Genomic DNA, 121,896 nt, shown 5'->3' on the forward strand with positions numbered 1-121,896 from the left:
CCCTTCACTCCCCAGCTGGGCCCTGCTGTGACACACACTGACCTTTAGGACCAAGGATCTTTTCAGGCTGTCTGATGGGGTAAAGGTCTGGAATGTGCAGGGGGATCCCTGTGGAGCTGACTTTCTCACTGAGCTGCATTTCCTGCCTTTTGCTGGTGGGATGTGCTCAGAAAGGCTTGTCTGCAATGAACTTTGAACAGTCACAGAATCACAGAAAATGCTGAGTTGGAAGGGACCATCAAATCCAGCTCCTGGCCCTATGCAGGGCACACCATATGCCTGAGATTGGTGTCCAAATGCTTCTGAACTCTGTCAGGCATGGTGTTGTGACTACTGCCCTGGGGAGCCTGTTCCACTGCCTCAAACAGGAATTTTCCACCCTCTGTGTGAAAAACTTTGATATCTAATCTTGTTAATAACAGTCCTTGGCTCATGTGCAAAACATTACCAGCTCCAAAGGTTTGTGGGCACAGTTGTCAATGACAGGGCATGGAAGTGTCAGCATCTGCATCTTTGTGCCTGCCACAGGATTTTGTGATGCCACAGGACACAGGCAGCTGTGGTAGCAGAGAAGCAAAGCCCTGAGACATCCAGAAGCCTGCAAGGAAGAAGAGAGCAACAGAGGCCTTTCAGCTGGTGCCTGTGAGCTCAGGGCAAGTATTTTTGTTGTTTGGGCTCAGTGGTCCCACCTGACAATTCAGAGTTTAAAAAATCACAGAATAGTTGGAGTTGAAAAAGAACTTTTAAAGATCATCCAGTGCCACCTTGCCATGGGCAGGAACCTTCCTTTAGAGCAGGTTGCTCCAGGTCCAGCCTGGCCTTGGACACTTGCAGCAATGGGGCAGCCACAGCTTCTCCAGGCAGCCAGTGACAGAGTTTTATCACTCTGGATCTGTCACAATGCAGTTGGGGAATTTGGGGAGGAGGGTGATGAGTCTGCAGCTGCCATGGCTCTCTCTCACAGCTGCTGGGAACCCCCTGTGCACTGCATGTCTGAAAACAGCTCCATCCCCTCACTGCCCCAGCTCTTTCCCCTTCAGAGGGCTTGCATTCCAGAAATCCTCCCTGTGCAGAAATTAAACAGTCACCTACTCCACATCCATGCTGATGGTGATGCTTTAATTTGCCTTCTGGTACCCAAACCCTCCTCTCTTGAGCACCCAGTGAAAATAGACATGTCAGATGGGAGGCTGCTGAATATCCTGGTAAGGTCTGAATTCACATGAAACAAATAAATAAGGTGGGCCCATTGTAAGAGATGCTGGCTGGATGCAGGAAAGGGGATGTGCAGTAGGTAATTGTGAGCACAAGAGGGAGAGCAAGGAAGGAGGAGAGAGGAGGGACAGGAGCAAAGGAAATGGGCTTGATACCTGTTTGTAAACCAGGTCAAGATTATTAATGATTTGGGTAGTCTTGGCTCCAGGCCCAGTTTTACAGGTTTTTCAAAGACATATAAAGAAATGGAAGAATGAGCTGTGATTTACACTCTCCTCACTTCACACACACCAGGACCCCAATTTTTACTCACACAAACACGAGTGAGGATTGCAGGCTCTGGGCACAGCAGGTTTAGTCAACCTCTGGTTTAATCCTGCTTATGTCAGTCAAGGAAAGTCTTACCCAAGGAATAAAAAACAACAAACCAAACCCTGCTTGTGAAGTGACTACTTTTATTTCACTGTTTTCCAGTTCATCTGCTTAGCCCTGCCATCCCCTCTCATGGCTGTGTCTGAGCAGACATGGCAATGACTGTGCCAACAGTTTCACCGACTTAAGTGATACAGAGAAGAAAACAAAAAGAAAAAACTGAATGCTGGGGTTGGTGTTTTGCAAGACCAGCTCAGTGTTTGCTCCCTGGACTCAAGGTTGAGTAACTAAGCAAAAAATCCTGCAGAAGTCCTCTAGAAAAGAGGGAGTGATGGTGCAAACAGGACCAGTGCCTGGGTGGGTAGAACCCAGTCCCAGGGCAGCATTCCTGAGGCACTGGAGAGCCTGAGCAGAGGGTTTGAGAGCTATTTAACAACACCAAACTGGGACTTGAAGCAGAATTAATTGAGCTCAAATTGCATCCTGGTAGCAATCCGCTAATCTGCTGCAGCAGGAGGATAATGACATCTTGAGAAACCAGCTTCAAAAATGAAACTCGCCGAGCTTTAATAAACGGGCTGCTCGAAGAGGGGATTAATGCTGGCATATAAAATATTGCCATTTCAAGACTTATGTTCATGTGGCAGTCTTTTGCTTCCTAAAGGAGGGGGCTCTCAAGAGAATTTGTGAGCTACAGGCACTTGCACACACACACACACACACATAGGCACACACAGAACCAAGCTGCTGTCATGTCCCCAAATTACTTTCCTTAAACCCTGTTTATTAGTTCTAGGCAGTTCTTAGCACGCAGGAAGTTTAATAAAAGCTCCTTTCAAACAAAGACCTCAAAATGCTCTGGAAACAGCAACAAATCAAGTGTCACATCATCCCTGGTGACATGGGGACAGTGCTGCAGCCTCTGAGAAACGAGTGGTGTGTGGCAAACACAGGGCAGGCCAGGAACAGAATCCTCTTTGAATCCTGCACCCTCTCCCCCTTCACTTCATATCTCCTATTTGCTGACATCTCTGTCACTGGGAAAGAGTTGAGAAAATGGGATTTTGGTTCCAGGATGTTCAATCTGACAGCAAATGGGTTAGAATCCTGGAAAATATCCCTTTCCTCACTCCATGGTGCTGCTTGGGTTCAGCTGGCTGAAAACACTGAATGCCAAGTGACTCCTGCCTGTGCCTTGGGGCAGCATCCTCCCAGCCCTCCCCTGCATCCCCTCACCTCTCCCTCTTTCCTTAGGTTTCTGTGGTAATTCAATAAGACAGAACAGAAGCTCTCCACCAAGGCTTATGCATCACCCTCAATTTACATTTTATTACCAGGGGTACCCACAGCAAAGCAAATAAACACCAGCAGGCTGTTCTCCCTGTTGCTGTCAATAACACTGTCACTGCCACCAACCCAATTAGAAGCATTTGTCGGCATTCAGTAATTAGCTTGGAGCAGGGCTGAGGTCTCTGTCTTTCACCAAAGGGCTCACAGGCTCTATAAAATATTTATGGATGATCTTGGATGACATCTGTTTGCTATTTTGCTGGTGATGTTCCCGGTGAGTGGCTGACCTGGGGAGCACATGCTGGCTGTGGCAGGGTGGGCATCAGAGGAGCACTCACTGGTGGGTCAGCAGGAAAATAGAACAAACCAGGGCTCCATCCTCCAGCAGGTCCCAGCTGCTGCCTGGCAGCACAGCCTGGGCTGCTCCACACACATCAGAAGCATCACCCAGGATGAGGTGTCTGAGGCTAAGCAGGCAGCACTGGGTTTACCAAAGTTTCAGCTGAACCTGGGGCTGGTTTAATTCACAGAAATCTGCTTTGTATTAGCTCTCTTCATCAGCTGGTCCCAGGAGGAGGGGAAACCTTATCCAAGAGGCAGATATTGGAAGGATGAGCTACTTGAGACTTGGGCAAAACATATTATGAATAATATGAAATTTCATAATATGAAATATTATGGCCAAGCACCGAAGTTTTTATGCTGCTGACACAAATACATGCCCCATGCTCCCATGGGTGGTGGCCTGGGAAAGGGCAGGGGGTGGTTGGACCCTGTGTCTGTAGGAACTGGACCCATTGCTGGGTCTGGAACAGCACAGGCTGAGCAAAGAGGGTGGGGGGAAAATGGGATCCCTCTACTGAGCTCAGCCAAATCACCCCATTGGCCACAGAGTGAAACCCTTCATAGCAAATCACAAAATGCCTCAAATCATCCAATGTCCCAAAAATGTCATCATGGTAGTCTGAGAACTAGCACCCAGAGAGGATTCAGCTCACCTAGTTTTAAGCACTTAACTGAGATCCCTAAACAGGCATTCACTGTCCTGGCCTTCCTCTGCTGCCTGCACTGAGCCACTTGTAATTTGCTCATTTGCTAAATCTGTGCCTGAGACAGGCTGGACATTTTAGAAATTCCTGTTTATCTTTGGGGAAATGTGCTTCCCAAAACTTCCCCAGTGTACCACAAACCCCAGCAATGCTGAGTAGGATCCAAACAATCTGGTGATGTTAGAGACCTGATGTTTGTTCAAAGGCTTCCCCAGGCTTTGGTGTCCTGCCCACCAGCAGATGTTGGCAGCTGCCCAGTCTGGGGCAGAGCTGAGCTGGAGCCCCCATGGTCCTGCCCTGCCCTCATCTGTGTTTCAGGAGGGCAGGAGGGCAGTGGGGGAGAGAACAGAGGAGCAGAGGCTGGGCAGTGCCCCAGGAATCAAGCAGGGATTTATCCCAAGGCTCCAAAGGATTCACCTTGGGCAGTGCCAGAGCCCGGCCGTGGCTCCACCCAAGATGGAGCCAAGATGGATCCGAGTCACCAGTTCTCACACTTGCATCACTTTGGCTCCATTTCCATCTTGGCTTCACTGTCCAATCCCAGCTCCAGCTCCTGCACTCCCATCCTCCCACATTCTCTCCTCCATTGCTGCTGCTTGCACTTTTTGGGGCTGAAGCTGCAGCTTCAGGTGTCCTTGGTTGTGGGGCTGGAAAAGGATTGTTTTGTGTGCCTGAGCTGGGAGGAGAACTTGTGACACTTGGTGTGGAGTTCAGAGTCACACACCAGTGCACTGCAGAGCCTGGGAATATGAAAGGTAAAACTGAAGGCACCAGGGGAGGCTGGAGGGGCAGGATCAGTGCTCCAAGAGCAGGATCAGAGCTCCAAAGGGCTCCCAGCAGGGAGGACAGCTGGGCACATGGGTGGGTGAAAGCCAAACAAATCCCCCAAATTGCACCTTCCCACTGCAAGGAGAAGACAGAATGGCACAGGAATAGCAGAGTCATTACATTTGTGCAATGTCATGGCTCTGAGGGCAGCTCATTCCCCTGAGCTCCTGGTACAGCAGCACTTCATCCCCATCCCCACCCCTGGAGCCTCCAGCCCACCCTCAACCCTGCTCTGAGGTCATGCTGGAGCTGCCAGCAGCAGTACTCATTAGGAGGGGAATTAATGACAGAGGTGAGGTGCTGGGGGGCTCTGAGGGAGGTGGTGGCTTGTCAGCAGTTAACCCTGTCACCACCACACCTGGGGAGATGCTTTCCTGCAGGTCCTGCTGACCCGGGAGATGGAGGAGGCTGAGGCAGAGCTGGAGCTGGGCTGTCAGTGGTCCTGCAGGGACATGCCAAGGGCCACCAGGTGAGCTGGTGTCAGAGCCAGGACTGAGAACAGCTCTGGAGACCTGCAGTGAGGGCAGCCCTGCACACCCAGGCACACAGAACCACCCATGGCAATTCCTCTGCAATATAAACCCAGGATCTCCTTCCTGCTTATCTCAACCATTGTTTGCATCTCAGGGGCAGGAGGTGATGGACAGTGCAGAACCAGGATCAAGTGGAATGACCTGGGGAGAGGTACCCATCTGGCTATTCCTAGGGCTGAGCCTCCTCTGGGAGCCAGAAAAGCTCTTGGTTAAAAACCTCCCTGAAGAGCCTCTCACTTTCTGCCCAGCACTATCACAGAATTAACCAGGCTGGAAAAGACCTTTGAGATCATCAAGTCCAAACTGACCCAGCACCTTCCCATCAACTAAACCATGGCCCTGAGTGCCACATCCACTCTGTTTTTAAACATGTGCAGGGCTGATGGCTCCACCACCTCCCTGGGCAGATGATTCCAGTCCCAATTGCTCTTTCAGTGAAGAATTTTTTCCTGGTGTCTAACCCAAACTTCCCATGAGCTTTAGTCTTTGATGGGCTCAGAAACCTGTGTAGATCCTATCTCTCTGTGTTTGGAGGATTCACTGGAAAGTTTTTGGTGATGTTTCTGGGGAGTTTGTGTTTTGAGCACCCACCACTGCAAGGCAAGCTCTTTGAGAGTCATTCCAAAAGTCAGGAACAGAGAAACAGAAGGAACAAGGGGTAAAGCCTTTCCAGCAGCACCACTCCAGCTGTTTCCCAGGAGGAGCCACCACCTCTTCCTGCTCCCCCAGCCATTCCATGAAGCTGCTTTAATTGAACCCAGCACAGACACCTCTCCACATCTGCTTGCCAGCCAGGCACTCCCTCGTGGTGACTGCTTGTGGTGGAGGGTGCTGCTGGTTCCATGAAGCATGGGAGGATGAAAGATAAGTGGAAATAATTTTCCACTGAAGGATATCAGTAAAATGTATGAAAGCTGCCTGTCTCTGGACCATCTGGCTGCCAATAATACAATATTAACAACCACAGCCAATTAAGCTGAGCCTCCCTCAGGGAGCAGGGTTTCAGTTGGGCAGTGGCACACAGATCAATGTAGTCCAAGTTCTGATGCCATTGAGAGCAGCTGGCCTGGAAGCCAGCATGCCCAGGGGGTGTCAGGCACAGCCTCAGCTCTCCCAGGAAACTGCTGCCCCCAGCAGATGCTTCCAGGATCCTTGATGGAAGAAGTGCCCAAGGTGAGCTGCAGGTGCTCTGGGCATCAAAAGCCTCATGTTGTAAGGAAAACCACTGGGAGGGGATGCTGGACACTCTGTGAGGTGCTGGGAGGGAACTTGGATAAATCCACAGCAAAAGGGAAGAGTTCTGCACTCTCACTGGGACTGCAGGAGCATCAAGGGGCACAGCTCTGATCCCTCATGGTGAGTGTGAACGTGCCAGTGCTGGAGTCTCAGCTGCTTCAAAAGGGACAAAACTTCCTCTGCTACCTTCCTAGCACCTGTAAAAACCTTCTGTTCCCTCCAAGCCAAGGAGTTTTCTTGTGTCCTTTTTTTATTTAAAGGGTTGAGGCTTGTGACTGACAGGGCTTTGCAAACAGGCAGGAAGCAGCTCAAGGAGGTGATGGTGAGGACATCTGTCACCTTCTGCCACCTGCCAGCCTTGTCCCTGGTGCAGTCCCTCTGCAGGGCTCCTGCTTTCCATCCAAAGCTCTCCAGGATTCCAGAGCCCTCTGCAGCTCTGGTAGAGTTTCACCAAAAACTCCATGGGAAATCCCAGAGTGAGAGGCAGATTGTGCTAAGGATGGATGAGCACTGAGACACTGGGAACACTGGGATGGATGAGGCACTGGATACCCACAGGTACCCAGGATTTATGTGTGTGAGCAGAATAATGCCCAGGCTCCAACATCAGGCCAACAGCAGCTCCCCAGGGAAATGTTCTTTGGCTTGAGAGGAGTCACAGCCTGAGGGGTCACTTTGGGAAGCTCCTCTGCCAGGGAGGATGGGATTTTCCAGCAGAATGTTCCTCCAGGATTTTCCAATCAGACACACTTTCCTCAAATTTGACTTGAAAAACAGAGAAATTCAGAATTTTAAGAGAAATATAGCTAGGTATGGCTAGTATTTTTTATTATTATTTCATTTTATGAAAAATTTGAATTGGGAACCATTTGACTGGAAAATTCCCACTGTGTGGAAATTTTGGGCTTTCAAATAATATCTTTCCTAGCAGCCAAAAGAAATCATTGTGGCTGTCCAATGCTGTCATTTTAATTTTGCTCAAAGTTTTGCTGTGGAAATTTTTACCAGGTTTGACCCATTCTAACGCAAAAAATGTGAAGTCTAAGGGCACAGGGATGCTGAAAACTGGAAGGGGTGAAGAAAACTCTCAGAGTAACAAATGTGCTGGTGACTTCATACAACTCAAGATACAGCTCTTCTTGTTGCTTCAACCCATGAGCTGCTTTGGCACAGAGAAGTGATGCTGCAGAGAAGGAGGAGCTGGAACAACCAGGATTTATGGGAGGGGGGAAACTCCCAACATTTCCCATCAGCAGCCAAGGGGGTCCCTGTTTTGGGAAGAGCCAGACACCTTCAGAGTGTCCAGCCCCAGTGTGGATCTGATCCCAATCAGATCATCCTCTTCCCTCTTGCCTGATGAGGCTGAAATTAAACCCCTCCAAACCACGGTGAGTGTGAGCAGCACCCACAGCAGGGCACAGCTGGGGCTCAGCAATAAAAGCCTCTGAGGTAATGCAGAGGAGGAAACAAAAGAGTACAAGCAGTTCAGGTGAGTCTTCACACACACCAGCTCCTCAGCAGCACCTCCCAAGGGAGCTGAACCTCCTGCTGAAGTCAGGCCAAGGAGCTGGAAAGGAGGAAAAAGAAAATTGCTTACATTGGAAATGTATTGTGTGGCTCATTTCACAATGGTTAAAGCAATTTAGAGCCATCAGCAGGATCAGAGAGAGGGATTTGCTCTGTGATCAGACAAATCAGCCATGGCAGGAGATGTCTCTGCCTGCAGAAGTTCAAACCCTGGGGATCCCCTGTGGATCCCTCCCTGCTCTGCAGAGCCTGGACACATCCATGCTGGGACAAGCCTTTCTCTCCAGCACCCCAGGCAATCTGCTGCCTCCCTGCTGTTACTCTGAAGCAGAAGATTGGATTAGGCTTTTCTTAGCTTGCCTCACTCTGAATGTAGTGTTGCCAATCTGTACAGTTTAATGCCAAGCTTTGTGATGTTTGGGATTTTTCTTAGAGTGCCAGTTCCTGGAATAAAGCGATTACAGAAGAGCCTCCTTGCTGCCTCTGCTGTAAAAGTACATTCCTGCCCCATGTTGTTACCAGAAGGGTTGAAATGGGGAAGGAAGATCTTACTTGGGGGAGGAAAAGAGGCCTCTTCCCCCACCCAGCTTTGGGATGAAAGATCCTTCATGTTGTAAGGAGTGCTCTCTGAATCAGAAACTCACCTTGGAATTGCAGTCAAATTTTCTGTTTCTCCAGCACATTCAAAGGGGAACATCATTTCTGGAGCAGTGATCATCAGAACAGCCCCCATGTCCTGGGTCTGGGGAAAATGCTCTTCCCCAGGATGCTCACACACCTCAGTGCTGCCAAAGGCAGCAGCACCATCCCATCCCAGAGGAGATGTTATTTGCACACCAGTTCCAAGGCCGTGGATGGGGATGAAGGATGCTCAATGTGTTGCAATACTCAGGCACCCTTGGCCAGGGTGTTGCTGGGCTGTTTGCAGGGACACACTCCATGTGCTCACTGTACATGTGGCACACACACAGACACACACATGTGCAGGGAAGCACCAGGGAGGGGAGCAGGGGTGGGTGTGGGGCTGCAGAGGGAGGGGAAGCAGATAAACCCTCACCTGCTGGGCTTGCTCTGCTCAGCTGCAGCCTGCTCCAACCCACTGTTTGCTTTTGAGGGTTTGAAATCCCATTGCACAATATTGTAAAAATGCCATAAATTATTTTATTGCATCGTGCCACTGAAATGCTGCCAAGAGCCTTAACCCCTGCAATGCCTCCTTCCCGTGGATGCCCAGCCTGTCCCCAGTCAGGAACCAGCTCCCTTTCTTTGGGGTTGGATTTTGAGGGTGGAGAGGGTTTGGGGGCTTGGAGGTGAGAGCTGCCAGATCACTGCTCCACTGGGTCTCTCAGACTGATTGTAACTGATTTTGTCCTTCCCATGCCTCTGTCTGGGGGTTTCACCTTGATCACAGCTGAAGGTGAGGTTGGTCCTGATGCTTTTGTTGCTCACCTTCACCCCCAGTGCCAGTGCCAGTGACAGTCCTGTGAGAGCCAGTGGAAATGCAGCCAGTGCCCTGCAGGTTCCCTGGGTACATCCCAACTGTCTCATGCCATGCTGATGCAGCTGATCAGCTATCAAAGGACTTTTGGAAGCTTTTGGAGTCAAATCCCAAGGGCAGGGAGGTGAAGGACCAGCCCTTAAGAAGGTGCTGAATGGATGAGCTGCAGAAGCCACTTCTGAGCACTGGACCCTGCCTTCCCAGGTGTGGGATAAGCAGCTTTATTGACCTGCTGCACAAAGCTCAGGGGAATTTGCTGCTGAGAAGACCATGGCATCAGTGTTTCTGGAGAGATCTCTGCAGGTCAGTGGGGTGTGGCAGTGACATCAGACCCTTCCCCTACACTGGTCCCACAAATCAGGGAGCAAACTGGACACAGCCAGTGTGAGATTAGCAGGTTCCTGTTCCTTAAAGCAGACCCAGAAACAACCCTGGCTCCTTGGAGCATGATTGTGGAGCCCACCTCTGCATGAGGTTGTGTTTCCCTCAATCACTTGCCCTGTGATACCCAGCTATGCATCCAAAAAATGACCACCTGGCCACCCATCCCTAGTGGACAGGCTCTGTCATTAACTGGGGGGATATCTCCCATTAGCTGGAAAATTCCAGCAGGAATTTTCTAGGGGGGCCAGAGGCCTCTCCTCCTGCAGATGTTGGGGCTTTGCTTGCCAGGAATCAGATGTTGACCTGAGTTGTTATAAATAAAGAGCAAAAATTAGCCAGCTGTTCTCAGTGGAGATTTTCATCCCTTCTTCTACCCCTCTAATGAAAGAAATAATAACTCCACAAAAGGCTTAGGCAGAACTTATTCAGGCCCAGGGGAAATTCACCTTGCTCAGAGGTATAGATACCAATTAATTCTCATTTAAAGCCTATTTTGAGTGGTACAACATGGGTGTAAATCTTTTTCTCTGGTGTTCATGTAGAGGTGAATTTTCAACCTGCCCTGAAGGGCAGAATTGGAAACTCATTCTTATTTCATAGTTCTTGAGGACACAATGCAAGCAATATCAGCTTTTCTAACCTTCCTGGGCTGCAGGCAGGCTGTGGGCTTGAGTCAGGGGCAAGGAGAGTCCTTAAAAGAGGATTTTGTGCTGTGGTGGATCTCAGGGTAACCTTGGTTTGCAGGCTGCATCTCCAGTGTTTCCCACCCTCCTCCAGACCTAAACCAGGCTGTGGTGCCTCTGCCCCACAGACAGAACCAGGGGGTTAATAAGGGACTATTAATGCAAATTTCCCTGGAGCTTGTGCTAAATCTCCATCCCAGAGGCTGGGGAGCTGGCTGAGATGTGCCAGGGAGGAATGTGGGGATTTGCTTATTTGCTTTTCTGTCTAAACAAAATGCTTTCCCATAAACACCAAGAAGGAAACCCCACTTGGCTGAGCCCCTCAGAAGAAGTGTCTGCACTGGGAATGTTTATATGTTGCCTTTGAAAGCTAAACTAAATCCAACTGGGGCTTTGAGCAGCAGCTGCCCCAGCTGTGAGCAGCACCAGGGCTCTGCTGCAGGCCTGAGATGGGGTTTCATAAATTAATTTCATAAATTAAGTACCTCGATGGCACAGACTGTCCTGGAGCTGGGACAGCACTCATGCAGCTGGAGGGGGAAGGCACTCCCTCCTGCCTGCTCCAGGTCAGTGCTCACCACAGCATCCTCCTGGCACACCCAGGGCAGCCAGGAGCTCATCACCCTCTCCCTGGGAGCAAGGAGAGGTGACCTTTAGGGAATGCACCTTTTGGGAACTTCTGGGATGTCCCTGAGTCCTGACCAAGAGTGCAAAGTGCCCATGTCCCTGTTCCATGTCCTGTTAGCCCTGGGTAGACAACAGAGGCCTCTCCACTAAAGAGCCAGAGGGTTTGACTGTGTTCTTTTCATTTTATAATGAAAATAATGAAAAATAAATAAAGGGGGTTGTTACCTGTGGGTACTCCAAGCTCCATGGAGCAGTTTGTTGTGCAGCCTCAGCTGGTGGTGCCTCAGTTTCCCTGACAGAACAGAGATAACTGCATGGACCACATGGAGTGAGCCCACCAACCTGGCAGGCTGAGGAGCACAAAATGGTTTTTATCACACCCCAAAGGAAGTTATTTTGGGTTATTCTGTGCAGGGACACTGCTGTGCCCCACACTCTGTGTTAGCAGCCTTCAGCTGCCCAGCAGCAACTGCAGCAGCAAGAGTGTCCTTGGCACTGTCTGGGTTGATGTGCCCAGCAATGTGAATTCTGTCCCATCTGCTGCAGCCAGGTGTGGCAGTGCCCCTGATCTCCTGGCACACATTATCTGCTCATGGGCCATCTTTAAACCAGCTGGGCAATCATCTTTATCTTCCCACAGCCCATCCTCCCTCCAGGAGATATCTCCTGTTCATGGCCACTGAGTCCCAGGGCATGACTGATAAAATTCCATCATCCCACTGGGAGATGCTCCAGCCAGGGGAGGAGCCAAGCCTTTCCTACCCAGATAAAAACTGAGATTCTGGACACCAAGGGACCTCCTTTCCACTGGATTCCAGAGGAAAGCCAGACCTTTCCACATCATCCCTGGAGCTTCAGAGGAAACTGCACCTTCTCCAGGAGCACTGCTCCAGCTGAACCACATCTGCCCCTGCAGGAGGATGCAGCCACCATTGAATGGGACTGTGCCAACACCCTGACTGACTGACGGGTGTCAGCTTGGATTCTGACTCTGGCAGGGCTGGGATTGTTCTGTGTAATACTGTATTTCTATTTTAATTTTCCTAGTAAAGAACTGTTATTCCTAATTCCCATATCTCTGCCTGAGAGCCCCTTAATTTCAAAGTTATAATAATTTGGGGGGAGGGGGTTTACATTCTCCATTTCAAAGAGAAGCTTCTGCCTTTATTGGCAGATATCTGTCCTGCAAACCAGGACAGACTTTTTACCCTCTCCCAGAATCTGTGTGCACCCAGGTTTAGAGAAATCCGCACCAAAAGAGAAATTCCTGCACCAAAGGGCTGGAAGGTTTTTGCAGTGACAGTTTCCTGTACCAGAGCTGAACATGTTGTGTAGGACAGCCCAGAAATCAACACTGATTTCACCCTGGTGCTGGTTTCTCCTCTTTGCTCAGCTGAAACAAAATATTTGAAATCTATCTTCAGGAATTTAAGAAAAATTAACATTTTACATTACCTGTCCCACTCCTGCTCCCCTCAGATTGCCAAGGTACAGCCCTGACACTGTAAGGACAGTTTGGGGAAGGCCAGACAGCCCCTGCACACCTGCAGAGAAGGGGCTGAACACCCAATAAAGGGTGAAGCAGCCTGAGCCCCCACAGCTGGGGCTGGACTCTCACTCTGCCAGCAGCTCCTGTGGGGATGGCCTGAGGCACAACAGGGTGACAGAAAAATGCTTTAATTTCCAGCAAGAAATAGGGCACAGGATGTCCCATTGCTGGGGACTCTCAGTGCCAGGCTGAATGGGGCTCTGAGCAAGCTGGTCCAGTGCAGGGTGTCCCTGCCCATCCAAACCCAGCTGTTCTATGATTCTGTGGCAGACACACATGGAAACAAGAGCACAGAGCCACCCAAGTGCTGCTCCAGTCTCATTCCAGTGCTGTTCCAGTGATCACACTGAGCCTGCCCTCGCTGTCTCTGGCCTGGGATGCTCCATGCACTAATTACCTGCTGCAGGGTTAATTGTCTGTAACCACTGTGGGAAGGCACTGTTGGGTATTGCTGCAAACTCTTTGGAGCTGAGCTTGCCTTTTTTAGAGGTGTGAGACGTAGAAGGACAAGGCAGGCAATGCAATGCACTCTTATAATCATTTCAGTGTCCAAGGTCCTCTCTGCCTGAGCAGAGGGCAGTGCTGTGATGCAGGATGAGGAGCCCTCTCCTCCATTTGTCCCTTCTGGGCAGGTGTTATCCACCCCCTCAGCAATCCCCACACCAATCCAGGCAAAGCCAGCAGCTGCTCTGTGCTCAGGGGGGCACACAGGTGTGCTCCCAGAACACATCTAACACATCTCCTGCAGCAGCAAACACCTGCACAGCCTGAGCCAGCCACAGACTGTGCACAGGGAAAGCCACACAGGGAGGGCTGCTCTGGAAGCTGAGCAAGGAGAAAATAAAGCTGCTAGAGGAGGGCAGAGCTCCTCCATGCCAAACACCGAGGGAGAGAGACACTGCAGCCAGTGTCAGATCCCACTGCCTGCTCTTGTAAGGTTTATTTGTGAAATCTGGGAAGATGGGATGCTCAGCACAGCTCACAGAGGTGAAAGCAGGTGGTGGCAGTTAACAGGGGATGAGCAAACAGCAGTGAGAAATATAAATAAACCCATGGCTTTTAGGAATTCATCAGAGATTCACGTGGGCATGAGAAAATGGATCTTCAAGGGGAGGCTAAAGCAAAAAGCAGCACAGCTTTATGGCCTCTTGCTGTTAACTGCTATGAAATTGCAGTGCTTTACACCACTCAGGTCTTTGTGTTCTCTCTGGAGGTGCTGCCACACGGAAGCAAAGCCATCAGCCTGAGCCTGGAACCAGGAGCTGCTCTCTCATTAAATCACTTTGCTCTCCCTCTGTCTCGGTCTCTGCTCACACTGATGCTGCACCAAGACAAAACCTGAACTCATGTTCCATAAAGAATTGCCTCTCCTCTTGGGCCCCAGTGTCACTGGTGAGCAGGTCCCACCTTCCATCATGTAAAGGGAAATCATCAAAAGAGAATTACCTGAATTCCCTGTATCTCCACCAGATATCAGACTTGGTCATTTGGAAAATTAGCAGCGAACATCACTTGTTCATGTCACTGTTAAGTGATGAAGATTTTAATGTTTTACATGCCAGGCCTGTTTTCTCTTCATTTCCACGTTTGTTTTTGAACTTGCTAATTTAATTAAATCTCTCCTGTTGAGCAGCCATTAAAGGTGACCAACCATGCAGGATACCTGCTGTGGTGCAGCAGATAATTAAAGGGAATGGGAGGCAGCTGGGGGAGAGAAGGAGGTGCCTGTGTTGTACCAGGGGAGCACCTGGGTTTATGGGATCATGCCCTGCAGAAGGAGCTATAGGACATTTTGTCACATTGCACAGGATATTCCAATTCCCTGCTGGTCCTGGGGCAATGCTCTGAAAATTCCTCCTGAATGGTTTTGGCCTTAAATAGCATTTTGTTTAATATGTAAGATCACTTGTGTATTGCTATATGGAAAGGATTTTTTATCTTCCCATCCAAAGAAAAAAAAATACCTGGAATGAAACAAATAAAAATGTACATCTTTTGTTTTGTGGATCCCCTCCATGCAAAGGCAGGGAAAAGAGAAGGGAAAGAAGGGGAGGCATCAGATATAACCCCAGAGTGCCCTTTTCTTCTTCCCCTGACCTTCTCAATTATCTCCTGCTTCAAGACATGTTGTTGGCAGAAATCAGAAAGCTCTGAGATTGCAAAGCCAGCCTCAGCAGTCTCACATGTTTTATATTGTGTAATGAGCAAAGTGTTAGCCTTGCAGGCAGCATTCATGCCTCCTTGTAACCCACACCATGAGCTTCAGGTTTGTCTTTCAGGAGGAATTTAATCCTTGACAAGACAGCACTGTGGGTCAGAATTCAGGAGAATTTCCCATCAGGTCCCCCTGAGAGCTGGCAGCTCTGTCTGTCTGTCTGTCTGTCTGTCTCTTGGCACTGGCTCCTGCTCCAGCAAGGGCTGTGCCCCCAGGGTATGCTCTGGGGGATCTCTGGGAGCTCCTGGCTCAGCAGAACTCTGACTGGCCCATCCAACAGCACTTTTCCAGAGATGGGACTCTGCCATGCTGCCTTCCTACCAAAAACACCCACAGGCAGCTTTGCCAGGCTGCCCTGGTGCCAGCAGGAGTGAGATGGCTGCAGACACCTCTCCTGGCCACGTCCCACGTGGAAGAGCAGGGACACTCATCCTGGTGTGAGCAGTGTGATCCTGGGAACACACACACAGCTGCCTGTCCTTTTGCTCTCTTGCAGAATTGGGCAATAAGACCTCATCAGCAGGGAATGAGATGGGAATTGTGCTGCTCTGAGACATCATTAAGGAGGGAAAGACTGAAATTATCCCATGCTGTCTGATAAAAGTACAGCTCCCCAGAGCCCAGCATGGGCTGGATGGCACTTTCTCTCCTCCCAGCTCTCAGTAGCTTCATTACTTCCCAGAAGGAGCTGGTGAGACCCCTGGCTCCTGCTGAGCAGAAAGCCCAGACTGCTTCCTGCATCCCTTCGTGGTGGGCTGATGCTCACTGCTGAAGCCAACACAATTTATCCAGCTCTAAAAGACTCTGAGCTTCCTGTGAGTGCCTGTGCTGCAGTGTGGAAGCAGAGGAGCTGCAGTGCTGCCACTCTTGCAGTGAAACTGGGATGTCCAAGGTGGGTCCCCACAGCTCTGAGCCTTGGGCTGCCCCACTTTGTGATGTGCACCATTCCCCCAGCACATCCCTGCCTGCTGGGGCAAGAGGAGGGGACCCCCAGGGCCTCAGGGGGTGCTTGAGTGGCCAGCACAGACCACAGCCTGGGCACTTCAGTGAGCTGCCAGTGCCTTTTTTTGGCCAGTGCCAAGTGATGCCTTTTTTGCTGGTCCTAGAATTGTGAGCCAGACACAGTTAGGGTGATAAGAGGGTTCATAATAGGGTGATACAGAGACACCTTTATATAAGGATCCTTAGATGCATAATTTGTCAGGTGGAAAACACCAAAGATGCACATCCTGCATAATGTGTATGCAATTTTTATAGATTTTGCAAATGATCATATCTGACAATAATCCCCAATTAGAAGCACACTCGGTGAAGTCATCCCCCATCTCTAGCACCTTCTAAATCTTCCCCCTTCAGATGAGGACTAAATGTTGTTTATAAAAAACATGTCTCAAAGAGCTGGTCTCAACCTTGGTTTCTAAGGAGAACCAAGATAGGACAGGGGTTTTGGAATGTGTTTTGTCTTTCTGCCTAGGAAAACACTGAAGCTGAGTTACAGTAAGGGACTACAAAGATACAAATATATGTGTGAAGAATACAGAGAATATAAAAAAGAAAAAGGAAAAATGGTATCACAAGCACAGCAGGAGATCCACGTGTGTGCCATGGAAAAAGAGCCAGGTCACCCCTCTGCCAGGACAATGAACCCTCTCTGCACCAGCACTGGAGCTGGCCAAGTCTGCTCAGGAAGGAAAGAGGTATCCAAAATTGAGAATGTAAATAGATGCTTTAAAAAGCACTGCAATGTATACAAGCTGCAGCAGGAACACAGGAGCAGCTGCTGCTCTTCCCTCTGGCTCTCTGCTGAGTGTACACAGGCACATTTTGTTGGTTGTAAATGTTTAGAGAAAACAGTTACCATTGGATTGTTTGAGGACCACTTTGGATCAGCTGGGCACTTGTAGGACTGTGCTGGTGATGAGCTGCACATGTACAGCTCAGGCTACCAAAGCCTCCATCCAGGCTCAGCCCAGCTCCTTTCCTGTCACACTGCCCTTTCAGCCTCAGTTACCACGAGCCAACCCAAAGCAAGCTGTTGGAAGGATTGCCTTACCCCTAACAGGACGTGCCTAAGCTCTGTCTGAACTCAGTGATCATCCCACAGAGCTTGTCCAGCACCAGGGGACAAGTCTGCTGGCCCAGTGAGCAGCTCATTCTGCTCTCCCTTATACTGCTCAACCAGAAAGCACAGGTGGGCTGAAAGCAAAATCTCTGGCTCCAAGCAGCCTTGGATGTTGCTGGAAAAAAACTCTTCTCTTTCCATCCCTTACATCCATTCAAGAATTACCAGCCAGCTCAGGACAATGCAGCACCGTAAGGCTGTGAGTGATGGGGAAAGGAGGTCGATGGGTTGATGTCCATAATGGCAATGGAGAGGGGCAGGGGCAGCCTTAACCCTGCCTTAGACTCCTGGCTTCCACACTGACTTTTGTGCCTTTCTTAGACACCTAACATGCCTGGGGACAGGGGATCCCATCCAATGAACTGAAAAGTGACTGAAGATGGGAATTTGGGTCAAAGGAAAAGCAGAGAAGCAACGAGAAAGAGAAACATAGAAAAGCTGCAGGAGCTGTTGCAGAGCCCAGTGAAAAGCTGTGCAGCCTTCCCTGTGCCCCTTCCTGTTCAGAGAGGCAGAGGGCACTTCATCCCTTTGGCTCTGCAAAGCATCCACAGCTCACCCTGGCCCAGAGAGAGCTGGAGCTCTCCCCCAGCTGGGAAAAAGTCAGGCAGAGCAGAAAAAACCCCAAACTAATTGCAAGTGGCAGGTCCTGCTGCGGGTGGTCCCCAGGCAGAGCAGTGGGACATTGTCTGGGAGCCACAGCACGGGGTGGAGCCCAGCCTGGGCTGGGCCTGGGGCTCAGACTGCTGCTGGACAATGGGCTAATGCTGGAAAGGATGCACTGGGCTGTGCAGCAATCAGCCAGGGGCTGGCTGCACTGGGCATCATTAGAGGTGCACAACTGTCTCCTGCAGAACAAAACCCGTCTCTGCTGCCCCAGCAGAGTTTTGGTGCCGGGCCAGGGCGGTGCAATTGTTGTGCTGATGGACACTGATTCAAAACAAGCCCTCAGTCAGTAATGAGGCTTCTTCACATTGCCTGGAACTCCATTTGTTCCCCTCTCAATTAACGCTTTCAGAGGAATAATGCAAATTCTTTCCTGATTTGGGGACAAAGAGGGGGTGGGATGGAGATAGTGTAGAGGGAAGGTGGCTGGTTCACCAGAGGGAAGCACAAACCTCCAGCTCTTTGTGTCCAGCCCAGCTTTGCCTCTTGGACAGTGAAACAGCCTAATGTCGACAAGTGAGTCCATAATTAATACCCTTGGAATGTAATTAATGAGCAAAGTTATGGCAAATTCCAACCCCAAGCTGCAGTGTCAGGGCATTCATCACCCCCTGCCCAGTGAGTGTGCTCCCTGAGCCTCTGCACAGCTCTGGGGGACAGCTGTGACATCCTGTGGCACTGGATGCCTTGGAGAGAGCCCAGCGAGTTCTGATCCACAACTGAGTCACGGGAGAAATATTTCTGTGCTTGGACAAGGGCTGAAACGAGCCAGGGATGGGTTTCCCCAGTAGTGCTCAGTCTAAAATGAGCTGATAGGAACCTGTCTGCCCCCACCAGGGACCATTCAGAGGGGTGCCCAGGGGCCACCTTCCCTCTCACTGTGTCCCCTGTGCCCCACACCTGGGCCATCACTCCTTCCCCCTTCCTGGGTGGAAATTTCTGCTGTTTGCCCAGGAGCTTTACCTGTGCCAAGGCACATCACAAGGTGCTCCAGCCAAACTGACATGAGAAGAGCTAGAACTGGTGTTTTACCTGGTTTTGATCAAACACATCCCCTCCTCTCAGCCCCTCTCCCCTCCCTCCTGCAGAGCACTTGGTGCTTCCTGAGCTCTCACATCACACTAAAATAATATTTGGGGGCTGCAAGGTCTGAATAGACAGACTTGGGACTGCAGCTTAAATTTGGGCCTTCAAATTCTTACTTTCCCTGGGCTGAACGTGCCCAGGGCAGAGAAATGCTGTGGGGAGCACAGTGGGATGGAGGCACCTGGGGAGGGGCTCAGAGAAGGAAGTGGTATTGAAAGGAAAGAATAAAAAGCACTGCTTTGCTTTTGGGGTGAAATATAAAGGAGTCTAAATTAACTGTAGTCTGCTCAGTTCTTAAAACTGATCCTCTTTGAAGGAAAAACAAACAGTTCTGATTTTTTAAAGTCTGTGCTTGGTTCCTTCTGTGCTCAGTTCTCTCCATCCAAAATGCTCTTTGCACTTGATGGTGATTTTCTAATTAGGCAAATGCCTTTTGGGATTTTTATTTTCCCCCAAAATGAAAACTCACTTCTCCTGGATAATTTAACTTCTTATAAAATATTGAGAATTAGGACCTAATGGAAAAAAAAAAAAAAAAAAGCCTTAAAATAAATACTTCATAGCTCTGAAAAGCTCCCAGACTCCAGCATGGAAAGCTCTTAGATACTGCTGTTTCTTTTTCCTTTTTTCTTTTTTTTTTTTTTTTTTTTTCAAAGAAGAAAGTTTACTGCTTGGAAAATCTCATAACTAATTTATTTATGCCCCTGGTGGTCAGAGGCAGCAGACTGTGATGAGGGAAGGCAATGGGCATTGGGTGGATTTTAGGAAAATAAACAAAAAGAATTTTGCTCCCTTAAAAATATCAGATGTTGATCTGCCTCGATTGACACTTTTGTTACACAAATCACTTTTAAAAATCCTGATCCTGGGAAAGCCCAAGTTTTTGAGATGTTGGGAGGGGCTCAGCCTCCTTGCAGGAGAGAGCTGAGTGCTGGTCAGGCCAGGAGAGCTGCCAGGGCTGGCATCACTGGGAAGCACAGTCCCTCTGGGGACAGCTGTGTCCCTCTGGGGACAGGAGGGAAGGGACACTCCTGGCTCCCAGGAAATGCCCACACAGGGGCTCTGAGTCCATCCAGCTGCCCTTGAATGGGGAGGTTTAGGGATGTCTCCCTGCATGAACTGCTCAGTGCTCATTCTGCTTTCACACTCGATTTTGAAAATCTGCAGGAAGTGCAGTTTTGTGGAAATTCCCTTTTCTGCACAGGTCCTTGGCCAGGCCAGCCCTGCCCCTCTCTGATCCTTGCCACAGGCTGGGCAAGGAAGTGGATCTGAGGGGTGACAGCCAGGACAGGTCAAGGAAAGTTTAACAAGGGCTGTAATTAAGATTAGCCCATTTTTCTTTCTACCTGATCAATGATTCTGTGTGTGGATGGACACAAAGCTGTTTTCTGGGCAGCAGGCTGTCTGTGTGGGGACTGTGGGTCTGGATGGATCATCCTGAGGGGGAATGGCCCCAAGAGCATCTGAGGAATGGCAGTGACAGAAGGAAACCCCAGAGAGGGAAAGTGAAGGATGCTCCCATTATCTGCAGACATGTTCTGTAGACAGGATTCCTTTTTATTTTTAATTATTGTTTTGAATCTTTATCCAGAGAGAGTTGGTTATAAAGGGGAAAACTGTTCGGTTCATTATCCCTTAATTATTGAAGTGAATGATTTGGGTAAAATGGAGGAAATTGAAAACATAGAGATGATATTCCAGTCCATTAGGCAACCTTGGCTTCCTAAATCAGTATCTTTAGACTGGCAGAAATATCTTTAATTTATTCTGCCATTTACTGTGTCATTACAGAAAGGACTTTTCAAAAGCTATACATTTTATGCTCTTGTTCTTCTCTTCTTAACAATAATGTTCCTGTGGCTTCCACCCCTGAGCTGCTGGTTTCTGTTTTAGTTGGGGGTTTAATTTAAAGAAAAAAGATCAGTCTGGCATTTTAAAGGATTGCCTGGCTGCCTGCTCTGCTAATCATTGTACCTCACCTCCCCAGAAATGGGAAACACTAAAAGCCCAGCAGTATAAAAGGAAAAAAAAACTTCCACTGTGGTTAGAAACTATTCAATTAAAAACAACATTATGACAAAGATACAAACATTTGCACTAGAAAGAAATTGGTATCATGAAAATGCTCCAGGTGAGGAATCCTAGAATCACCAAACCATTGAGTGATGGGACCTCACCACTGCCAGGGCCAGAGGCAGGAGCAGCATTCCCTGGGAAATGGCACTGGGGGCAAACTTCACAACTTTTCCAAGGAGCTCTCCAGAGAAAGGGGAGAGATTCACCCACTGCACTTGTCCAGCATCTGCAGAGCCCCCAGCAATGCTGAGGGCTTCTTCTCCCTGCAGGCAGTCCCTGAGCTGCCCCAGCCCTCCCTGCTGCCCCAGGCACCTCCTGCCTCTGCCCTGGACCAAACACCTTCACCTCCCCTGTGCTCCCTGCACTGCACAGCACCCTGACCTCCAGCCTGTAACTCATCCCTCTCAGCTGTTCTGGACTCACAGTGGGATGTTTGGAGCAGACCTCAAACACACTAAGGAAGCAAAGAAGTTCTCTTTGTACATCCCTGAGTGAGATCTGGCTGAAAATTTGCATTATATTGTGCTTTTGGCCCATGTTTAACTTGTGATCCATTTTTACACCAGACCATTTCTCAGTCAATTAGTTTTGATGTGGTGCTTGTGCATTTGTGTTCTTCTAAAACGTCCCATTTTACAGCTCTCACTGAATGTTACATTGCTGGGCTCCTAATCAGCTGCACGGCTTGTTAAGACCATTTTTGTTCTCATGAGGTGTTTTCAACCAAGTGTAGATTGAAATTACATCTTTCACTCGTTCTCCTCCAGGCAGCACTGCCCTGAGTCAGGACAGCATCAATCCAAACAGTGTCAAAAGCCTCCTTATTCAAAAGCCATCACTTGGCTCTCATTCCCAGGGAGGAATTGAAGTTAATTTGACATGTCAGCACACATTTAGGTAAAACTGAGGGCTATTTTTAGCGTGGGAGAGTTGTTGAGTTGTTTAGGAGGTTTTTAGCATAGAGAACAACTCCTTAAGTAGATTTACTTGACAAGACTCCAAAAGTTGTGATAACAGACTCTTGATATACCAATGGCTTTGTCTGATGGAGATAAGATCTCTGTATGTCTTAAATAAAGATATTAGTGCTTGGTAAAACTCATCTGGCTTCAGAGTCCATTAGACTCAAACACCAGAAAATTTTTAAACTTCTTCACTGCTCTCCCTCTGTAGTTTACCTGGATCCTTTCTATTCTCTAAAAACACAAACAGGTTGATAATTATCTCCTGCAGTAGCCAACACAGAGTCTGCATTTTTTCCTGAGAGACTAAAGTTCATCAGTGTTGCTCTTTTTCAGACACTTGCTTCCTTAAGTGGCTTCAATAACAGAGATGAGCTTTGCACATAATGTCTCTGTGCTTGTGGCTGCCTCAAAGTGCATATTGCTGATGTTTGGCCTTATTTTCCTTTCTTTTCTCTTCATCTGCAATATACAACGTCTCCTTCTAATTTCAGCTCATTGCATCTTACATGATTACCCTCAGCTGGCACATGTATTTGTGAAGGTGTTTTTTTTTCATGTCTAGTCTGAGTCAAATCCAGTCTGGAGCAAGTTCTGTTACGTCTTTGGAAGGCCATGAAAGATTTCTGAAAGCCAGACTTGTGCCTTATTAGCTGTATAACTGATGGATCAAACATATTGACACCAAAAATAAAAATCTGGTTTTTAAATGAGTGGTTGAAGATTGAAAGCATAAAAGTGCTGCCTCTCAACATCTAGTTTTTATGGATGCCTTTTGCTGCAGACCACTGGGGTGCAAACAGCTCCTGGAGCTGCCTCTACCATCGTGCCTGAGAAATTTCATTAAAAAAAAAAAATACTATTTCTCTGCAAAGACACAATGCAGTGTCCCTGGGATTTTGTTCCTATCAACAGTAAATCATGTGTTTCAACCTTAAGAAGTATTTTTACAAAGTAAATTCTTAAAAAAAAAAAAATATGATGGACCAGCTCCAAAAGTTGTGAAAGGACCCTTAGTTTGCCTTGTGCTTGTAAACCACCATAAAAATATATACAGAGTTGAGACAAAGTTGACAGTTTTTCCTAACAAGTAAAGAAAACACTCTGCACTCAAACCCAGCAATAAGAAACACATAAAGGTTTTGGGTCTGATCCACAGCTGGTAAATGAAAATAAAGTATTTCAAACCCACTCCTTCCCCTAAGAAGGTACAGACTTTTCAGATCTATTTTTACATAGCTGAATTAAGATGATAATAGTTTGACAACTGTTTCCCGTGAAGGGTAACTGACAGTGAGTCCCCCAAAATACCAGTTCAAGTGCTGCAAGCTCCAAATTTAGGTGCAAATGACCTTTTTCTCAAATAAAAAGTGGGGGAGGTTTCTAGCACATCTTTCAAACAATGTCAGCCTGCCAGCTTCCAGGCTCTAATTTTTTCCAGCTGTAAATCAATCATTTTATTAACTCTTCTCTAAAGTCTCCCACTGAGTTATCTGGGACTGGCAGCTCGAGGAGCTGTTCTTGTGGAGCTGTGAGAATAAAGTTTCTCTTGTGCACTGCTGTGATGTCATGAGCACTCACTCCTGGCTCTCACTGATCCTCCTTCACAAAAGCCTCTTTCTTTGCTCACAGCAATTATTCAGCTATTAAAGCACATTACATTAGGTTTCTTATTTTTAAGAGTGATATCACTCCTTGCTTTAATGTCCAGCCCATGGAGCAATTTGTACTAACTTCCCCTGACACTGTGCTGCTGCTCCAGTCCCCAGGTTCTGTTCCTGCCTGCATAAAGCTGCTATTGATGGGATCTATATGTGGGGAAGGCATAGAGTTGTGACTGATTTAAACATGTAAATATGCAATATGATGTGCTCACTCCACTGAAACAGCATTACCAGAGCCACCACTGAGCTCTGCTTGACAAAGCTTTAAACCTTCCCTCCATGTCTCCTCATCCTGCATTCTTTAGAGGATGAAGCTCATGAGCTTTTCTGTGTGTGTGGATGCCTCCTCCCCACTTCTGGGCCATCATCTGTTCACACTGGACCAGGACATTGCTGCTACAGGTGTGCAGCTCCCACCAGCTCTGCAAAACCAGGTGTCAGAGCTGGAGAGGGAAATGTGCAAAGAGAAGCTCAGCCCTCCTGGCAGGGAGCTGCCATGAAAGAGGTGATCCAGAGAAAGTTTCACCTGGAGCCTGCACCTCCTGATGAGCCAAAGCCTCTGCACACAATGCTGTGATGATCTGCCACTGCCTCTCTGCAGCCCATCACCATCCAAACTGCATCCTGGGATTTTCTTTCCGGATGGAAGCAGAAGGGAGCGAGCCCTGGGCTGGTGGGGCCAGCAGAGCAAACCTGTGCTGGGGCTGGCGAGGCTGCTGGATCCATCCATCCCCGTGGGGCACAGCAAACTCACAGCTCCCTCCTTCCATCTGACTCATTAATCCCTGGCTTTCAGCCTTCCACCAAAGCTGCTCTTCCCTTCTCCCCTCTGCTGCAGTGTGATGGGGACTGACCAGCCCCTGGAGCCCAGGCTGGCTCCCTGAGGCTGCAAAGGCAAGCTCACATCAGCACCCCAACAGCCCTGCTGTCCCAGTTCAAACCCAGAATGATTCCATCCTCTGCCTTCCACCCAGGAGATGCCCATTCCAGACAAGCCTTGGTTCCAGCCCTCAGTCTGGGGCAGCACAGGGAGAGGGCTGATGCAGGAGAGCTCCCTGCCCACCCCAGCAGCAGGGTCACTTCTGCTTCACCCTGGGTCTGGCAGCAAGGTGGGAAGTCAGGGTACCCTGCACTGCTCCAGAGCATCACAGTGGGACCAGCACCACAGGGGCTGAGCCCCTTTTAGACCTCTGCACATTAGGGCAGCCCAGCACTGTGTCCTGGTTTGCAGGACAGGTGTCTGCCAATAAAGGCAGAAGAGTCTCTTTGAAATGGAGAATGTAAACCCCTTTCCTCTGAATTATTATAACTTTGAAATTAAGGAACTCTCAGGCAAAGATATGGGAATTAGGAATAACAGTTCTTTACTAGGAAAATTAAAAGAGAAATGCAGTATTCCAAAGAACAATCCCAACCCTGCCAGAGTCAGAATCCAAGCTGACACCCGTCAGTCAGTCAGGGTGTTGGCACAGTCCCATTCAATGGTGGCTGCATCCTCCTGCAGGGGCAGATGTGGTTCAGCTGGAGCAGTGCTCCTGGAGAAGGTGCAGTTTCCTCTGAAGCTCCAGGGATGATGTGCAAAGGTCTGGCTTTCCTCTGGAATCCAGTGGAAAGAAGGTCCCTTGGTGTCCCAAATCTCAGTTTTTATCTGGGTAGGAAAGGCTTGGCTCCTCCCCTGGCTGGAGCATCTCCCAGTGGGATGATGGAATTTTATCAGTCATGCCCTGGGACTCAGTGGCCATGAACAGGAGATATCTCCTGGAGGGAGGATGGGCTGTGGGAAGATAAAGATGATTGCCCAGCTGGTTTAAAGCTGGCCCATGAGCAGATAATGTGTGCCAGGAGATCAGGGGCACTGCCCCAGCTGGGTTAACAGATGGTGACAGAATTCACATTGCTGGGCACATAAACCAAACACACACTGCTCCAGAGCATCCCAGTGGGACCAGCCCCACAGGGGCTGAGCCCCTTTAAGCCTCTGCACATCCAGGTGTGCACAGCCAGCTCCTGGCTGGGACAGGCTGCCAGAGCTGCACCCTGGCAGGCAGCACAGCTCCTGCTCACAGGGAGGGAGGGAGCCCTGCCTGCTTTGCCCTGCTCACAGTCACGGGCTGGAGGAGTTCAGCTCCAGCTCTGCTTTGCTTGCAGGTGGTCCAGTGCTCAGGAGGCTCAGGTGTATATATAAAACCTGCTATTTATAGATCTCCTTAATTTCCCAGTTCCACTGTGTATTAACCACAAACCAAGCAAAACATGCAGCAATCTGTTATTTCTGCTACGTCTTACTGGCAAGCTGTGGAGCTCTGAGGCCACTGAAGGACTTCCCACTGAAGAAAGCCTCTCAAGAGCAGCAGGGCTCAAGGAGCCAGCAAGGGTTTAAAAACTGTGTGCAGGACCAGCTGCAAACGCCAAATGAAGACAGATTATGCTGGTGGTTTGACACTGAATTTTGCATGGCATAACCAGGGAAGAAATGCCTACCAGGTAATACAACTTTCCAGTCCCTCTTAAAAGCCTTGTGATCTCGTCAGACTAAATTTCTATGATCAGCTGATCAGATCAGCCTGTGATCAGCCTTAATGCAGCACTGCTGTCTTGTCTAGTCTTAATTAAGAGTTAGCAAGATGTTATCACTATTAACATCTCTGTTCAAAGTGCAACTCATGATGTCCAGGAATTTATCAGAGGGGCCAGTGTTTGAACATTACACTGAATTTTCAGGTCCCTGCAGACCAGAAATAGCAGAAGCTGAAGAGAAATAAGCACTTTTCAAAAAGAGCTCCATCCAGACATAAACCATTTGGAGTGAATTGCTCTCTGGACAACTCTTTTCACAACTGAATGAAGGAAAATAAATGACCAATTGAGTCCATTAGCCTCTTCTAAGCTTCACTGGCCAGTTTGGGTTCCAATAATGCAAAAAGTCAATTTCATACACTGACCATTTTTTTCAAACTATCTTGACATGCAACAGGACAGTGAAGAGGGAGAGTGAAATTTAAGGTTTCCTTCAAGTATGCAGCTGAGAAGAAGTAGGTGCTATTAAATACTTGGACAATATACTTAGTGAGAAAACCAGCTCAAACTTCCCAGGAAATAGAGCAGAAGCAGCAGAATGGATGATGAAGCCTCAGGAAGGATTTGGTTGTGGTTTCATGTAAAAGCAGCTCAGAGAGCTCAGAGATCACAAAAAGGGAAAAGGTGTTGTAGGGGAAAGTGGCAAAGAAAAACATGACAAGCTGCAAAAATGAGTTGGAAAGAGACTTGTGGGACAAGATGTTATGAAGCAGCTCTGGGATAACAGGATTATAAAGAGACTGGAGCAATCACCCAGCAATGGAAATGCAAGGAGAAGGCTCTGGTCTGTGTTAGCTCCCAACAGAACACTGCAGACCATGATCTGAAGATCCCTGTCACTCCTTCCCTCTGGGGAATGGCACAGGGCAGCACAGGACAGTGGTGCAGCCTGGAAAGGCAATAACAGCAGCACAGGACAGTGGTGCAGAAGGGCAGGACAGGCTGGAAAGGCAATAATGGGCTCAGCTGTACATGGAAAACGTGGGCTCATGGCACAGAACTGCTGCCCTGGGAAGGCTCTGCTGGGACCACACAGGGTCAGGGATTTGCAGGCAGTTCCCAGAAATGAAACTAAATGCAATTAAGGAGTAAATCGACATTAGTGACTTTTTGGCAAAAAAAAACCCCAAAAACCCTGAATGATTTTGGGTTGCAGAGTCTTCTCTGAGGTTTCCATCTGCATGATCTCCTGTAGGATCATGTCTGTGTGGCAGTGATGGGACTCTGGCTTCTGTCACCTCTGGGATAAACAGACCCTCTGCAAAACACACCTCTCCACACATAATCATGGGACTCACCTAATGAAGGCCCTGCACATTCACATAAATTTGCATGTGAGAAGAGTCCTGTGAAGGAAGAGGAGCCTCCTGCCAGACTGGTTCTAATGGTTCCTGGCTCTAGGCACAGTCAGACCTACCAGCTGGAAGGAAATGAAGAAGAGGAGGAGAAAAACTTGCAACTAAAGAGGCTTTAGTGCCAAAAAATGTGCTCCAGATGAAACATTATTGGGTCTCTCTGCTAAAATTTGATAATCACTCCCCTAGAGAGGAGGAGAGTCACCTGGGATGGATGGATGGATGGATGGATGGATGGATGGATGGATGGATGGATGATGGATGGATGGATGGATGGATGGATGGATGGATGATGGATGGATGATGGATGGATGGATAATGGATGGATGATGGATGGATGGATGGATGGATGGATGGGTGGATGGATGGATGGATGGATGATGGATGGATGGATGGATGATGGATGGATGGATGGATGGATGGATGGATGGGTGGATGGATGGATGATGGATGGATGGATGGATGATGGATGGATGATGGATGATGGATGGATGATGGATGGATGGATGATGGATGGATGATGGATGGATGGATGGATGGATGGATGGATGGATGATGGATGGATGGATGATGGATGGATGGATGGATGGATGGATGGATGGATGGATGGATGATGGATGGATGGATGGATGGATGGATGGGTGGATGGATGGATGATGGATGGATGGATAGATGGATGGATGGATGGGGGATGGATGGATGGATGGATGGATGGATGATGGATGGATGGATGAATGGATGGATGATGGATGGATGGATGGATGGATGGATGATGGATGGATGGATGCATGGATGGATGGATGGATGGATGATGGATGGATGATGGATGGATGGATGGATGGATGGATGGGTGGATGGATGGATGATGGATGGATGGATGGATGATGGATGGATGATGGATGATGGATGGATGATGGATGGATGGATGATGGATGGATGATGGATGGATGGATGGATGGATGGATGATGGATGATGGATGGATGGATGGATGGGTGGATGGATGGATGATGGATGGATGGATAGATGGATGGATGGATGGATGGATGGATGGATGGATGGATGATGGATGGATGGATGGATGGATGGATGATGGATGGATGGATGAATGGATGGATGATGGATGGATGGATGGATGGATGGATGATGGATGGATGGATGGATGATGGATGGATGGATGATGGATGGATGGATGGATGGATGGATGGATGAATGGATGAATGGATGGATGATGGATGGATGGATGGATGGATGGATGATGGATGGATGGATGGATGATGGATGGATGGATGGATGGAGCAGAGTTATAAAGAACTCCCAATTCAATGGCAAAGTGACATGACATCTATGCCTAAATATTTAAAGCACCTTGGGTTTGATGTGATTTGCTGGGTTCCCACCTGAGTGATCTTTCACTCTGGGTACTGCTGTTAGTTAATTCTGTATTTAAGAACTGGCAGCCATTTGTAGCTGTTCCATGGATCTTTCTTTTAATAGCAGACATTTTTCTCATCATGCATGGTGAAACCTCCAGCACACGAGAAATGTGAACACTCATGGTTTCATCCTGATTTGGAGTGAAAGCTAAATTAAAGCTAAAAAGTCCCATGCAAAGGAAATTCTGCTCCTTGACCTGCAGCAGCAGCAGAGCTGAGCCCCCAGTGGGGCACAGGCAGCCACTGCCATTCACAGGTTTGTATTTCCAAAGCTGGATGGACAATGGAAGCCAAACTCATTTAAATCTGTTGCACAGGGAATCCCTGAGCCACACACAGTGGTGGGCCCTTCTGCTGGGGTAATCTGTGAACCAGACTCAATGTTTCTTAAGGATCACTATCCATGCCCACATAACCTCCATAATTATTATTCAGACAACGTGTTTGCAATCCACACCTGCAGCATACACACTGCAAAGAGCAAGGGGAATTTCCCCCATCATTTCTCAGGTCCTGCACTTCTGGATATCCACAAGCCAGACACACCACAGCCCACATTAGCACAGCAGTAAATCATCACCAAAACTGGTATTTCACTAGCCAAGCTGTTAAAGTCAGCAAGCCTGGGTGTTAAGCATGTTGATGATCAGAGGACACCACATTTTTCATTGAGGCCTCAACACCTTTTGCCTGCTATGATGTCCAGCTGATCTGAAAATCTGGACCTCAATTTTAAAATTTTTTAACTTGCTCTGACAGACAGGTACACATCAAGCAGAGTGGATCGTGATAAGGCAAGTGATTGTCACTGGATGCTGCATGTGGTAAGGTTCTCCATCAGGTAAAAAATAAAGTAAAACATGCATTTAAATGAAATAAAATAGTTACTGTTGAAGTTCTGAGAAATCCAGGTAGTAATTTTCAGGGTGAATGCACCCCAAAATCAGCATTTTCAGAGTATTGTTTGTCTTGGAGAAGAAATGCTCATAAATCTATGGCTTATGCCATTGCAAAAAAATTATCTCAGCTAATTTCAGGCCCAAACCAATTAATCAGCACTTGTTGCCATATTAATTAGCCAAAAGTGACCTCAGACATATTTGGCCTTTTCCAGCCACTTAAACCTAATGGGAGAGTATGCACCTGAGGCAAAGCCTAGGCATAAATAGCTGTGAAGGCTGCTTCCAGCTGGGTAAATACAGCCCAGACTCCCCAGTTCTGGGGAATCAACGGGGCCCCAGCCCTGCCTCTCTTTGCTTTCTGGCCTTGAGGAACATCCATGACTCTCTGCACTTTAAATCAAGCTTTTGCAACACATTGTTTATGCACCAGTGGCCTTGGAAAACTTTACAGCTGGGTTTTGGCCACTCACAAGGTTGTGGCTGGAGTATTTCCTTCTGGGAAAGCTTTTTCTATCAGCAATAATCCGTGTGCCAGCCATGGCAAAGCAACCCCACACAGGGAATGCTCAGAGCAAGGTTCCTCCTCCACACAGCCCTCCTGCTCTTGCTGCCTTTTTCTCTGGTCCTAGGATTATGAGCCAGGCACAGTCAGGGTGTTAAAAATCTTTATGTGAGGATCCTTAGGTGCAGAGTTTGTCAGGTGGGAAATGCATAACATGTGTGCAATTTTTATAGATTCTGAAAATTGGCATATCTGATAATAATCCCCAATTAGAAGCATGCCTGATGAAGTAATTCCCCCATCTCTAGCACTTCCAAATCCTCCTCCCTTAGAGGAGGACTAAGCTCTGTTTATAAAAAACATGTCTCAAAGAGCTGGTCTCAGCCTTGGAGAACCAAGATAGGACAGGGGTATTGGAATGTGTTTTGTCTTTCTGCCTAGGAAAACACTGAAGCTGAGTCACAGTAATACAGCAAAGCTACAAATATATGTGTGAAGGATACAGAGAATATATCAAAGAAAAAAAGGGAGAAATTGAGACGGTATCACTCTGACAGGTTGGAGTCTCCTCTTAATTGCCAGATTGTTCTCAGCACTAAATCTGCAAGTCCAACTTCAATAAACTGCATTTTATCACAAGGAAAATGCCCCATGTACATTTCTTTCCATCAGTGCTGGTGAAGGGAAAGCCAATGCCACATCACCATTTGGAATGTAATTTACAACTGCACAGCCAGTTCCCATTGGTTTTCCTGAATCAGACCATCCTTTTCAGGCTGAAATTAGGGAATCTGGATTTCCCATTCAGAGTTCTGCCTCTGGATTAGCACATGGAGATGGGTTTTGTGAGCTAGCTTGGGTTAAGTTGCTGGTTAAGGCAAAACACTTGAGAATACACAAAGCTAACCAGGGTCAGGAATGTTATTCCCATAGATCTGTTATTCAGTCACTATTCTATATAGGTCTGGGTTTATAGATCCCTCTACTCAGTTTTATGGTTTTAATGGACCTGAGTGTGCAATTCTCTGACAAGAAACATGATTATCCCCATTGTATAGATGAAGTGATTTGCCCAAGGTCTCAAGAGAGAATCCAAGTCCTCCCCAGCAGCAGGAATTCACCTTTCCAGCAGGGATCTGGACTCCACTGCAACCCAGGATCAGCACAGGCAGCTGGATCCAGCAGGGTAACAAAGCACAAATCCAAACCCTCTTTTCTACCAGAGACTCCTGAAAGCAGCACGACCACCATGGAATCCTTCCCTCCACCAAAGGGTTAAACTGCAGCACCTCCAGCCACTGCTCCAATCCTGCTTATGTAACAGCATGTTAAAATTTCTGGGCTCAAGAAAGTCTCTTGATTTTCAAAGTGGTTTTTAATGTACTGGAATATTTTTCCTTCTAAAGAAGCTGCAATTCCCACTCTGAACTGTTTAAGCAAAATACCAGTTTTCTATTGTCTCTGAGTCTCTCTGACTCCTACAAACTTGCTTCAAGAACCTCCTCAACTGAATCATCCCCAGCTGAAATTGCTCACTGCTGCTTTTAAACAGCCATTAACATTTCAAAAAGCTGTTTGAAAACACCAAATCTCTCTTGAGCCACTTCCAAGAAACTTTTATGAATCATGGTTTGTATCATATCACACCATTCAGCAAGACATGGGCTGGAACAAAGGTATTAATGGGCATGACCAATCTTTAAAATATCCATGTGAGGAATAACAGTTGAGCACTGTGAAGGTTACAGCTGGGGATGCAGGCAGGCAGAGGTGAGCCTGTGGCTGCTGCTCAAAGACTCTTTCATTTTCTCCATGACTTTTGAGCCTGCAAAGACTGAAATATTCAGAGTAGGAAAAGGGAATTATTTTCTGAAATTGCAGCCATGCCTCTTGGAGTGGCCTTACTTCTGGAACACGACCCTGTTATGCAAAGCAACTCAAAATAAGAACAAATTATGTTGGTCCCTCTTGGGACCATGTCAGAGCAGGTTATGTTTTGAACTGCAGATAGCTTGAAATCACTCACTGGGGCATCTGGAGTTCTTTAAGGACTTCTTCAAATGTGGTGAATTTAAAAGCAAGATTACTATTAACCACTTCACTCTTCTAACCCAGTTCACCTCATTATTTTGGCACCTCAAGTTGCAAAGGGAAGGCTCCTTGCATTCACACATTCTTTCTAAATAAATGGAGATGTCCTGTTGCTTTTGGAAAGGCTGATTATTTTGTTTATAAATTTAAAAAATGCTCACTGGACTGCCTCTGACACCCCACTTCTCTAACATTAATGGCAGAAATGAGGACTGAGGCTCTTTCTCCAAATCATCTCCTTGGCCTCCCCTGTCACCTTGCAGGCTTTAAAACCTTTCCATCATCTTCACTGAAGACTTTTTTTCTTTTCATTGAGAAAGTGTCACTGAATCTTTCCAAGCAATGGGTTAAAAATTTAAATTCTAGATCAACAGAGACCTGTTTGTTTAATGGCAAGTTGTTGATTCAGTATTGAAATACAGGGAGAAAGCAGGAAAATAACCTGGCAATGATGCCCAAACGAGGTCACTGGGAGCAAATCTGGTCAGGCTCTGCTGCAAACTAAAGATGAGCAATCATTTCAGTCTGGAATAGTGCTAAAAGACACCTCAAGGTTATTCCTTTTGAAACTGGTGAGTTGAAGTCAGCACCAGAAAAAAGGAGGTATGACTATCCCCTTTGGAGGCAAGGATTTTGGGGAGGAGATGCCTGGAGTTTGAGGTGCCTTCACTAAAAGGTTGTTTCCTGTGCTGAGGGGTTCAAAGGAGCTGATAAAATAAAACAAGAAGGAAAAACTCCCTCAAAGGGGGTTACTGTGAAGGGAGGGGATGGGTTTATGCACACAGCTTTTTCTAAGCTTGTCCCTCAAAAGCTACAAACCAAAAGGGAAATAAAAACTAGCCAAAGACTCAGCTGTATTTTCCACTGTCTCAACATTGGGAAGATTGACACCTGATTTCAGAACGCTTTGAGCTGGCAGTATTAATAAAGCTGCTCCCATTGTCAGCATTTCAATGTCAGGTTCATTGGAGCAAGGGCTGGAACTGAGTGATTCTGGTTCCCAGAAGCACACCCTGGCCACCAGGCTGGAGAATCTGCCTTATGCTCCCTTTCTAGCTGAGTGGATTCTGAAACAGCCCATGCACAACACTGCACAGAAGGAAGGACCAAAAGGTCTCTCTCATGTGTTGATGGTGAAACTCTCCTACAGAGCAGAGCTCAAACCTGCTCACATTCCAGCAACAGAGCATTAATTACTGATTTAATGTTGGGGAAAAGGCTGGAGCAGCAATATCATAAACCTTCAATTACCAAGGCCTGGAAACAAAAGGTTGCATTTCAGGCTGCAGCAAAAACAAAGATTTTCTGGGTTTTCGTTTTGGGGAGGGGAAAAAAAAAGCAGTCAGGCAACAACAACAACAAATTACTGCAGACTAATCACAGGCATTAAAAATTATCACTTCCTCTCTCCAGATGGAAAGAGTGTGTTTGTACAGCCCATATTCAGTGTCTCTTCCCTCTGAAAGGCCATCAGACAGCTAATGAAAAACACAAAGGCAGAAGCAGTGTCTGGTACTACCTTGAAGATCTACTGCAATCTTCAGGGAGTCTGGGACAGCAAAAACACTGTTCCTGTAGACTGCCAGGCTTTTCCACTTGCATCTCCTCCATGATTTCTGCAATAGAGGAAGAATGGGCCAAGAGGAAGCAAAAATGCTCCTTTGCAGGTCTGGCTATTCTTATATATCTAGATGGGATTTTCAAAGACCCAAATCAGTGAATTGGGCATGTTACCATCAATACCAGTGAAAATATCCTACATGTTTAATGAGGTCCATATTACCCCCTGTCCTGGGAACTGGTTTGAAGTTAAATCAGAATCAGGTATAAAGTCCATTCATCACAATAGGAATCTTTAGTTTCTGGGCTTGGTGTTTAGAACAGTAGGAGCTGAGCCAAAACCAAACCCAGCTATATTCTCATCCCATGCCTGTCCCTGCAGGACTCCTGTCCCCTCAGCTCCTGGGAAGGGGATCCCACTGGGAGGGTGGGAAGCCACCTGCTCAGCATCCATCACTGTGCTGGTGTTTGAGTTTTTAGGCATTAACACCAGCATGACTCAGAGGAGACCCCAAGCAAGGGGTCTGAGCCCTTCCCTGCCAGGTTCTGACCATGCCATGGACAGAACATCTGAAGGTGAGCAACACAGCCGACACAGGACCATACCCACTGCCAGGAATCTCCCCATTTGTGTCAGGCCTGGAGCAGCCCTGAGTCTGCAGTTCCAGCCCTGTGCAGCACACATCAAGGCTCAGTCTCCTGTTGCCTCCTCTGAAATACATAAACCATATGTTCACCCTGAGCACAAAGGTGACCTCAGTGCACGGCACACACGTCCAGCACACAAAGCAGCTCAGTGTGCTGCTGCACTATCTGCAGGGAGGTGTGCATGTGCCAAACACATCAGTCCTCCCAGAAGCCAGGGCCAGCAGAAACCTCGGGGACACGGCCAGTTTAACCCTTCAGTGCCCAGCACTGCAAAGGGCCCTGGGACTGAAGGGCTCAGATCCCTGGGGTTGATGTTGTTCCACATCCCTCTGCCCCCCTTGATGCAGGTGCACTGCTCAGGGGTTCATCCTGAGGTCCTACAAACCCACAAATGAAACAAGGCACACTTTGGAGATAATGTTAGTATAGGAGGAAATAGAAAACCTCCAAAAATGGTCTTTATTGGAGGCCTCCAGGGGCAGATACAGAAAATGCCCAAAAAAAGCTCATACCCCCCATGGGGGTGAATATAGTTTTATATATTAGCATAATTGACAAAAAGCACCAATTAAGAGCACAAGAGGTGATGGAATTCCCCCCCAGTTCAACCCCTCAGATGGGACTGTATTTTGTTGATGAAAATGTGTCTCAAAGAGCAGTTTTTCGGCCTTGGCTCCCAGGGAGAACCAAGATAGGATAGGGGCTTTGGAATATGTTTTGTCTTTCTGCATATCAGGGCAGGGAAAAGTAGTGGGAAAACTAGCAATGAATGCAGTAATAGACTACAGAGCTCTAAATATATGTGAATACAGAGAATGAGGAATACAAAGAATACAGAGAATATATAAAAGAAAAAAACAAAAAAACATTAGGCATCCACTTCAGCACAGGATGGGCAGCACCCTCCTTAACAAGGTATTAAAGCTTGTATTGCCTTGTGCTTTTGCTTTTCAAAAATAATCTTTTTGGCAATCATCTCATCCAGGCAGCTCCTGAATGTCCCCACTTGCAGCCCCACAGGCAGAAGCTGATCTCAGCCCTGTGCTGGCTTTCTCCACGGCTCTGCAGCCCAGGCAGGGCAGCCAAGGGGTCATTCTGCAGCCCAGGGCCAGGGCTTGACCCAGTCCAAGCTCGTGCAGCCCAGAGGACTCTGCCTGAACACCCCAGCCTAGTCTGTGCTGTGTCTGTGAATCTAGTGCAAGGTGTCCCTGCCCAGGGCAGCAGGCTGGAACAGGATGGGCTTTAAGGTCCTTTCCAACCCAAAGCACTCCATGATTCTGGAATGCCATCCTTGGGCTGTTTTGAGCCAGTGCAGTGCCCAGCACCCCACAGGATGCTGCAGTGAGCATGGATGATGCAGTGAGTGTGTCAAGCTGTGCAGAGCTGTATGGGACAGAGCAGCCTCAGCTGCAGCCCTTGCTGCCCCTCTGCAAGATGGAATATCCTGTTTTCATGCCTCTTAATTAAAGGGGGTAGAACACTTACAAAGGGAAGCAAGAGGTTATGCCAGCAAACAATGGCTCACTCAGTGGAAAGAAAATGCTCCTTGGAAACACAGAGCAGGGGAGTCAAGTGTTCCATTTATCCTCTGCTGCCTTTCATCCAGACCTGACTCTGCTGCCACACCACAAGTCACTCCTGTCGCTCCCCTTCCTCACATCCACCCTCCAGAGATCAAACCCTGCCCAGAGCAAACACCTTGATGCTGCAAACCAGTGCTTCCCAAAACTGTCCCAGCCAGGCAGAGCAGTGTGGCAAACAAGCCCAGCAGGACAGGCTGTGTGTAAACCAGCTGACCATGGCTTGATGAGGCTTCTGTCCACAAAGAAGGAAATGCTGAAATGAAATCTTTTAATGGCAAAAGCATTGCTGTTACTGAGTCACTTTAGAGGGGAGAGCTGTGGATGGCTTCCCCTCTTACCTCAGGGCTCTTAATAACAGCTTGGGGCTGTTAGATGAGGAGGATTTTTAAACTTTAGTGCTCTTTGCCAGTGTTGCAACTCTCTTTTGTAAGCCAGCAAGTTTGTTTTGCAATGGCTCCCTCAGCCAGGTATCAGGATCATCTCTCATTTAAAGAAAATAATAGGTTTCTAGTCAGGTTAAACAAAAAATCCCAAGCAGAACAGGCTCAAAAAACAAGAACCAAATTAAAATCTTGTGTTATCAATTTCCCAAAAATAGTGTGAGTTTTAAAATTTTTTTTCCCCTTCTGGTTCACAGTTCTCAGTCTCTTGGATAGGCAACTCTGCTCTGTTCTTTAGTCCATTTATTTACTTTCTGCCCTCATTAAAAGCAGGAAAACCCAAGCTGGCTGTCATCCCATGCCATGTCCCCACCACACACACCACTGGGACTGCTGGGGCAGCAAGGGCAGAGCTGATGAGCCCACCCTGAGCTTGTGCCTCCATCCCACCCTGACCAGGCAAGAGGGATCAGCTCCAAAACCTGCAGGGGACCCGGACTGGGGGTCTGACAAAACCTGACACCCAGCTCCCTCAGGGCCTCTGGGAGCAATTCCCATGGCCTGGGTGATTTATTGTGACCATCAGGATGATCAGAATGATTTATTTGTCCTTCGAAGCACATTTTCTACGTGCCAGGTGCTGAGCACAAAGAGAACAAACCAGAAAACAATAGACACTTGAAAGGCCATTAAACCTCGAGTTTGAAGTCTGAGAGGAGGTTCTGACATCCTTTTACATCTGCCTGGAGAAGGAAGGAGCCACATCCTCAGCTGCCCATCCAGGGGAGGTGCCACAAGGCTCTGCAGAAGTTGTTTTGTCATTCTGGGAGGCAGCAGAAACCACAAAGATTGGCACCATCCAAAACTCCCCACCACAGCCTGTGTGGCAGCAGCACCTTTCTTTGGAGACAAAGTCAATGGAGCACCAGGTGAAGAAAAGATATTTAAAAAAAAAAAAAAAAGTATTAAAAAACTGGAAGAATGTAGCAAGTGAACACAGAGAATTGCAAAGTAGAAAACAGATCCACAATTCATCGAATTTGGCTCCATTTCACACAACAGACTGTTCAACAGCAGATGTCAAGTGCATTTATGGTGTGGGAACATTTCCAGTTGCTTCCTGGGGTCCTGGTAAGATCTCTGAGATTTGCCTGAGAGAAACTGTTGCCTGGTTAGAGATGAAAAGTTTTTTCTTGTATTTACAACTCCAGTTTCCACCTTCCATAAACTGTTCTGTGCTGTCAGAAGGCAATACTCAAAATCCTGCTCTGCCACAAGCATCATTTCCTCCCCCTTCCTCTGTTTTCAAGGGAAGGCATTTCTTTTTTTAAAAAAACTGAATTATAATTGACTGAAACTAATAGCAAACTCACATTAAATTAATTGGGTTATCTGGCAACAAAATCAGGAAGAAAAATGGGACATACCAAATGGAAATATTGGTATATTCCTCTAGAATATGCCAAAATGGAAAATACTAAAACGTATTTTCCTTGGTATTTTCAAGGAAAACTTTCTGTCATCTCATTTGGAAACCAAGAGCTGTTTCAAAAAATACTCATGTTTAATAATTAAAAAGGAGGAAACAGAAAGAATCAAATACAGCATGCTGAGACAAACAAAATGTTTTCCTGACCCATTCCCCCCAGAAACAAATAAAAAAACACAGACCAACAAAAACAAAGAACAAAACCCTTAAAAACATATATTTAAGTTTTCTTGCAGGAAATGAATTAAGATAAACTTAATTATCTGGGGAACAGGGTGGTCCCATGAAATAAAAAGTCAGCAGTTTGCACAGACCTCATCTCCAATATTTGCTATAAGGGGAGTTGCTTTTGCTGGTGAGGTTTTGATAAGTTACAAATTGGTAGAAAATAAATAAACAAGGCAGAGATGGACCCTGCTGACACAAAGCCCATAGGAGAAGTCAGCCAGAACCTCATTTTTGTTGCTGTGGGGCAGGAAGCAGCAAAAGAACACAGCAACACAATTCCTCTTCCAAGCAGCAAGAAGGAGTGATTTATGGAAAAGCCAGGACATTTATATAAGGGAGATCGTGAGAAACAAAGCAGAAAAGACTCATTGGTCAAAGAAGGCAACACCTCTCTGAAAACATGCTCTCTGCAAAATATCACAAGACACTCTCATGGCTCTGTGGTCAACACCAGGTGTCTGTCTGTGTTTTCTTTCTACCTTTCCTTGTTCTGTCTCTGAGAAAGATTCCCAGCCTGGGAAAGATCAAGGCTGGAGCTGAGAAAAGTCAACAGCTTGGGGAAAAAACAGATTAGGTTTCTCCAGGAGCCTTCAGCAGTGTCCACAGTGAGGCACTGGGCAGAGGAAGGAGAGATGGTGTCAGCCACCAAATCATTCACAACACCAACACTCATCAGCTCAAAACTGCTGTGGGAGCTAAACCCAGGGCAAAACCCTTCCCTGCTGAGACAGAGCTGTGGCAAATCAGGGATGGGGTCAGGCTGCTCAGGAGTGATGGATTTCAGTCCCTGCAAGCCCAGGCTTCCAGGACATCTCACCCACTGTCTGGGGTTGCAATCCAGGATGTGCCCAGCAATGTGAATTCTGTCCCATCTGCTGCAGCCGGGTGGGGCAGTGCCCCTGATCTCCTGGCACACATTATCTGCTCATGGGCCATCTTTAAACCAGCTGGGCAATCATCTTTATCTTCCCACAGCCCATCCTCCCTCCAGGAGATATCTCCTGTTAATGGCCACTGAGTCCCAGGGCATGGCTGATAAAATTCCATCATCCCATGGGAGATGCTCCAGCCAGGGGAGCAGCCAAGCCTTTCCTACCCAGATAAAAACTGACATTTGGACACCAAGGGACCTTCTTTCCACTGGATCCCAGAGGAAAGCCAGACCTTTCCACATCATCCCTGGAGCTTCAGAGGAAACTGCACCTTCTCCAGGAGCACTGCTCCAGCTGAACCACATCTGCCACTGCAGGAGGATGCAGCCACCATTGAATGGGACTGTGCCAACACCCTGACTGACTGACGGGTGTCAGCTTGGATTCTGACTCTGGCAGGGTTGGGATTGTTCTGTGTAATACTGCATTTCTATTTTAATTTTCCTAGTAAAGAACTGTTATTCCTAATTCCCATATCTTTGCCTGAGAGCCCCTTAATTTCAAAATGATAATAATTTGGAGGGAGGGGGTTTACATTCTCCATTTCAAAGAGAAGCTTCTGCCTTTATTGGCACACACCTGTCCTTCACACCACGACACCCACCTTGGGGCTGGCAGTTCAGGGTCATGCAACAGCATAGACACCCCAAATCTCACTCATCCAAACTGCAATTCTTTATTACTCACTGTCAAAAATACCCTGGGCCTGCTACAATTCCTCCCACCTGCTCCCCATTACCAGTTCTGCCTGGAATAGAAAACACCAGCAAAGCTCAGCCCTGGGGCCAAGTCCCATCCTTTTGTCTGTGCTGGAGCAGACTGGGAGGTGCCAGCCTCAGGTGGGCTCTGGAGGCTCAGGAGGTGCTTGTGGTACCCAGGCCTGTGATATTTGAATGTGAATACAAAGTGCTGCCCCCACACACTCCATCCAGGGATTTTTCCCCCCATCAGGCTCAGGAAACTGATGAGGGTGCAGCAAATGGGGATCTCCTGGGGCCAATTAGCAGAGATTTGGGCAGCATCCAGACACTGCTGGGGGTCACTGAAAAGCCGTGGATTTCCAGCTGTCTCCCCTGCCCACACCATTCATTTACCAACGCACAAAGTGGGCACAGGTGGAGCTGGATCCAAAATAAGAGTTTTGTTTATCCAGGCAGCAGGGCTCGGGCACCAGTCATGGTGCCTGCATCGTGTGTTTGCATCCCAATAAAGTCCAAGCACCACAGATCGAGGCTGGAATGCAAACAAAGCAGTGCCGGCCCTCGGGGCAAAGGCAGGGAGCTGCCCGTGCTGCAATCACCTTGTCACCTGCAAAGCCTGTGCCAAGGCATCACCACCTTCCTGGGACGTGCTTTGCTTCTCTTTGCCTATGCAAACCAGGGCTGATGAGGGTGAACCGGCTCTTCCTGCTATGATGAGGCCCCTGCAGCAGGGAGCAGGGCAAAGCAGAGAAATCTGGTTTATCTGGAGCTCTGGACTGGTGGACAGTACTTGGGTACCTGCCCCTCTCTTCTGGAATGGGAGGAATACACTCACATAAAATACGAACAATTGTAAAGAACAACCAGAATGTGCCTCTGGTAAGTCTGATGATGCCCCACGTGCTGCCCCAAACCTCCCTGGAAAACCAGAATCTATTTTTTCCTCTGTTTTTCCACTTGCAGGGATGCTCAAGTGCTCCTTGTAAGTCCAGAGCAGCACATTTTTCTGCAGGAGCCTGATGTTTTGAAGGTGATGGTATGTTTTTATGAGGCCAGCAGGGAAACATTTCGGCCACGACTACGAATTTGCTGTCTAGACACATATTTGACAAAAAAAAGGGACACTTTAACATAACCCTTACAGAGTATTGAGCACAACTGCTCAAAGACCCTTTTAAGCCTCACGCCCCAAAAGCCTTTCTGCCCACAAGCAAGCTCCAGCCAAAATACACAAATTTCAGGGACACCCCAAACCCTGCCCTCATGCCAGGAGCTCCCCCAGCAGCCTGCCAGCCCAGCATGAATTAAGGGTGGGTATGAAGGCTGCAGTTAACAGAAGCACTCCCAACTTCAGACAGCTTCAAACCCTGTTAGACAGAAGGAATATCTGAGTTTCCACACTGTAACCACAGGAAACACTCTGTGTGTCAGAGGGAAGCACTGCTCATGGAGCAGGAAAATGTGACCACTTGCAGCAGTCACATCAGCCTGAAGTGCAGCTTGTTGTGCAGGGAATTTGCAGGAAACATCCATTTTGGCTGTTCAAGGGCATCTCTGCTGCCCCTCTGATTTCTGCTTGCATGGGGGCCACACAAGGTAGCAACACTGTCAGCTGGAGACTGCACAGATAAAGAGCTCAACCTGACAGGAGCAAACATGCCAACCAGTGACAAACACCTCTGTCATTAAGGATGTGGTGCAGTTGTCCTGCTGTGGCTGCAGGAGGATAATCCCATCATCAGTCACCTGCAAGAAGCTGAATCCCCACCTGAGCATGGGCACAGCAGCACTGGAGCTGCCAGGGGCAGAAGTTAAAAGCTGCCTGACAGGTCTGAGGGTTCTTGTCTCTCTGATCCAACCTGATCAAAGACACAGGGCATGGCTACTCGTCCTGAAGCACAGCTCTGCAGCTGTCTTTGCACTGACCCCAGGTTTCCCAGCAGAAGCCATCCCTCTGAGACTGTGACAGCTTCTCTGAAAAGCAGTAGGAATGTGGAGTTAAACCCCACCTCCAAAGAAATGCAAATTCCAGTTAAGTTTAATAAGCAGAGCACCACAAACTTCAGCTCCAAAAAACTGCTGCAACTGCGTGCACAGGGTGACTCTGAAGACACTAAAATGTGCTCTGTGCCCTTGCTGATCTATTTCCAACACATGCAGGGCCACATCACCCCAGAGAAAACCCTTGCTGAGCCCAAAATGATGTGGGCATTCACATTTTGGGGGTGTGACTCCCACTGCACACCCCACACTGAGCAGCTCCTTCCCAGCACAGCACCACTCACCTGCAGCAGAGACTGGGACAGAAATGGGCTGCCCTGCTCATGCTGGGATTGATACAAGCACTTCATACTATGTTTAAAAAATATCTTCTGTACCCTGACCAGAAATGAACCCCAAATCCAGCATTCCTGCCCAGTTAACACTGAACACATCAACAGGCAATCTAGAAGCATTAATCTGCATTGCTTGATAAGGACTGTCCCTGTCCCCAGAGCTGGGCAGACATGCCCTGGGGCCCTTGGCTGTGCCCAGCCCAGCAGTGTGGCACAGAGCTCCTGGGGTGACCAGGACAGGGCCAGTGTGGCTCAGGCCACCTCAGCACTGGGACAGGACACTGCCCGTCCCAGGGAGCACATGGTAGGAAACGAGCCTGGCATGAGACATGGCTGTGCTTTGGCCAAACAAATACATTTTCAGTGTTCAGAACAAACTTTGTATTTTAGGTATTATGGAAAACTTGCAGCAAAAAGACAGTTAGATATTAAAATTGCCATTTCTTGTTAATCAAAATTTTTCTTCAACTTTCCCGTGAGGAGTTATTAAAGAGTGACTGGGTTTGCCCTCCCCAGGTACCAGCAGCACACCCCTCACAGCCCCTTCTCCCTTCCACTGCCACCCAGGCCAGCTCCAGCTCCCTGGGAGCAGGCATGAAAATCAGAACAGTAGGAAATGCAATTTCTGATGACTTAAGAATCATTGGAACAGTACAAAACATTAAATTTTAGAACAACAGAGGTGTGTGTTCCATTCATTTCCACATTTTATGTTGTTGCCAGATTGTGCAGCTGTTTGTGTCCTGGCAAAGCCTTCTCACAGCAGTGGGTTTGCTTCCTTCTGAGGGAAAGGGTGACTGTGCTGTGTCTTTGAATGCCTGTTGTTGGTTATTCCAGGTTAGGAATGATCACACTTCAGTCATGGTTATCCCTCACAAGCTCCTGACCCACTCCCACAAATGCAATTCCACCTTCTCAGGTTTCCTTGCCTGGGAATTGCTCTGCTTAACACCTTGACAGGCAATCCCTGCAGCAAATGCTCCTGGTGTTAGTGTCACTTCTGCCAAACTTCACAAATATGCCATCAGAAGGCAGAGAATGAAGTGAGTGCTGCTGTGAGGTGGGAAAGTGCCAAGTCCTTCCCTTCCTGAGCAGCAGCAGCTGCATGGCCCAGGAAGAAGGGAATGGGGACTCTTGGGGGCTCCCAGAGCAGAGCCCACCAGGGCTGGGGCAGAGTAACAGCCACACCTCTGCTAATGCAGCACCAGGTTAAGAAATGAGGTGATGCCATCACAAGGCTTTCATTTAATTTCATTTCATTTCAGTAATCCCCCCAGTGTGGGTCACTGGCAGGTGCACTCCAAGGGAATGGTGAATCCTGGAGAGGGGTGGGGTAGAGCAGCCCAGCAAGGGGAATAGGTTTTGGGATCCAAAGGACACAAGAAAACACCACCAGGATGGCTGAAAGAGCTGGTTTGGCCATGCTGCTGCCTGTGAGAGAGCTCCAGCTGTCTCAAGCTGGCTGGAAGTTGCCCACCTTGGCTCCTCTAGCATCTCTCCAGCCCATGGGATACATGGCATTTGAGCTCCTGCAGACTGATTAAACACACATCGTTAACATTTGCCATCAGGACACTGCAGATCACAGCACTGGAGACCACACGTGGAGCAGACAGCACTCCAAACACCAAGCTAATGGAGAGCTGGGGAGAACTATGGGTTACTCCAATAAATAGCAGAAAACCGAGCGGGGGGGGGAAATTAAAGACTAGACTTCTACCCAAAAACATAGTGGGTGCTAACTCCAGAAGCCTGTAAAATGTCTCAGCTGCAATATTTTCATTTGGAAAAAAAAAAAAAACAAACCCAAAACAACAACAACAACAACAACAACAAAAAAAAAAAAAAAAAAAAAAAAAAAAAAAAAAAAAAAAAAAACAGAAAGAATTATTTTGCTTTTCATCAAAATGTCAAAATTAGTGGTGAGACTGAAGCAAGTCTTTCTCCCCTCACCCAAGGCAGCAGTAAAAGTGCCACAGCCTGAAGGGCTGCAGCTTCCTGCAGGGTGTCCTTGGCCCAGCACACCCATCGCAGCCGCTGCGCTGGGGAGCAGCGAACGCCTGGGAAGCGCCAGCCCGGGGAGGGAGTGCCACTGTCGCTTCAGGACAAAGCCCGCACAGAGCAGGTCCCAGGAGCTCCGGGCAGGTGGCGGAGCTGCCCGTGCCCCAGCTCTGCTCTGCCAGAAGGAGCAGCAAGCCCCAGCGAGCCTCCTGCAGCCCCAGCCCCCGGGGCTGCGCTAATGAACCCGCCCGGCCCTCCTTCCCTTTCTTTTCCCTTCTCCCAGGTTGGAGCACCCCGTCCCATCAGAGTGTACTTGAAAGAGCAGGATACTCCCTTTGTACGGGGAAACAAATGAAGATTAATGCGTTAGTTGTAATTAATCTGCGATGACAGATTAGCAGAGCAGTGGCAGTGCCTTTGCTGCTGCAGGAGCCGGTGCTGATAGGACAGCTGGTGAGAGGGGACACCAAATTCAATTTGCTCCTCATTTGCATACATATGACAACCATCTGTGCTAATAGCACTGCAATGTCTCTATTAGGCTCTCTGCTAGTGTGCCAGCTCACCTAGACTCCAATTAGGCCTTTAAGGGGGAAAGCTTGGAGCATAAATATTTGCTGAGGGGAAGGCAAGAGGCTGCACACTGCTGCTCCTCCTGCTGCAGCCTGAGCCCTCCCCACTGCCTGGCCCAGGATGTTCTGCTGCCCTTTAGCTCTTGCTGCTGAGATGCTGAACTCCAGCACCAGCCCCACAATATCCACAAACGCTTTAAACCACGTGAGAAAACCCAGAAGAGCTGCAGAGGCTGGCTGAGGATCAGTCCTGCAATGAGGAAAAGCCCTGGCCAGCATGGGTGCCTGCCCAGCCCAGATTTTCACCCAAATCTGGGGGCTCTATGGAGAGGTCCTGTGTGGGAGGTGCAAAGGCTGTGCCCTGCCAGGTTTCAGCTGACACCCCCTCACCAGCTGCTGCCCCAGCTGCTGCTCCTGTGTGGCTCCAGCACATGCCCAGCCCAGCCACCAGAGAGCCACTTGCTCCAGAACTGAGAGCATAAACCTAAACCTAACACCAGACCTAACACTAGACTTTACCCTAAACATAAATCTAACTCTAGCCATAATCATAACTCTCAGGTTAACCCAAAGCCTAAGCCTAAACTTACCCTAAACCTAACCACAATGGTAATCCTAGCCCAGAATCTTCAATAATCCCAAAAGGAGCCCTAACCCTAACCCAAGAATCACTCTTAACCTAACAATAAATGAAACCTATCCTGATTCATCACAAAAGCCTAACCCAAAACTCAGACATAAACCAATCCCTAATCTTAAAACTAACCCTAACTCGGAATGTAAAAAAACATTAATCTCAACACTAACCATAACACCAAGCCTAAAAATAATCCCTAAACAACCCCAAACCAAACCATTACATGAACAACCTGAAACCCAAATCCACCCTAACCCTATCCCAAACCCTAACCCTTCTATAAACCTAATCCTAACCCTCATTTAACCCTGACCATAACACCAATCCTTGCATAAATGTAACCCTAACCCCTAACCCTAACCTCCCATGGGTTGTCTCTCCTCTGCACATGAAACCCTGGGGCTGTGTTCTTTCCTTCCTATGGGGAGGAACTCATTCTTATCCAGGAGCCCATGGCCAAAATTTTCATTCAGTACCTCCAAGGATTGCTCCCAGATAAAATCAGCCAGGACAGGTGGGTTTAGCTGGCCTTGACCTCCCCTGAGATGTCTCTCATCAGATGGAACTCCAGGGCTGTGTGATTTCTTTCCTATGGCAAAGAACTGCCATTCTCATCCAGAAACTCTCAGCTGAAATTGGGATTCCACCTCCAAAATTCAGTGCATGCAAGGATTGCTCACAGATGAAAGGTGCTGGGAGATGAGTCTGGCTGGCCTTGTCCTCTTGGGCATCCTCTCATCTGCACTTGAACCCTGGGGCTTCATGCTTTCCTTCTGTGGAAAGAGCTGCCCTTCTCCTCCAGGAGCCCATGGCCAATATTTGCACTGCACCTCCAAATCTCAGAACACCCAAGGATTTCTCCCAGACAAAAACAGCTAGCAGAGACAGGCCTGGCTGCCTTTGACCTCCCCTGGGTCACCTCTCATCTGCACCTGGAACACTGGGGTTCCAGGATTTCTTTCTTTTAGAAAAGAAATCTCATTTTCATTTTTCAGAGACCATGACCTGACATGACTTTCCCACTTCTTTCTTCCCTGTCGTTGCCTTGCTTTTACCCCCCTGCCATTGATTTCCCTTGCCTACTCATCACTGGGCTTGCCTTGCTCTGCCCTGCTTTTCTGGCACATTTTTATGGGATCAATCCTCAGATGTTTTCTATTTTGGAGGAGGGACTCTCATTTCTTTTAGATGGGCTTATAGTTCCTCTCTTTGGCAAAGAAACCAATTTTGATTCCACACATTGGGTGTTCCTTGGTGAATTTAATTGCTTTTCCTAGTAGGCAGCTCTGTGGGCTAGACCTGTTGAAGTGTTCCAGTGGGAATGCAAACTCCAGGCTGCTGAGCTTTCAGTCCTGGCACCTTCAGAGTGGGAGCAGTGCCTGGTGCTGCTCTGTTTGATCCTGACTCGGTGAGACTGAAGGATATGGCAGGACACAGTGCTGAGAAGGAAAGGGAAGAACCAGGGTAGTCTGGTGGGTGCAGTTGAACTGTAGGCAGCAAGATCTTTCTCAGCTGGCGCTTTGTGAGCTCTGTTTTTGCCGGATGTTTTCAACTTTCCATTACAGACGGATGCTGTGAGAGTGAAAAGACTTCTTCTCAAAGGAATTCATGTGTCACACCCTTTGGGTGTGCTGCAAATAAGAGTTTGTACTTGGGGAAGGACAGCGAAAGCTTTCTGTCCTGGCACAGGTATTTGAGAGCAGGGGTGCTTGCAGCTGGCGCTGCGTTTGGGGCGGTTTCGGGCCGGGCTCGGTGCGTTTTCTCTTCTGCGAGCCGGCAGCGCTCTCGTGTGGTTGTTCTGGTGCGTGCCCAGGAAAAAGGCGAGATCCTCCCTGTCCCGGCACAGATCTATGCACCTTCTGCATTTTCCGTCCCACAGAGCCCAGCTACAAAACCAAGAACGTTCAACAGCTGGTCCCACACGAAATGTTCGAGAAGAGGAAAGAGGCAGTGCTGGAATTCACTTTTTTTTTTTTTTTTTTTTTTTTTTTTTTTTTTTTTTTTTTTTTTTTTTTTTTTTTTTTTTTTTTTTTTTTTTTTTTCTTTTGCAGCCTATAAACTGCAGAACCAAGGACGAGAAGATTCATCTTCCCATCCCTATGCAGGATCATGTTCTTCCATTCTCTGAGAGCCAGGATCCACAACAGAGCTCTCACACAGATGGGGATGGGCACTGGGCACTGTCAGCTCTCACCAAAACTCCCACACCAGAGCACTGCTGACTTGCAAGAGAAGGGAAAGCACCGAGCCCAGCTGGAAACCACCCCTAGCACAGAGCCAAGCTGCAAACATCCCTGCTCTCCAATCAGCTCTGTCAGGACTGAATGATTTTACTGACCTTCCCCTTCTAAGTACAAACTCTTTATTTGCACCACACCCAAAGAGCAATATGAATTATTTTGTGCTAAGAATGCTTTTCACTCTCACAAACTTGAGGTGAAGCTGGTTCCTCTCTGGACTCATGGAACAGAGTTTTGATGCTGACTAGAGGGCTTTAGGCATTCTAGTGGAAGCTTTGAGCTCTAAAAGAGGGCTTTGGATCCTCTAAAAGGGACTTGTCTTTAAACTGGGTCTGTGACAACTAAAAATGGGCCTTTGGAAATGGAAATGAGGGCCTTGAAGTTAGGATTTGTGCTCTCAAAGGATGCTTCACTGCCACAACTGAAGGCTTTTCCTCCTAAAAAGGATCTTTAGGTATTTAAAAGCCTGGAAGAAGCTGGGAAGAGTGGAACAGAAACCCCCAGCATTCCAAAGTGTACCAACCTGAACTGTGACCAGGCTCATTTCCAGCCCTCAGCAGCCTGGGGCTGCTCTGGCTGCTGGAGCTGCTGGAAGAGGCAGGAGCTCTGCTGACACACAAACAGCCCTTTGCTCACAGCACCTGGTGCAGTTTGAGCTGTGAGAGGTGCCTGGGCCTTGGGGTTCTGTGGCCTCAAAGGACATGACCCCATGTGGCCTCATGTCACAGAGGGGCAGAGATTTGGCACTGGCCCTGCAATTGTGATCTCACCTGCCCAAGGCTGGCTGTCCTGAGGAGTGAGCCACTGAAAGCTCAGCTGGGCTGAGCTGGCCTTCGGGATATCTAGGCTCCTTCTAGAGTGGGCCTGCCTTTTTCCAAGCATTCTTCATCCTTGACAACAGCTACAAACACCATCAAAACGTTTTTGATAGCTGAAGGTGCTTTGTGAGTCATGTTTGGGGTTTCTAAATAATTTTGTTGAGCTACAATTATTTCCTTTCGCTTCAAGGGATGGGATTGGTGCTGGCCTGATCTTTCTGGAGGGGATCTTTCTAAAGGAGATCTTTGCCATCCAAAGGTTTCCCCTCTGTTCCAGAGAGGAGTGATGGCTGCAAGGTGGAACAGCTCCTGTGAGTCCTGAAATAAAAGACTCTAGAAGGAAAGGAAGGTGGCCTGAGGCCCAGAATCAGAGTGGATTTTTTGGACTTTTGGCAGAGTACACAGGAGAACAGTTTTCCAAAGCTGCTTCCCTGCCAGTAGATGTCAGCAGGGTGTTAGGCTTTCCCCATGTTTCTGAGTTGGTGACTGGAGCTGTTGTCCTTGGTGCTCCTGTAGACACCTCAGCATCTGAATATGGTTTTGAGTAACATTGTCTCATCTCTTTTCAAACGCTGTCTCCCTGCAGACGTTGCCGAGGGAATGGCTCTGCCACAAAGGATCGTCTCTGCCTCTGAGAAGATTTGCATGGACTGGCAGCAGAGACAGAGAGCTGGAGCAGGGCTCTTCAACCTGGGCAATACTTGCTATGTCAATGTTATCCTGCAGTGCCTGACATACACCCCTCCTCTGGCTAACTACCTGCTCTCCTCCAAGCACAGCCAGTCGTGTGAGTACCTCTGGGAACACTCCTTGTAAATCCTGGGCACACCCCAAGGATTCCCAGAACTGGGATCAGGTTTAGGAGAACAGCAGTCCTTCTTTCTCAGCCCCATGAGCTTATGTTCTTTGAGCATTGGCTAAAAGATGCCTGTCCTATCAAGGTGCACTCACCTTCAGCAGAACACCTCTTTCTAGCCCCAAGTTTCTATCCTTGCAAGTTGAACTCTCTTGGCTTTTTGCACAGAACACTTCTGCCAGGTTAGCCTCCCTCTGAAGTCTGTTTTATGTGCACTAAAATGTCCTGGGCTTGTTGGGACACTGGCAGTTTGGGCGTAAAGAAGAGGAGACTGTTCTCAGCCATTAGGTTTCTCAAGAAACCAAGATGTTTTGTTACCCTGAGAAGCTCCTGTCCCTCCCTTCGTGTCTCCCTCCCTCCTTCCCTGCAGGCCAGCAGCAAGGTTTCTGCATGATGTGCACCATGGAAGCGCACGTCAGGAAGGTCCTGTGCTCCTCAGCCAGTGCCATCCTGCCTGGAGCTGTCCTCAGGGACCTCAAATGTAAGTTGTTTCGGGTGCTCCAACAGATTTTCCTCTATGCCTCCCCTTCTGCTAAGGGGAAGCAACTAAAGCCTTTCTCAGTCATAGGAGAAGAGTTTGAATACGGCAGGCAGGAGAACGCCTACGAGTTCCTGCGCTGCACTCTCAGCGCCATGCACAGAGCTTGTCTCCGTGGAAGCAGCGAGTAAGCACAAGCAAACTGCAAGGTCCAATCTTCCCCAACCCACTGGACTCCTTGGTGTGCTCCCATCAAGGAAAACTCACACCTTTCAATGCTAAACCCTCAGAGGAGGTAACTCTCTGCCTTGCCATTTATTTCCAGCTTGGACGACTCTTCACAACAAACTACCATTGTCCATCAAATATTTGGGGGCTTCATGAAATATACAGGTACATTTCCATAACTACTGCTTTACTTGGCTTGTCTGTGCCCTTCTGTCTGCCTGTGACAAGCAGCTGGTCCTGTGATGACTGGCATAGGAGAACCCATAAACATAAACCAGCACAGTCAATTAACTTCACTCAGCATTTTGATTTTCCTTCCAGTCACGTGCTTGAGCTGCCAAGCAGTTGTTGCTTCCTACAAGGCCTTCCTGGATGTCTCTTTGGATATCAGAGTAAGAGGTTTGCAACTGAGCTTCAAGACATTCCAAGGTCCCTGTAGCTTTCCAGAGCCAAAGCACTTGTTTTAAAAACCTATACTGCGAGCACAAGGGAGCTTGGTGGTGAGTGGGAAGGGGAAAGCACAGTGTCCTCAGTGTCCTCCTGCAGAGGCCATGGCACTGGTCTGCCTGTGGTGCTGCCTTTGGGCTGGACTAGCAACCATTACCCCCTCTGCACCCTGACACACTCTCCTACTCCTTCCTTTGCCCTCCCTCAATACCCCTCTGGCTCCCAGGCTCATAGGTAGGATCAGTTCTCACTGCTGATGCCCCTGCATGCCATTGGTAGCTGATCTGAGTGGTGGCAACACAGAGGGAGCTCTTGGTGACTCTGGGAGCACCTGGGACATGAGGGAAATGTTCAGCATCACATCCTCCTTCTGCCTCCTTCTGGGGTAATGCTGGCTCTCCTCAGCATCAGCTGCTGGGCCTTCTTGTCAGCTCCAGGGAAGTGTTTGGGTAAGAGCACTTCCTACAGCTCCCTTCTCACTCCTCCAGGCAGCCTCATCCCTCACCACAGTTCTGGAGGACTGTGTGACACCCAAGCAGCTGGATCAGAAAGAGTGCTTCAGATGTAGCAAGTAAGATGATTCCACATGAAAAATAACCCCAGATCCGTGAGGGGCTGCATGGCACTGAAGTCATCCTCTCAAGGAGGTTTAATACATAATAACAACACACAACTTTTTCAATATGCCTCTGAATAACCTTAAAGTAGGGTAAAGATATGTGAGACAGGGGAAAGGTTGCCTGGCCTTCTTGGGGAAGATTGGGTGCATTTCAGCACTTGGCTGTGTGCTTGGTTTCAAGGTGTAAGAAGAAAGCTGCTGCCTCCAAGAAAGCTACAGTCCATCGTGCACCCAGAGTCCTCACACTGTGTCTGGAAAGGGCTGACCAATGGACTGGCACAAAGATCAGCAAGGTGTGTATGCAAGTGAAGTCCTACTTTCCAAAGCAGAAGATTCCCCAAAGCTCTGTCAAAGAGGCTCATGTTGGGATTTTTGTGTTCCCTTCTGTGGAGAGGAGAATTCCCATGAAAAGACGAGCCTGGACTCTGCTCTGACAGAGCTGCTTTGGTTGAGAACAGTTCTCAGCCACCCAAGCCATTACATGCTGAAGGCTATTTTTATTTTTAAGGCAGCTGAGCTTCATTTCTGAGCCCTCTTGGTCTCTCTGTAGTTTGTGGAGTATCCTGAGTACTTGGATCTTCGGCCATACATGTCTGACACATCTGGAGAACCCCTCCTCTGCTCCTTATATGCCATCGTGGTTCACAGTGGGGACACCTGTCTTGAAGGACACTTCCTGTGCTACACAAAGGTAAAGAGCAACTTCCATCCTGACACGGAGAAATGTGTGTTGGGAAAGGCAAACTTTCCCAGCAGTGTTACTGGCAGCCAGGGTTTTGGGGAGAAGGTCTCCTTCAGGGCTCGGTTGGATTTGTTTTTGTGCACTCCTGGTTTGGCAGTTTTGTGCCTTTGGTGCTGTGGAGTTGCTGCAGTTCCTCTCAGAACTGGATGCATTTCTTTGCAGGCCAGCAATGGGCTGTGGTACAAGATGGACGATGAGTCTGTGGATAACTGTGACATCCACACAGTTCTAGGGCAGCAAGCCTACTTGCTGTTTTATGCCAGGTAATAACCAGGATCATGTGGTCAGAAAACATTTCCTTATCCTGTCTTATCTGTTTGTCTTCTCATCCTCCTGAGTGTTTCTGCCATAGAGACAATTCCTTCCTGCATCCTTCAGTGCTGTCACTTCTGAACTACCTCACTCATCCTCCTCTTTCCCTGCTGGGCTTTAGGGTGCTGCCCTGTGGAAACTGCCCCTTGTCTGCTCTCTGAAGCTGGCTGGTGTAGAGAACAGGACTTAAAGGGAGCCCCTAGGGAAGATGGGGAGGGACTCCTTGTCAGGAAGTGTAGTGATGGGGAAAAGGGAAATGGTTTTAAAGTGAAAGAAGGAAGATTTAGATTAAATATTAGGCAGAAATTCTTCCCTGTGAGGCTGGTGAGGCCCTGGCACAGGGTGCCCAGAGAAGCTGTGGCTGCCCCATTCCTGGAAGTGTCCAAACCCAGGCTGGATGGGGCTTGGAGCAGCCTGGGATAGTGGAAGGTGTCCCTGCCCATGGCATGGGGGTTGGAATGAGATTTCTTCCATCCAAATTCTAGGATTCTGTGAAGTGGAGGCCATAGGGGGTAAAAAGATGAGGACTCACTCTGACAGTGGCAGACCTGGTGGGAAGACCCTAGTTAAACTTACCACTGGTGACCTTAGTGAAGTCTTCTCTGTGTTGCACTGAGAAAGCAACTGAATCCCAGAGGAGCCTACAAGGAATGCCTGAAACAGAGATAACTCTTTTTCCCTCCAGGTGCTCGGATTTGAAAATGACAGGAATGACAGTTTCCTCTCCAGCACCACATGCCCATGCCCAGCTCGGCCAGGGAGCAGCCAGCCAGCAGCAGGCAGGCTCTGCAGCACAGGCTCTGCCTGGCAGGATTAAGGTGGAGCACAGGCAGAGGAACCGTGCCAGGGAGAGGGCCCGCAGCAGATCCCCACAGCGGGGCACTGATCTCTTCAGCTGGATCATGAACAGCACCAACAGCAATTTAACAGGAAGGAGGAGGAAAAGAACCAGTCCTTTAAACCTTGAGAGTGTTCCCAGGAGTGCCACAGCTCCAGGGCCCTCCAACAGGATCTGCCAGCAGGTGCCTGTACCAAGCCTTGCTTGGGTGCAAGCCTTGCCAGTTCAGAGAGAGCTGGGCAGATCTTCATGGCAGGACTATGGTCTCTGGAGCCAGATTGTGGAGATCATGAACTCTTACCAGTCAGTGTGGAGGTCTGAGCATCCCAGAGATGTATATCAGACAAACACAGCCTGGGTGATGCAGCAGCACAGCATCTGAAATCAACAACAACCCACCTGTTTGGAATCAACAAGCAGAAAAGCCAAAGCCAGAATTAAAACCCCTTGTTGGCCTGTGGAGGACCAGATCTAAGTATGTTTTGTCTCAAACATTCTGATTATTACAATTGGAAAGGTCATTGGAGGAGACAGTCCTGCAGAGGTGGGGCAGCACTGTGCTGAGCCAAAGTCCTGCTCTGCTTTGACACTCATGCTCACTTCCCAGAAGAGGGCCAAAAGGGCTGGCTGTGCCTGCATGAAGAAAGCAGCTCAAAAAGTTTAGTCAGTGTCAGAGGTAGGCATCAAGGTAACTATTAAAGGAAGCCAATTGGCCCCCTTGGCTCTTTTTTTTCTTTTTCTCTGGCTTTTTTTGTCTTGCAGTCCCAGCTCCAGACCATCCACACTAGAACCAAGGTGGGATCTATGGACTGGTGATAAACTTTGTTCTCTCTCTTTCTTTTCTGTCTTCATTTCTCTCCTCCCTTTCTTTGTGTGGACAAAGCATGGCTATGATATTCTACCCTGTGCTTCACAATGAAGTTTGTTGAGGGAGTGGGGAGCCTCTGGAAGTGTGTTGTAGCTTGTTAACCAGCACTTTTCAGGAGCTGGTGCTGAGAGTTGAGAAATTCCTGAAGTGTACTGTATGAAATTAAGGGCTTGTTAGCCACCACTGGTGGAAGCCTAATGTAGAATTTAAGGGTTTGTTAGACAACAACTTTTGGTCTTAAATACTGGGCTGGGTGCCAGAGTTGTGGAAACAGTAAGTCTGACACATCATGCAGTGTCTTTGTTGAGCCAGTTGATGACAATTTACATCAGTGGACATCATGCCTCCATTTGGTGGGTTGTGACATGGTTTTGTAAGAGTAATTTACAGGGTGTTTCCTTCCTCCTAGGTTTTGAGGCAGCTGGTGGAGATACCCACTGTGGATGGGATTTTGAAAGCTGTGTGCTTGCATGTGCCCACTAGCAATGTGTTGCTTTTAAATATGGGTTTAAATAGAGTTCAAGTGACTCTAAGGGACATGGGCGGGATGTGCCCATACTGGAGGGCCAGGAACAAACAGCATCTCCCAAGGATGATCCTGTTTAATGTCTTTCTGAACTGGATGCTGGGGCAGACAGAATGATCAGTAAACTGGCAGAGGGCACCACGAGTGGTGCTTGATTCAGGGAGGAGCGGATGGTCTGAGTTCTGCAATGGCAGAGAGGAAGAAGAGGAGTGCAGGAAGTACCAAAAGTGTCCCTAGTAGGGAGCAGCCTGCACAAAGAGCACCAGCAGACTGCCCTGACTCCCCTCCACGTGCTGCCTCTAGTAAGGGAGCACTCAGAGACACTGCAGGAACTCACACAGCTCTGTCACTCGCCCACAATGAGGCTTGGACACGAAGAACAGGAGTCCCTTCAGAAGTTCCCTGCTCATCCAGGCCAGTTGTCATCCCTGACAGCAAAGCTGCTGCTGTGCCTTCAAGATTCCTTTCTTGAAGTACTTCCATCCTTCCTTTGTTTTTAAGGGCTGTTTCCCAACAAACTTGCCAAATCAGCTTCTTGAAAAGGCTGAAGTCTGCCCTCCAGGAGCCCAGTGTGGAAGTTTTGTTGGTGTCCACCTGGTTTCACCGATTATTGAGAATTCTGTTATTTCATGATCATCAGCCTGGAGGTTATGATTCTGACAGTAAACTTGCCTTCAGAACCAAACCCTGTCTGAGGTGGCACATTAATTTCTGTAGAGTGTGACCAAGCAAGAAAAAACAGGGGTTTGGTTGTTTTTTTGAGGATTTTTTTGTTGTTGTAGTTTGGTTTTTTTATATCTTTTTTCTTTTTTTTTCCTTTTTTTTTTTTTTTTTTTTTTTTAACTGGGAAAAGGGCCAAATAGCCTGAAAAGAAGGCTTTGGAGAGGAAAAGCCCTGCTTGGAGCTCACAAAAAAGAGGAGTTGTGAACTGAAACATTCTTTGGACACTAAAAATGAGACTTTGTAGCCTAAAAGGAGCTGATTAGGAAGCCAGAACTAAGACCTTGGGAAGGAAACATCAGGCTTAGGACCATTGCAATGTAGATTTGCAGCCTAGGCAGGATTTCTGTCCAATAAATGAGGATTTGGACCCAAAAGATAAAATTCTGTGCCCTAAAAAAAAAGCAATAGCTAATATAAGAGACGTTGGGAATGCAAAAATTAGGATTTTGGCCCCAAAATGGAGGCTTTAGGCATGAAAAAAATTAATTGGTGAGATGCTACACATGACCTTGTGGACTCTGCAATGTAGGTGAACCTCTCTGGCCCTAAGAAATGAAGCTTCGGTGCTGACTAGAGCTCTTCAGGCACTCCAGTGGAAACTCTGAGTGGTAAAAGAAGGCTTTGGACCCTCCAAAAGAAGGTCTTAAAAGGAGGGCTTGGGGCTCTAAAAACTGAGCTTTGAACGCAGAGAGTTGAACTCTGAAGTTAGGTTTTGTGCCCTCAAAGGATGCTTTGTTGCCATTGTAAAGCTTTGTCCCTAAGAGGAGATGTCCCGGATGCTGTTTCCCTCTGTTTCCCCCAGCCGGGATGCCCCTGGAGTCCCTCCCTGCTCTCTGCCCCTCGCTGTGGGTGTAGCCCACATCCCCGGGGTGCTCTGGTCCCCTTAAGGGCCCCTGGCCAGCACTGGCCCCGTGCCCCGAGCCTGACAGGCGCTCCCAGCTGCTGCAGCATGGAGGAGACGTGAGTGCAGCGGGATCCCCGGGGCTCCCCGCCCTGGCACCCCCTGACCCCGCTGCTCCCGCAGGGTGCCCTCGGTGGAGTCCTACGAGGCTGCCATGGTGCTGAGCGGGGTGGGGGACGCGCTGGGCTACCGGGCAGGTCGCTGGGAGTACTGCACCTCGGGCCCCCAGATCCACGGCGAGCTGGCCCAGCTGGGGGGGCTGGCAGCCATCAGCCTGGAGCCCCCCGAGTGGCCCGTGAGCGATGACACCGTCCTGCACCTCGCCACCGCCGAGGGGCTGGCCACAGGTGCGGGGGCTCCGTGACACCCGGGGACAGAGGGGCCTGGGGCTGGGTGCCCGTGGGGCCCCAGGCTGGCACTGGAGGGGTATGGCCCCTAGGGGTGTCCCCTGGGGGTGGGGGGTCCCTGCTCTGTTCCTTGCTGCCTGGTTGGTGGCTGGGGGTGCCTTGGGATGTCCCTGACTCAAACTGGAGCATTGCTGGGAGGAGCTCTGGGGGCTTTGGGGCATCTTCATTGCACTTCCCCCCACCTTTTAGGGGTTTCCAGGGAGGTTTGGGGGGATGTGTATCCTCGTTTCCTCTGGGTGGGGGTGGTGTGGGGGCTGTGAGTCTGCCTGTGTCTGTGTGTCTGTCTATGTCTGTGTGTCTTTCCTCATTTAGCTGCCCTTTCCTCCCATACTGGGTGCTGGAGATGGGGACATTTCCTCCTCCCACTTGGGGAACCTGGCAGGATACCCCTTTCTCACTCAGTCTGGGGTACTCAGGAGGATTCCCCATTTTTCCATGAAACTTGTCCTGCTTCCTCTCCAGTTTTGGGGGTCTGTGGGGCAGTGTGGGGTGTGGTGCAATAGGGATCTTCTTCTCCCCTTTCAGTTTTGGGGGTGCATGGGGCTCTCCCTGCCAGCCTGGGTAACCTCAGGTGGGTCTTCACACCCGTGCCCAGGTCTGGAGGGGGAGCCCCTCCTGCAGGAGCTGGCTCGCCGCTATGTGGCCGCCATGGGGGACATGGAGGGACGCAAGCCCGGCCCCAGCAGCATCCTAGGTGAGCAGGGCCCAGGGATCCAGGGGAGGCAGGGGGCTCAGGGAGCCTCACGGCCCCGTGTGCTCCCAGGCACCTCGCAGCTGCGGCCGGGGGAGCCCGAGGGCTATCGCATCCCCTTCAACCCCCGCGGCACCGGCTGCGGGGCCGCCATGCGCAGCCTGGCCATCGGCCTCAGGTGGGCACCGGGGACTCCTGGCGACAGGGACGGAGGTGTCAGAGCTGGGGGGTGGGGACAAGGGTGTGGAGGTGTCAGAATGGGTGCAATGGGGGAGACAGGGATGCCACACAGGGACATGGGGAGAGATGGGAGCACACAGAATGGGAATAAGGGGGTGGGGGACTGGGCACGTGAGGATGTTTGGGCTGGGAAAATGGGGTGCCAGAGCTGGAGGGAAGGGGACATGAAGGGATGGGGTAGGGTAAGAGGGACATGAGGATGTCAGAGGGAGAAGAATGGGTGGGGACACACCCCACAGAGTAGGGTGGTGACATGGGGTTGGGTGAAGCTGGAAAGGACAAGGTCCAGGGCTTGGGGACATGTGGTGCTGGAGCAGGGAGGCTGGGGACAGACAACATGGGGACAGCAATAGGGAAGAGGGACACGGGTCACAGAACAGCTGAGAGTGGGACATGGAAGGGATGGGGCTAGGAGAATGGGTACAGCAGGGACAAGGACAGCAGGGACAAGGGTGGTGGTATGGGAATGGGGACGAGGCTGGGAATGCAGGAGCAGGGGTGTGGGGACTGGTCTGGTGCCAGTGCAGGTACCCGCACACCTGGGAGCTGCCGACCCTGATCCGGGTGAGCATCGAGAGCGGGCGCATGACCCACCACCACCCCACTGGTGAGTGCCAGACTGGCAGGGGAGGGCTGGAGGGGATGGCAGAGCCCCCCTGACTCCCTGTCCCCACAGGGTACCTCGGAGCACTGGCAGTGGCCCTCTTTGGGGCACTGGGGGCTCGGGGTGAACCCCCAGAGCGCTGGGGGGCTGAGCTGCTGCGGGTCCTGCCCCTGGCATGGGACTACGTGAAGGGCACCGGGGTCGCCGTGGAGGACAACGCTGCTGCCTGGCCATTCTTTGGGGAGGCGTGGCACCGGTGAGGGGCACTGTGAGGGCTCTGGGGGGACACTGGCAGCACGAGGGGCTGGGAAGGATACTGAGAAGGGCTCAGGGTGCACTAGTATCACTGGTGCCAGCCAGGCTCTGCCAGTCCCAGCAGTGCATCGCAGTGGTGTCACTGGTGCCACTGCTGACCCTGATGCCCAGTTCGTCCACAGTGCTGGCAGTGCCCATCCTGGCCCTGCTGCACTCAGCGTCCCTTGTGTCCCTGCCGGAGGTGTCATCCTCAGGGACAGTGATCTCTGTCCCTGGGGTTCCTGGGACACTGGATTTCTTTGCTTTTACTGGTGTCCCAGCTGTGCCCAGTGCCATAATACCCCCCAAGTTTCTTGATTGTCCCCAGTGTCCCCACAGGTATCTGGGGTCACAGAGGCTGCTGTCACACTGGTCACAGCCCAGTGACCCCCAGTGTCACTGGTTACCCCACTGTCTGGTGCCACCAGTGTCCCCAGTGACCTCAGTGTCCCCATGTCTCTGTAGGTACCTGGACTCCCGTGGGCTCCTGGAAGGCCGTGGCCCACCACGGGTTCCATCCCTCCCCTCCCCGGCTGAGCGGGACACAGAGTACCTAGGCTGGGCACTGGAGGGGTGGCCGGGGCGCAGTGGCCACGACGCACCCATGGTGGCCTTGGAGTCGCTGCTGGCAGCTGGCGGGAGCTGGGAAGAGCTGTGTGGCAGGGCAGTGCTGCACGGAGGGGACAGCGACTCCACGGGGACCATCGCTGCTGGCTGCTGGGGGCTGCGCTGGGGGCTGGAGTCCATCCCGCCGGGGCTGCACCGCCGCCTGGAGCACCGCGGGCGGCTGCGCGACACTGCGCACCGGCTGCACGCGCTGGCCTGGGGGGCACGGTGAGCGCCCCTCTGTGCCTGCCTGGCCTGGGGGGCACGGTGAGCGCCCCTCTGTGCCTGCCTGGCCTGGGGGGACAGTGAGCGCCCCTCTGTCCCTGCCTGGCCTGGGGGGCACGGTGAGCGCCCCTCTGTGCCTGCCTGGCCTGGGGGGCACGGTGAGCGCCCCTCTGTGCCTGCCTGGGGGGAACAGTGAGCGCCCCTCTGTCCCTGCCTGGCCTGGGGGGCACGGTGAGCGCCCCTCTGTGCCTGCCTGCCTGGGGGGAACAGTGAGCGCCCCTCTGTGCCTGCCTGGGGGGGACAGTGAGTGCCCCTCTGCCTGCCTGGCCTGGGGGGACAATGAGCGCCCCTCTGTGCCTGCCTGGGGGGAACAGTGAGCGCCCCTCTGTGCCTGCCTGGCCTGGGGGGACAATGAGCGCCCCTCTGTGCCTGCCTGGGGGTAACAGTGAGTGCCCCTCTGTCCCTGCCTGGCCTGGGGGGGACAGTGAGTGCCCCTCTGTCCCTGCCTGGCCTGGGGGGAACAATGAGTGCCCCTCTGTGCCTGCCTGGCCTGGGGGGGACAATGAGCGCCCCTCTGTCCCTGCTGTCACCTGCTGGCCCTCTCCCTGCAAAGCTCCCGGGGCTGCCAGGGCACAGCAGAGCCCTGCATGGGGTCACGGAGGGGCTTGGGAGAGCCTTGGGCCCTGCAGGGTGTGCTGGGGTCCAAGGGAGACCACCCCAGTTACCCCAGGTAGAGAGCCCAGAACTGCCCAAGGAGCCTCAGCCACCCCCACAATAAAAACATCTCCTCCCGAATAGCTCTGGGTCTGGATTTGTGCCCTGCACCTCTCATCCTGCCTCTGCCTGGGCTTAAGGTCCAAAGCATTGCTCTTCAGATTCAGCCCCAAGTTTTTCAAGGGCAAACCTTTATTTATCTAATGCAATCCTCAAAAGTAAGGAAAACAGCACCACTTTTAAATCACCAAAGCCTACGCACTTGGAAGACCAAATAGTCAATTTAAGGTCCAAACCGACATTTTCATGCTACAAAACTACATTTATACACTCTAAGGTTTATGTTTTTGAAGTCTAAGACTCATTTAGAGGGCAGAGAGTGTCCTTTCGAAGGTCCCAAGTTTGACCTCACCATGCCATCAGTGTCACACTGCCTGAGCAGGGCTGCTGCGAGTCCCAGGAGGCTGTCTGAGGAATGCTGTATTTGCTCTCCTCCCTCCTATTTTGTGGCTGCCAACCTCCTGCAATGTTCTGAGGGGGATTTGGAGCTGCCCTTTCCAACCATGTCAGGAGGAAACTTTGTAACTTGGGGGAGAAATCCTCCTAAACATTGGGGTTCTCAGTGGAGTCCTGGGGCCTCTAGGAGCGTCCCCCAGGCTTCCCCCAGCCTCTCACTGGGTAATAAAAACAGGTTGGAGGTTCAGTTGCTCCGCAATTTGTCGGCGCCCTCCTCCACAGCCTCCAGTTCTGTCCTCCCCCATATCCAGCCCAGATCCTCTGTCCCAAGCCCAGTACCCCGCCCCGTTCCGTGTCCGCCGTGGGAGCGAGACGCTGCCATGATCAATGGCGGCGCAGTCCCTCACGGGGCAGGAGAAGGGGCGGGGCCTGCCACAGGCAGGTGTGGCTCCACCTCGCCCCCAAAAATGAGTGACAGCAGCAGAAACCAATGGCGCGGAAGGGGCGGGGGGCGGGCTTGGTCTGACAACCAATGGCAGGGGAGGCTGGCGGGCAGCGCAGAGGGGCTAACGGCGTTGGGATGACGGGCGGCGCCGGCAGCCAATGAGCGGCGGAGGGCGGTACGGCCGGCCAATGAGCGGGGCGGGGCGGGGCGCGGCGGCGGCGCGGAGGATCGCGGCGGGCGGTGAGCTCCCCCGATGCGGCAGAGCTGCTCCCGGTATCTGTCCGCCGAGCGTCACCGCGGCTCCCGGCCACCCCAGTTCCCTTCCCTCGGCACCCCCAAACCGGCCCCCGAAGCCCCGGGATCCCCGCTGCTCCCCAGGCAGCAGGCCCAAGCCCACGGCTTTCCCCTTGTTCCTCTGTATTCTCTCCACCCCTTCAAACTGCGCCCGCCCCCAGCAGAGCCCAAGTCAACAAAAGCTCTAAGGTCCTGTCCGATCAGCGCTCGCTGTGCTGAGGGCTCCCCTTGTTACCCCGTCAGTGCGCGCCCTCGATTCTGCTCCCCCGCTGTGCTCAGCAGCCCAGAATCCATCCCAGCTCACCTGTCCCAAGCCCTCCAGCTGGGGTCCCCTTTCCCGAGGGTGCTCTCTGTGCTCCTGGGGTACCCCTGTCTGCCGAGGGTGCCCTGTGTGCTCCTGGGGTGCCCCTCTGTATTCCTGGGGTGCTCTCTGCTCTCGGGGTGCCCCTCTCTGCCCAGGGTCCCTCTGTACCCCTGGGGTGCTCTCTGCACTCGGGGTGCCCCTCTCTGCCCAGGGTCCCTCTGTACCCCTGGGGTGCTCTCTGTACCCCTGGGGTGCTCTCTGTATTCCTGGGGTGCTCTCTGCACTCGGGGGTGCCCCTCTCTGCCCAGGGTCCCTCTGTACCCCTGGGGTGCTCTGTGCACTCGGGGGTGCCGCTCTCTGCCCAGGGTCCCTCTGTACCCCTGGGGTGCTCTCTGTACCCCTGGGGTGCTCTCTGTATTCCTGGGGTGCTCTCTGCACTCGGGGGTGCCGCTCTCTGCCCAGGGTCCCTCTGTACCCCTGGGGTGCTCTCTGCACTCGGGGGTGCCCCTCTCTGCCCAGGGTCCCTCTGTACCCCTGGGGTGCTCTGTGCACTCGGGGGTGCCGCTCTCTGCCCAGGGTCCCTCTGTACCCCTGGGGTGCTCTCTGCACTCGGGGTGCCCCTCTCTGCCCAGGGTCCCTCTGTACCCCTGGGGTGCTCTCTGCTCTCGGGGTGTCCCTCTCTGCCCAGGGTCCCTCTGTACCCCTGGGGTGCTCTCTGCACTCGGGGGTGCCCCTCTCTGCCCAGGGTCCCTCTGTACCCCTGGGGTGCTCTCTGCACTCGGGGGTGCCCCTCTCTGCCCAGGGTCCCTCTGTACCCCTGGGGTGCTCTGTGCACTCGGGGGTGCCGCTCTCTGCCCAGGGTCCCTCTGTACCCCTGGGGTGCTCTCTGCTCTCGGGGTGTCCCTCTCTGCACAGGGTCCCTCTGTACCCCTGGGGTGCTCTCTGCTCTCGGGGTGCCCCTCTCTGCCCAGGGCTCTCTCCCGCAGCCGCCCTGGCGCCATGGCCGAGCCGCGGTTCCTGCAGGCCGAGTGCGCGTTCCGGCCCGGGGCGCACACGGTGCGGGTGACCCTGAGCCGCAGCTCCCTGCGGGTGGAGGTGGAGGCTCACGGCACCGCCGACCTGTGGAGGGGCGAGTTCGATGCCACCTGTGAGTGTTAGAGGCAGCCTGGGGGGGCTGTGGGGATCTCCCACACTGCCACTGACCGAAACACCCTCCCTGCTCGCAGTCATCGAGGACCTGACCCGCAAAACGGGGAATTTCAAGCAGTTTGGCATTTTCTGCAGCATGCTGGAGTCGGCCTTGACACAGGTGTGGCCGTGCTGCCCCCCCACACGGTGTTTTGGGGTACCTGGGGGAGGGGTGTGCGTCCCACCGAGCCCTCCTGCTTTTCAAACTTTCTGCAGAGTAGCGACTCCGTCAGCCTGGAGCTCCTCACCTACACCGACCTGGAGACCCTGCACAGCCGCAAAGTGGGGGCAGTCACCCGGCCTCCCCCTTCCACCCATTCCCCCCTCAACAGCAAGCGCTACCTCATCCTCGTCTACTCTGTGGAGTTCGATAGGTGACAGGGGACGCCAGGCAGGGGTCTCAGGGGGGTGACTCCAGCCTCACCTGCTCCATGCTCTCCTCCAGGATCCATTACCCGCTGCCGCTGCCCTACGCGGGGCGGCCGGACCTGGTGGCCCTGGTGCGGGAGCTGCAGGAGCAGCTGGCGCAGCTCCGGGCCCAGCGCCTGGAGGAGACCCAGCACTTGCGGGACGCGTGAGTGGGAAGGGTTTGGGGGTTCCTGTTCCTGTCTCACAGGGGGAGGAAGGAACCCCCAGCCCATCCCCTGCCATCCCCCCCAGGCTGTGGCAGGCAGTGGAGGAGAAGCGGGCAGCAGAGGCGCGGCACCAGCGCGAGTACCGGCAGATGGCTGCAGAGGTGGGCTGGGAGCGGTGGGAGCTGCTCTCGGTGGGGACAGGGGCTGCCAGCTGCACTGAGAACCTTTTCTCCCCCTTTGCAGCTGACCCAGGCAAAGGCATCGGAGAAGAGGCTGCAGCTGCGGGTGAAGAACCTGACGGCTGAACTGGCCTCCTGCAAGAGGGGGTGAGGTCGGGGTGAACCCTGCAGGAGGACACTCATGACTGTGGGGTGTCCCCCTGTGCCTCCCTGATGGGACTGGTCCTCTTGGCAGCCGCCAGAAATCTGCCAGCCCAGCCCCACGCCCCCAGGAGCGGCGCTCAGCATCCCTGGAGAGCCACAGGAGCAGCCGGGGCCACCCCTCGTCGAAGTCCCCGTCACCTGCAGGTGTGGGACACTTGGGAACACACACCCAGGAGTGGAGACAGGACACAGCTCACCCCCCTCACCCTGACCCCCTCCTCTGCCTCCCCCTGCCAGGCTCCCGCCCACCACGCTTCGACCCCACTGCCTTTGTCAGGGCCCGGCAGTGCCGGCAGAAGGAAGCTGAGCTCAGAAAGTAAGCAGTGGTGACTGAGCTTGTCACCATCCCTCCCTGGTACTTGGGGGGTCTCCTCTTCCCTCCAGCCCCATGTTCCCCCTCACCACCATCTCCCTTGGGTGCAGCCAGCGCCGTGGAGTGGCTTCTGGCAGCACCAGCCCGGCGAGGAGCCACAGGCGCAGCTCGTCTGGTGAGTGGGGAACACGCAGAGCATGGGGCTGCACCCACTGATGTTCAGGCTCCTTCTTTAACTTCCCCCATCCCCATTTCTCCCCATCCCCATTTCTCCCTGCAGCTGAAAGCTCCCGGAGCTGTCGACTGGGAGGGAGCTCTGGCAGCAGAGCCAGTGAGCGCGCTGAGCCCGTGCCCTGCAGGTAATGCTGGGGCTGGGCAGGATACTTGGGCATCCCTTCTAGCACCCTTTAACCTCCCCCCTTGGGCAGGGACAGGAGACTGACCCGCACACGGAGACCCCTGAGCATCTCATCCTGCAATGGCCCCTGCCTGGTGAGTGGCTACCCCTCTGGGATTCCCCCACCCCTCTTCATCCCAAAGCAGGGTGACCAGGAGGTCACTGGTGACCCCCAACCTTGCCCCCAGGTGTCTCGCCCAGCTGCCAGCCACAAGCTGCCAGGGTGCAGGACTGGTGGCAAGCGCCCTGGTAAAGGTGAGGCCCCATCTGAGCCCCTAGATATTTGAGGGATACCCCAATTCAGGCCTTTGTTAACCCTTTTTTCATGCACTGGCCTCCCCAGAGAACCTCATGAAGGAGTCCTCAGCTGAACTGGCTGAGATCGATGCCCGGCTGCAGGCTCTGCAGGAGTACATGGACAGCCTGAACACACGCATGTGACCCCCTGCAGGGATCACAGGAGGGGACACACCCTCTCCCTGTGTCCTCAGCGGCTGACAGGGGTGGTGTGGTACAAATGTCCCCCCAAATAAACACTTGTGTGGCCACAGAGTGTGTCCTTCTTGGGATGGGGGTGGGAGTGGTGTCACCCAGGAGGGACAGTGTTGGAGCTGGGGGCCCAGGGACATCACAGGAGGATGACAGTACCAGTGCTTGGGGACATGTGGGATACAGCCCAGGCCACCAACCTTGTCCCTTGGGCTACCAGGGAACTGCAGGCCACTGCAATGTGAAACCAGCAGCCATGTCACCCTACTCTGTCCCTGCACCCTCGGGTGTCCCTGTCCCCCCTCCTGCCACATTACTGTCCTCACAGCAGACACAATGTCCTCATAGTGGGCCAGTAGTGCCCCACTATGGCTCTGACACCACCACGGCTTTATTCAGTTCCATGTCACGTAAAACAGTGGCATTTGGAGACAGTGGTACCAAGCCAGCACCAGGGTACAGTTCAGGGATGGTGGCAGCAGCCAGGGGACCAGCAGTGACGATGTCACCAGAGCATGCAGATCCTGGGGCACCAGGCTGGAAATCTCTGTGCCAAAGTTTAGTGTCACTGTGGCTGCACTGGTGATGATGCCATCGTGGTGAGGAGGTCTCCAGGGTCAGTGTGGGGTGCTGCACACATGACTCGGTGCCAGCACAGCTCCACCCTGGGCAGGACACTGCAGTGCTGATCCTGACGGTGACAGGTGCGGTACTGCCGCTGCCATCACAGCAGTGATGCTGGCAGCTGCCCGCAGATGTCTGCCGGGTGCCGGTGCCGGCGGTACCCCACAGCGGCGGGGTCAGAGCTGCCCGCGGATGTCGGGCAGGAGGTGACAGGCCGTGACGATGTCGATGGTGTCGGCCACGGCGCGCAGGTCGCGGCGGGCCAGGCGCAGGCAGTGCGCGGCGGCGGCGGCGGTGACCTGCGCCCGGCCCAGCGCTCCCCCCAGCCCGCCCAGGCTGCGCGCCGCGCTGCCGTAGCTGTGCCGCAGGGCGCTGCCCACCGCGCCCCGCAGCCGCCCCGTGCCCTCCCGCAGCCGCTGCTGCAGCAGCGAGGGGCCGCCCCCCCACACGGCCGCCGGCTCCTCCGCCGGCACCGGCGGCGTCTTCGGCCTCTGCTCCTCCTCCTCCTCGTCTTCCGTCTCGGAGGCTTCGCCCGGCACCTTCAGCCCGGCTCCGGGCGCCTCCGCTGAGGTCTCCACCAGCAGCTCTGGCTCCGAGTCGCTCTCGGAGGCTTCGCCCGGCACCACCCGGGGCGGGCGGGAGGCGGCCATGCCCTGGGGGACACAGGGAGGGCAGCTCCGGGCTCATCCCTGCGGGATCCCTCCCGCATCCTCAGACCCCTCTGACCCGCGCGGCCCCCGCCAGCCATCCCGGGGGCTCCTGGAGCCCCACGGCCCGGCAGTGATCCCCGATCCCACACCGGGGTCCCCTCGATCCCAGGGGCTCCCATGGCCCCGGCAGTGATCCCCGACCCCACACCGGAGTCCCCTCGATCCCAGGAGCTCTCGCAGCCCCACGGCCCCGGCAGTGACACCAGGTCTCCCTGATCCCGGATCCCCTCGATCCCAGGGGCTCCCATGGCCCCGGACGTGACCCCAGGTTCCCCCATCCCGCTCCCCCATCCCCGCTCCCCTCAATGCCGGTTCCCCCAATCCCAGTTCCCCCGGTCCCTCTCCCCTATCCCGCTCCCCGCGATCCCCGCTCCCTTCAATACCGGATCCCCAATCCCGGTTCCCCCAATCCCGGTCTCCCCCGTTCCGCACCCCCATCCCCGCTCCCCCCGATCCCAGTCCCCCCGTCCCTCTCCCCCGTTCCGCTCGCACCTCCGGCCCGCAGCGCCGCCGGTCACATGACGCGCCGCCCACGTGACCGCAGCCGGAAGTGGCGGCGCTCAGCATGGCGGGCGGGAGCCGCTGCCGCGCTCGTTAAAGAGCTGGCGGGTGAGACCGCCCGGGACGCTGCCCTTGAGCACGCAGGAGCCGAGCGGGGCTGGCAGCGGCTGCGGGCCGCTTCAGGGCTCCTGTGTACGGAATCCAGCAGGGTCTTGTAGCCCGAGAAGAGCACGGGGATGGGATGTGGAGAGCCGAGATGGGACGGCAAGGGACTCATGGCACTGAGGTGACCCGAGCCAGGCAGCGCGGCCTCATGAGGGCACGCGCTGTGGGACCGGGCTGGTGGCATTCTGTGACAGGAAAGACTGACCAGTGCCTCCTGCCTGCACTGCTGTAACTCCTTCGGCATGGTCTCACATCATCATCTCCAAACTGGGAGCTAGGGCAGGGCCTTTGGGAGCCCTCGGGCTGGGGAAGGGGCTGTGGTGCTTCCAGGGCACCGAGGCTGCAGAGATCTGTGGGGATCTGGGGCTTTAGGTGGTGGTGTAGAGCCCCCTCATGTCTATAAGGCCCCTTATATGATATAAGGATCAGAACTAGGCCTGGGAGCAGGGTCCTGACCAGAACCACGTTTAGGACTAGGACCAGGACTATGTGCAGGACTAGGACTGGGACAGCAGCTGGGATACAGGATAACAATGGACTGGGACAAGGAACATGGGGGATACCACAAACACCAGGACCAACGTGCTGAACACATCCAGACCCAGGAATGGACTGGAAGCAAGACCAGAACCAGACCCAGGAGGGGCACTACATCCAGCCCAAGAATGGCTGTGGACCAGGCCCACCTGGAGAGACCCTCTGTGCTGGAAGGGCTGGCACTGGTGGTGTGCCACTTCTGGGGGTTGTGCAGCTCATTCTGGTGCAGACAGGTGCTGATGTGCAGGACCACATCCCCCAGCTGCTGCTGCATGGGCTGGTGTGGCACCTGCACCCAGGGGCACCTCTCTGGCACCCAGGGGCACCTCTCTGGCACCCAGCCCTGGGCTCCCAGGCACCCCAAATCCCACAGCAGCCTCACCTCCTGCAGCACTCTGAGCCCCTAACAGCACCCTGCAGCCCCCCACCCCAGCACCCTTAGCCCTGCCACAAAGAAAACATCAAAGAATTTACAGCACTTCTGAACAATGGGAAATGTCAGTAATGCAGATTTTTTACAAGTGCATGCTGAAGCTTTCAAACAGCTACCTGGGTTGAGCACTACAAGGAAATAAGCCCTAGATCTCCATCAGATTTCAGATTTGGACACACACTGTTCAGCTCTGGCATCATCTAGGACAGGTCCTGGAGCTCAGGATATAAATATTTCATATATCTATATCAGGAGATTTCAGAGCCAGCTGAGGGAGGGAGAAAGCCTCGCTTCTGTTCAAGTTTCTCTGTAGATAATTTACCCTTTTATGGGGACTGCCCTCTAGAACAATTCTTAGATATCTTTGTTCTTCTGGAGTTCCCAACAGTGCTCTGAAGGTGGCAGTGCATAATGCATTTCTCAGCTATTTCACCAGACAGATTTCTGTGCTTCAGAAGATTTGGGTGTTGTGCTTAATGCAGTCACTGTACATTTGTATTTTCCCAGATGACTGGCAGTTTTCCTTTATAATTTTTCATTAAATTAATGGACATGATAGCATTTTATCTTTACAGTCTTACACACTGTGGGCTATCTAGTTCTTTCAGTTGAATTTTTCCTAGTCTTGCTTTTTGACATTTTTTTGTACCTTTATTCTGGTTCATTTGGAAATAAATCACTTGGAACTCACAGAAGCCCTCTATCTCTAGTGTGTGCTTTTTTTTTTTTTTTTTTTTTTTTTTTTTTTTTTTTTTTAATGTTTCAACTTTCCAGGAAAAATGTTTCCAGAACCCTGAATGAATTAAACAAACAACACATCATGTTCCATAAAAGGAACACACTGGCTCAGTTGCTGATAGGAAACTGCTCATTTGTTTATTAAAGGCTGATGCTTTAAAAGCAAGAGAGGATAGCTGGGGCTTTAGGAATGATGGAAAATTGGATTTCCTCTCTGTTGCTGCAGGTGGCCTGGCATGACTCAATGTTTTTACATTGGCTTGCAGAAACTGATGTACACTGTGACCATTTTGAATTGAAAAACAGGTATTTATTCCTATCTGCCTCATGTCTTTTTTAGCTAGAAATGCATTAGTGCTTCACACACTGACACATTATAGAATTCTGTGGTTTGGAAATATTAAACCATGGGTTCTTTGGCAGGCAACTTCACCTGAGGCAAGAGTACACATCTTGATTCTTGAAGTCAGTAGCTTCTGGAGCAAGTTAGGTTTACAAAGCATGTCTGAACACCCCCTCCTACACTCACTTAAATAATCTCCAGAGTGACCACTGTCCTGGTACCTGCAGAACTGACCATGAAATCCTTGTTCTTTATTGGAAATGTCCAACATCAATAGCTCTGTCATTTGTAGAATTGCATTCTCACACTGGAAATGAAAATTAGAGTTTAGGTGACCAGTTGCACAGCACAAACAGAACTATGAATCTTGTTTCAGAACTTGCAGTTTTAAGACAGTTATACTTTTTTTTAAGAAGTAAAACAGGAATGATTTATGATGAACCATTCTTCTTCCTAGAACTCCAAAGGTCAATCAATAAGTGTGGTTGTCAGTTAGCAATCACAGCTTCTCTGCCCTTGTGAGACCTCAGCTGGGGTGTTCTGAGGACTGGAGTCCTGCTCTAGAGGCAGGCTGGGACAGCTGGGGGTGTTCTAGAGAAGAGAAGGCTCTGGGCAGACCTCATTGTGGCCTTCCACTACTTGAGAGGGGTTATTAAAAAAAACAGAGAAGTTTTTACATGGGTAAATAGTGACAGGACAAAGAGATACAGTGTTAAACTGAGAGTATAGATTTAGATAAGATGTTAGGAACATATCCTTTACTCAAGAGATTGATGTCACAGCTGTTCCAAAGAGCTTCTGGCTGCTCCATCCCTCCAAGTGTTCCAGGCTTGGAGCCTCAAACCTGGCTGGGGATTGGGTGGGGCTTGGACCAGCCTGGTCAAGGGGGAGATGTCCCTGCCCTTGGCACGGGAGTGCAACAAGATGAGGCTTAAGGTTCTTTCCAAGCCAAACTATTCTGTAGTTCTATGAACAGATAATGTCTCTACAGGAAATGTTAAATAGAGGTAAGTGTAAAAATGTGAAATGCAGACCACCTGTCTTAAATTGGGATGGTTCAAATTGCCAAGATTGAAATTTCCAAATGGAAAATTGGTAAGAGACAGATCTGTCTTGCAGACAGCAAGAGTGGGAAGCAGCCTGCAGCCCTGGGAGCACAGGATGCCAGCCTGCTCTGGTGTCCAGCACTGAGCTCCTGCAGCAGCTCTCTGAGATGCACTGACTGCCCAGGCAGCCTGCTCAGAGACCTCTCCCTGACATATCCTACATCAATCCTACTGCTGAACTGAGATTATTCCATACATCAGTCCTACTGCTCAACTGAGATTATTCCATACATCAGTCCTACTGCTCAACTGAGATTATTCCATACATAATTCCTGTTGCTGTACTGAGATTATTCCATACATCAGTCCTACTGCTGAACTGAGATTATTCCATGTATCATTCCTATTGCTGAACTGAGATTATTCCATACATCAGTCCTATTGCTGAACTGAGATTATTCCATACATCATTCCTGTTGCTGAACTGAGATTATTCCATACATCATTCCTACTGCTGAACTGAGATTATTCCATACATAATTCCTGTTGCTGAACTGAGATTATTCCATACATCATTCCTGTTGCTGAACTGAGATTATTCCATACATCATTCCTGTTGCTGAACTGAGATTATTCCATACATCAGTCCTGTTGCTGAACTGAGATTATTCCATGTATCATTCCTATTGCTGAACTGAGATTATTGCATACATCAATCCTACTGCTGAACTGAGATTATTCCATACATCAATCCTATTGCTGTACTGAGATTATTCCATACATCATTCCTACTGCTGAACTGAGATCATTTAATACATAATTCCTATTGCTGAACTGGCATTATTTCAAGTGGCAACTTCTTTATGCTTGGTTTTGAAGACCTACCATGGTGTTTACACAAATGTTTGGATGAGTTGAGTCATTTGGAGGGTAAATCACAAGGAATTGAGACATCATGAGCAGCTGCAATGGAGCACAAGGCAGAAGGAGAGGTGGTTCTTTGCACAGGTGAATTGATACTGTACTAAGAGCTTTTCTGTGGCTGCCCAGGCTGTTGGGCAGATAGGTCAGGCATGCAGAGCACACTGGGCAGGCTATATTTACTCTGGCAGTGCCTCTGTCACCAGGCCATACATAGCCACTCTCATTCAGGGCAAGCAGCCTCAACAAATCAGTGCTCTGTGGAAGTGCTAAAGGATCTTAATTAAAGCTGTAATGCAAATGTTTACAAAAATACCATAGAATGCTCTGTCTGGATCTGGAGTCTTCATAGCCATGGTAAGTGATTGTATATTTATCTTTTAGAACAGAACTATTGTCAGTTTTGTCTGCAATTTGGATTAAAAGCTTTTTCTCTGTTTTCTAACAATATCAATGTAATTAAAAGATCAGTGTTTATTTTATGTTTTGCCTCAAGGCATAATAGAATATACATTCTTGTATATATATATGTGTGTGTGTATGTTTTATTATGTTCTTGCCAACATAACAGTAATTTTGCATAAAAGGAATCCAGATTTGCCTGACCATACAAAAATGAGGAAAGCAGACAAAGAAACAATATTACCCTGTTTATTAAGAAACAATATTACCCTGTTTATTAAAAAAAAGTATTGCCCCACTGATTGGAAAAGAACTTTCCTGCTACTTCAAGTTGCATGCTGATCACTAGATTTTCCATATAAGAAAACATTGGTTTTTAGTTAGGAATAATTGAAAAATAATGAGTGTGTGTTGTGATTGCTGTACTCTCATGTGGTCTTTTGTTTCCCACAGCCATGGGTATCTTTTCTATACTTGCTCTGCCATTGCTTCTCTTAGGGATCAGTGGAATTATTTATATTTACCAGTCAGTCAGGTGGCTGCTGTCCAAGTCAGCGGTGCAGAACAAGGTAGTGGTGATCACAGATGCCATCTCTGGACTAGGCAAGGGTGAGTTGTCTCATTTCTTCTCATTGTCAGGGAACAGAAGCAGCCAGAGTGACCCTCTGGGTGATAAACATGCACACATTGCCTTGGGTGTATTCATGACTGGCTGGATGAAGCAGAAGCTAATAAATATATTTATAAACAAACCCTATGATTTTTTAAAGTGTATATTTTCAGCCTCAGCCATGGGAACTACTGGTGAATTAGCAGGAGCTGCAGAGCTTTGTATTTATTTAATTCAGTAGAAGGAGATGTTTTATAAGAACACTGAGTGCTATTTTTAGCATGTTGCTACTGTAAGATCTCCTGACACAGGCTGTCAGTGCAGGGTGGCTGCACAAACAGGTGTCACCTTTCTCTTTACATGTTCTTTTTCAGCCCTGAGAGACCTCAGCAGCTCCTGGTGCTTGTGAACAGCAGTGCTCACCCCCCTTGCTCCTCTATCACCCTAATTCCTCCTCCTTGGCATCCTGCAGTGCTCCCAGCTGGGCTCCCTAGCTCTGTGCAGTGAGGACAAGGAGGGGGATGCCTTGGAGTGCCCACCCAGAACAGAGGCTGGGCAGTTAGAGAATAAAGTGGGGATTTGTTAAAGGCCTTCAGCAGATACACCTTGGGCTGTCAGAGCCTCCCTGAGGCTGCACCCAGAATGGACAATGGTCACAAGCTTTCCAGACAATTGTAAGTTTGGTCTGCTTGCATATCAGGGGTTAATCCTCTATCAAGAGATCAAAATTATGAGAGGGCAACTGAGAGGCTTTTTAAAAGATGGTTTATTGCCTAATGGCATCAGTCTCATAGAAGGGTGAGACTTGTGGTGTTACATTCAATGCCATAATATCAGAACCTGTCTAATTCTTAGTTCCAATGCCTTATGTTAGTTTTTTAGCCAATCACATACTGCTGTGAAACTTGGTACCCTCTTTTTGCACCAGTCTTTAGTTGCTTTGCTTTTAGTGGCTTTGCCTCAATGCGTCATTTTTAACCTATCATGTAACACTTCACAAACCTACATCTTAATACTTCTTACATATATCTTAAACTAAAATACATTCTTAAATACATTCTTAAATACATTCTTAAATACATCTTAAAGTTCTAACTTTATAACAGGTTCTATTGCTAAACTTAAAAATACTTTACTCTCTTAACATAATGCTTTGCTTACATAATGCGTATCTCTGTTTGCTTAGAACATATTTCTATTTAAACTACAAACTTATATTCTTGTTTTATATCTGTTTCACTTTCAATGCTCTAGTTCTCCAAGGTCTTAGGTCAAACCTTGTATCATCTCTATCTCTGAGGCTGTGTGCACAAGGCCTGGGAGCTCTCCATGCCTGCAATTCCCACATGCCTCCAATTACAGCTTTAGGTGATGAAGTCATATTCCCTCAGTTTGCTCCCTCCCAATTCACTTTTGTTTACACTTTTTGGGGCCTGAGGCTGTGGTGTGCCCTTGGATCACAGGCCCAGAGGGATTGTTTTGTCTGACCAAGATATGGAGACAGTAGCTAACAGTAGTTAGCAGTAGTTCTGGCCAGAACCAGGGGAGTTATATTTCAAATCTGTTTTAGAGAGGCATGGTTTAGAGTACTTCCACTGAGATTGGATGTATTGTAGAATTATAGGATGTCTGGGTTTCTAGATAAAAAAATCTCACTTGGAGCAGAAATATCACCAGTGCTGAGTTTGTTTGGCTGTGGCATCAAGCCAAATCTTGGAATCCTCCAGAAGAAAGAAAATTTATTGAACATTTCTCCAGCTGTCTTTCTCCAGCACTGCATGACCCTTGGGGAATATTTCCCTATCTTTGGTTTCCTTATTAATATTTCTTCCCCTTTTTTTTTTTTTTTTTTTTTTTTTTTTCCTCTCCTGTGGCGAGCTGCTACCTGTCTCTTGAGGCTAGAAAGCCAATTGTGTGTGTCTGGTACCCCCTCACTCCTTTTCATGTAGATAAAAAATGAGGTAACTCAAAGCACTTTTATTTTATTCCCCTAAATATACCTATGACCAGTATCCCATAGGCTGACACCAAGATGTTATTTGCAGGCTTGAATGATTCCAAATAATGCAGAATTAACTTTCCACTCAGGCATATGTGATGGCCATTCATTCAAAGCTTTAAAATACCAGCTGTGTGGCCAGCTGCTCTGGATGTGGGCTCTAAGGAAACAGCCAAATTCTTTTCCTACATGCCAGAATTTCCAGACTAAAGGTGACATTCATCGAAGTTAAAAAAGAGAAACAAATCTATGATGATTGAAGATGTTTTCAATGGTTTGTGGTTGTTATTGAAACCTAGTTCCTGTTTCTTCTGAGTGCTGTAACTCAGAGAAGTACAGGGAAGTTCTAGAGGAGAACATCATTGGTTTCCCTTTTTCACCTTTATTGCTGTTCACATACAAGTCTTTTTCTCTTTTTTTCTCACAAGATTGCCTCAACTGTTGTTTATAGGGAAAATACTGCCATAATTGCTCTGGCAAATACTCTTTTGAACATTAAAATAAAAATCCTTCTATGCTAGAAAAAAGAAAGAAAGTGGAAGGTGTTTTTAAAATTAGTGTTATAAATAATGAAAAAGTTTGCTTAAATAAAAGTTTCCAGCTGCACAGGTTTGAAAAACTACAAGGGTGGATCCATAAATACTCCCATACAGATATTAAGAGTATGACATGATCATTTAATGGGTAGATTAGCATAGCTGGATTTCCTGAGGGTATTGAAATCTGAAGGAAATGTTTCTTGGAGGACAGCAAGCATAGCCCTGGGGTTGTTCTGTTCTGGCAAAGCAAACAGGCTGGCACAGCATTGTAAGAGCATGTTCCTTTTCCTCCCATGCTGGTTGTGCTGTCATGAAGGTTTGATTAGGGACCAGACAGGAGAGCTTCAAGGCTGAGAGCTTTTCTGAAGAAAGACCAAAGCAGGAAGAATGACTCTTGATTTTCAGTTATATGAGCACACAAAGCAACCCACTGCCAGTTACCTCTCTGGTAACACCTCTGGTTTTGGGCTCATCATCAGCTGCATCCTCAGCCTGTCTGCAAGAATTGATCTATTCTGAGAAAAAAGGGCAGGCAGTTGTGAACTTTTCCTGGTTAGGAGGACAGCCTTGATGGATTCCTGGACTGAGCATCACTGTTTCAGCTCAGCTGAGCTAGAACAGGCACCTGGAGCAGCCAGAGGGATCCAGCCAACAGTGGATTTCTCCAGATGCCCATGGGGTTTCTGTGCTTTATGTTTTAAAATAATGCAATAGATGACAGGATGGTGAGGAACATACTCTCCCTCAACATCACATAGAGGAGAAAATAGACCAGACACAAGTTGTCAAGGTGCTCCAGCCTTGTATCTCAGCATTAGCTTGAACACCCCATGAAGACCTGCACTAAGAGTTGGTTGCAGTCCTGCAGCCAGTGCTGAGCTGGGATGGGAGGTAACACTCACTGCCAGGTCCTCTTGTTATTTGAGTCCCCTCTTTCAGAAATGCACTGTCATAGCTCACTTGTGTAAAAAAGGGAGAAGAACTCTCTGAGACCTGTCCTAAATTGAGTAGACCCCTAGCCTAGACCCCTAGTGCCAGCCCTGCTTTCCCAGAAGCTTTTTGGTGCTTTTCTCAGAAAGGCTTCAGGGAATATACCCAAACAAGCTGGTCCCTGATGCCTCTGCTGCTGGGAAGGTTTAGTGCTCAGGAGATAAAGCTCTTGGGATGGATTACATCTGGAGGGGAGGGTCTTTTGGAGAAAGGAATTTTTCACAGGTGCTTCATTAGTGGGTCAGTTTAAGTAAGTTTACCTGTATTAGTCTTTTTCAAAGTTGTGGATGAGTTCTGTGCTGCCAAGAGTTTCAGGTGGCTGCTGTGACTGTTCACCGGGGCTGGCTGGTTTCTTTATAGAGAAGCAGACATCAAGGTTTGCAAAAGTTGCAGTTTGAGTTTTATGTGTAGTTTTATAGCAAATGTGTCTGGGAAGGACATACAGACAAATTTTTCTAACTCAATCTCATCATCCATTGACTGACATAGTTATTTTCTTAATTACTTTTTTATTAAATCTCATTACTAAACATGTGCTGCACTATTAATATGCATTAGCCCATTAAATTAAATTTAATTTATTTCTCACCTATGTACTATCACAAGTCAATGATTTCTTTTTTTCTCATATTATTTCAAAATTTATGAGTTTTAAAGCATGGATTCAACACCCTTAGCAAAACTAGCATCCCATTTCAAGCAAAATAAACAAAACCAATTTGCCACTTTTGTAATTTTTTTTTTTTTAATGTCTTTCTCTCCTAGAATGTTCTCGTGTGTTTCATGCAGGAGGAGCAAGGCTTGTGTTGTGTGGCAGGAACTGGGAAAAGTTAGAAGCCTTGTATGATGCCTTGATTAGTGTGACAGACCCCAGCATGGTAGGTATTCATAGCCTGGCACAAACCTTGCTCAGGGACAGAATGTCATTCTAGATCCACTAAAACAATGTGAAACATGATTTGCTATCAGTGGTGGCTTTGGTCACCCAGGTAACAACACCAAACACAGTCCAGAGAGAGAAACAAACACTTCTGAGGGTCTTGAGAGCATGATGCCAAAATTCTGCTCTCTTGAGCTAATCCTGCCAAGCCTCTGAGCTCTGAACAAGCCACCCAGCTAGAAATCCTCAGCAGAGGAATCTGCCTGGTAATTTGGATGATAGGGATCCAAATGCTTGATTTAATGACAGGAAATTTTTCATATAATTAGTGTGCTCAAGGAGTGGGAGATAGGTCTAAAGATCAAATTCATTTTGAGCTTCTCCACTATTTGAGGAAAGCTAGAAGGGATTTGGAGTAAAAACAAGAACAGTCTTTTCCTCATGGCCACTGACAGTGGACCTGCAGAACTGCTGCTGCTCCAGCTCCAGCTTTTTGGCAGGAGTTTCTTGAGGTTCATGGCAAAGCTTCCCTTCTGTGACCAACACACAGTTGACTCATTCCAGGTGCTCCTGAAGGCGTCACATAAATTTTGCAGTCATTTCTCATCAGACCTACAAATATTTGTGGGGTATTTTTTTGCAGTGGGCTTCATTCATCTGTATAAATAACCACAAAAGTAGTGTGTTCATGTTAGCCTGCACAGATCCAACTAGGAAAAAATATTAAGTGTGATTAAGGGTTCTGCAATACATTGTCTAAGTAATACAGTAAGGGAAAAAGCTTTGAGTTCATTCCTCTGTCCCACAGCTGATAAAATCTGTTTTTGCAGAATCATACAAATGTGAACTCCATTTGTATAACCTATAGCAAAACAAACCATTCCTGCCTTCCATCTGTCCCATGTGTGTGTGGCTCATCTATCAAAGCACCAAACCCCAGTCTCTTGTCAGCAAAGGGTTCTCCCCAGAAAGACCCTGACTTGAACTGGTAGGAGTCACCCTTGTGTCTATTTTCTGTCCCCATTGGTTGCAGGAGAGACAAAACTCACTGGGATTTACTGCAGCTGACCCTTCCCATGGTGTTCTGCTTCATCTGAAGTTCTGTGTCTGTGAATTCCCAGTCTCACAGAATCACAGGATGGGTTGGATTGGAAGGATTTTAAACACCATCCAGTGTCACCCCCTGCCATGGGCAGGGACACCTTCCACTGTCCCAGGGTGCCCCAGTGTCCAGCCTGGCCTTGGGCACTTCCAGAGATCCAGGGGCAGCCACAGTTTCTCTGGAAAACCTGTGCCAGGACCTCAGCACCCTCACAGGGAAGGATTTTCCCCAATATCCCATCCAGCCCTGCCCTCTGGCAGTGGGAAGCCATTCCCTGTGTTCTGGCACTCCAGGCTTTTGTCCAAAATCCCTCTCCAGCTCTCCTGGAGCTCCTTTAGGCACTGGAAGGAGCATTAAAGTCCTCCAGGCTGAACAACCCCAGCTCTCATTGCTGGGGTTGTTCAGCCTGGAGAGAACCATCTTCTTTCTAGAGTGAGTTAATCTCAAAATCTTAAATTTATGTGAGAATGTCAAAAACACTTCGAGTATCAAGGTAAATTAATTTACAAGATAAGGAAATAGAAATAGAAATAGAAATAGAAATAGAAATAGAAATAGAAATAGAAATAGAAATAGAAATAGAAATAGAAATAGAAATAGAAATAGAGTCTGAATATAAGAAGCACCATTGAAATGAGTCTTTTCTCATCAGACATATGCTCCAAAGCTGGTACTCCTGGATATCACAGACATAAGCTGCATTAGAGATGTAGCTAAGGAAATCCTGAACTGCTATGGCTGTGTGGATGTGCTGATCAACAATGCAAGCATGAAGGTGAAAGGAGCAGTGCAGAGCATTTCACTGGAACTTGATAAAAAGATAATGGATGCCAACTATTTTGGACCTATAACATTAACCAAAGGTATTTTAATTTTTTTTTTATTTTTTTTTTTACCACTTATAGCACATGGACAATTAAACAGGTTAATACTGCAGCTAACTCTGCATGGAGAATTCAGATGAGTCTAGAAGACAATTTCCAGCTGTTGCATTTTGTGATACTTTTGCTTGCAGTATTGAGACAATCTTCATTGAATTTGTGCTGTTCACACTTCAGCTCTCACTCCTTTTCACTAAATACACTCAGCTCTTTTACTTATGTGGCTCTCTCTTGTATTTCTGTTTTTGCAGCCATTCTTCCTAACATGATCTCAAGAAGAACTGGCCAAATTGTTCTCATTAATAGCATCCAAGGGAAAATAGGAATTCCATTTCGTGCAGCTTGTAAGTTTTACATTGCAAAAACATGTATTTTAATGCATAAGTTGTGAGGAGTCTGTGACACTCATCATAGGTTATTAAAAGTGATAATTTGCATCCAAATTTGGTATTACTACAGTATTTGGCTGAATTTTTTCCAAATTGGAACTCAATTAGTAATAATTGAAATGCTACCTTTGAAATATAACTGCTGCTGGACTTGAGAGAAGAATGATAAAAAAATGTGACAGCGAATTTTAAATATTTATATAAATAAATATTATGTAGTTAAAAACAATATCTGATCTATACTTGTGCATTTTGATAGAAACCTTCATGAAGAATAGAGTGTAAATATAAAATATGAGTAGACAAGAGATACTGCTTTGTGGAGCAATAATGTGTTTAGGTGTGGGAGTTTAAAAGGAAATGTAGGAATTGCTTTCTGCTTGTCTTTCCAGAAAATTTTCAATGTCTTTCATTCAAAACTCTAAGGAATCAAGGCTGTTCTGAATTATGATGGAAGGTCTTTGCATTAATAAAATACAAAATTAGTGGACAGAAAATATAGGAGAGATGATGTTTTAAACTTGGGACAGATGTAAAGAGACGTTTTTAGCTTGACAGAAAGAGTGAGCCATGGGCTCTGAATTAAAAAGTCTGTGAGACCTCAGAATTGTGACTTACAGACCCATGAAAGAAAACTACAGTGACATGAGCTGTAAGGAAAGCAGCAGAAAAAAATAAATTAAAACATGTCTTTATGTCTTTGTAAATTTATGCATAAATCTATGCAGAGCCCACATCTAAGAGCTACAAAAAGGGCTCAAAAAGGCATCAACACCTTGATGTGGCACCTGGAAAACTTCCCATCTAGGATACAGACAGCTGTGTCAAATTCATTGTATGTGTGTAAAACCATAGGAGGCAGAAGAACCAACAGAGAGAGTTTTTACAGTGCCCCTACCAATATTTGTCTGCATGAAATGAAGCTGCCAGAGGAAGGGATGTCAAAATGAATGAATGCAGAAGCATCTCTCTGTTCCCAGAGCCCCCCTGCCACTGCCTGGATGGAAACAGGTTGATTTTCACTGTGAACTGAGGCAAATGAAGGTGGCTGAGCACTCTGCAGTTCTGCACTGAACACACAGCTCTGCTGACCAAGTTTCACAAACTATCATCCTATTCATACTGTTCTCAATAACAAGACTAAAAGCAGATAAAAATCATGACATTTAGTTGCTTTAAAATTCACTTTAGCATTAGAAGTAGCTCAGATTGCTGCTGCAGGGCAAAGTCCTAATGAGTTTACAAAGCATGAGGAGCACTGCATTCCAGCATTGGACATGCATTCCATACATTTTATGGATGTGTTACAAACTGCAGAAACAGAAGGTGTGAGGACTCATCTCAGGGACCATTCCATCCTCCAAAGACATTTTTGAACTGTGGAGAGAACAGAATTGTTATTTCCCAACCTAGAATGGGCTATTTCTGACTGGGAAATGCAGCCATGTGCTGTTTAGCATGTCCAAGAGACTGTACTGTGTAGTAAATTCTTATTGCTTGTTTTAAATAGGTCATATGATAATTTCTCTGCATAATTTGCATTTTGGTTAATCATTCCATGCTTATTTTCCCAAACATTGGAGCTTTATTATACACCTGCTTTCATGCAACCATCTAAACATACATATTTGTGCTTTTTACTTTTAGATGCTGCTTCCAAGCATGCTGCTGTAGGTTTTTTTGATTGCCTTAGAGCCGAAATGGAAGAATTTGATATTTCTGTCAGCACTGTGAATCCAACCTTCATCTGTTCATACCATTGCCAGCCTGCACCAGGCAACTGGGAGGCATCTATTTGGAAATGTAAGTTTGGGTGGATGAAAATAAGGCACATAAAGCAGGAGGGAGGCTTTTCCAGAGTAAAAACAAAAGGAAAAATAAAGGAAATTACAGAAAGGATGAACAGGCATGAGAAGCAAAAGAAAAGAGATATTGGAGAGGTAATATTGGGCTGGTGAAAAGAGAAGGAATGTGGAATGAGACAATGTTGTGTGAGACAATAAATACATCAGGGCATCAGGAATGGAGGGGCAGGAGAGCCTGAAAGATTCAAAGGGACAATTCCACTGCACTCAGGTTGCTCCTGTTCTTAGGGACTTTAAGGATTTTACCCCAATTATAAAAAGATCTTGGCCACATACTGCTGAATGAGGGGAAGGGTTTGAAAGTGCATAGAAATTAAATTGATTTGACTGATTCATTAGTTGTATATCTTTTTAACACCATTCCCTCAGAGTATCTGCCTGCCTGCCTGTCTGTGTGTCTGGGGCTCTCACTCCTCTCTCATTTACAGTCTTTTTCAGGAAGGTGTCCTATGGTGTGCACCCCGTGGAGGTGGCAGAGGAAGTCCTTGCCACAGTGAGCAGGAAGAAGCAGGAGGTGCTCATGGCCAATCCCATCCCCAGAGCAGCAGTTTACATTAGAACATTCTTCCCCGAGCTGTTTTTTGCCATTGTTGCCTCAGGGATTAGGGAAAAGCTGAAGACAGAAGAGGAAAATTGATTTTGTTCAATTATTTTCCTTGGTTTTGACCTTAAAAAAAAAAGGTTTCTGTTTTGAAAGTGAGTGACTTCTGCTGCTTGCTATGAGTCAAATAATGCCACTATCACTGACACACACATTCATCTATAAAGCTTCTACTCTTGTGGTTTTAGGGATTATGACAATGTTCCTTTGGAACCAAACTGCTCTTGCTGCTGCAGTCCCATTGCTCATGTAACTTCCAGCTCCAGCTCACTTTCATAGCTCATTCTCCAGTAGAACCACCAAACATGAAAGGAATTCTGAGGACTAAGGAGTGTGTCATCTTGCAGGGACATGAGCCTTTTGCTGTATCTGTGATTGAGCTGCTCTGGCTCCAAGGACTCTCAGGGAGGTTCTCCCCACTGGGATGAAGGGTCAGTTCCTGCAGCCCCTGCTGGAGCTCCATCTATTTTCTGCTGTAGCACTGGGGTTTTGTTGTACTGTGAGTGGCTATGCCTTAACTGGGAAGTCAAACAGTCATTTTTTCAAAATTTTCTGGGTCCTCAGCAGAACTCTACTCCTCCAAACCAATGGGCATTTGCTGTGATCTCAGTGATATTTTTTCTGTACCTCAGCAACAGCCAAGTCCCCCACATTTCCATAAGAGCAAGATGCAGAATAAACATGATTTGATCAGAAAAGGATCAGGCACCACAGGACATCCCACCTGAACATGAATCAACATTGTTTGTGGTTTCCCATCCCTGGAGGTGTCCAAGGCCAGGCTGGACAGGGCTTGGAGCAGCCTGGGATTGTGGAAGGTGTCCCTGCCCATGGCAGGGGTTGGAATGGCAGAGATGCTCTTTGAGGTCCCTTCCAACCCAAACCATTCTGTGATTTCTATGATTTCTATTACTGGTTTTCTTTGTTGTAAAACAAGTGGATTACTTGTTAAAATAAGCTGAATAATCCTTCTGTTCTAGAGATCAGCAGAAATTCTTCACACAATTTCACTTTGAAAAGTGAGCAGGTCAAGGAGCACAGTAGAAGGCAGTGAAAGAGGTAAAATAACACCTGTATCCTATCAAGAAAGTTTTAAAAAACAGATGTATTTTTATCTAGAAAGTAGAGGAAAGTTGTATCTTGATGATTTTCAAATCCCTGAAATGTACTGAAGAGAAGGTAGGACTGGCCTGTTCTCCATTTCTGCTGGAGCAGGACAATGTGCTAAAATTACTGCAAAGGAGATTTCCAGGGACAGCATTTTCTGCTAAGAATAGTTAAGCACAAAGGATAAATTGCCACAGAAATTTTCAAATGCCTGTCTTTGGAAGGTTTAAAGAAGAGATTAATGAAACATCTGTAAAAAAGCAATGTAGTTTTAATTTATCTGCCTAGAAGAAAAGAAGGATTAGATGACCCTTTAAATGGGTCACACTTTTCTCCAATTTAGTGGCTTTTTCTCATCTTGAAGATGAGGTTTCTCCACTGGTATTTCAGATGCTTTTTTTTTTTCTCTCTGGGGAAATCTATTATTTAATCTGAAGATTTCTATTTCATTTGTTGATCTCTGTTTCGCCGTCTCACCTGTGGATATATGTTGTACATAAAAATATTATGATGAGAAAAAGCAATATTAGGATGAGTTCAGGACAGCAGGAATTGCATCCCAGAGATTCCCATTTCTCTCACTAACTGGAAATCATGACTACTGTGTACTTATGTCACAGGTGTCTGAAATTTATTTAAATGCTATAGTCATCAAAATTGCTTGGATCTAATGAATCAGAATAAAAATGCTGCTGGTGTTTTCCTCTGCTTTCAAATCATGTGGTTCCAGGACTTACTGGGTGTCAAAAGTTAAAATAAGGGCCAGAATATGAAATTGTGGCTTACAAATAGGGATAAGAAATCTTACATTTCATCAGGTTAATTTATCTACCAGATATCCAGCAGACAACATATAGCTTCTTGAATGGTTACCAGGAGAAAAACAGACAGTTGGAGATTTAAGAATGGATCTGGATGGATTCTTACTGCACAATTATTTAAAAAGCCCTTGCCCACCTACAGCACTTTATATGCATTCAAACCAGGGTAAGAAACAATTCTGGCTGTGTTAGTAACCTGCAGGCTAAGAAAAAAAATCATGAGGCATTTGCTGAAATTGGATTTTTCAAAGGACTTATAGGCATCAACCAAGTATGTTCCTAGATGAGGTAGAAATTCTTCCATGAGACCCAGAACAACATGAGAGGGGTAAAAATCCATTGTAAAAAGAGTTAGGGTTGACAAAAAGCAGAAAGTCTGGAAGAATTCCTCTGTCAGTGAAGCTGTTAGAAACACATCCATCATAAATAAATGTGTGAAACAAGGGGAAAGAATCAAGATCTCGTGTTTTGGTTAAGGGATTTACCAAACTTCAGCTTCTAACAGAGTGGGCACCAAACTCTAACAACTGCTTTGTTCTCCTGCTGAACTGAAGGTGGCAGTTTCAGAGCACTGTAAAGGATAAAGACAGACTTTTCTAAAGATTAAAGAGGAAATCTTATCTGCAGCCACCTAGTAGGATGGAGTAGGGAATAAGGAGGCAGATTCTTCTCAAATATGCACAGTAGAAAAAAAAAGGGAGATGGATACAAACTGGAGCACAGGACATTCTGATTTGATATCAGGAAATAGTTTTTCTACATTTGCAGCACCTGTTGCCAACAAGGCCAGGAAATCTCATTTCTTGAATACATTCAATACATACACAAAACTCTCCTCTCTTACCACTAATGGTTTTCTTCTGACTTAATGATGCTTCTCTGTTATCAGCTCCACCTTATCACTGGCCATAACCTGACCTGCTATGGATCCTCCTGGCATAGCAAGCCCAAACTCTATTTATTGCCTGAGTAAAAATATGTAGAGATTTTCCCCAGAGCTGCTCAGCAGACTGTGTAAGACCTCTGCCACCCAGAGTTCACAAGTGTGTTTCCCAAGGGGCTCAAGAACAGGAATATCCACCCAAAAATGAAGAAAAGCTGGTGTCCAACAAAGCAGGCACACAGCTCAGCTCCAGGAGGAAGCTCCATGTTCCTGATCTGTGATGATTGCCTCCCCATCTTTAATGTCATTATAGATTCTTCCTGTATAAATGTAATCCAATTTTGATTCTTTCTCTCTGTTGCCAAAATGATTCCTGGAGAATTCCATAAGTGAGTTGTGTGCTGTCCACAACCATGTCTTTCTCAGATTTCTGTTTGCCTTCTCATTTTAAGTAAGTGTTTACACTGAAAACCTGTTCCCTCTCACAGCAAATCCACTGTGTGTATGGTGAAACTCTTGAACCATAAGCTGAGGTGCACAGATTTTCTTGGGCAGATTGTACCTTTCGTAACAAAAAATTATTCAAGCCATGCATCACGTGCCTTATTTGCTGCCTTGCTTTTCATAGTTTCAGGATGGGATTTTTTACAGTCTTTTTAATAAAGAATCAGGGTGGAGTGATGCTCTAAAATTCTAACAAACTCACATACTCTACCACCTAAAAACTAGAACTGTGGGGAACCTTTGTCACTGTTTTTATCTGAACTGAGACACCTGAATCTTCTTTTCCAACACCAAGACTTCCTTGAAACATCCACAGAAATATAATTTCTTTATTAAGAAAAATAAATAATACTACACATTGATACATTTTATTCATGAACACTGTTTTGTTTGGATCTAGTATTATAATTTACAGAATGCTCTGAGGTCTGGTTCAGCTTTACAGGACTGAAATAGTGGCCAGGTGGCGCAGACTTCTCAATGGATGTGTGGGGTCATCTGTGGTGTTTTGGAAAGAGTTCACATACACATTGCAAACTTTCTCTGGAGCTCTGTGCTCAGGAAACTTGTATTGAATCCTAAAGCTCCTTTCCAGCTTTTTTCTTTTGTGCTTGAATTCCAGGATAGTTTTTGTGTATTTGTTAATAGTGGTGACAGCTGCAGCCATACAGCAAGCAAAGGAAGTCCATGCAAGGCTATAAACAAAAAAACAAAAATTAGCAGAAATTAGCAGCACATTTTCATATTCAAGTCCTTTAATTTTATTTTTGAAAACACTGCTTATGTGTGATTGTATTAGGGAAAGATGAACAGGATAGATGAGGAAGAAATATTCTTGGTTAATGACCATTTACGGTTGACCTCCACATATTTGTTGTACTATCTATATTTAACATACCTGTTTAATGAAACCCTACCTCAATTTTCTCTGTTTGAGCTCTATTCAAACTTTACTTCTCTATTAAAAGCTTAGAGCTTAATATCAGAAAAAGGTTTTATTAAAAATGAGGAATGCATAAAAAGTTAAAAGGTGCAGTTATTAAGAGTATAAATCTCACAGGGGACACTGAGAAAAATGTGAGTTACCCAAAAGTGTTAAAAAGAACAGAGAAGGCACCATTAGTAATAGATTAATAATAAATATAAATATAAATATAAATATAAATATAAATATAAATATAAATATAAATATAAATATAAATATAAATATAAATATAAATATAAATAATAAAAAATAGCTGGGTAAAGCAGGTTCAGAGCATTGAAATTAATTTCTGAGAAAATGCATGGCATGAGCAAACAGAGAAAAAGACATCAACTCTGAAATGTTAAAAGTAACACCCTAAGGACACAGAATTAAAAAAAATTGTATTGAAATAGTGTTTGTTAAGAATGTGTGAAATTAAAAACAGCATGTGAAAATATGGCCACATGAGCATGAGTTGGAGCTCACAGTGCTGGAACTTGCTCATCAGTAGTTTTTTAAACATGGCAAGGTTACAATTATCGAATGAAATGTGCCTTGGTGGAGAAATCAGTTTAAGAGGTTCCTGTTTATCTCACCTCTCCCTCAGAGCTGTGTGTAACCACATCCTTGATGAGGTGATTCAACAAACTCATTTACATTTGTAAATAATCCTTCCCCCCACCGCCCACCTTTCCCCCGTTCCTCTCTCCCAGTGTTTTTGGCCAGGGTTGATCTCTAGAGCAATCAGAAATCAGATGTATGGACAGAATCTGAGGATGGTGGACTAAGGCATGGAGATGTGGAAGGCTCCCAGAAGCAAGAAGGGGAGAAGCTCAAGCATTGTTTGCTCCTCATATCATCCAAACTACACCCTGAGTAAGTCTCAAATGAAACCTGGTTAATTCTGATTCTATGAAATGTTCCAACAACAATCTGAAGCATACATGTGATAGGAAAATGTGAACCTAAATGACTGAAGCTGGAAGAGTTTTAAACAGCTTAGGCAAGGCAACTGGGAGATGAGAATGCTGAACCTAGGTTTGATGTGGATGGAGAAGAACCTCTGCTTCATGCAGGGCAGGTGGACCCCTCTGTACTGTCTGAGGGATGGCAAATATAAACCTTGCACACTTCTACATTCTGGACAACAATTTCAGACAACTGATTTACAAGAATGACACCTGGTTATTGAACTGCATCCGCAGAAGTGAAATAAGGTAAAGGCATTGCTTATAAATTAGGTATAATTCCTTGAACACAGGGTGAAGTTGTCGTTGGATGCTGCTGGGAACCAGGGAAAAAGCAACCTGAAGCCTTGGGTTCCTCAGCCTGCTCAAGGACAACAAATTATAACAATGATTAAACACCTGCAGGGTGTGTGAGAGCCGTGTGAGTGTCTGGTGATGTTTTGCAGAAAGCATGTTTTCAAAGAGGTGTTGCCTTCTTGGACCAATGAGTGTTTTCTGTTCTGTTTTACATGAACTACCCTATATAAGTGCAGTGTTTCTTTAAACAAAGCTCTCTCTTCTCTTTTGCTTCTCCATTGCACAAGGAACTATGTTGCATTATCCTAATATGCAACACAAAGTGACCAAAATGTAATGCAAGAACCAAATATAAACCAGTTAGTACCCGTAGGACCAGCCATAATCCCAAGTGTGAGGTCTCCAGTCTTCAGGACCAAGATTTACAGTCATTTGAAATACAGTTGTGTACATCATGTGAGCAACCATGCCCAGAAGACCTAAAAAATACAATGTTATAATAACATTAGAAAATGTAAATTGAGGACATTCTTTTTTGTAGTCTCTTGAACTCCTGAATAAGATTTTATGAACTATGTGAATTCTTCAAAGCACTCAAAAATATTGGACATTACCATTTAAGTGAATTTAATGTGTTGTGTATTTGCCACTTGTACACCTGGTTCTCATCCTCTGAAAATTTCTTAGTGAAATCTTGAGTTATTACAGGAGAGTGACACATTGCCTCCAGTTTCAGGAACAATAAGTGGAAAGATTTTCAAAACCAGATCTACCAGTTATGAGGGTGAATGAAAAAGTGACCAAACATTTACTAGAAAGCACTGCAAATCTAGGTTATGGAAGAGGCTGATATTGAATAATTTAATTTGCATTGCTCAGATATAATCAGGAGTATGCTTGTACAAGAAATCACATCTTCATTACAGATTAGGGCAACTAGATTTGGGTTATACCTACAAATGATTCACATATAAATTTAACAGCTAGAACAAATGTTCTTCCCTTTTTTAGTATTTCAAGAAATTTTACTCTTGGAAATAAACAGAATGTCCAGGATAAACTTGATACTTCCTGTCTAGGTCTGCTTAATACTGTACAGGCCCAAATATTAATGAAAGTGAATATTCATGATTATTGGGAGAGGGGAAAGCTGCTAATAGCTGGCAAAACTGCTTAAGGAGTTCAATAAAGTTCACATCTCTTGCTTTGAAAACTGACATGACAGTGGATCATGAGAATTGGTCAGACACAGGAGAAATGAGGCCATTTCTGAGCAATTAATGGAATTGGTGATAGTAGAGATTTTAATTGCTTGGAAATCTTTCAGGGCAGCACACATTAAGAAGGAAGGAGATAATCCAGTCACAGGAAAGGCTGGGGATTGCACTCTGCAATACAGGGAGCTGAAAGAGCCATCTTCACATGTGTAAAAGTTAACTGCAAAGAGAAAGGAATTATCTGCTCTATTTCTTCCCCACTTTTGTGAGCAGATGTTTAATGAACTTCATTTATTTACCCCAAAAAAGACATTGGTGAAAGAACTAAATATGTGATTATGTTTAAGAGGAAAAAGTAGAACAAAAAATCCTTTCATTCATAAGAAAAGGCACAAATGCATGAACTTAAATCAAATAACATTAGGATCAGGATAAAAGCCAAACATTTTGATAGAGAGATGCAGCCTTGAGATTAATTTTTTGCCATCTGGCAGCTGTCTGACTTGCAGTTTAGTGTCACAAAAGATAGGCTATCACCAAGTATAAATCACTCTGACCAGTTCTGAACATGTGAAGCGGAGTGGCATGTGCTCCACAAGAAATTCTGGTAAAGAAATTAACTGTAATTGCTTTACTGCAACATTCCTCAGTAAGAATTCCACAATAGAGATTGAATCTTTGAGATGCCTTCAAAAATCTCTGCCTCAAGCTCCTCCTGCCCAACAGACTGTAAACAGGCAATTCAGACCAGATTTCTCAGACTGGACTAGGGAAATTTCTTCCAAACTGAATTTGCCTAAAATCCCAAGATTAAATAGCACTGGATTATGAAAGGTGCAGAAAATAGAAGAAAATTTTAATGACCATTCTCTATTAGCAATTACCCAAGTACATTCTACTCCCTCTTAAAAGTGCTATTTGAGTTTGGCTATTGCTAATTTTATACTCAGCATGTTGGAAATAAAAAATCAAGTTACTTAGAAGAGGATGTACTTTTTAGTCTTTGGCAACCAACCAGACAATTAAATGAAAAATGATCAAATTAAAACAATTAAGTTAGCCATAGCAAAAGCCACAAATATTTAGATAATTAATATACATTTAAATAATTTAATTCAAATAATATAAATTTAAATAATTTAATTTAATTAATATAAATTTAGATAATTAATTGCAAATTATGTTTTCCCATAAAATGTTGCTTCACTTTGTACTGCTAGTCTCTCAGTAGGCTAGTTTTGAAGCTTGGACACTGTTATCAATTTTCAGATGGAAAACTGTTCTGGGTGTAATTACAGGAGATGCTTGGCTGTACCTGCTAACACGGTGACCACTGCAGAGAAGGCATTGATCTTCAGCCCATCAATGACAGAGCTGTAGTAGCACATTTCTACTGACATCAGAATGTTCCCAGTCAGGAGCAGAAGGACGTAGAGAAGCTCTGCTACAATAGACAGCCACAAAACCCCTGGAAACCAGATCAACAGCAAATATTACCAGCAATCATTTCATATTTCCACCATTTCCTTCCCCATACAGAGGCACAAAGGCTGTGAAGGTGCTGAGAACACCAATGGAAGACTTCCAGTGCCAATGGACACCCAAAATTATAATTTTTGGAAAAGCAGTTGCATGTTCCTGCTACACACTTAGAAGCTTACAGTGCAAGGTGGGACAGTGTGGTTTATACTCAGTAGCTACCCTAAAATCACCATGAACCAAAGGGAATACAGGAAGAACCAAAGTTAATATAAAAAGAACCAAGTGACTATAAAAAGAACCAAAATTAATATTAAAAGAACCAAAGTGAATATTAAAAGAGCAAAAATGGATATAAAAAGAGCCCAATTGAATCCAAAAAGAGCTGTTGGTGGTTGTGAGTGCAGAGAGGAGCACACTGGAGCAGCAGACCCAGCTGAAGCCAGGGGCCATGCACACACCTACCCTGCCTGGGGGTCTGGTCACTCAATAAAATCTTCCCCACAGGCTCAACTTTCAACCAAACAAGACCTTGATTTTTTTGGGCAGAGAAGCCTTCATGAGCCCAGACAGCCTCCAGGTTTTGCTGAGATTTATTTCTCCAGTTATCTGCTAATTCCTCTCTTTTTGGAGATCTGGTAATTACATCTTATGCAAGAAGTTAATCCTCAATTAAAGTCTCTCAGCCTGCTTTTTGCTGTCCCACAGCCAGGAGCAGGAGGCCTTCTTGTGTCCAAATCTGCAGTAGCAAATGATCTTCCCCAAACTTTTTAAAAAACAAATGTGTCCTTGGACACCTGGCTGTAGATTGAAGCAGTGGTGTCACGTGAAGACGAGCACAAACAATCATAACTTAAAATTTAAACTCTGCTGAGACACATCCTTGATTAGCAGACATCACCTAGGGCAGGAGACAACATTTGTGGGGTGTAAAACCCCAGATGCTGGCCTAGACCAGGGCTGTGGGATTTCTCAGATTCATGGAATTAGAGATGGAATTCTTGGGCCAGGCTCTGTGTGGGTGTTCTTGGACATGGTTTGTTTCTCCAGGAAATCTGTCTCCGTAAAAAATTGTGATTTTCATTAGGAACTCCAGATGTTGCATTGCCCAACAGTTCTGGCTGCTCCAGCTGTAAGAGTTTGCATTTTAACATTTCTGAGCCATTCTGAGAAATGCACTGAGCACAGTGATCACCCCTGGTGAGACCCAGGGCTGAGAAATTTGGGAGGGCTGAGCCTGGTGCACCCCAAGTTTGGATCCACAGCAACCACAGGCACGTGCAGAGCACAAACCTGTGTTTGCAATGCAGACTGGGGGGATTTCTGGTGTTTAGGTACCCAGATGCTTCTTGGCTGTCTCCTCTGGCCTCCAGTGCCTGTGGCATTTGTGGTGCTGCTCAGAGCTGGTTCCAGCTCTGTCCACCAGCAGTTTTCTTTGTGAGGAGCTCTCAAGGCAGGGACAAGAAAACACTCCTCATTTCTGTGTGACTACACCCACATGTCGTTTATTTTTTTTTCTCACACAGCAAAATTCTGTTTTGCTGTTAAGGCACTGTGACAAGCAGCAGCAGGTAGGAGACTGGCCTTCAGAGACTGAAAATTTCTCCTTCTCCAAGGGTCTGAAATTGCTTATCCAGGAAAATGCTCCAGTCCCAACATGCTGGAAAGAACAAGTTTTGGTTTTTTTTCATGTGAATTGATTGGTCTAATCAGATCAGATGGGCTGATGTTCTCATACTGGGGATCAGGCAAGAGGAAAGCACACAGGATTCTGCAGGAATGTTTCATAGGGATGTGAGTCCTTCTTTAAAAGAACAGAATGGAAATGTGTCCTCACAGCTCTGAGCAAGGCACAGGGAGGGGATTCAGATTCCACCAAGGCTGGTTTCAGCACCTCTCCCTCAATCCATCCACACAAACCTCCTGGATGTTCACACACTGCCACTGTATTCCTGGATGCAAATATGGAGGTATGAGGAGAGAGAGGGCAAAAATATACAAATTTATACAAATTTTGACTTCCAATATCTATATTCGAATTTCAAAAGCCATTCATATTCAAGTGGTGTGTCTTCAGAAAGACCAAGATTGATATTGTAAGTCATATGACCTTCCTTTTGAAGTTGGAAAACTAAATAACAGACAAAAAACCTCTTTGGGATTAAGGCAAGCATTTTTTGAAATTAATTAATTTAATTTAATGCAGAATACTTGTATTGGTAAGTGTGGCCAGGAAAGTTTTGACTACAGACAAAAAAATTGCATATCTACCTCGATCAGAAGCTGGAGTCAGACTGATAAAGCTTCTACATTTCTCACCTAAAAAACATAAATAAAATCAAATTCAGGATTATTTTGTATTCTGTAATGGTCTAAAGAAATAGATTAATAGAAAGAAGAAAATGCAAAATCTACCACACAAGCAGAAAGTGAGATGATGAGGAGGTTTTTAATGTACACAGAGACCCTGGGACATCAACCTTCTCCTGGGGCTTAACTAGAGAGTCCTCATAGACTATTTCAAGGTGGACCAGAGCCTGAAGGACTCAGAGAAAGGCTGTGAATTGATTTCCATGAGCTGGTAGCTGTGAAAGCCAGGAGAGGAAAATTCCTTTGCAGAACTGGCAGCTGGATGCAATCCTCCTGTCAGGGCAGAGCTGCTCTCCTTACAGCAGCAAGGCTGCTGCTCACACAAATTCCCTCTAAGCTTCATTCCAATTTCTTCCTGTAAGCTTTGATTTTTCAAACCCAGATGACCTCCTGGCCCCCACACAGATGCTGTGAACAAAGCTCTTGGAATTAATTTCTGCTCCATCTGAACATGCTGGGTGTTTTTTTCCAGCTCCTAACTGCCCCAAGTTGGATAACAGGAGCTTCCACACATGGGCTTCCACAGCAGATGCTCAAATTACACAGCCCTGGTACCCACAGTATGGATAAAAGGTGTCTTTGTTTGCTCTGATCTTTGCCATTTACCCTTTAAACTGCACAACTTACAAGAACTTCTGGTAGAACTGGACCTTCAGGACAGGTGACTGTGAAAATATTCACATTTTATAGCACAGGTGACAGCTGCTGTGATTTCTCTGAAGTTCTGTTCTAGCTGTTGCTTGTAAACTGATCAGGGCAATAAAGGGGGAAACTTAATCTTGATCTGGTTTTACAATAAATGCTTGAATTCTTGAACCAGCAATTCCTTTATACAAAAATCCAAAATTAACTAGAAAGTTTCTGTAATGGCAAGCTAATTTCATTCTAATAATATTTACATATGCAGAGTGAGACCCAATTAAATGCCACCACTTATGGCTAATAAGTCTCCACATCATGTTTTAGAAGGATGAAAATAATCCTCTTCTGCTTTGATTTATGCAAGTTGAGATCACAGTAAGAAAGTAGAAATTCTTGTGCTCAAGAAGAAACCCAGGAACTAATTTAGATCCCACAGATATATTAGTGTAAAAGATTTAAAAAATCAGTTTGCATTTTTTATGTTGCCATAGGGGATCACAGAAGGAATCACTTAAAACACGTATGTTCGTTTTTGACTAACGGAATAAAAACACTGGAAAAATGAAACTCTTCCCTGTTAAAGTCATTTAACTTGCAGTTATGGTGAGCAGAATAAAAAAATAATAATCTTTATCTGTACCACAACCTGTCAGCTAATGTTCTGTGCAGAATTTATTAGGAATTTTCTAGGAGTTAACTAGAGATTACCCTCCAAGGGAGGGCAGAGGGAGAGAAGAGCAACTTTTCAAAGACACAAACACCATAAAATATGCAGACACTAATGAAGCAGAGGGGAAGGGCACACCGAGTAGGAAGAGCTATGATAACTGTATTCATCACATTTCCCAGGGTTTACTCACCATCCTCATTTATCATTTCCTCACAGGAGTACCAGATGCCAGCATGGAACCTTTTCTCCACGAACTTGTCGTCGCCCGTCTCCCAGATGTACTGCACAGCCTGGCTGCCGTTGCTGTTGAAGCGGATGCACAGGTCCCCTTTGCTGTCCCCTTTGCAGAAAGGTTTGGCAACTTTCCTGGTCCCTTCACACCAGTAGCTGCTGCTGAATGCTGTGATGGAGAAGACTAGAGAGAGGAAGCTCAGGGAAAATGCTGCTGAGGCTCTGTGCCGCCCGTCTGCCTCTGGGATTGAGGCTGGCATCTTCCAGAGCTGCTCCAGGGATTGTTCCAGAAACTCCCTCTTGCAAATCATGCATCTATCTGCCTGGTGAAACACCTGCCTGCATCCACCATCCCATTCTCCATCCCTCTCAGAAAATTGTGCTGGCTTAGGAGTTTAAGGCAGACAGCAGAGATCTGGGCATGACCAGAAATCATGTGGCAGGGGAGATTAAGAATAAAGGACAGTGTTGCTTGGCAGCAATGTATTGTGGAAGAAATGTGAGCAAGTGTGACAAGAAAAGATAGTTTGCCCCTGAATCATACACAGAACACAGAAGCATTGGAAGTAGCCCAGTGTGCAATCACTAAAGTTTTATTTATACAAACACAGCATGCCTATTTACCTTGATCAAGAGGTGGAGTCACACTGATGGAATCTATCCCTTAGCTAAGGAATAAACAAAATCTCACAGCTCCAAATGCTCCTGTAACACTCAACACTGTTTAAATTGAATACAGGTGTGACTCTTGCTGTAAAAAAAAACCTGTGAGTAGCTAAAGCTGGCTGGCCAGCTACAGCATTTCACAGCATGCAGCACTGGAAAGGAGACTGCCCATGTTCAGAGTTCCACCAGTGACAAATAAAAGTGATAAATTACCTGACTTTGCTCTTGATGGTTTCCTGGGCACTGTCCAGTCTGTGTCTGAACACACAACACAGGTTTTGCCCAACTGAGGTGAAACATTAAAAAATGCTGAATTATCCTTATTTTATATGTGCATCTTCTCACTCTGTAAAATAGCATTTCTTTTTTCTTCATCTAGGAAACACTTCCAATCTTGACATGTTATATATATTGTTTTTTCTGCCTGTTTGGTGATGCAAGTAAGTTATGAAAGAACCAAAAGGAGCTGGGGTGTTAGTAAATAATCCACTGCTTCATTTTACTACTGTAAAGTCAAACCATGTGCCCTGGGGGAGAATGGTTCCACAGGACAGACACTGAAGCCACATATGTATCTTCCAATGAAAATTATTTGGATTTTTAAGACAACTCTGTACACAAAGATGTCAGATGAGTCCCAGGATGAAACTCAAGGATAACAGAACAAATGCTTTAGGTGGTTGTGAGGAGCTCAGCTCACAGAACAGGCCAGAAACAGAGACTGAGCAGGTCTGGTCTGCAAAGGCAGAGCAAATCTCACAACCCAAAAACCAGATGTGGCTCGAGCCAGGAGGGATTTTTTTCTACATCTCTGTGTCATTTTCTTTGTCTCATCTTTGTGCATTTTTACAAGGGTGTATCACTTGTGAGAACAGGCATGGGAGCAAGTGTGAGAGCAGAGGAGCAGGAGGGAGGAAGGGAGGGAAATCCTGAGGATTAAACACTTCTCTGTGTTTCTATTCCTGTGAGTAACCTGCATATGGCTGTAATTAAATATATTCTGAGGCCTGTGAGACCATTGGTACTTTCTGGATGACAACTGCACTCTGAGATGTTTCACAGAGACAGGTTTTGGTTCATGCCCTAGCAATGCTGGCAACACAACTTCCAAATCAATTTTTCATGCAAGAATGTTCTGTTTAATAGGAGAAATGGATTGCATGAGTATTTATTGGTTAGTTCTGTCTAAACTGTGAGAAAAGAAAGAAAGTAAGGGAGGAGCAAATCGATTTGCTGCACCTCCCTTCAAGCAAAGTGTTACATGCAGTGATTTTTGCTGGAATAAAGTTGTGTTAACCAAATATATGCAGATAACACCAAGACCTGGCAGCTGAAGCTTTGAAGAAAACACTGAACATCACAAGAATTTTAGGAAAACTGAACTGCTGGCAACACAACTTTTTCCACACTTAGATTCTCCCTGATCCTGCACTGGCTGTGCATATTTGACAAAATTTGATCAAAAGGTTTAAAACAAATTTTTACTGAGCTGCTTTCTGACAGACAATGGGAGATGTTTGCTCCCTACACAGACCTTTTCTGTGTTCTGAGGTGTCCTTTGCTGGTTTCATGAGGTGTGCATAAATATATAGATGTGTGCTTTTGTGGAGCTGGATTGCATTCTGGAAAAATCACTGGCAAAATTCCTGTGGAGCTTCAAGGAACAGGATCAGCCCTTATAATGTTTTAATAGTTTTCTGACTTCTTATTGGCTAATGGACAAGCTGCAGTAAGCAGAGTTGCTGTGAAGTTTAGACTAAGCTCTCTCTTCCTTTAATCAGAAAAACCAAAACGTAGTTGGAGTCTAGCAAGGCTAAACACTTCAGGAGACTTCCTTGCTTATTTGGAAAGAAGATTCATGGAACAGTGGCATTCATAAAAGAAGACATTTTTACTTCTTCTTTTTTTTTTTTTTTTTTTTTTTTTTTTTTTTTTCTCTTTAATTTTTTTTTTTAATATAATTGATCCATAGAGTGAAATAGCAGCACACTGGGGACAAATTTATTCGGATGGGCATGGTGACACTTCTTGCTCTCTGTTCCAGCATGGGACTCTGGCCCAGGATTCCTCCAACATCTGCCAGCTCTCTCATGATTTTGTTTCTTGTGAAGCAGGTAAGCTGATTCAGTCATTAGTAATGGGCAGAACAAAAGGGAATTCCCAGCACGGAGCATTTTAACTCACAAGCAGCATTTTTGTACCAAAGCTCCTTCCAACATAATAATTTATTTTTATTACTAATTAGTCACGAGAAACAACGCTGCAAAGCTGTAGAGTTTTATATTAGAACTTTCTCTGACTAGGTAATTTTTTACAATTTTATTCTATAAATCCTCATTCATACAGGGAATAAATTATGTTTACAACCATTTGCACAATCACTTTTCATATCAGTATTGATCAGTATTGAATTACATTTGTTTTTCTGTTTTCCTACCAGATAAAAATGCTATTATGAATCATGTTTATTTTCTGCTGTTTTTTCTCTGTTCTAAATCCAGCTTTGATTTGTGTCTGGCACTACTTTTTAGCCTCTGACTTGTGAGCACTGAATTTCCAATTTGTGAAATCTGTAAAGTCATTCTGCACCTCACCTTCATAGAGAAAGCAAATAAATCTGTATGAGATTTCTGCCCTTATTTCTTGTAGAGATCCACCAAATCATTTTATTTTTATATTTTCCCTAAATCTTTACAGAATTCTAAATGGTCACTTCTTTCTTACCTTATAATTTGGAAGGGCTTCAGGTATTTAATGAGAAAATATCTCAGTGTAATTCACTTAAAGGAAATTTTCATGTAGGCTTTTAGTGATTCTTATTTATTTATTAATATCAATCTCAATTTGAATAGTTTTTTAAAACAATTACTGATATTTGGAAAATTTCAATTTAACTGAATACAATTCTCACATATATTTAGGGTACATTTCTATGAAGTCTATGGGCATCAGGACAATAAAATGAAAGTAAAAAGGGATTTTTATCCACTTAATCTCAATTTTCTTAGGTTTCTAAGGAAGTGGGTTTGCATCTGTATGTGCTGTAGAGCCCAGATCTGTGTTTCTAACATCTTTATGAAGAAATAATTATCAGGAGACAAATACTTTTCTTTTTTTTTTTAAAAAAGAAAATATTCTTATTTTTTTATATATAATTCAAATCTAGAGCTTCTCTCCTTAGAACTTCTGTTTATAGAAGTGAAACAACTCTCAGATTTGTGAGACACCTCGACCAAAGCATTAATTCCATCAATGCTAACAGAAAATCTCCCAAATACTTCTGTGAGATCAGAACTTTGCTAGACTAATCACAGTGAATTAATTTGTCATAGTGGTTCCTGAACTTGTTTAAAGAAATATGTGCTGTATTTCTTTATATTTTATTTCATCTGAAAGGAACACTGCAAGGAATAACAGCCATAAATCACTGTATCTGTATTTTCTAGCAAAAACCTCTATAGATAGGAAAAATATCCATCAGACTAAACCCAGATCATGGCTGAAGGAATGAATAAATATTTTTCAGCTTTTATTTTTAGTTTATGCCTAAATTGAAGGGGCTTTTTTCTGTCCATAAGAGCATAGTCTGAATAAACAGAAACATTTCATTTCACTGCTAGCTCAGTATAAAAAAGAATTAAAAGGGTGACATTCTGGCTGCACTGTGGTCAGTTATGAAAAACTTAAATTTCAGCTGGTCTGCAAGCAAATATAATCCATTTCCTAAATGAAAGCTTCAGGCAGCACTTTTTTCTGCATCCAGCAAATTTCTAAAGAGTGGTGTCTTCTTGGTGCAATCTCAATAAAAGGCCAGACACTTCCAGGGAATTTTGATTGAATTTCCTCATGGGTGAACTTCAGCACAAGCAGGGGCCAGGCTGGAGGGCTGAGGCAAAAAAAAAAAAAAAAAAAAAAAAAAAAAAAAAAATTCCAAAACAACATTTCAGACAACCTGAAACGATGTCCAGTGTAGGGCAAAAGATCTTTTTGGATTTTCTGATCTTCTGTCTCAGATACTGGAGTAGAATTCTCCCAAGTTCAGAAATTCTGTTTGAAAGCAGTGACCAAATGGCAACTGAAACACACAACAGATCAACATCTGGTGTTTCCACTGGCTGAGATGATGGGAAATGTCCCTGGAGGTTTGTGTTTCTGCCATGGAACTCGCACTGCACCTAACCCAAAACCTGGATCATGGTGGAACTTTGCTGGGTTTGCACTCACAGCCTGTCCTGCAGAGAGGAGCTGCTGGGTCTCAGCACAGCCCAGGGAGCTCAGCCCATCCTGCACTGTCCCAGGCTGGATGGCTGCTGGGAGCCAGGCAAGCAGTACTGAAATTTCTCATTCTGCTCAAGAAAAACATTTAAAACCCCCAAAATTATAACAATGATTATGCACCTGCAACGTGTGTGAGCTACGTAACCAAAGGTGTCACCTCTCTGGTGAGAATGTCACCTTACACCAATTGAATCATTTCTATCCTTACTCCACAAACTACTCCATGTAAGTGTAGTGTTTCTTTAAATAAAAACTCTCCCTTTGCTTCTCCATTGCACGAAAAGCTTTGTAACTATATCCTATAGCCCAAACAGCCTGGCACGGCGGGAGGGGTCCCTGCCATGGCAGGGGCTGGAACAGGATCTTTCTTGTCTTTAAGGTCCCTTCCAACCCAAACCATTCTGTAATTCTGTTGTTCTGTGACTTGGCTTTCTCAAACAGGACAAAACCAGAAGAAGCCTCTGCATTAGCAGCAGTGATTTCTGTGCCCCCCAAATTGCCCCAACTGGAGAGCACCCTCCTCCTGAGAGCCTGAGCCCCTCCCTGAGGAACCAGGGGTGTCAGGACACTGAGGCAAGCCTGCCTCTGACTTTTTGTTGACTCCTTTCCACTTATAAATGAGAAACAATAGTCTCGATATTCAGCAAAATTAAATTGCTTTATTTTATATAGGCAGAGCAAGCAGCGCTGGGGAGATGTGAAGGGTCACAGCCCACTCCACACTCCATCCAACTCCAGTTTGCAGCTTCTATTTATAGTGTGGTTTTCTTGTAATAATCAATAACTGTTCTTTTTTTGTTGTCATTTGTCAAGTCCCACTGATAGCCATCTGCTCTTGGTAGACAAGGAATGGCAGAAGTCAGGCAGTCTGGTCTTGTGGATAGGCTGCAATTGATTACACAAAGGCAGGAAACCTGATTTTGCAAAATTGTCAGGCTGTGGGAAAGCCTTGTTTTGCAAACTGGTATTAAATACAACTTACTTAGAAAACATAATATTCATAACAGGGGGATTTAAAACAGAATTATTTAAATCATATATTTCCCTTTATCTAGGTCCATGCCTTATCTAAGTATTCTGGTTTATACAAACTCCAAACCTTCTGTGGTTAACACAAATCTTTATCAATTATCACACTTACCCAGACACAGAACATCAAGGTGTCTCACCCCCTTCATTTCCCCTTCCCTCTAAATCCTCATTCCCAGCCTCCTTGCTTTGCCTTCCAGTGGCAGCTCAGAGGTGTCCTGGAAAATCCTCGTTCTTGTGACCCAGTCCCACAGGGAATGGCATGAGCCTGGCTCAGGGCTGGATATCAGAAAAAGGTTTTTCCCCCAGAGCAGTGCCCAGGCTCCCCAGGGAATGGGCACAGCCTGAGGCTGCCAGAGCTCCAGGAAAATTGGGACAAAGCTCTCAGGGACAGGGTGGGATTGTTGGGGTGTCTGTGCAGGGCCAGGAGCTGGGATGGGTGGCACATTCCCATCTGGGACATTTTGTGATTCTGAGGACAGTAAATAACTCCCTAAACATGCAGTCCATACAGAAAACACTTAACAGGATGTCCCACTGCAGAAAAGACTGACATCTTCTCCCTGGGGCACCTGCATCAAACCCTTCCACAGCAAGAAGGGAACAAAAGTTGATTTTCCTCATTCCCAGGCACTGCCAGCATTCTTCAGCCTTTGTATGTGTTGATGCCCTTTCCTCAGGGTGGAGGTCCCTGCACACTGAATAATCATGTACAAACAGCAAGTTTGCCTTTTTCAGCCCATTTTTGTTGGTAGTGCTTCTGTAGGTGTCTGATGATCAATTCACAGGTTGCTGCCATTCAAGCCATCATGGGTTCCTGTTGAATATCTGTTTATTATTTCTTTGAAAACGTTATCTGAAGGGGATTTCTTAGTCTTTTAGATCAACCATTAGGGACTCTTGGGACAGCCACAGCTACTCTGTGAAATGTTTCATTTTGATTAGTAATTTAAATTTTTTAAATATCTCCTTCTAACTATACTTAAAATTAATTTTTCAGGTCAGCTGACAGCTCTTAGCTTTTTATGTCAGCTGAAGCTCTGATTCTGTGTAGACTTGATTTTTTTCATTAGAAAGTTTTATGATAGAATACCAATTTATCTCACAAGTATTTACATCAAGTGACCAGGTATTGGCTATGTGACCAAAACAAATTTATCTCACAAGTATTCACATTAGTAATGACCAGGTACTGGCTATGTGACTGTGCCTGCAGATTTGAGTGATGTGGAACTGTCATTAGCTCCTCACTCTGGCAGAGTGAACTTTTCCATGACTGTGTATGAACCTCACCTCCAGGAATGGAACCCAAGCAGCTGCCAGGCAGCCAGTGCCAGGTTTCCTTTGGATTTCCTTGGCTGTTCTGATGCCTTCAGTTTTACCTTTCATATTCCCAGACTCTGCAGTGCATTGGTGTGTGACTCTGAACTCCACACAAAGTGTCACAAGTTCTCCTCCCAGCTCAGGCACACAAAACAATCCTTTTCCAGCCCCACAACCAAGGACACCTGAAGCTGCAGCTTCAGCCCCAAAAAGTGCAAGCAGCAGCAATGGAGGAGAGAATGTGGGAGGATGGGAGTGCAGGAGCTGGAGCTGGGATTGGACAGTGAAGCCAAGATGGAAATGGAGCCAAAGTGATGCAAGTGTGAGAACTGGTGACTCGGATCCATCTTGGCTCCATCTTGGGTGGAGCCACGGCCGGGCTCTGGCACTGCCCAAGGTGAATCCTTTGGAGCCTTGGGATATTAAAAGTTGGGATTTTAATAAATCCCAGCCTCTGTCCCAGGTAGCCTCTCTAGGCATCAGTTTAAAGCATTTGTTTATCAGAAACTGGAGTGTTCTTCCTTCCACCAAGAGTCCTGTCTACAAGTGCGTCATCCCCAAGTCTCTCCTCTCCAAGTGAGGTTCACTGACCCCCGGGTGCCTCAAGAATCTCCCCTGGCTCCCAGCATTTCGAGGCCCACATCAGGGAAATGTCAAGATGTTTTTTTATTTTGGAAACATGCATTCCTTTCTCATGGCTGCTGTAAATATTCTCTCCTTATCTTGCGAGCCCATCCACAGAAGAATGATTATAGTCCTTCCACTCCCAAAGCTTAAAGTGGGGTGTCTGCAAAATAGCTAAAAGCAAAGCATTGACCAGGCAACATTTTACACAGTAAAAACATGCATGAAATAATAATCCTGCATAAGAGCTAGCTCATCAGAGCACTGTTCTTGTTTTGAAAGTAAATAAAAATTATTTTCTTCATTAAAATAAAAATAAACCATAGGTTTAAAAGAACTGAGGTGAAGTTCCCAGCCATATGTTTTTCTGGTTATATCTCAGCCCTTGGCACATCATCATGTTCTGTCAACATCAGGACAACCACAGGTCTTAAAGGCAGTTTCAAAGAAAGAGTGTAGTCTAGCTTCCTGAAGAACTGAAAGGTATCTTTTAGTAAAAAGATTCTTTAGAAAACTTGTATTTTGTTTGCTCTCCAAAATTACAATCGGTAACATCTTCAACCAGTAAGGAATTTTTAATATTTGGTGGTTTCTAGCAACAGTAATCTTAGTCTGCTGTGGCCTCTCAGAGTCCTGGTTTCAGGAGAGCAGGGGTTTTATTGCACAGGGAGTGCCCAGGATGATGTTCTGTTCTGTGGATAAATCATGACCAAGTCCTCATGCTAACACTGAGCTGTAAGCAGCAGCTCCCATTATCCTTTCTGAACTGCTTTGCTCCTAATAAGGCATTTCTTCACCCTAAACACCAAGTGGTTTTGCATTTAATTCTTCTGGGTTGTAGTCTTTGCTTTCCTAAAGAGCAACTATCAGCCATGGTCCTCTTAAAGACCTCTGCAGTTAGAATGTTGTATGATGAGGATGTGTCTCATTTTATTATGTGGGAAATCTAGAGGGTGAAGACTCTTCTCACCTGTGGACACAAGAAGAAAGCAAAAAAGTGCCCTATAGTGTGGATGGGCAAGTAAAACTAAAATTAAAAAAAAAAAAAAGTAGGGGGGAAAAGAGGAATGGAAAGATGTGTATGGCACAGTTGCAGCTGCTGGTAAAATAAGTGGTCTGTGAAATGCTGGACAGGAGTACAGAGGAAAGGTGTTAGTAGCTAAATAGCATTGCTTATTTATTACTGTTTAATTCAATTGTTTTTTGCTGTACTACTCAACCAGGAGTGCTTATCTTTAAACATATTATAAAACCAAAAATCCCTTTAGGCTTTTTTTAACTATCATACCTCCTACCATAACTCCAATCTCCTCTCCTCTCCTCTCCTCTCCTCTCCTCTCCTCTCCTCTCCTCTCCTCTCCTCTCCTCTCCTCTCCTCTCCTCTCCTCTCCTCTCCTCTCCTCTCCTCTCCTCTCCTCTCCTCATGCTCAGACCAGAATTTCTTATAATGGAAAGACACTTGTTATTAAGGACTAAAAGGTTCTAACTGATTTTTCCTCATATACAGTATTTTCACTCCCAGGCCAAAGGTTCTCTGCTGGAAAAAACCACTACTGGATGGAACAAATACAAACAGGAATGCTTGAAAATGCTGCAGGAATCATCTGTAGATAGTGGTAAGGAATTAAGCAATGAAGACATTTATTGAATAACACTGACAAATATGCAAATATTGTCTTGCTGTGTGTCTGTTCCCAAGTTCTAAATGTAGGACAATTCACCTGACACAAATATTAGCCTAAAGTCCCTTGTTTATTCTCCTGTCTCTGTGTTTTGGGATGCTTAGATGAGGAGCAGCACACCTACAGTGTCTCCTCCTGAATTCATGCCTCCCTCCTTTGATGGGTGCTCAAAGTTTTCTGCTGTTTGCCAAAAGGGGACTTCATAATGTGTCATTATTTCACTCCTAAATGTACAAACTCTGCTCAGCTAGGAGTCTGACTTCAGGAAAGGATGGCAGGGGTTTGGTTTGAGTAGTTGGAGAAGTCCAAGGTGTGGCTGCTGTTCACCAAGGAAAGGTGAAAAGGGAATCTGTGCTCTGTGTTTTGGACTCACTGGCTATAGGCAGGCATTGAAAGCACCCTCACCAAATCTGCTGGTGACTCCAGATTGGGAGGGGTCAGAAGTCAGGTTCATTTGTGGACAATAAGGAAGGGGGAAACACAGAAAAGCAGAGAAAAGAAGCTTCTATAAGTTACTGTGACTGTGACTACAGTGAAGGAGGCAAGGAGAGAGTGATGAGGACTGCAGAGGGGACAAAAATGGAAAGCAGGGAAAGCAAAGCTTACATCAGCTCAGCCAGTACCTGCAGGATGGCTTACAACTAATGCTGACAGGGATGAAAGGAGCAGTAGAGAGCAGCAGAAGTCAATAGCCTGTGGTGGACACCTGGTGTGCAGAAAACATTTAGCATGATGCAAAAGAAGATTGTATTTTGCCAGGAGAGCAGGGAATGATGGCTTTGGTGGCAATTAGAACTAAGCCAGGTGACCCAGAAAGATAATAGAGGGCAGTAGTTTGTAGTGGGTAATCAAGAGAACTGCAGGGCTTCAGAACTTCAGCTCTCATGAAATTGAAAAAAAAAGGTATTTTTCTCCTGGCAGCCTCCCCAGTCCACGCTTGAACAAACAGAAATTGGGGAAAAGAACAATAAAAATGCAGCTATAAATGTTAACAGCTACAGAGATCATAACACAGATGCTTAGCCTCAAAGGTACAGCAGAATATGTAAGAATGCACATCCTGTGCTCTGTATTTTAGCAGCAGCACCCCAAAAAGATGCTGGTGAGAGCACAGAGCTATCTTGCTCCTTGTATTCTTCTTCCCACACAAGTTTCTCAAAGTATTGCTAAGCACTATGGAAAATAATTTGGGATATTCTCTTCTGGTTTAGGATGAGATAAAGCATTAAAGTTAAGAGAGAAGAACTTTGGTGTTATCCTAACAAAAAAGACAGAAACTAACCAAGTCACTAGGGCAGCCATTAATGCATTTTATGTTGCTGTCACCTGCCTGCACCATTTCAATTCTGCATTATCAAGTGTTTTATCTTAACCCTCCATCCTTTGAGTGATGTGATAACTGTGGAGATTAAAACCAAGTTACTCTGAGATATTACCAGAGATATAACCTCTGGTAATAAGAGATATTTAATATTTCTGGGAATCTGAGATATTGCCCAAAGACTAAAAGGAGTCACTGTGAAACTGAGAGGTGAGAGCTGGTCTTCCAGGGAAAGGTGGGAAAGGTGAAATTCTTCCATTCCCAGTCTGCTGCATGCCCCAAACCAGTGAGGGATAACATGCCTGGGATCTCACTGTTACATTTGGACCACAGGGGCCTTGGGATCATAGAGCCATAAAATCACAGAATCACTGAACATCCTGGGCTGGAAGGACCCACAGGATCATCCAGCCCAGCTCCTGTCCCTGCTCAGACACCCCAAAATCCCACCCTGAGCATCCCTGGCAGTGCTGTCCAAGCTCTCCTGGGGCTCTGGCAGCCCCAGGGCTGTGCCCATTCCCTGGGGAGCCTGGGCAGTGCCAGCACCTCTGGGGGAAGAACCTTTCCTGATAATCCAAACCTCCCTGGCACAGCTCCAGCCATCCCATGGGTTCTGTCACTGTCACAGAGCCCAGATCAGAGCTGTCCCTGTGCTGTCCCTCAAAAGGAACCTGCAGACCCTGGTGAGGTCTGACCTCACTTCCTTGGGATTTGAAGCAATAAATTTATCTCATAGTGGAGTGCAAAACCTTCAGGTGATGCATGGTCTCAGGGAAGAAGGGCAGCTCCTGTTTCTGCACTGCACAGTGAATACACAACATTTATCTGCAATGTTTTGTTACTCTGGAGTAGCTTGCAGGTTACCTGGAGCAGTACAAAATGGTTTCCATGATTGTCATTGTCTGGACAACTTTTTGCAAAACTTTTATTTGCTTCTCTCCCCAGGAGTACATTGCAATGGGACATTTGATCAGTTTGTTTGCTGGCCTTACTCACCCCCAGGAAATGTCTCTGTTCCTTGTCCTTCGTATTTGCCATGGCTGGAAAATGGTAATGTGAAAAGGGTAATTTGTTTTGGAGTTTGTGCCAGGAATTCAGCTAAAGCACAGGTGGTGCTTCACTGTCTTGTGCTGTGAAATGGATGAGGGAGAAAGAGTCTCACCTCTTTCTCCCACTGCTGAATGGAGGCACAAAATAATTTTTGCTGTTTATTTGCTCTTTTTCTCCATCTGTGCTTGCCCCAGCTCTGTTCTGTCTGCAGTGAACATTTGCAGGGTCATGTAACCACACTGCCAGGGCTTTATCATAGGGATAGATTCAGGGTTCAGCTCCTGAGCTTCAGCCTCTGGGGTCCCTGTTGTATTGCTTGTACTGCACTCCCCTGAACTTAAGCCTCTCCACTGGTGCAACCCATTGCTGCAGCTCGGTTTCCCCTCCCCTTCCCTCACCCTGTGTTTGAAATCCCCCTCCACTCCTTTGTTCTCTCTCTTTCACCCTGGATGTGGTTCAGAATAAAACCTCCTTGGGTTTTTTACCTTTGTCCATGAAGTAGTTCCACCCATCTCTGGTCCAGGGCTAGCCTGAGGACTGAGAAAGGAAAGGAATCATTGCTTCAGTTGGCGCCCAACGTGGGGCCTCCCGAGCTGAGACCCCACACACCAGCTGGATTATAAACCTGAGCACTGGAGAAGGGAAAGGAACCATTTGCTTCAGGTCCCCACTGATCCCAGACACAAGTCCAGAAAGCTGGAAGAGCCAAGGCCAGGGGTGTTCCCAGCCCCTCCAGTGGTGTGAGCCAGCCAGCCCTGCACAGCCTTTTCCTGCAGGGAATGCTGCAGGAGCCTCTCAGGAAGGGGGAAAACACCTTCATGGGCAGAAGTGCTGAGCACCAAACAAGATTCCCATAAAGGAATGAAAGGGCACTGCTAACAGCTCAGAGCAGCATTTCTGGATCCTGCTAAACACATTTCTGAGCTGCTTTTCTGATTCCACTTGGAGGGACCAATTCTGCCCCAGACCTTTAATTTATGGGAGACTTGTACCAGCTGCTTACCCCAGCTTTCTTCAGCACAAGCCACACATGGTTTGTTATTTAATATAATTTATCTTTTTTTAATTCTAATAAACATTAAGACACCAAGTTTCTATCTAATCTCCCAAACTGCTTCTGCCAACCATTTAAAACAAACCCAGCTCTTCATAATAAACAAAAGCATCTTGCCTCCATGGAATGGAGACTCTTTATCTCTGAATCTACAAAAGCAAAATTTCTGATCACATTTCATGGATGGTTTAAGGTTTTTTCTAGTGTTTAATATTCATGCAGAGCTCCTGCTCCATCACAACAAACTGTGCTCCCAAAGCAATTCTCCCAGCTCTGAGCTGAGCAAAACACATTGCTCAGATATATTCTGAGATATTCTGGTTGTTGCTACCACCCTTAAACACTTTCAACTCAAAAACGATTGAAAGAGCTCAGGTCTGATCAGAATAAATGAATGGCAGCTATTGGGGACAGCATCAAACAAACATCAACCAGGGTCCCCACACCATTCCTCTGATGCTGTGGGTAAATTACTAATTAGTATAAACTGGGACAATGCAGTAAAAACCAAGAAAACTTCAGTTCACCCCACCTGCTGAAGGGGGCCCAGAGCACAGACATGAAACATCAGCCTGCATCAGGTGTAACAGAGGAAGAAGATCATTCCCTAATCAAATCCTGGACAATGAATTACCTATTCATGAGTTTAATGAGGAAAAATTAATAAAGTGAGATGTAGCTTTTTCTTTTGGATGCACTGTGTGGGGTTTCTTTTAAAAACCAGGTACATTCTGGGAATTTATTTCTGCTGGATTACATTCCTGCTTTGTCCTATGTGAATATAGAAAATATATTGACAAAGACAAAAGAAAAGTGGGTTTTATTCTTTTTTTGAGTATGGGTGGTGTAAAGTCCATTGTGGAGGTGTAAGGCAGAAATCTTTCAAACGTGTATGAAAAATGAAATCTCTATTTTGACCTTTCAAACTAAAACTCTGTTTACTTTCAGGAAGTGTAGGACATGTATACAGAGTCTGCTTGGATGAAGGGATTTGGCAAACAAAGGAAAATTCCACAGACATTTGGCGGGATAGTTCAGAATGCTCTGAGAAAAATCATTTCCAAAAAAATGTAAGTATGTTTTATATTACAGTTGAAAACTTTAATCTTCTTAATCCTTTCTTGAGTAACTGACAAAACATTTCCATTTAATACCTGCAAAGGATCTTCAGATTTCATTTAAATTACCAAATGGAAAGCTGTTATTTTATTTATAAGAAGCAGAAAAGAAAATATTAAAGAAGGGGATTCCTGCTTTAGATGCCACAAGTTATTTTCTGTTCAGAGTCCAGTGTTCACATGTGCTGATTTCTCCTAATAAAATAAAAAAATACTGCAACTTGTCAAGCAAATGAGCATCCCAGCATCTCCCACATCACATTAGTCTGTCAAAGACATCTTCCTTTCTGAGCATTTCAGCATTTTATGAGCTGTTAACTGGTTATTTCAAAGTTAGCTGATCAGAGACTGGAGGATTCACCCTCATCTGATGCCACCCTTCCTGTATTTCTCATATTGTATCAGGCCAGGGGCTGGACTTTGTCAGCCAAACTTCTTTTGCCATGGGGTTCAGCTTAGCAGGTGTCAGAATTAGGTCTCTTAGGTAAGCACTATTGCCACTATTTCTTACTTTTTAATGCTGAGTGCTGTTTCTTGCTTTATCAAGTGACACTGCTTTACTGATTAATTACAAAACATTATTAATTTGGTATCTCTGTGTGTTACTATGCTTTTACTGAGCTCTTTATATAGCAAGCACATGAATTTCCAAACTTTCAGTTTATTTATGTAAATATCATAAATGTTCATAAGTTCTGAGTGTTTTCCAAGGTTTGTTGACCATTCTGGATAGCATATTTGATTCTGCAAGACATATTATTTCATCTTGTGTGACAGCAATTTCTTTGAGAGCTTTAATCAGCTTTCCTACCAACACTAAATGTGGGCTTGTACCTGTTTATTTTATTTAATTGGCTCAAAGCTTGAATAGTTGGGAGGTAGACATAAGCAGCTCAAATAGAAACAACATTAGGAAAAAGAAATGTTAAATTAGGCAAATTGAAGGGAAATTTGTGCAAGGCCAGGAGCTGGATTTGAACAATTCTTGTGGGTACCTTTCAACTCAGGATGTTGTGTGATAATCTATGGAAGTGTGAGTAGTTCCCTTCCTCCTCTGAGGTCTTACTTGCCATTCAAAGACATTCAAGACAGCTCTAAGATAATAATTCTGTTTTTCCCTTTGGACTCAAGGAAGTCAGTCTGTTGGAGCAGCTCTGGGCAGGGCTGACTCAAGCTGTGCAGCCCCAGCTGGTCACTGATCTGCAGACCACACACTCACAGGGAGCTGATGTGCAGCTGTTCCCCACAGGATCCACTTGGGGCAGGAATGGGGCAAGGATCAGCTGTGCTGTGGACTGAGATTGGTGTTTGTGCAGGAGAAATCTGGGAGTGCCTTTGAATTTAAAAAGGAACTCTGGCTGCAAGTGTCTTTGTCCACACTGGTTTCAAAGGCAGTGCAGAGAGCAGGGATCACAGTCCTGCCCTGGATCCTTGGAACTCAAAGCAGGTGATCCCCAAAGTTTCTGAGCTGTGTTTCTGCTCTGTCCCCCTGCCCACATAACATATTTTTTTCCTTTGTTCCCAGGAAGAAGAACATAAACTACTGACCACATTACAGCTGTTATACACTATAGGATATTACTTTTCCCTCATCTCACTGATACTAGCTCTGCTTATTCTTTCTTTACTCAGGTTAGTACAAATTTACATGCATTATAAACATACAGAGCCCTGTACTCATATTCTTCTTTTTAGGAAATTGAAGTTATTATTTATTACCTTCCAGCCTTCCAGTACCTGAAGGGGCTATAAAAAAGCTGGGAATGAGCTTTGGATGAGAACATGGGGTGGTAGGACAAGGGGGAATGACTTTAAGATGAAGATGGTAGATTTATATTAGATATTAGGTAGAAATTCTTTGCTGTGCTGCCCTGGCACAGCTCATCCACAGAAACTGCCCCATTCCTGGAAGATTTTAAGACCAAGTTGGATGGGTTTGGAGCAGCCTGATCTAGGGAAGGTGTCCTTGCCCATGGGCCTTAAGATCCTTTCCAACCCAAAACACTCTGTTGATTCCATGTAAATAACTTGTATTTTCCTAAGGAGCAATAAAAATAAAATTCCTAAGCAGAAACCATTGATGGCAACAATATGAATACAACAGTTGTTTTGCTGGGTTTTTGTTGGTTTTTAGAAATTTTATTTCTGCAAATCAGATATATTCCAGAGGATTCATACATTATTTTTCTCTCCTACAGAAAACTTCACTGCACAAGAAACTACATCCACATGAATTTATTTGCCTCCTTTATCTTACGTGCTGCAGCAGTTCTTATAAAAGATTCTGTGTACTACAATATTTACTCAAAAAGACCAAATGATGAAACTGGATGGATATTATACCTCAGTCCAGAGGTAAGGTGTTAATTCATAGCTAATAATAAACAGTGGTTATAACAGTTACAGTTTTGGAAGTTTGCCCTAAAGCATCAAGTGCTGGGGTGTTCATAAGTTGATCTTTGGATGCTGAAATTTTGTTGATAAAAGTTGGAGTAATCAAAATTATATCCTGATTTATTTTAAGAGAAAAGGAATTTATTTTAAATTAATAGAAAGAACATATTAATTGATTGTAATATTTAGAAACAGGCAGTAAAGCAAAACAACTCACACCTTGTAACTTTCAGAAAGGAATCTCTGCATTTGTTTGGCACTTATTTACATCTCATTTATGACTACTGTGAATAAATTATTCTTGTATGTTGTAGGAATAGAGCTTGCCCATGTCAATAAGGAAAATTATCTGCAAGGTGTTAATGATGACTATTATTTTAACATCAGTAAATACTCTCCCATGCAGATCATGACATCTTTATTTACAATTTACTCCTGGTCTCTGATTCCCACAGATTGTAATCATTTGCAGGACTGCCCAGTTTTTCATGCATTACTTTGTTGGGGCAAATTACTTCTGGCTGTTAGTGGAAGGAATTTATCTGCACACTTTACTGATCACTGTGGTGCTCTCTGAAAGAAGACTGCTGCAGACATACATTGTGATAGGATGGGGTAAGTCCTGAACTGCTTCCAGGCACTGATTATGCTTTGCTGAGTCAGTGGAGGATATTTTGTAAAGAGGGGAAAAAATCTGAGTTTTGTTTTATGTGTCAGTTTTGAAGCCAGCAATTGTAAATGGAGATATGTCAGCAGTGGTACTTTGGCTGCAGTTCAGCTTGAGCTGCAGTTACAGGAAATCAGGGAATTGTTTAGTAAGAAAGCAGATGCCTGGTGGGCAGAACAAGAAGAAATCTCCTTACATTGGGCTGTATGTTGTCATCACTGAACATTATGGTACTGCCAGCAACTTCATTTCCTCCATAGCAAAAGTGCCAAATCATTGGCAATTTTCATTTAAATGCTCCCCTTCCCAGCTCACCTGAAAGTTCTAAGGTGTGCTTTAAGTTAGGAGACAGTTTGAAACACTGTGTGAGTCAGGTCTAACATTTCAGGCATTATCCATGAAATAAAGAACATTTAGAGGTAATTACTTTTGGGGATCATTCTCACCATCCATGCCTGGATTTCTCTGTCCCCTCTGGTGTTCCTCTTTAAAGGACCCTTGGCTGTATGAGCACACAGGTTCTTATGCACTAAACCACTGCCTTTCATGTTTTTTTAGTGTTGTTCCATTCTTGCACCATCTCTAAACCCCTCTGTTGCTTTGATCACCAGCTTGTTGGAATGGGAATCACTCATTTCATTGCTTGTTTAAACTGCAATGGACAAGTCTGTAAGGGAATTTGCTTCCTACCAGAGTAATAATAATAATAATAATAATAATAATAATAATAATAATAATAATAATAATAATAATAGTAATGGTAATGGTAATAATAATAATTTGCCTGTTGGTCTTTGTCCATTGGTCACATCACATTCCCCAGTTTTCTCAAGGCTGTCCCCACAAATCAGCTTCATTTTTTATTTATGTTTATGACAATCCTTGCTAAGGTGGGACACATCTTACAACATTTGTAGCTCCATGCTGCTGAGGCAGCAGGGCTGACCCAGGCTCACACTGACATTTCCTCAGCTGCTGCCCGGGGTCTGCATTGATAAATCCCCTCATCACCCTGGGATGAGAGCACCTCATATCCCCCTGGATCTGCAGCTCTGTCCCCAGCTGCCCCAGCTGTTCCTGCAGACCCTCTCTCTGCACCAATGCCACCTCCCACCCCAGTGAGACCCTTTCATCCCTTCACCCCTTTTATCTGCTCTGAAATCTATTCTCTTGGAGAGTATTTTGTTTCTGGCCCTTTCTCTGTTCCACACTCCATCTTTCTCCATGATTTTAGTCAGTGTCCCAGAATCCTGAACTGTCCCTGTTCTGGTCCCAGGGACCCACACCTGCTTTAATTTCTGCCACATCCACCAGAAAATCCCCTGTTATGGGGCTGGGGGTTCAGGGGAACACTGCTTTTAGCTGATGATTTGAGACTTGGGCTTTCACTCTTGTGGTCCATTGGAACACTGCAGTAACCCTTTATTTTAGGTTTTGGTTTTTGGTTTGTTTTTTTATTCAGCCTGCAGTTATGACATCCAGGAAGGGTTGGGGGCAACAATAAAGGGATTGGGATTTTCTTGAAGGGGTCCAGGACAACAATCCTTTGTCAGCTGTTTTAATTAACCAGGCACCATTCCACACCTTCACTGGAAACTCCTTTAAAGCTCAACAGCTGTGCCTGAGGTCTGTGAGGCCTCCTGTGCCAATTATTTTGAACTCTCAGGGTCAGAAATTTAGATTTCAGCAGATCAGCAGTGTGTTTATGTGTGAATGCATTCATCAGTCTGAAAATGCCAGATTCAGCTGCACCACGAACAGTGATTTTGTATTTGAACTGCAAATGGGGAAAGCCAGCATGAAGTTGATTTTTGTACTGTTCTAAACAGAAAACTGAAAAGCACAAATCTTTGCACCACACTTGACTGGAATAGACTCTTCTTTTCTTTTCAGTTGTTCCAATTCTCTTTGTGGGCCCTTGGGGAATAAGCAGATCCAAACTGGAGAACACCGGGTAGGTTATGAAATAAAATGTTCTTTGGAATCCTAACTCTGCTTGGCTGAAAGCTCTTGACACAAGAACTGACCAGCAGATTATTATTGACACTTGTTGCATTTTCAAGGTTCCCTTTAGTACTTTTACATTAAGAAACTTCTAGGAGTTCTCAGATTTATTTAAGCATTTAGTGAGGAGTGGAATGAACCTTCACTGTTCCTGAAATACTCACCCATTTACATGAAGTAAATTGTGTGCACCAACATCTCCATGGAGAGCACCCTGTCAGTCAGGAGGGGAGAACAGTGCTTTCCTTGGAGAAATTTGAGTTCGATTTGTATTCACTGCCACTTTTTAAAGAAAATAAGTCAATTTTAATGGAGGCTCATGACAAAGCCTGATAGTCACTGGGATTTGGTGAAGGCACCAGTGACAGTAAATGCTTTAACAAACACCAGTTTCTAGTCTTCAGTGATGCTGTTGGTGCCATCACATAAACTTTGTGGTTTATGTATGGAACCTTCTGTTCTCCTCTTATTTTTTGTGGTTTCTAGAGAATTTTATTTGCAATGCCAACGTGGATAATAAGCAACATCCAAACCATAATTATGGAGTCAGATATCATGTAAATTGTAAATGACAAGCCAAGATCCTACAGAACCTCAGGCTAATTAGCAAGAAGAAATAGGACAAATCAGAAGGTTAAACAGGAGAAAAAGAGACAGCTGCAAGGAAACAGTATTAATATTTTTCAGCAGATTGAGAAGCATGGTCACAATTCCCAGTTTACTCCTTTCCAGTCTCCAGTTTCAGATAGAGAATTTAAGTAGGATAAATTCCAATTTGAGGGTTTGGTGTCATGTTTTGTGGATTCAAAGGCTGAGTTTACCAGATAGTTCTGAGGTTTTTGGTCCAGGGACACCTTTGCAAACATTCATATGGAAAGATCTTCAGAGCTGTTGGTGAAACTCTTCCTAGTTTTATTCCATTTCAGGGGCCACCTGAAAAAGTTGAACTTCACCAAGTTCCTTTTGAAATATATATACAAGTTATGTGAGCATTCTCACTTTTTTCTTCCCTATGAAAATAATTATACTTTAAATTATTTGTCAGGTGCTGGGGAACAAATGAACACATGGGGATCTGGTGGATCATCCGAGGACCAATGTTGTTTTCCATTGCAGTAAGAATTATACACTCTGTGGTTTTTTTCTTCCTTGGTCTTTGTAATTAGTACAATTTTTGCCCTTCAAAATTTTGGAACAAATAAGATAAAGTTTCCTGACACAGAAATATGAAGGAAGACATACAGTGACAGAAAGGATAAAGTTTTGAACAAAAGATGAGGAAGCAGGACTCTGTATTAAAAAATTGAAATGTAATTTTATAATTTTGTATCAAATTATATATCAGGCTGAATAAGGCAATGCTGTTATTCAGCTTTGTATATTTAGTATGAGACAATAACCTGCTTGTATTCCAACCTCATCCCAGCTGCATTCCAGTTATTTGGTGGCAGTTTTTGCAAGTGTTAGATAACAATTACACATTTATTTAGTAGTTAACTGTTTAATGTCATAACATTTGCTGAAAGTAAACCATTTGTATTTTCCTTCGAGGTTAACTTTGTCATCTTCTTAAAAATTCTCAGAATGCTGATTTCCAAACTAAAAGCTCAGCAAATGAGCTTTCATGACTACAAGTACAGGTATGTAACAAAAGACACAGAATTCCTGCTCCTTTTTAAAAATTTTGTCACATCAAAAACTTGTCAGTTTCCCCTAAAGATGTACCTACCTCCACCAGGTGTAACAGATATTCAGAATATGGGAAATAGTGCTGGGTTTGGGGGCATTTCCACAAAGGCTTTTCAGTGCAGTGAGCTCTCTGCTCTCAGGTATCTCCTCTCACACCTGTGGCCTCTGCTGCACATTTTTCCCTTTGTCACCAAAATTTGGGAAGAAAAAGAAAAACCCTCTAGTGCTGTGTTTGTAGCCTGATAGAGAATCAGGCATTACTTTATTCTGCCCGGATGTGCTGTGGAAAACATTTCATTTAATGCCTTTTAACTTTAAATCCACAGATTGATGCATACATTATTCTCCACAGCACAAAACTGCTACTGCCATTCCAAAGTCAGAATATCAAGGGCATGATTTGGAATAATTTCTTTGAGCTTTTTGGCATCAAGGATGTTTACAAAATACAATAATCAAACATTTTCTTTTTTAAGATTGGCAAGATCTACTCTTGTGCTGATTCCATTGTTGGGGATCCATGAATTTGTATTTACCTTCATCACTGATGAACAGGTGGAAGGACTTTCAAGACATATCAGACTTTTCATTCAGCTGACAATGAGCTCATTTCATGTAAGTACTGTTTTGCAAATATTCTTTTTAGGGTTCATAGATCCAGGTGCATTTGCAGCTCATCACACTTACAGTGAATTCTGATTTAATATTATAACCCAGCCTACAATGTCTCTAAATACACTTGCAGTAACAAGATAAAACACTCACAAACTGCATACTCAAATATGATAGTCTCAAACACCAAAAAAAGGAGTCTGACATTTTCAGAAAAAAAAAAAAAGTCCTCTGGAAATAGGTGACAGTTCATCACAGACCCCTGAAAACAGGATTAAAATGTCCATTTAAAACAATCCCATGAGAATGTCTGCTCATCCAAGGTTTGGGGTCCATTTTCCTAAAGGATATTTGTTCACCTTATCTGCAAAGTGACACTGCTAGGTGAACACTCACAAAAGTGCTGTATATGTGCTTCAAATTTTAGTTAGTTTTAGGAGAAAATTTGTCAGAGCCCTCACATGGATGGAACAGAAAAATGGACCAGCATCTGCAGGTGGAAAAGAAGTTTCTCACCATGCAGTCAGGAGTGTTTTACAGTTGTTCAGTCCCCCTGCCTTAGTTTGGGGTGAGTAAAAGCCTGGGGTGAGGAAGGGAGTGTGACTGGGGAAACTCAGATCTCAGATCTCAGCTGCAGGACTGGGCTGAAGGAGCCACAGTAAAACACCCAGCTCTGAGTGCACACTGCTGCTGGGAGCTCCTGTTGGAAATGAGAGGAGACACACACTTTCAAAGCCCCACTTTGATGTTACAGCCCATTTTCATAGTCATTAGTTTTCAAAGTCATCATGTTTAATTCTAATTGGTTGACAACTTTCTTGCCCCTCAGTTCATTAGGGTCAGAAGGTGCCTGTGTGTGTAGGTGCAAGGTTCTCTTTTTACACAGATTTTGCATTTTTGCTTCACAGATTCTGACAAGTAGAATCCTTTTCTTCACAGGTGCAGACTGGCTCTTTACAGGAACAGATTGTTGTGCTAACTGATTCTTACTGCCACAAGATTCCATTCTCATGGGAACTGGCCAGGCTAGCTTAGGCAGAATAGCAAGGCCTGATCCATGTTTTACAAGGCCTTCCTTACTGGAAGGTTTATCTCTATTTACCAGGTTCCAGGGTGAGTTGCTGCTGGAGCTCAGGGTGATTCTCAGATGGCCACAGGCACAGGGTGTGCTTCCCTGGAATTATTTGCTCCTCAGTTTGCTGAGCCAGAGAACTGGACACTGGCACAAACATTTTGTCTGCTTGCTTTGAGTTCTGCACCCTGCCAAGTCATGAATTTTTGAGTTAGTACTAATGCTCCTGCTCAGCAAAGTTGTCCTTTACCCACCTCTTCCTGCCTTGATCTTCCTGGGGCACGCTGTGATTTCCAGATCCTGGTTTGCAAACCCAGTAATCTCTGGCTCCAAGTGGCTGCTCTCAGCAATTCCCTGCTCTGACACTGCAGCCTGGGGATGAAGCCAAAGAGCATTGCTGCACTTTCCCCACAATTTGTGATGATCCTGGCTTTTAACCTTTGCATATTTGCACCTGTGCTCTGCTGTGTGCATGCACCAGTGCTTTGACACTGTTATTGAGCCTGTACTTTAAAATTTCCACCACAGCTTGAGGGGAAAAATGTCCTGAGTGTCAGCAGAGAATTCCTGGAGAGCCACAACCCCAAGGAGCTGCTGACATGGTGTTCACAAAATCACAGAATTATTTGGGTTGGAAGGGACCTTAATGCTGGAGTATAAGTTCCTTGGTTAGACATATCCTTACTTGGAGAGGTTGCAGTGCCTAGATGTTATTTTAAAAGTGCAGAATCATTTTAAGTGAAGATTTTATTTACTGGCCTGTAGAAAGAAATCTGATATATAAACCAGCTTACTCATCCCTGCTAAAGAACACAAACTTCATTCCTTTTAGAGAAACATGCATGTGCTTGGCAGCATGCCATGCTTTAGAAGCAAAACTCCATTAAAAATTACCCAGAGATCTTAGCCAATGTTTATTGCACACTTTCTTTTTTAGCTGCAGTATTATTTATGAAGGGATTAGCCAAAAAGCACATAAACTGTACCCAATTACATTTGTTTAGTCTGTAAATCTTCTCAGTTTTAAAAGGCAGTTAAACTGTTTTGTTAAAGAAAAACAATTATCCCTGGGATCTCAGCTGAAGGTTTAACTCAAACAATTTTAAGGAGCACAAAATGAAATTCTAAATAGGAGTTCTGGTGTAGGTATGATGCTGCTTTGCTTTAGGAAGTGGAGGAATCTAAACATCTTGGCTCCCTTGTGCATGGAAATTGTTCCCCTCAGGAAAACACACTGGTTTCATCAGTTATTTGATGAATAATTTATCACACTGCAGTTGTCATTAGAGCTGAAGAACAACTGTGAGGCTTGCATGTGCATCTTTTTCCTATTGCTGCTTCTGCCCATGAACATTTCTTCTGAATTTCTGATTCTCTGTTTCACTCACACTGGGATCATTCTGAAAACGTGTGTTTGAGAAGTCACAGCTCATTGGAAAGGTTTCTAAGTGTGAAAAACCAATTTACTGGGAGAAAAATGAGTAAGCATTAAAGGAACCAGGATCTGAAGTGAACATCAAATATAAATAATCAGTGAAGTCTTCACCTTCTGGTGTGATTTGGTGCTTGTCACTGCTCTGCTCCTTTTCACAGACTGAAGCAGCCCAGGGAGGTCACACAGCAGCTCCTATCACCAGGCTCAGGACTGAAGTTTAAATCCTGTCTCTGCTTGCAGAGCCTTAGAGTTCATACCCATAACAAAAAACCCCAAACCACCCAGCAGAGTCATGAACTTTCTATCCCCCCCAAAAAGAGAACTGCATCCAGGAGCAGAAGTTCTGCATAAAAAGTTGCTTTTTAAGCTAATAAATTTGTTTTAAATATAATATTTAAAAATGTGTTTTAATATTTAAAATATTAGGCTATATATTTATGTAATGCAATTATTATGTTACAATCTATACTTAATATCACCTATTATTAGCTTTAATTAACTATATCTTCCTACCATAACCCAGGTGAAGCATGAAAAATGATAGAAATAAGAAGCCTGGAGAAATCAATTCTGTTTGCTATTTCTCCTGTCCTCATTTCCACTGGTGTGGAAAATAAACTTCACATATGCTTAAGGAATTAATGACTCTAAATAATTCAGGACTGCTAGAAAATTAACAGCAGGTTCAGAATGCTATTGGTTAATTCTAGCCATAATGAAAAATGTTGAAGCTTCTGTGTATGTGAATTTCTTTTTAAACTTTTATCTGAGCAAAGCAGAAACATTTCTGGAAAAATGTAAATGTGGGAACACTTGAATACTGTCAAGGGAACTGCACCTTTGTAGCTGTGATATAAATATTGCCTTGGGACTCACAGTATTTATTCTCTTAATCAGAACTTGTGTCACAGATGCCTTTGGACACACCAAAAAAGGGCATTTCCTGAAGCAGTGGGAATAAATCTGCATGTCTGTGGGGCTGAGATGCAGCCTGTAAGCTGCTTTAGCCTGAGATCAAAGGCAGACAGAGGCAAATGGAAATAATAATTTTGGGGTTGCTTTAAAACAAGTTGTATCTGTAGGATTTTTAAGGTGTTTATCTAAATCAGTTTCAAAGGAAAACCAGCAATTCCAAATGGCCATAACACTGAATATAGTTGCACTTTGCACTAACACTAATCACTTAATATAGAAATAATTTGTAAAAAGAACCCAAATGAAATCTCAGTAGAATCATTCACAAACCCAAACAAGCATATAAAAAATGTGAGAAACCAAGCTGCATTTTTTTATTTTACCACGTTTGGAAATAGCAGCAGTGACAGTATAACAGCAATAGTTTGGAAAAAAACCCAACCATTATGTGGTAGCAAAATGAAGATAAAGCTGGATTTTACAATCTTTTCTTCAGCATCTGCACAAAATGAGCCTTGCACTTGCCAAGGAGCTGCACAAAAACAAGAGACTGGGTACTTCATTGATAATTAAATACAACTGGTTTCATTTTTGAGCATTAAGGAGCACTGTTTATATTGATGGTTTTAACACTAATGTCACCTTTAAATCACATCTTCAGATATTTCCTGCACACTGATTTTCCCTCTCACTCCCTTTCTCTTACAGGGTTTTTTGGTAGCAGTTCTCTACTGCTTTGCTAATGGAGAGGTAAGGCACAATGCTGTGGGAGAAGCTTTTAGTTCTTTAGTGAAGTATGTTAATGACACCAACAGGGATGGACACAGTGACCAGCTCTGCTTATTGAGAGCATGTATGCATTCTTTGAGCTGGTAAAATTGATTTGAGTGAAGAGAACAGCAAGAACTACCACAGGTTTGGGCTCAAATGCAAACTATTTCCACTGAAGGCTGAGTGGTGAGCACTGTGGAGCTGTGGGTAGCCTGGGGTGGCTGAAATGCCATGAGGGGCTTATGGTACCTGAAACCCACTCCTTTAATCAGTGAAACCCCAGGCTTTGGTCAGTCAGGCTGAACCCTGAGTTTACTCCTGAGTTCCATGTGAAGTGATCACATTTGGAGCTCTTCATTATCTCAGACAGCAACATGTTGAAAAAATAATTTCATAAAATCTCAGAATGGGTTGGGTTGGAAGGGACCTTAGAGCCCATCCAGTGCCACCCCTGCCATGGCAGGGACACCTCCCACTGTCCCAGCTGCTCCAGCCCCAGTGTCCAGCCTGGCCTTGGGCACTGCCAGGGATCCAGGGGCAGCCACAGCTGTGCCAGCCCTGCCCACCCTCCTAGGGAACATCCTCCTAACATCTCATCTAAACCTGTCCTCTTGTAGTTAAAACCATGCTCCCCCTGTCCTACCACTATTTGCACATGCAAAAAGTGTCTCTCCAGCTTTTTTTATATGTCCTCTTCAGGCACTGGAAGGGCACTAAGGTTTCCTCAGAGATTCTCTTCTCCAGGCTGAACAACCCCAGCCCTCTCAGCCTGACTTGCTGCCTTGGAATATGATGCTATCTCCGTTCATTTTAAATGCTTTCTAGGTTGAATCTCTTTGTTCAGATTGCCACTGCTTGCCATGAGCAGACACTCAAAAGCTCAGCACAGACAAGTGGCAGGGGACACAGACACAGACACAGGGATCTGGACACTTCCCTAAAGGCACCAGTGAAACAAACATGGGATTTAGACACAGGGTAGGCCAGATGTTTCTAATATCTGACAAGGAAATATGCAGTAGTTTCAGAACTACTTTATAAAAAAAGAGTGGTGCCTTGGAGTGCCCACCTAGAACAGAGGCTGGGCAGAGTTTGAGATTAAAGTGGGGATTTATTAAAGGCCTTTAACAGATACACCTTGGGCAGTCAGAGCCTCCCTGAGGCTGCACCCAAGATGGACAATGCTCATGAGTTTTGCAGACAATTATAAGTTTGGTCCATTTACATATCAGGGGTTAATCCTCCAATTACAGCTTCAGGTAATGAAGTAATTTACTCCAACTTTCCCCCCTCCTTAATTCACTGTTGCTTACATCTCTCAGAGCCTGGAACAGGCAGGTGTCCTTGAGAGGAATTGTTTTGTCTGACTAAAATGTGAAGACAGTAGCTAGCACTTCATATGGAGTTTAGAGTAATACACTAAAGAATTACAGGATTACAAATATATGAAAAATACAAAAGCTAAAATTCTAAGGCATTAAGAGAGCTGGCACTTGTCTGCACTAGAGAAGCGCTTGTCTGACACCTGCAGAGGGCACAGGGCTGCCAGCAGCTCTCATTAGATGTCAGAAGTTGCTCTTTTGGTTTTCTACCCAATGCAGTAATGTCTGAACTCTCAGACCCAAGAGCTGCTGGAATAGCCAGGGGAAGCTCCAGCTGCTCACCAGGGGCTGAGCCTGCTCCCCTCTGCAGTGCTGGTTCCTGGGCTGCAGGCAGGGGACACCCAGCGCTGGGATTCCCATTTTAACAAAACAAACCAGCTACACCTGCACAACTCTTGGGTAAAGCTGTGTGCTTCTCATTTCCACAGCCCCTGGGCTTTCCTCCTCCTCCTCACTCAGCAGACTGGGGACAGGGGAGTCACCTGAGCTCTGACACACATCAGATTTACAGAGGAAAAGCTTTCCCAAGTCAGGGTGAAGAGTTGGACTCTTCAGACTGATTTAGCCAACAAACCTGTTGCTACCCTACAAGCCCCAGGTGAAGCCCAAAGGGGCAGGGAGCCTGGCACCTCACATTTCCCCTCATTTGACAGGCAGTACTCGTGGCAGTGAACTGCAGGGTGGTCCATGCCATTGCCAATGACCATCTTCTCTCCCCTCAGGTGAAGGCAGAGCTGCAGAAGCAGTGGTCCCGCTTCCTGCTGGCAGATCCCTTTGGCTGCAAGCTCTGCTTTCTCGGGGAAAACATAAAATACCTCAGGAAATGTTCCCAGAAGAGGAAAAAGCAGCACCTGAGCAGCAAGCAGCACTTGTGCCTGGAGGTGAGCAAGCCCTGGGAGGGGCTGCAGCTGCAGCAGGGGCTGGGCAGGCAGAGGACGGGGGGCAGCCCTGGGCTGGCTCAGAGGAGCGTGTCCGACAGCAGCGAGGGAGAGGGAACCACCGCAGAGACCACCCAGGAGCTCCTGGAGGAAAGTGAAATTTAGGAGGCTGTGCCCTGGGACAGCACCTTCAGGCTGTGCAGAGCTCTGGGATGGGCAGCTGATGTCCCAGGTGTTCCATTATTTATCTGGGTGCTGCTGGCCTGTGTGCATGGGGAGAAGAGCTCTTCTGGATGCAGCAGTTTTGCTCTGAGCTGACATTTTTTGCTCTGTGATGTACACAAGGAAGCAGGATGAACTCTGGAAATAAGTAAGCTCTGGAGACACATTTTGTCAGCTTCATCCATATGTGACTGGCTTTGAGTCATGTCACGAGAAGTTTTTCTCTTTCATAGGAGTGGTTCATAAATAGAGAGATTTGTGTGGAAAACTCCTTCCTTCACAGACTGAAATCATACCCCATCTCAAGAAAACCACCCCAATTTTAGAACAAACCAGACCAAACATATATATACACATAAAACCAAAAAACAAACTTGGCAAGAACCAAGCTTTTGCTTGCATTTTTGAGCATCTTCACTTAAAGTTTAGTGCTGGAAATGTCATCATGAGATGAAAACCCAATCTACTTTCATGGAATATGCCCAAATGAAATGCTCTGATACAATTTTTGAGGGTTTTTTTTCCAGTTTGTTTTTGTTTTTGTTTTTTT

General features: G+C 46.5%; 7 protein-coding genes across 13 annotated transcripts; 5 read left to right on the forward strand and 2 right to left on the reverse strand.

Moving 5' to 3' along the window:
• The first annotated feature begins 48,527 nt into the window (after positions 1-48,527).
• Positions 48,528-53,812, forward strand: LOC130260557 (ubiquitin carboxyl-terminal hydrolase 42-like). Of its 2 annotated transcripts, none has more exons than XM_056506077.1 (11): positions 48,528-48,684; positions 49,152-49,352; positions 49,792-49,902; positions 49,984-50,086; positions 50,225-50,292; positions 50,449-50,519; positions 51,063-51,145; positions 51,375-51,486; positions 51,744-51,884; positions 52,098-52,198; positions 52,933-53,812. In XM_056506077.1, the coding sequence occupies exons 2-11, from the start codon at positions 49,166-49,168 to the stop codon at positions 53,465-53,467; spliced, it is 1,512 nt and encodes a 503-aa protein (XP_056362052.1). In that variant the 5' UTR covers positions 48,528-48,684; positions 49,152-49,165; the 3' UTR covers positions 53,468-53,812. The 2 variants fall into 2 exon arrangements, with proteins under 2 accessions (XP_056362052.1, XP_056362053.1); XM_056506078.1 differs by having other exon boundaries at positions 48,534-48,691.
• A 2,281-nt stretch (positions 53,813-56,093) lies between these two features.
• Positions 56,094-59,968, forward strand: LOC130260493 (ADP-ribosylhydrolase ARH1-like). 4 transcript variants are annotated; one of them, XR_008841794.1, is made up of 9 exons: positions 56,133-56,162; positions 56,227-56,450; positions 57,106-57,204; positions 57,274-57,379; positions 57,969-58,048; positions 58,118-58,301; positions 58,805-59,289; positions 59,364-59,401; positions 59,545-59,607. XR_008841794.1 is itself a non-coding variant. In XM_056505995.1 (7 exons), exons 1-7 carry the CDS (start codon positions 56,152-56,154, stop codon positions 59,175-59,177), a joined length of 1,077 nt encoding a protein of 358 aa, XP_056361970.1. In that variant the 5' UTR covers positions 56,094-56,151; the 3' UTR covers positions 59,178-59,968. The 4 variants fall into 4 exon arrangements, 2 of the variants coding, with proteins under 2 accessions (XP_056361970.1, XP_056361971.1); XR_008841795.1 differs by lacking the exons at positions 59,364-59,401; positions 59,545-59,607 and adding an exon at positions 59,617-59,968; XM_056505995.1 differs by having other exon boundaries at positions 56,094-56,162; positions 58,805-59,968.
• A 1,004-nt stretch (positions 59,969-60,972) lies between these two features.
• On the forward strand, positions 60,973-64,787 carry CCDC61 (coiled-coil domain containing 61). 2 transcript variants are annotated; one of them, XM_056506072.1, is made up of 14 exons: positions 60,973-61,058; positions 62,370-62,530; positions 62,610-62,692; positions 62,788-62,945; positions 63,017-63,145; positions 63,232-63,307; positions 63,390-63,472; positions 63,561-63,673; positions 63,767-63,845; positions 63,953-64,017; positions 64,123-64,201; positions 64,271-64,334; positions 64,428-64,494; positions 64,583-64,787. In XM_056506072.1, the coding sequence occupies exons 1-14, from the start codon at positions 61,039-61,041 to the stop codon at positions 64,678-64,680; spliced, it is 1,275 nt and encodes a 424-aa protein (XP_056362047.1). In that variant the 5' UTR covers positions 60,973-61,038; the 3' UTR covers positions 64,681-64,787. The 2 variants fall into 2 exon arrangements, with proteins under 2 accessions (XP_056362047.1, XP_056362048.1); XM_056506073.1 differs by having other exon boundaries at positions 60,976-62,530.
• A 273-nt stretch (positions 64,788-65,060) lies between these two features.
• BLOC1S3 (biogenesis of lysosomal organelles complex 1 subunit 3) lies at positions 65,061-66,590 on the reverse strand. Its single transcript, XM_056506074.1, has 2 exons — positions 66,555-66,590; positions 65,061-66,005 (listed from the first exon to the last, which is right to left on the reverse strand). Exon 2 carries the CDS (start codon positions 66,000-66,002, stop codon positions 65,529-65,531), a length of 474 nt encoding a protein of 157 aa, XP_056362049.1. The 5' UTR covers positions 66,003-66,005; positions 66,555-66,590; the 3' UTR covers positions 65,061-65,528.
• A 4,182-nt stretch (positions 66,591-70,772) lies between these two features.
• Positions 70,773-83,372, forward strand: DHRS7C (dehydrogenase/reductase 7C). The gene is made up of 7 exons (XM_056506075.1): positions 70,773-71,103; positions 71,602-71,757; positions 76,052-76,164; positions 77,921-78,131; positions 78,401-78,493; positions 80,186-80,341; positions 80,832-83,372. The coding sequence occupies exons 2-7, from the start codon at positions 71,604-71,606 to the stop codon at positions 81,038-81,040; spliced, it is 936 nt and encodes a 311-aa protein (XP_056362050.1). The 5' UTR covers positions 70,773-71,103; positions 71,602-71,603; the 3' UTR covers positions 81,041-83,372.
• Positions 83,373-84,629: 1,257 nt separating this feature from the next.
• GSG1L2 (GSG1 like 2) lies at positions 84,630-93,523 on the reverse strand. The gene is made up of 5 exons (XM_056506082.1): positions 93,120-93,523; positions 91,519-91,566; positions 89,084-89,236; positions 86,919-87,030; positions 84,630-85,014 (listed from the first exon to the last, which is right to left on the reverse strand). Exons 1-5 carry the CDS (start codon positions 93,469-93,471, stop codon positions 84,759-84,761), a joined length of 921 nt encoding a protein of 306 aa, XP_056362057.1. The 5' UTR covers positions 93,472-93,523; the 3' UTR covers positions 84,630-84,758.
• Positions 93,524-95,587: 2,064 nt separating this feature from the next.
• On the forward strand, positions 95,588-121,308 carry GLP2R (glucagon like peptide 2 receptor). 2 transcript variants are annotated; one of them, XM_056506182.1, is made up of 13 exons: positions 95,588-95,940; positions 102,603-102,696; positions 105,029-105,133; positions 107,136-107,257; positions 108,831-108,937; positions 109,504-109,660; positions 110,155-110,314; positions 112,260-112,320; positions 113,416-113,485; positions 113,922-114,010; positions 114,536-114,674; positions 118,802-118,843; positions 120,969-121,308. In XM_056506182.1, exons 1-13 carry the CDS (start codon positions 95,836-95,838, stop codon positions 121,287-121,289), a joined length of 1,572 nt encoding a protein of 523 aa, XP_056362157.1. In that variant the 5' UTR covers positions 95,588-95,835; the 3' UTR covers positions 121,290-121,308. The 2 variants fall into 2 exon arrangements, with proteins under 2 accessions (XP_056362157.1, XP_056362156.1); XM_056506181.1 differs by having other exon boundaries at positions 95,589-95,940; positions 102,588-102,696.
• Positions 121,309-121,896: the final 588 nt, after the last annotated feature.

Source organism: Oenanthe melanoleuca, chromosome 18 (genome assembly GCF_029582105.1).
Source record: "Oenanthe melanoleuca isolate GR-GAL-2019-014 chromosome 18, OMel1.0, whole genome shotgun sequence".
Taxonomy (NCBI): Eukaryota; Metazoa; Chordata; class Aves; order Passeriformes; family Muscicapidae; genus Oenanthe; species Oenanthe melanoleuca.

Bases quoted from the DNA above. Each gene is read 5' to 3' on its own strand.
- LOC130260557 (XM_056506077.1), top strand. From the start codon at position 49,166: ATGGCTCTGCCACAAAGGATCGTCTCTGCCTCTGAGAAGATTTGCATG. The intron at 49,903-49,983 runs GTAAGTTGTTTC...AGCCTTTCTCAG, and splicing joins TGTCCTCAGGGACCTCAAAT to TCATAGGAGAAGAGTTTGAA. The intron at 50,293-50,448 runs GTACATTTCCAT...TTTTCCTTCCAG, and splicing joins GGGCTTCATGAAATATACAG to TCACGTGCTTGAGCTGCCAA.
- LOC130260493 (XM_056505995.1), top strand. The intron at 57,380-57,968 runs GTGGGCACCGGG...GTGCCAGTGCAG, and splicing joins AGCCTGGCCATCGGCCTCAG to GTACCCGCACACCTGGGAGC. The intron at 58,302-58,804 runs GTGAGGGGCACT...ATGTCTCTGTAG, and splicing joins TTTGGGGAGGCGTGGCACCG to GTACCTGGACTCCCGTGGGC.
- CCDC61 (XM_056506073.1), top strand. From the start codon at position 61,039: ATGCGGCAGAGCTGCTCCCGGTATCTGTCCGCCGAGCGTCACCGCGGC. The intron at 62,946-63,016 runs GTGACAGGGGAC...GCTCTCCTCCAG, and splicing joins TACTCTGTGGAGTTCGATAG to GATCCATTACCCGCTGCCGC. The intron at 64,202-64,270 runs GTAATGCTGGGG...CCCCTTGGGCAG, and splicing joins GCTGAGCCCGTGCCCTGCAG to GGACAGGAGACTGACCCGCA.
- BLOC1S3 (XM_056506074.1), bottom strand. From the start codon at position 66,002: ATGGCCGCCTCCCGCCCGCCCCGGGTGGTGCCGGGCGAAGCCTCCGAG.
- DHRS7C (XM_056506075.1), top strand. From the start codon at position 71,604: ATGGGTATCTTTTCTATACTTGCTCTGCCATTGCTTCTCTTAGGGATC. The intron at 78,132-78,400 runs GTATTTTAATTT...CTGTTTTTGCAG, and splicing joins ACCTATAACATTAACCAAAG to CCATTCTTCCTAACATGATC. The intron at 78,494-80,185 runs GTAAGTTTTACA...TTTTACTTTTAG, and splicing joins AATTCCATTTCGTGCAGCTT to ATGCTGCTTCCAAGCATGCT.
- GSG1L2 (XM_056506082.1), bottom strand. From the start codon at position 93,471: ATGATTTGCAAGAGGGAGTTTCTGGAACAATCCCTGGAGCAGCTCTGG. The intron at 91,567-93,119 runs GTGAGTAAACCC...TATGTTTTTTAG, and splicing joins GGAAATGATAAATGAGGATG to GTGAGAAATGTAGAAGCTTT. The intron at 85,015-86,918 runs GTACTAACTGGT...TTTTGTTTATAG, and splicing joins GATTATGGCTGGTCCTACGG to CCTTGCATGGACTTCCTTTG.
- GLP2R (XM_056506181.1), top strand. From the start codon at position 95,836: ATGGGCATGGTGACACTTCTTGCTCTCTGTTCCAGCATGGGACTCTGG. The intron at 109,661-110,154 runs GTAAGGTGTTAA...TGATTCCCACAG, and splicing joins TATTATACCTCAGTCCAGAG to ATTGTAATCATTTGCAGGAC. The intron at 112,321-113,415 runs GTAGGTTATGAA...ATTATTTGTCAG, and splicing joins TCCAAACTGGAGAACACCGG to GTGCTGGGGAACAAATGAAC.